Source organism: Coffea arabica, chromosome 1e (assembly GCF_036785885.1).
Source record: "Coffea arabica cultivar ET-39 chromosome 1e, Coffea Arabica ET-39 HiFi, whole genome shotgun sequence".
Taxonomy (NCBI): Eukaryota; Viridiplantae; Streptophyta; class Magnoliopsida; order Gentianales; family Rubiaceae; genus Coffea; species Coffea arabica.
Genome location: NC_092311.1, coordinates 45,030,213 through 45,173,951, shown reverse-complemented (window position 1 = coordinate 45,173,951; position 143,739 = coordinate 45,030,213). Strand labels below are relative to the sequence as shown.

General features: G+C 34.5%; 12 protein-coding genes, 2 non-coding genes and 1 pseudogene across 17 annotated transcripts; 4 read left to right on the top strand and 11 right to left on the bottom strand.

Moving 5' to 3' along the window:
* Window positions 1–2,508: 2,508 nt before the first annotated feature.
* LOC113690151 (histidine-containing phosphotransfer protein 2-like) lies at window positions 2,509–6,428 on the bottom strand. The gene is made up of 7 exons (XM_072072562.1): window positions 6,289–6,428; window positions 4,282–4,350; window positions 4,072–4,202; window positions 3,915–3,983; window positions 3,210–3,281; window positions 2,903–2,975; window positions 2,509–2,759 (listed from the first exon to the last, which is right to left on the bottom strand). Exons 2-7 carry the CDS (start codon window positions 4,342–4,344, stop codon window positions 2,712–2,714), a joined length of 456 nt encoding a protein of 151 aa, XP_071928663.1. The 5' UTR covers window positions 4,345–4,350; window positions 6,289–6,428; the 3' UTR covers window positions 2,509–2,711.
* Window positions 6,429–13,522: 7,094 nt separating this feature from the next.
* On the bottom strand, window positions 13,523–15,806 carry LOC113689480 (cytochrome P450 94C1). The gene has a single exon (XM_027207253.2). It carries the CDS (start codon window positions 15,583–15,585, stop codon window positions 14,059–14,061), a length of 1,527 nt encoding a protein of 508 aa, XP_027063054.1. The 5' UTR covers window positions 15,586–15,806; the 3' UTR covers window positions 13,523–14,058.
* Window positions 15,807–36,670: 20,864 nt separating this feature from the next.
* On the bottom strand, window positions 36,671–41,977 carry LOC140018787 (uncharacterized). The gene is made up of 6 exons (XM_072071522.1): window positions 41,738–41,977; window positions 40,430–40,984; window positions 39,229–40,315; window positions 38,878–38,970; window positions 37,557–37,713; window positions 36,671–37,280 (listed from the first exon to the last, which is right to left on the bottom strand). The coding sequence occupies exons 1-6, from the start codon at window positions 41,975–41,977 to the stop codon at window positions 36,671–36,673; spliced, it is 2,742 nt and encodes a 913-aa protein (XP_071927623.1).
* Window positions 41,334–41,440, top strand: LOC140022361 (small nucleolar RNA R71). Its single transcript, XR_011826347.1, has one exon. It is a non-coding gene; the product is annotated as a small nucleolar RNA R71 (small nucleolar RNA).
* A 3,320-nt stretch (window positions 41,978–45,297) lies between the features above and the next one.
* On the bottom strand, window positions 45,298–58,897 carry LOC113695196 (alcohol-forming fatty acyl-CoA reductase-like). Its single transcript, XM_072071521.1, has 11 exons — window positions 58,856–58,897; window positions 51,993–52,071; window positions 51,713–51,816; window positions 51,264–51,466; window positions 51,086–51,186; window positions 50,415–50,610; window positions 49,212–49,373; window positions 48,578–48,659; window positions 46,749–47,018; window positions 45,538–45,665; window positions 45,298–45,442 (listed from the first exon to the last, which is right to left on the bottom strand). The coding sequence occupies exons 1-11, from the start codon at window positions 58,895–58,897 to the stop codon at window positions 45,298–45,300; spliced, it is 1,512 nt and encodes a 503-aa protein (XP_071927622.1).
* A 14,442-nt stretch (window positions 58,898–73,339) lies between these two features.
* On the bottom strand, window positions 73,340–73,848 carry LOC140018756 (uncharacterized). The gene is made up of 2 exons (XM_072071520.1): window positions 73,501–73,848; window positions 73,340–73,420 (listed from the first exon to the last, which is right to left on the bottom strand). The coding sequence occupies exons 1-2, from the start codon at window positions 73,846–73,848 to the stop codon at window positions 73,340–73,342; spliced, it is 429 nt and encodes a 142-aa protein (XP_071927621.1).
* Window positions 73,849–77,700: 3,852 nt separating this feature from the next.
* On the top strand, window positions 77,701–82,827 carry LOC113706181 (proteinaceous RNase P 2-like). Its single transcript, XM_027228077.2, has 7 exons — window positions 77,701–78,704; window positions 79,522–79,914; window positions 80,556–80,657; window positions 80,763–80,935; window positions 81,063–81,183; window positions 81,757–81,825; window positions 82,061–82,827. The coding sequence occupies exons 1-7, from the start codon at window positions 78,171–78,173 to the stop codon at window positions 82,316–82,318; spliced, it is 1,650 nt and encodes a 549-aa protein (XP_027083878.1). The 5' UTR covers window positions 77,701–78,170; the 3' UTR covers window positions 82,319–82,827.
* A 101-nt stretch (window positions 82,828–82,928) lies between these two features.
* LOC113706191 (alcohol-forming fatty acyl-CoA reductase-like) lies at window positions 82,929–89,792 on the bottom strand. Its single transcript, XM_027228085.2, has 10 exons — window positions 89,582–89,792; window positions 89,342–89,445; window positions 88,317–88,519; window positions 88,139–88,239; window positions 86,597–86,789; window positions 85,245–85,406; window positions 85,015–85,096; window positions 83,598–83,867; window positions 83,363–83,490; window positions 82,929–83,260 (listed from the first exon to the last, which is right to left on the bottom strand). The coding sequence occupies exons 1-10, from the start codon at window positions 89,658–89,660 to the stop codon at window positions 83,110–83,112; spliced, it is 1,473 nt and encodes a 490-aa protein (XP_027083886.1). The 5' UTR covers window positions 89,661–89,792; the 3' UTR covers window positions 82,929–83,109.
* Window positions 89,793–96,087: 6,295 nt separating this feature from the next.
* LOC113706165 (protein HIRA-like) lies at window positions 96,088–103,666 on the bottom strand. 3 transcript variants are annotated; one of them, XM_072057733.1, is made up of 11 exons: window positions 103,480–103,666; window positions 103,134–103,374; window positions 102,033–102,308; window positions 101,518–101,769; window positions 101,021–101,418; window positions 99,874–100,879; window positions 99,102–99,312; window positions 98,708–98,948; window positions 98,206–98,328; window positions 97,424–97,538; window positions 96,088–96,760 (listed from the first exon to the last, which is right to left on the bottom strand). In XM_072057733.1, exons 2-11 carry the CDS (start codon window positions 103,239–103,241, stop codon window positions 96,305–96,307), a joined length of 3,186 nt encoding a protein of 1,061 aa, XP_071913834.1. In that variant the 5' UTR covers window positions 103,242–103,374; window positions 103,480–103,666; the 3' UTR covers window positions 96,088–96,304. The 3 variants fall into 3 exon arrangements, with proteins under 3 accessions (XP_071913834.1, XP_027083867.1, XP_071913836.1); XM_027228066.2 differs by having other exon boundaries at window positions 101,518–101,772; window positions 103,468–103,604; XM_072057735.1 differs by lacking the exon at window positions 96,088–96,760 and adding an exon at window positions 97,081–97,349.
* A 3,580-nt stretch (window positions 103,667–107,246) lies between these two features.
* On the top strand, window positions 107,247–110,695 carry LOC113706108 (pentatricopeptide repeat-containing protein At2g27610). 2 transcript variants are annotated; one of them, XM_027228024.2, is made up of 2 exons: window positions 107,247–110,440; window positions 110,570–110,695. In XM_027228024.2, the coding sequence occupies exon 1, from the start codon at window positions 107,360–107,362 to the stop codon at window positions 109,973–109,975; it is 2,616 nt and encodes an 871-aa protein (XP_027083825.1). In that variant the 5' UTR covers window positions 107,247–107,359; the 3' UTR covers window positions 109,976–110,440; window positions 110,570–110,695. The 2 variants fall into 2 exon arrangements, with proteins under 2 accessions (XP_027083825.1, XP_027083845.1); XM_027228044.2 differs by having other exon boundaries at window positions 110,551–110,695.
* A 714-nt stretch (window positions 110,696–111,409) lies between these two features.
* Window positions 111,410–128,929, bottom strand: LOC113695184 (subtilisin-like serine-protease S; annotated as a pseudogene).
* TRNAK-CUU (transfer RNA lysine (anticodon CUU)) lies at window positions 118,287–118,359 on the bottom strand. Its single transcript has one exon. It is a non-coding gene; the product is annotated as a tRNA-Lys (tRNA).
* LOC113704492 (methylsterol monooxygenase 1-1) lies at window positions 119,812–121,814 on the bottom strand. The gene is made up of 5 exons (XM_027226393.1): window positions 121,485–121,814; window positions 120,523–120,845; window positions 120,257–120,404; window positions 120,056–120,088; window positions 119,812–119,904 (listed from the first exon to the last, which is right to left on the bottom strand). Exons 1-5 carry the CDS (start codon window positions 121,812–121,814, stop codon window positions 119,812–119,814), a joined length of 927 nt encoding a protein of 308 aa, XP_027082194.1.
* Window positions 128,930–132,561: 3,632 nt separating the features above from the next.
* On the top strand, window positions 132,562–133,119 carry LOC113695175 (uncharacterized mitochondrial protein AtMg00310-like). Its single transcript, XM_027214182.1, has one exon. It carries the CDS (start codon window positions 132,562–132,564, stop codon window positions 133,117–133,119), a length of 558 nt encoding a protein of 185 aa, XP_027069983.1.
* A 2,546-nt stretch (window positions 133,120–135,665) lies between these two features.
* On the bottom strand, window positions 135,666–141,585 carry LOC113706098 (protein SUPPRESSOR OF K(+) TRANSPORT GROWTH DEFECT 1). Its single transcript, XM_027227990.2, has 8 exons — window positions 140,735–141,585; window positions 139,265–139,370; window positions 138,129–138,327; window positions 137,187–137,255; window positions 136,902–136,976; window positions 136,696–136,794; window positions 136,388–136,543; window positions 135,666–136,065 (listed from the first exon to the last, which is right to left on the bottom strand). The coding sequence occupies exons 1-8, from the start codon at window positions 141,213–141,215 to the stop codon at window positions 135,940–135,942; spliced, it is 1,311 nt and encodes a 436-aa protein (XP_027083791.1). The 5' UTR covers window positions 141,216–141,585; the 3' UTR covers window positions 135,666–135,939.
* Between the last annotated feature and the right edge of the window lie 2,154 nt (window positions 141,586–143,739).

Here is a 143,739-nt window from a genome sequence, read left to right as displayed (position 1 = left end):
TATAACCTTCTACACTGTAGGGAAAAAACTGAAAAAGAAACAATGAGGCAACATAGTTGAATAAAAACAAATAAATTCAAGTAAATAATGTCAAGGTTTAAGCACTAAATCATCTTGTTATGCCAAAATGGCAGGGATTCCATTTCAGTGCAGTAAACGTTGATTTTTTGCACGACAAAGGAAGAATTTGTTGCTAATGCATCACACATAGTCCCACAAAAGTCAAGGTTTGTGTATTTTTGAAAATAAAAAATTCAAAGAAGGAATTAACTTTGGTTCATCACTGTATAATGTACAAAAGATTATTTAAACTTAAACCTCATCAATCAGCTAGAGAAGTTGGCCATATCAATACCCTTCAAGTATCCTTTTCAAATTCATGACTAGCTATAGGAAAGCAATTGAAGAGAATGAAAAAAAATCATAAGTATGTCAGTACGGGAGTGTCGGTAGATATTGCTAATCATATAGCCATTCAAGACTTAATAATCTATGTAGAATGTAACACAAGCATTAAGGTGTCTGTGATAGGCTGTGTCCTTCAAATTCAGTATTTTTGAATAAAAGTTATGCCATCATTTTTTAGACATTTACAAATACCAAAAAAAAAAGACATTTACATCTACAAAAACTATTTGGATATGATATCTTCACTGTTACCTGTAAAAAATTCTTAGCATTTATGAGATTTATGGTAACATCGAATCTAAACATATATATAGAATCGGAAAATACACCAAAATTGTTGATTTGTAGTGAAATTAATGAAATGATAAATGTGGATACCCATATATCTTTCCACGATACATAAGAACATTCATCTCTCTACAAGATTCATTAGTACCATTCATGTATTTTCTCATAATTTGTTAGTTCATTTATGGAACTATTAATTCATGCACTTGAAGTACTAAATTCATGTTTTTCATGTTAATATTGGTACATGTACCAAATGAAAAGTCAAAAAGTGTTGAATTCAAATGAATTCTTATGTGTTACTTTCAAGGAAAATTAATTATGAAAACTAAATCCTCTATATTTCTAGTACGAATTGCTCAGATTTCATCGCAAGTATTGTCCTTACAAGATCCGCTGAAGGGTCTTGGCTGTTTTGTCTCATGGTTCATCCGTCAAGCTTCTCCATGAAACTCGAGGATGAGTTCTTTTCCAGTGGGGAAGTTTGGTGTAGAACAAGTTTTCACATCTAATTGGAGCGCAAAGTGGTGAGGAAAAGCAAGTTTCCAAGGCCTTATTTCTGAAGATTCACAAACGGGTCCTTCAATAGAGAGCCAGACTTTGTTTGGTCATCATCGGCGCACAATTTGGGAGGCCTCATGGCCCAAATATGATTGGTGGCCCAATTAGTCCCCCCTTGATTTAATTCGTTATAAGTCCCAATTTTTCGATGGGTTTGTTAAAATTCAAAATTTTAATATTACAATAATTTTTCATAGAAAACTAATTAGTCCCCCCTTTTTAATTCAAATCAAATACCACCAAAATCAATCCTTATAAGTCCCCCTTTGTTTTTCTTTTTCTTCCATACATCTGTTTTCCCACGAAATGAAAAGAATGTTAAGCTAGTCCTGTTACATGTTCTTAGGAGCATTATGCCCTGACAGAAAACCTTTATTTATTTATTTATTTATTTTTTTGAAAATCATGCCCTCATCGAAACATTATGCTACTAATATAATAGAATTTTATTAATTTGTGATTCTTGCGAAGAATAAATTGTGCCAATCATAGTCTGTGAAAAAGAAAGCTCAAGCTATCAGCTGCGTGAAATGCTTGGAGCAAATGTTAATTATCTTGCATTGGATATGGATGCAATACAGGATATAGTACTTTTTCATACTTTTCTACATGACAGGCAAGCTTTTTTCAACGTAATAACTAATCATGGACGCACATTTCAATCCAAGTACACGGGATCAAGTAACCCCAATTCAAAAGTTACAGACTATATAGGTGGAATAAAGACTAAAACTTGACTGTTTGTAATTTATCATGAACAGGATCAGCTTTTCAGTCTTCAGACCAGACTACAGTAAGGATTAATGGAATCCCATGTCATGTATGAATTGAAGGGAAAGCGAAGCGATGTGCCATTAGAAGCGTATCCTAGAGAAATTTCGTGAAATCTTTTCATTCTTCCGATTCTAATGCAAAAAATTATAGCCGACAATCCAGTTAGCGTACGAGCAAAATATTAGAAGCTCCAATATTTGACTTGTGCTAGATCGATATATCTCATCAACCCTCGTTCAATTTGATAAAAGAAGTCTTCACGAGTTCTCTCCAAGAAGTTGAATTTAGCACCATCTCTAGAGCTTTTGGTCGGAGAAAATGCACAGGTCGAACCAACTGGCTGCTGAGTCCATTATGGGAAAAGTATAAACAAGCAATTGCAAGTCTAGAATTAAAATTTCTCAACCTCTTTCCCATTAAGAATTAAAGAGATTCGCGCCAAAATCACAGATGCCAAGAAGAACAAAAGGCATTGGATTTTCTGAGGTTCCGATCTTGGCCGTACGTCCTTTACCATTGTTTCCATGCATGCATGCCTTGTTCTGATTAAGAAATGTATAGTGAAAATCTTTGCGGCGTTGAGCAGGTGTCTAACTCCTATTAGGGTCCATCATGACCAAATAAGAGACACACCACCAGAAACTGTAGCTGCAAAAAAGCATCATAAGCTGGGATCGAGATCATTTTTTCTTCTCCTCATTTTCCAGGTTGACAATTCGTTTCTGCAGCTGCAAATGCCACGGAAAGATTGAATATGCGAAGTAAGTAGTTGGGCAGTTAACTTAACAGGCATAAATCGTAAGTTTTGAAGTGTAGCATTATATACCAAGAAACGAAGTTTAAGTTGACAAAATTGATAATGGTTTTTTACCTTGGCAAAATCTAACAATTTGGTCTTTGTGTACTTGAACTCATTCTTCACATAAAACAAGGCCTCATGGATGCTAAGAAAAGGTAGTATCAATAGAAGTACAATAACTATTGTTATCAATAACATCTATCTGAGCTAAAGCTAACAATTGAGATAGGGTTTCTCTTTAAAACATTTGAATTCAAATGTACTAGCTTGACAAAGACTCAATAATAAGGTAAGAATAGGTTCTGAATATTCACTTAATGGAAACCTTAGCTATTGAAATATATCAACTTTTAACATGGATAAAGGGGGAATTTCTCACTTATCTATGTCCTTGTTCTCACAAGCTTGAACGAGGTTCGAGCATTCAAGCAGCACACGCTCAGCACCAATTCTGTATACTCAAAAGAATAAATGAATAAATAACAGGTTTTGAAACCGTGATCATTGTATATACATATCTGTGTGTGCGCGTGGGCGTTCCTTTGAAGAGACTAGAGAGGAACTTAGTGCATTTGCTCTATCACATAATCTTGTGCAATTAATTGTTTTACTCCATTTGAGTTCCAATTTCAGTCTAAAATGCGTATAGAGACTTAGTTTATAATACTAGGGAGAAACATCTCGAGAGAGTCCATCAACTCTGACCTAAAAGATTAAGCTATTAGGTTTTGAATTCTTACTTATATATTAACCACTTTTTTTTCATCTCTCGAACTAATGTGGGACATAATCTTTTTACTCATGAACCTAACATATAACCAAACCTACACGCGGATAAAACAACAAAATGATATTGATAAATTAATCGTCTCAGCATACAAGTATAAAATTTGAAAACCCTTGTGATAATATAGTTTTAGATTATATTAGAGATTGTTTTTGTCCTTTTTTTTGGGTGTCATTTTAGCATTATACATATATGACTAAAAGTTAAGTTCACCAACAAAACTTTTAGTTACAATTTCTATAATCATTAAATAGGTTTCATCAACAACTGAATATACCACTGAAGAAGATAAGTTACCTTTCGCTTTTCAGTTTTGCAGTGCGAGATAGTTCAGTCACCACAGCTAAATCAGCAGAACCATCCTTACTGGGGGAAAAAAATCAATGAGGCAACATATATAGTTGAATAAAAAACAAATAAATTCAAGTACTTAATGTCAAGGTTTAAGCATTACGTCATTCTGTTAAGTCGAAATAGCAGGGATTCCATTTCAGCACAGTAAATATGGATTATTTGCACAACAGAAGAAGGATCAGTTGCTGATGCATCGCGCATAATCCCACAAAAGTCAAGGTTTATGTAACCCTGAAAATAAAAAATGAAAACAAGGAATTAACTTTGGTTCATCACTGCATGAAGTATGAAAGATTCTTTAAACTTATACCTCATCAATCATTTGAAGGAGTTGGCCATGTCGAAACCCTTCATTTATCCTTTTGAAATTCATGGCTAGCTGGGAAAGCAATTGCAGAGAATGAGAAAAAAGAAATCATAAATATGTGATTTATGGTAGATATTGTTAATCACAGTCATTCAGGATTTAACACAAGCGTGAAGGTGTCTATGATAAGCTTTGACCTTAAAATTCATTGTTTTTGAACAAAAGTTATTCTGTCATTTTTTAGACATTTACATTTTAAAAAATATCTATAAAGACTACATGGATATGATATCTTCACTGTTACCTGTAAATTCTTAGCATTTATGAGATTTATGGGCACATTGAATCTAAACATATATATAGTAATAGAATAGGAAAATACACCAAAATTGTTGATTCAATTAATAGTGTGAAACAAGCAAATCGAAATTCTTTAAATAACTCTATAATTGCTGTGAACCATAAACAGAAACTTTGCATAAGGCATATCTTGTTGAGCACTAAGGACGGTAATGGGGGCGGGGGCTCGCGGGGGGCAATTGGGGCAGGAAAAAACTTAGAAACGGGGCGAGGGGTGGGGGGACCCTGCCATCCGTTTTAAAAAAATAAAGATATATATATGTACATAATTATATATATAATATTTAATTTAATTAGTTATAAATTTATAATAATGATATTATTAGTTATATGTATCATTTAATATATATTAGTATATGTAATATAATTGTTATTATCAATTATACTACTAATTATACATGTCTATTAATAAAAATTATTAATTATTTATACTTAATTTATTAATACATTTATATTAAATTCCTAACTACACTTAATACAATAACATTTTTTTCTAAAAAAAAACACAATAATAATTTAGTGATTGTATTTGTATCAAAAGTAAAAACTTGATTATTTTAGTTATATTTGTTTTATCATATTAGATTGTATTCAAATAATTTTTATTTAATTATTTTTATGAGTTTCAATTTTGAAGTTACAATGAATAATAATTTGATGATGTGTTGATATTTTAATACTTGATTATTTACTAAAATTTAATTATAATGAAATTATATAATAAAATTTTTTTAATCCCACGGGTGCCCCCGCGGGGGAAGCCGGGGGCAGGGGACGGGGCGGGGGCGGGGGAAATTAATGGGCAACGGGGCGGGGGTGCGGGAGGCGTCCCCCGCCCCAACCCGCCTCATTGCCACCCTTATTGCGCACCGTCAATTAAATCTGGTAAAAAAGAACTAGACAGGAAATTGTCATACGTTGTTGAAATGACTTTGTTTGCAAACTCAAAAATGATTTATATCACTAAAAAGCAAGCGAGAAATGGGAATAAATACATCAAGGGAGGAAGATTATGAATTGAACAGCTAACAAAACATACCCAAAACTGTTAAATATATGAATCTTTCTGGCTAGAAAAACAACATCCATAGAATGAATAATACTTTGCCACGTCAAATTGAAAAGCACATATGACCAACCAAAGATCTCATACATATATAAGAAAAATGTTGGGGCAAACACTGTTTCTCAATCCAAAAATAATTTTGAAGGATAAACGATTCTGATTAACAGCAACATGCCTATGAAATACAAGATCAATTCAGCTTTTACTTTCTTCTTTAGCATTGATTAGAAATTGGGAAATTTTGGGAAAAGATTAAAATCAATTGGATTTAAAGGATGTATTAACATGCGTGATTGATTAGAAATTAGAAAATATTGGGAAAAGATTAAAATTTATAGAAATTAGAGGATGCATCCACATGCCTACAGTAATACCCCAAAATAAAAATTGAAACAGAAAGATCAACTAAAGCAAAGAGAGCATTTCTTCCAAAAATCTCTAGGGTAGCCAAACCATAAAAATCATTCTTAACCTAAACAGAAGAAACAAATTTCTTGCTCATCAATGAAAAAGAAAGAATGTATCTAGCATCAAGAGAATCACCATTTCAACAATTTGATTGAGGTTTTAAGTGAGTTTCTCACCTCAATTGAAGTTCTCAGCCCTTGAATTTCACCTACTGATCTGTGTTTGACTGAAGAGAGGGGCAGGGGCAGGCTTAAGTAAGCACCGACTGGAGCAACATACACTAATGAAAAGAAACTGAAGAGAGTTGCGTGTCTATTCTTCTCAATGTGTTTTTTTCTAGCAAAACAAGAAGGTGTCTATTAAGCTTGTTAACGTTAAAAATAGGCACGAATGCAGACAAAATATATATGGATGGTCTACAACTGCATGCATGTAGTAATAACTCTTTACATGGCACTTACCAAAAAACAAACAGAAAGAAGAAAGAAAGAAAAAAAACTAATCATGATGTGGATCCTGAGTTAAGATTGATATACATCAAACTTTGCTGATAAGATCTCCAATTTTCAGGCCTGGCTGATGTGCTTACTATATGGCTTAATGCACTAGAAAATGGATTGCATTTGTTTGATTGGTCCACATGGTACCTGAATACTAAACAAGATGGTAAGTTTAGCAGTTTAATGCATGTATTAGTTAGTGATGAAACTAAATAGATAAGGAGCTTCTATAGTCAACTTTTTGTTGATTACTCAAATTAAGCACAAATTTATCACTAAGAGTTATCAATATAGCTTCTACAATTAATAGTTGTAAGGCTAAGATGAAAATACATAGGAAAAACTGAACATAAACGGCACAATGTCAATGTAACATTGAGAAAATTTAAGAGGATGGTTGAAAGAAAAGAATAAACATAAAATGAAATTTCTTTAGCTCAAATCGTATCATGCTGAAGGACTTAGATGCATCAATCAATATGCCTGTTAATTGAGATATATCAATTAAAGCTCAGATTCACCTTCATTGAACAATATGAAAGTTTGTTTTCACTTGAAAAATTAAACTCTCAACAATCAAAATTTAGTTTTCAGATTTCAAAATTTGCTTTGTCATTTTACCAAATAAGCTCTTGGTGGAAATATATGGATCAGAGCTTCAAAGGCAAAATTCAACATCCTTCAAAAGCTATATTTTCATCGATCTTTACGCCAAGTATATAAGGTCAGATTTGACATATTTTACTTTGAGTTATTCTAACTAAAAGAATTTCACCTTTTTTTTAAAGCGTAATGTGTCCATTATGTGAAATGGGACGGGGTAGGGACAGTTATCAAATTAACTGTTCGTAAATAGTGTAACATTTTTTACTCTATGCAACACACTTTAACCGTAGACAAACTATGTCATAAGAATAAGAGTAACTTCTCGCAATATGTTTATATTTGATAATGAGGTATAATCGGAAAAAAAAACATAGAAATAGCAACATGGTCGAAGAAATATCAAGTGATTGATCATGGCGCAGTAGTTTGTCAGTTGAACTGGATTTATCGTATACCCCTAAAAAATTCTCAAGCTTCTATTGAAGCCTGCAAAAGGCACTCTTCATACTCATTAATGCTGTAGCACTCCTGAAATTTCCATGAAACAAGTTAAGGAAGACGCTCAAACATTCAGCCAACTAAACTCATAAGTGTTTCACATATAAGTGACAAGAAATAGTTACATAACATGGAACATTAGTGACAAGAAATGAAAATGGTAATAAGTTGTAAAAAGTCACTTACTATACATGATCAAAATAAGAAAAAAGGAGTATAGATAGAAAATAAATGTCTTTGTACCAAAAGACATGGATTTCCCATATGGTATGCTTGAAACTTTTGCCAAAGATATTTTGGTATATGGAATCGAAGAAACTTTCAAACTGGCAAGCATGGTAGTGATAACATGAATGAAGCAGAATCTGTCACAAAATCAGTTCAAACCTATACGTATAAAAAAAGGTTGTCTAATAGTTAGTAGGGAAAATTTTTTTAAAAAAATGGAAGTAAAAAGATTCAAAATTCATAAGTAATGTGAAAATTTTGGTTAATTTGTGAATGGGGTACCATTTACTTTACTGATAATAACTAGTAAATTTACTACTAAATGACTAGACCATTAAATGAACAAACTACCGATCATACAATGTGCACTTATCAGATAACGAATAGAATAAAAAATGTACACTTGGCTGAACATATACAAATATTCAAATATGTACATCTAAATCGATATAGGTGCAAATGTGTATATTCAAATGATGAGTGCCAGTATGTTTACATAAGAGTAATTTCGTGTTTTCTTCTGTAATATTAATTTTCTAATAATTTGTGAATAGTATATTCCAAGCTTCATTTATAAATTTTCTAAAACTTTTTTCTTTTCAGAAATTTGGAATCTTCCTACTTCCATTTTTCGAATTTTCTTTAGTTAATGTTGTTATTGGCACTCTCACTGTATACTTTAGTGAATCTAATTTCACTATCCAATCTTTATACTTTACCCAATGTCTCATTAATAAGAACTAGGGTGAGATTTAGGGGTAAGAATGTTTAGGTGAGATTTGGTGGTATCAAAACCCAATTTAGCTAAGTTAAGTGGCGCTCAAATTCATCACAATGCCCTTTTGAAAGGCTTTATCTTTATCATCGTTTTTATGTATGCATTTGTTTTCTTAATCCACTTAAATTTTTTTGGAGTGTCCATCCAAAAAAATAATAATAATAGTTTGTTGGAGCCTACAATTAGATAAAAAGTATCCCATAGAGACTCATTTTAAGTGGATTTTTCTAATAAAATCTATTATGCTAAGAAAATAATGATTTTATTGTTTCGTTAATTATATATTTATTTGGGTTTAGTTTTGGATAAATTTGCAAAAAAAGTGCACGATGAATGTCTAGTATTTTGACATTTTTACTGGCTATTGATGATACTTGAGCTCTTAAAGATTAGTTTTTGACACCTTCCCAGAAAAGATTTTTACTCTCTCTATAATATTCATGTACCTAAATACATAAATAGGAATTCATGCTTGTGAAGCAAACTCGAATGGAAATGTTTCAGCGTTCTTTTGGGGGGGAAGGATGGGGGAGGAGAAGAAACTGTGTTGACGGATTTATGGATTTATCTTTTCAGTTTGTAATTATTGATTGTTACCTTTTCAAATATGTGAACTGAAGAACGGAAAAATGGAGTTCAATTGTTTATTCAACTGAGTAAAGAATGAGAGTCGATTCTTCTATATCATCTACCATATTCTTCTAAATACAGGCAAAAAAACAAAAAAAAAATGTCGAGATAGAGCAAGGAAAATGTTGGATGTCCAAATGTGTGTGTGTGGGTGCTTATTTTTCTGTGTATCTCTTCTTGTATCATTTGAATTTAATGCGCTTATTTGTATGTATCTAAAATGCCATTCCCAGAAATCAGGAGATTGAAGTCACAGAGGAACAAGTTGAAACTTGCAGGGATAGAGAATTTTAGCTCAATTTTATTGACAACTTCTTTTTTTTCTTTTTTAGTATAAATTTTGAATAAATTGGACCTTGTTTGGTCTTGTATGGTGTTTGTGGCAAGAGGGCTAGGGGAATTAGTGATCATCCAAACTAAGAAATATACAAAATGGTGCGTTTGACATTTGTCAACTTACTGTTTCAAGAAAAAATGTAAACATTTGTCTGAAAATAGGCCATGGATCAATTTGAAATCTATGCAACTTGTGAGTTTAGGCATGTCAATATATACGTCAAATTTTACCCAAATCTAACCCAAACCTAGTATACTTGAATAAGGTTTAGATTTGAATTTTCAAACCTAAGCTCTACTCAGACTCAAACCCCGTAAGAAAATTATGGGTTTGGGTAGGGTTTAATTTTCTATAATTCATACCAAGATCCAATTCCATATTAGTCTCTATTCAGACTCATGTGTATATGTATGTATGGATGTGTGTGTGTGTATATATACACACACACACATATAGATATATATATATATATATATATGTATGCATTTATGTATATTAGTAAATTTATAAAATAGGTTAATATTCTATGACTGTTGGATCGAATGCAGCAACACTTTATGATTGTTTTCTTTTTTCTAACTAATTTTAATTGTCATTATAATTGGTATAAATTTTTTTAAGAAAAGGAGAAAAAGTAAAGGCAATAAATGAAAGATTGGACGTGGATACAGTTAAAGTTTTAAAAATAAATAGAAGTGGTCGATCATAATTCTTTTTTAAGTTCATAATATTGCATTCAACTTTTTAAATATTAAATTTATTATTTGAAAATAAAACTTGAATGGTATTCATGTTATTTTTTCAACTCTATATTTTTTAAAATATTTTTACTTTAATACGTTTAGAAAAATACAATGGATATCCATTGGATACTTAGATCTACGAGGGTCTAAGACTAGAATTATTTTTTCAGACCCATAAAGGTTCGAATCTGGATCTGGATCTAACTAAATTTAATAGGTTTAAATTTGTATCAAAATGATCCAATTCAAACCCTATCCATTGACCTACTTGATTCTCCAGTGTGTTTTGGTTCTGTTTAACAATCCCACAGTACAAAGAAATAAGATCCAATTTGGGAGGCCTCATGGCCCAAATACAGATTTCTCAAATTTGGTGACCCAACCGGTCCCCCTTTAGATTTAATTCATTATAAGCCCTAATTTCGCAATCCTTTGTCATCTCACAAGTCTACCAAAATTCAAAAGTTTAATATTACAATAATTTTTTTAATAAAACACAAAGTTACTCTTTTTAATTCAAATCAAATACCACCAAAAATTGATTTGAAATAGGTTGTCTTGCCATTTTTATTCATTTTTAATGTACTATTGAAATTTTGACTATGGTAAATTGCCAATGTCATTTGCCTCTTCCCATACTTATGGCAACTTTTGTTCTTCTTTCTTTTTCTTCCATACATGTGCTTTCCCACGAAAAGAAAATACTGTTAAGCTAGTCCTGGTACATCCTCTTAGGAACATTATGCCGTTTTAGAAATTATGCTAATCTAAAACATTGTGCTAATATGGCAGCATTTCATTTATTTGTGAAGAATAAAATTTGCCAATCATGGTTTGTGAAAAGAAAGCTCAAGCTATCAACTGTGTAAAATGCTTGGATCAAATCAAAGCATCAATCTTGTGGAAGTGTTTAGCCTTTTTTTTTTTTTTCTCCCTACTACTAAATCAATCAATGATTGTGAAAAAAGTATGTTATCTTTGCACCAGTAGGACCCTAATACTTGATACCAAAAGTGACAATTAACCATTGTTAAAATAATAATAATAACAATTAACCTTTGTACCATACCTCTATAAATAGTTAAAACCAATTTCTATTCTTGTCGTAAATCTAACTATTCCACTCAATCTCAACAGGTCCTACCTAGGAAGGCTAGTTAATCACACGTGGCTCATTAATTTAATCACGTCTGAAGCATACAGAGAGAATTAATTAGGGATGCAAATACATTTATGCCTTCCAAGGTTTGATTTCCTTTCCTCTTCACAGCCAAAAAAAAAAAAATCAGCCTTGTCACTTTTAAATTTACCTAAATATAAATCCCTTTTCTCAAAATTTTAATTTTCTTCTATGTTTAGCTTTTTCTGCAATTGCCAAATGAAACAAAAAAAATTTTTTTGGGGCTCAATTTGAGATCTGGGAAGTAGTAGTCCTCTGTTCGCATACCAAATTGAATTTTTATTTTTTATTTTTGGAAAAATGGTTTTTGTCTTTTCTTAATTCTGATTTAGATTAAGAGCAATGATTCTCATTAACGCGCGTAATGCACCTTTTTTAAGTGGATTATTTTATCATTAATTGCACTTGTTAGTTCAGCCTATTCATGATTAACACTTAAATATCTTCAGTTGACTTGTCGACTGCATCACCGCCAAGCACCATTCTCAAAGCTCACAGGTTGAAAGTTGACACATGAATGCTTCTATTAAAGAATACCCATAAACCAACCGACATCGTCTGTACGCCGACCCTCGTGAATTTCAGGCCGCCCCCATTTTTGGTGGTTGGGAATTGTTGATCCAAAGTGGACCATTTGAATTTTGGGATAATTTGATAAACTTCCCTTATGTTTCTGACAATTGCAGCTACCCCTTGAGATTTGAAAAACTATACTTACCTTCCTTAATGTTATGAAAAGACTATAATAGCCTTGACAACTCTGCGAATTCTAAGTAAAAAGTGGGTGTAAAGAAAAAAAAAATCATATTTTGCAAATATTTCCTTATCCAAAAACTCTCACCTCATCTCACTTAATATATTATATTCAATTTCTAGGTCATTTAAATGGACTCCTTGCTTAGTTTTATAAATAACCAACTAGTAGCTAGGATGAACTTTTTTGGAGCAAATTCACAACTTACTTGGCAAAAAGAAAAAAAAGAAGTCAAACATTAAAAATGGTGTCTTGAAACATCGCCTAAATTTTGCTTTAAAGAATTACTTTAAATTTTTTTACGTAGCGAGTAATGCTGATATTTGATTTCTTTTGTCATTTAATTTATGGTGTAAATCAAATAGGGGTAATATAGGATATGCTTACATCACCATTTGCTATCAAAACATACTTTCTAAAGGAGGTTTCTGTAATTTTTTAAATCTCAAGGGATGTAGTTACAATTATCAAAAACCTCACCGGAGGTTTCAGAAATTATCCCTTGAATTTTATTACATCTTCACTAAAAATTTTGAGTATATATATATATATATATATATATATATATATATATATAGTAAACCAAGAAGCTACACAAAGTGATCTCACTTTATTTGAAAAAAGTGAAATCTTAGATAGTGCAAATAGTTTCAAACCATTGTTACTTATAATTGGGTCTGTACGCATACCATACAATGACCACAAATACCTTAAATTAACTTTCATTGACGAACAAAGAGAAGGTCACTTTTTTTCTTTTAATGGATTCAAAATAGCAATTACTTCTAGAAATTAAATAATGGAGGCGGCAGTCCATTGTACAATGTCACCCATTGGAATTCAAACCATTAAGTCAAGTCTATAAAGTTTAAATAATCCAAATAAACAAAGGTTGCCTTGCAGCAAAATCTTCAAGAATCTCAAGATAAGTACATGGCATCTTCATCCCACATGAATTATGATCCCAAATTTTATCATATTCTTCCAACTCTGACAGGTGGATAGACAATTTGTGGGCATTCTTCCAACCAAATTTTATTATATTCAGTTAAACAGATAATGGGCATTTGTCCTCATACCATAATTCGTTTGATGTATACATGATGACAATTTCCATAAAAACAAATGACAAAGCCAAAAGGCCAAAAACAAAAAAAAAAAAAAACAAATGATAGGCTTCGATAAATTTGTACCACACAACCCAGGCAGGTGCCACATAAATTGTTCAGACGTGTACAAGAATTATGAGGTCACCCAATACGAAACCCGCAATATTGTAACATTCTTTTATAGGTAATGATCAAGTCATGCCCAGATCCACAATGGCACAGACTATATACTAGTATATTCTTTTTGTACCCATTGCAGAATACGTAAAATATTAGTCCATGTCAACATGTCTATTGGTTACAAATCTGCTCCTGCTAAATCTACAACTCGTGTTCTGGTCTTTGTGGTGTGAAATTCAGAGGTTTCTTCAAGGCCAGAATGAGCATTAATTTGGCCTTCAATCTCCATTTCAAGGAAAATCTCATGCCCCCCAAAAAAAAAAAAAGATCTTGATTTTGCTTTGGGGGTGATATGATACTTGTGTTGCAAGATGTTCAGCCGATTAATGGTTGGCACGTTAATTTGAACATCGATCATTTTCTTGACGAGGCTAAAATGGACCAGATGAACAGGATGGTCTGCCTAGCTGGATTTCGTTCTTCTTTCTTGAATCTGTACTTGAAGTCCACCTCTAACACTGGCTGTTAATCCTGGCATGAATCTAGGTGTATCACTTGTTGGGGCGTTAACTTGGATTTCAAATTGCCTGATTAATGAGAGAGCAATACTTTTCATCTCCACCAGGGCCATGTCCTTGCCCAAACAAACCCTAAGGCCACCTTGGAAAACTGGATACTTGAATGGACTTTCTGGCTTGAATCTCCCATCTTGCAACCATCTTTCTGGCTTGAATTCAAGGCAATCAGGACCCCAAATGCTTTGCATTCTACCCATTGCATAAGGGTGATAAGTCACCTTTGTGCCTTTCTTGACAAAAGTACCATCAGGAAGAACATCATCTTCTTGACAATACTTCGAATCAAACTGAACTGGTGGATATAGCCTCATGCTCTCGTAAATTGCTGCTTGCAAATAATGCATCTTCTGCATTTGCTCGAAGCTCGCGAGGTTGTCTGCTGAAATATTTTCACCCATGATATGATTTGATTCGTCAAGAATTGCTTGTTTAACCTCTGGATGCTTTGCCAGTAACCAAAAGAAACAGGTCAAGGCAGAAGCAACCGTGTCTCGCCCCGCCAAAAGGAAGCTAACTATGATGTCTCTTAGATACTTGTCATCTTCAATGCTGCCCATGAATCGCGATAAGAGGTCTTGCTGGGAAGAAAAACCCATGTTTCTCTTCTGTTTGATGACTCCCTCCGCGAGGGAATTCACCAATTTAAGGGCTTCTTTGAGCTTCTTCTCGCTTCCTATATTGAGAAACCTCTTCAGCTTCCAAATCAAGGGGGAAGCTGAGATTGCTCTCGCAGCTGATAATTGTGTAGCAAGATCAAATGCATTTGCCAATTCCGAAACCGGGAGGGATGACTCAAGACAAGAAGGATCCATCCCGAATGAAAATTTGCAGATTGTGTCGAAGGAGAATCGCCTAAGCACATCTTGCAAATCCAAAACTTTGCCTTCTTTACCTGCAACTGATGACAAGAGAGGTACAAGCCTTGTCCGGATTTCATTTGCAACAATCTGGAACGCGTATGACCTTGTTGAGACACTTCCCAGCTCCAAACTGGCCATTTTGCGTTGAAACTTCCACGATTCGCCGTCAACATTGAATATTCCACGGCCCAAAAGATCACCCAAAAGAGCAGAGAAAGGCTTCCCTTTTGGGAAATTCTCAAACCGTGTCTTGATAATATACTCAACATTCTTGGGATTGGCAGTGATGATGTTGCTAAGAACATGAACATGAATTGTCCCAGTCGGGCTTTTCTGTAGAAGATGAGAATACCAATCGCAAAGATTGTTAAACTCATGCGACCAGCTCGAAGTCAAATAACTTCTACACGAATCACAGCTACACCATGGCTTCAATCTCAAGATATAGACCAAAACTGATAAAAATGAAAACAAGATTGTGAAACCGAAGAACAAGAATCCAAACCCTTTTTGCAGAACTTGCAACCAAAAGGTATATTCAACAGAAGCCATATATGACCAAAATAATATTAGAAAGACGAGAAGATATATGATGGAGAGCAAAATGAATAAGCAAGAAGAAGGTAGATGATTGATGCTGGAAATATATGGGATGGTTTCAACTTTCAGTTTCCAATTCACATATATATATTTGTATATATATAGGGCAGGTTGGATGGGCTTACGAGTGGAGTCAAAGAGACAACTAGGGACAGTTAGTTGATTTCAGACATTTTCCAGTTTAAAAGTTTACTGCGAACTGCAACTGGCACCTTGTCAAGTGTCAACTAGTTCACCTCAAAAAGTAAAGAACACGAGCTCGACGGATCAACTGGCATAAAAAACGCGTGCCGAATTTAAAAAGCGGGTCCCGGGTCACAATAGCGTTTTTTAACGGGGGGTGGCGATTTGTCGACTTCGGCAGTCAATTCAATCACGTGCTCTATGTCACGTATCTGTATAATAATACTAGTAATTAGTAATCTGGTCTTTTTCAACCTATTCGCTGACATATTGTTTTGTTTCGTCACTCCAGTGGATTTCTGATTCTCTTTACATTTACAAATAACTGAAAAATGATAAAGAATTATTTTTTATTTGGTACTTTCTTGTTGTTTTGCATCCTCCATTTTGTTTCTACTTTGCAAGTCGGCAAAGATTGTAAAACATTTTATATATGTTTAGATGATAATCTGTTGGTTGTGCAGATAAAGTATCTTATTAGTTTAATTTCTAGTAAAAAAATTGACAAAGCATCCTATTCTATGTGCTTAAATGTATTTTGGAATTATATATATATATATATATATATATATGGTAGTTTAAAGACAAAGTTGCTGCACCAATAATGTTAGGATCTTTGGCAAATGGGAGCAATAACGTATCCATAAATTGATAAAGAGAAGTTCACATTAACATTATATGTTTATATTGAGTTTTTGGCTTTAAATTTTTTAAAGTTATTTTTTTTAGTAGAGTCCTGTTTAATTTTATATTTTAATATCTTTGAAACAATTGTACCTTGGAAGAACCATGCACGAATGAACTTGTTAATTATCACATTAGCAGTCGATTTTAGCTGCAGAAGTTAAGATTCGAACTTAATTACGCTACCAGTCCAATATTAAATAAGTTTATTAGTAAAATGTTTGCTAATTTAATCAAGTGATACTGTGTTCGCCACAGAATTTTGCATGTATGGGGATATGACGTTTTGCTTTAGCATTCCTTGTAATTCTTCTCAAGCGCTTGGGTATGAAGAACAAGTCCTCATGTAGGCAAAGTAATTAAATCGGCTCGGCCTGATGGTTGAATTAGTCGAACCGATGATGACCTGGCCATTAGGTCAAGTCGGGTATTTAGTTTGACCATATAAGATATAGACCTGATTAAATCCATTTGACCCGTTAGTTCAACTGGAATCCGCCGAGTTTTCCAATTGATCCTAATTTTTTTTTTCAATTGTGGGTCTTTATTTTTTGAAACAAAATGTATATACACTTTTGACAAAATGTATACATTGGATCTCCATCTAAATATATATAAGACTTTACCACTTGTTTTGTTTTGTTTGATAACTAAAATTTTTTTAAAAAAACTTGTTTACTTTTTTATTATACAATTAATCCTTTTAACTTTCAAACTAAAAATATTTGAGTCGTTAGAAAATTATTTTATTTTAAAAATAAAATAGTGAAAACATAATGCTATATTTTTTTTTAAAACAAGTGACACAATTTTATTTTATATTTGACTATATTATTTATTTATGTAAAAGTATGATAAATGAAATTAAATATTCTATTAATATCTATATATTCATTATATATCTTTCTAAGTACAATAATTACTATCTAAAAATATTTTATTAGATAGTTATGTATATTAAAATTATTATTTATATTTATAAATATTAAATTAATACACATCGGTTAAACCAGTAACCTATTGGTTGAACCAATGATCCATTAATTCGATCCTTCTGTTGGGTTCCTTTCCAGGGCAAGTTTAATAACTATGCATGTATGTTACTACTTAGAAAAAGAAAATGTAAACTTGAAGTGGGGACAACGTGCATGCCCATGATGAATTTGTCAATTCTTGTAAATATGAAAGGAACTCTTTTTTACGTTTGCCCTAATTAATCAAAGTTTGCGACAAATGCTATCAAGGTAGGGATGTGAAATGATTGACTGCGCACGTCTCACATTATAATGATGTGTTGATCAAACGCAAAGAAAGCGGTACTTTTCGGTTTTGACTCCTTCTAGCTCTTTGCTGAATCTTAATTATGCTGTGGAAAAATTCGCATTTGGCGGAGAACTTCAAACATTGAAAGTTTCTTAAACGAAGAATCTAGGTACGTTTATCAGGTCAAGAACTGAACTTCAAAGCTAAATACTGATTAACATCTCAGCCCCCATTTCATAATGCATTTGGTCAAAACATGGATCTGCAGCAGATTATACAGTACTAATTGGTGGGTCTATTCTTAGCATGAAATGCATGTTCGAAAGCGTATCATTCTTTGATACAATGCAGGGGGACATATGGAAGGGATTGACGCTAGTCAAAACCGCCATTTGGTTTGAGATCTAGAAAAGGCAAAAATAGTTAACCGTTGTCTAAGTCTTACCTTTTCTTTATTTCTGATGAGATTCTTTTTTTTTCTTGATGAGATTTCTGATGGGATTAACTCTTAAGGTGCATTTGATAAAATTAAAATCTAAAATCTGAATCCATTAAATTAGTGAATTGTTAAATACTAAATTTGATACATTTGTGTATATATCACGTTAAATAATAAGTAAATAACTTAACATTAATTTTTTGGAGCAAATTTTACCTAGTAAATTCAATACCATTTAATGAATTTAAATGTTTTTATTTTGGTTATCAAACGTGTCTGAGTATATCAAGATATAAATTCATTAAATTTAAATATTGAATTGGATTATCAAATATGGTTTTAATCTCTTACACTTTTGAACAAATATCCAGTGTGAAATACCCAACCCCTACGTACATTTATACGACAATGTTATTCATCTACATATTCTGATGGAACAATGAAACCAAAGCATAAACCGGTACCAAGACTTGCTGTTTATACTCCTTCCCATCCATCTTATTTGTCATCGTACTTTTTTTTTAATTTTAATCCATTCCAAAATATTTGTCATGATTTGAGAAGTAAAAAAAAAAAAAAACCAATTACTTCCAAATGAAGAAGCTTGTTGTTACAAATCATCGATAAACTTTGATCGGCAAGAATATGTGCAAAGACTTTCTTTTGCAAGTAATTAAGTTGCATTTAAAGTTTGATTTTCTCGAACTACGTATAGAATTGACCATGATGTATAAAATACAGTATTGACATGATGTATAAAATAGATGTAAGGATCCCACATAGCAAACTTTTGGTAAATTTTATCAACTCTCTTTCTAGATGATAAGGAGGATGGAGAAACGTTCAAAACCATATTTTGCATGTTTTCCCCTTTTTTTCTCCAAATTTCATATGCTAGGTTTGAAAAGCAAGAGGAGTAGCCTGATTCTTGTGATAACAATACTTTTCATAGATAATCGTGGAGAGCCATCAACCACGTAAACTTCCCCTCCCAAAAGTTGCCTCACATTCTTAAATGTAATTGCTTTTTAGATCTAGTCGTAAGCACCAAGATGATACCAAACTAGCAACCACAAAACAATAGTATCAGTCATGCAAATTTGCACATTATTTCTGATGATTTAGTCCTTCATATACATCAAAACCAAAGCGGGCGTCTACTTACCACTCTTAATAAATAATTATACCATGTTATTGTACCTCTTTTTTTTAAAAACCAGTATTGTCCATAGATGTTACATCATTAACCTTAATAAAATTGAGAAAAAAGCATAATAAAATTTTTTTTCCCGTTCTTTTCAAAGTCCCACACCACCATCTAAACGTACTTGTCATGGTGATCAATTTTTTAAAAAGAATTAGTTGGTAGAATTCTCTTTTATCTAGAAATCAAATCAATAGAGCTCTCTTAGATGCGTGTAATTCATATTAACCCGAGACGTAATTCTCCTTTAAATTTCCCCTCCACAGGCAGATTTCTCGGATTGTCTAGAAAACTTTTAGTCTGAAAAACAACTTAGAAATGGGCATGTGAGGCAAATGGCTTCATTCATGCATATGGGGTAAGCGATATAATCTGTTTCCAATGCTCAGTAACTTCATCAAATTAAGCCATTGCTATTTTCGAATCATCCTGTCCAGTTGCCTGTTCTCCGCAATCAAAAATTGGTGGGTAGCATTTTAGCAAGGTTTCTTCACACGCGCAAAATATGGCAATATCATGTTTGGTGGTGTAATTCAATCTTAGCTTGTGGTGTTGGAGCTTTGAACGTTTCATGAGATGTCTATAAAAAATCTTGGGTTTTCATGAGATGTCATGCCCAAAAAACTTTTCTTGGGTTCTTGACAAAAGAAACATGTTATGATGAGTTTCGCTCACGGAAAATGCTGCTAATCTGTAACTCTGCGTTTGCATTAAATTTTGAAACATACAACACCTGTTGGAACAACGTTTATGTTTAAATGAACGAGATGACATACTTATTTCATCTTTGGACTGTGTCAGCAAAAGGGTTCTCCATCAACACGATTTGGGGTATGAGTCCTCATTTTCTATTACTGGAGTGGAAAAATGACACGTTAACAGACGATGCAGTCTCGTGTGATCAGATTCGTACAAGCCAGTGTTTCCTGGACCATCTCAATTGATAATTATAAACGAGATTACCTTCACACCAAAAGATTTCTGGGGACCATTGCAACTAATACTAACAAGAAGAGCTGATACGTAAACAAATGAGATTCCTGAGGGGGTCACTTAATTGAGTTATAATGCGTTTTTGCACTACGTGCTTGAAAGGAAAGACATTTTAAAAAAAAAGAGTATAAAATACACTCTACCCCTCTGTAGTTTAATGCTTTTTCACATAACTCCCCTATGATTTCAAAAGTTATACATAATCTCCTCATGATTTGGATTAAAGTGTCAAAATGATGCAATTTGCATTCTATAATGGAGTCAACTAAAATATCAAAAGTATTCTAATATAAAGTTAAAAATTATTTATTAACTACGGAGGGTTATGTATATATTTTGAAAACTATAAGGGGGTTATAGTAAAGTACTAAATCATAAGGAAGTTATATAGTAAAATATAAAATTATACAGTATTAGAGTATCATGCATATTATATTTATATCATTTGGTCAATTCAATCATTTCAATTTTTAAACAAGGGTAATTTCGACATTTTTATGTGTTTCGTTACAAATGATTATTTCAGTCACTTTGATTTTAATTCAAACTATGAGAGGATTATATATAATTTTTTAAACTATAAGAGAGCTATGTGAAAAATTACTAGACCACAGGGGTGTAAAGTGTATTTTACCCAAAAAAAAAAAAAAAAAAAAAGATGATGCCAGCAGCCCTTGTAAATGTGTGGCACCGCTTTTTTGGTAACGCTTGAGAAATATTTACCTAAAAACATATAACTATTTAGTTGTCAGATGGAAGTTGGTAATACATTCCAATCTCTAGCAAGCAAAAAAAAAAAAAAAAAAAATTACCCAATGTTAAGTTATTGCAGAGATCACTCATTTACCTGTACGTATGTTACATCAGAAGAAACAAAAATAAAGCTAGACTGTTGCCTAATGATGCCTAATGGACGTGTGTGTAAAGTTTAGAGTGCAAAACTCGAAGTACAAAATTAACGGTACAACGAAGAATCAACTCCCGCATTTATTTGCATGGCATAGACTATAATGAAGAAACCAGTTTACTACTCAAAAAATAGACTATGAATTTAGGGATAGAAGTCATATTTTCACATCTTACATAAAAAAATAAAAATATATTTTCATATCTTGAATAGGGTTTATACCTTTACAAATCAGGATTGATGTTGCACCATCTTTTTCCAACTTTGACACCCGTTCTACACAAAGTCCACAGACAGCCATCCCGTGTGCATCTTTTTTTCCAATGGGAAAGATAAACCAATGGGGAGAAAAATCAAGATGAATTTCCACGTCTCGATGTCGGGAAACAGTAGAGAACACGTCGAGTTCCTTTCATAGTGTTGTTGGGATTGGATGTACAACGAAGCATTAGGTGCACAATTTGGAAACATGTTTTGCACGTTTTAAATGAGATATTGTCAGCTGCCTGTCGTAGATGTTGACAACTAGACTAGCTAGGACTATGATTGTGATACTATAATACAATGAATTGAAGTGGATGTGACGTATGTGGGACTAGTGAAAATTCCTTTGCTTGGCCAGGGAGAGTTGTGGCTGTGGTTGTTGGATAGCAGTAGAGTCAGGAAAGGCATCATGAACCCTCGTATGTGACATATTACATGTTATGTCGCATAAATATTCTGTCAAAATATCGTAAAATTAATAATTTGTTTCTGTAATATTCTACATATCACATCACCTCTATAAATATATATTTATAGTACATACGCGATCACTTTGTTGAAATCCGTAATACATATGTAAAAGTTAAATTTTTAATTCAAATTTTACATAATTATCATTCATTTAACGTATATTATTAATATATAAAAAATTAATTCAAAAAATATTAGTATCATATTGTCTATCTAAAAAATAGAATACATAGAGTTTGAGCATCGGTGAAAGTTATACACTTTGAATTAGTAATTTATGAGTTTACGTTAGCTGTGTTACTAAATATATATAGGGTAACTATATGTAAATTTCCACCAATCCATGTTTTCAAAACTTTTTCATATATGCGATTTGCAATTGGGTGCCTGGTAGAGAAATTTATCACGTTTACGTTGAGAAATTATCTCTTCTAATAACCATGTGTGCAGTAAATTACCAACAAGAAGTTATATTTTAAGACGAAAAGGAAAAAGAAAAATGCAGCAAGCCTGCATCTATTCTAAGTTTTTAACTTAACCGATTCCATACTTTTATTTGAGGGTAACCCAACTGAGCTTACAGGGAAAAGCAAGCCTAGAGTACTTCTTGTCTAAATTTCTGGGATTGAAATAGCAGGGGTTGGTAATTAAACTCCTCAGTCGTCTGCTAAAAGAGTTTTAGATGCTTTACTTGGCAATTGTTGATGCCAGTTGGTAGATTATATTGGCTTGCCTATGTGAAAAAAAAATATTCGACTGATTCCTTCATTTTAGATTATATTGGCATTGCCAATGTGAAAAAAAATTTGACTGATTGCTTCATTTTAAAGATTTTAATACAAAATTACCTAAAAGATTAGAAGCTAGACATTCTTGCAGAAATTTAGGGGCTATTGCGGCTATTTAACATTTTTTTTCATATAAACATGTTTAACTCTGTGTTTAGTAACACAACACAAATGCGAAAAGACTCGTAATTAATTTGTGATTTTTGGTTGAAGAGAAACTGTAAAACCCGGTTTGATTACTCAATTTATCATTTAAAATTAATAGATTCAAATTGTAACATATTCAAATGTGTTAATAACAAAAAATAGAATATCTTAATTAATTAAGTGAATCGATTCAGATCTTAATATATTCAAACGTGTTTGATAACTAAAAATAGAGCATCTTAATTAATTAAGTGACTCTTAATTGTGTAGGCAAAATTTAAAAAAATAAGTGATAATTTATTCACTTGTCACTTATTACAGAATGCGCTCAAAATGTTAGGAAATCAATGTTTACAATTCAACAATCTAATGAATTCAGATTTCAATTTTCAGACTTCAATTTTATAAGACACAACCTAAATCTCGCTCAAAAAAAAAAACCAAAAAGAGAAAGACTTCAAGAGTCAATCCCCAAGATAAGAATACTATCCAAAATTGAGCTGGATAAGGGAGACTCGTTCTAGGCAGTAGTTATGCCGCCGTGCAGATAAAGGTTATCTAATCAATTTGGACTTTGTTAGCTTAAACCATTGGGCTTTATGCTGCCACATGCAACTACCAGACAAAATTGAACACGGCTTGCATGTCGGCCACATAATTTGCTCTTGCCTAGTTGGTTTTTCCATGTGTAACTTTTCTTTGCACTTACATTTATGTAACAAAGAAAAAGGGAAAAAAAAATTACATAAGACCAAGACTGTAAGTGGAATAAAATTATCTTCTAGATCCAATACTAAAGTTTAGAAAATGAAACCTAGATAAAAGAAAATTGAAACTTTGACCACCCCACAAAAGAAAAAAGTAAAAAGAAAAAATGAAAAGTGAAAAACTGTTCATATTTTGCAGTAAAAGAATTACAAGAAAACGAATTAGATTTAAAAAAAGACTACCTATGGTAAACTAATTCTACTATTTGACTTCGAATTTTGAAGGAATTTAATTTTCATCTGCCATGGACGCAAGCTCTAAAGGGGCTTCCCTGCCTAGCGTTTTGTACAAATAACTACTGGCCCGTTTGAATTTATCTTTAACTTTTCAAATGAGAAAACTTCCAATCCCACCTTCTGCTGATAATGCAGTTCCCATTGATTGCATGAAAACAGACTTTTGAACTTGGAGTGGTGAACTTGCAATACAATTCATGGACCACAAAACAATTGTCAAGGTAAAATAAAATTAGAATGCATGGCTTCGGAAAAAAAAAGGAAAAAGGAATGCATTACTTCTTTATTTAGTGAAAATTAAGACCAGGAATGGGTACTAAATTAAGGATCAGGGCCTATAGACACTACTATAATAGATGTGGATACTGATATAATAATTGTACACACTAACACAGTAAGGTCAAAAAACACAATAAATTTTTTCTCTCATTGAAATTTGTATCTAAAAATTTTGTTATGTTTATACATGTTGGTATATTAGTATATATATTTTATTATAATAGTGTTTACATCCCTTGAATTAGAGTCTGCACTGTACCCTGTTGTCACTAGAGAACGTTGATCCGTATATTAATGACATAACGGGAGTCAAATTTTGATATACTTAAAAGAAAAATGTGCTATGCCATTAGGCTAAACTTTGCTACATCCCTGTAATTAAGAAAGTAATATGTAAAAGCCAATGAGGTTTGTATAAGTTCTACCGTCTTAAATTGCCACAAATCCACAGCCAAAATGGACCAAGTCCATACACTGAAACTTAAAACCCAATTAATGTCCAAGTTCTGCAGTTTCTACGTGTTCGACAACATGAGATTGTACTCAATATTGCAGTATTAAACCCAGCCCGGCCAGCGGTTCAATCGGTCAAACCGATAGACCGACCATGGAATTGGGCAGGTTTAGCAATTGGATCGAAGTTGCAGATGACTCGCTTTAAACTGTTTGATCCTGACAATCGAATCGCTAACCCGCTAAACCTAGCGGTCTTAATTTGAAAATTTTTCTGAAATTACTTTTTTGCCCAATTTTTTAATTTGACCTACCGCATCAGCTGGGCATTGTCGTCTTTTTGACAATTAGATGAGAAAAATTGAAAATGGATTTGGGAATTAGGATTTCTTTCTTTCTTTGACATTTAGATCTATCATTTATATTTGTGTATGGTATCAATATGAATTAATGAACTAAGGAACACGTATGGGTATGACTTGTGTGTATGAACTATGAAATATGAATAGATTATGGCTTGTTAACATTTAAGAATTTTTGTACTTATATTATAATTTATATGTTTATTTAATTATATTATATATTTTTTTATTATGTAATGTGACTCGTCGGTTGAACCACTGACTAGCCAATTTGGTCCTCCTGCCGGGTTGATGCTCGGGTTGGTTTTAATAACTATGGTATATTGAGCATCCTCCATGCATATCATATTTTCACGAGGGTGAATTCGAGAATATAGATACTCACATTATCTCAATACATAAGTAAAGCATCCTCACAAAATTTTTCTACATAGGATTAGTGAAATTTTAAGTTTAACTATCCAAAAAAACAGAACGCCAAAAAATAAAAAAATGGCCCCTCATCCTTTAAAGAAAATAAGAGAAACGACATAGAGAAAAATTGATTTTACAACAAAATATTACTGAATTTCATTTATCACAAAACTGGGCCGATACATCGGGTTCAGCCTTTTAACTATATATAAGGCCAAGCCTCAAGCTGACAAGAGTTCGGCCTAGAATGAAGAGCCCAATTAGAAACAATTCGTGCTTGACCTCCTTTAGGTGTTAATTATAAACTACAATAAACTTTAATTAATGCTGACATAAAAATTATTCTTGTATTGTACGTAAATTTACTAAAATAAGTGCATAAATATTTGACTGTATTGAGATGTCTTTACAGCTTAAAAAATCTTATATCCTACACATTATTGTTACACGAGGAAAAAATGACAATTTCCAGGTCGAGTAATCAATAAATATTAATCGAGAATAAGAAGAAAAAATCGATGACAGATCTGACTTGCAAATATCTAATCACGTTATATACATGGTTGGCAATATCGACTGAGTCGTAACCGGAACGAAAGGAAGTGGTACGATATCGATCCCCGAATTGCGAATATTATCATATCTGCGACGACTAGCTCTGACTCGGCCGATATTAGTCGATTCGAATCCATGATACATGATATCGGCTGATATATCTGAGTCAACTCGGAGTCAATTAGGATATTTTTTTAAATTGTGCATTTTTTGGTATTTTCTAATTTTAATAATTTTTTCAAAATTTTTTAAAACTTTCAAGTGTTATAATATGCGTATCACCCGATATTCAACCAATATGCCGCGACAGATGTGGAACAACCAAGACCACGACCGCGACCCGGGATGGCGATCCATGGTTATATATGAATGTCAAATTGACACTCTCGCATCGAATAAAAAAAAACATTTTTCTGAAACAAGAACTAATATGGGCAAGAAAATAACTAGTTAAATACAAAGGGAAAATATTGTTGCCCTTTGCTTGATAAACAAGGCAAGACATATTAGTGAAAGGTTAGGAACTAACCTTCAAGAGTAGTAAGTAGCGAATAGTAATGTATTTATTGAAGCTTGTCAATACTTTAATCCTTTTTACCATTACAGGCTTTCCATGATTATTTACCCTAGGATTCTTGATGAAATAAGAGTAGACTATATCGTGAATATCAGCATATTTGAGGAAAAAATTCTAAAACTATTATGAAAAAAAAAAGTTTCTATTTGAGGGGTTGTTTGTGTTGGGGATTCTAAGAATAGGTAGTTCGCATTTGCCGAATGCTAGCTCACTGTGCTCGCATTCGGCAAATGCGATTTATTATTGAATTTCTGATTTTGCAAAAATCTAAAAAAAAAAAAAATTTGCTTCAAACCTCGCATTTGACAAATGCGAGGTCAGGCAAACATATGCGAGAATGAATTTTGCTTTAGACCTTTTGGTTTTTTAATATTAATAAATTCAAGCTCATCATTTTTGTTTTTTTTTGTTTTTTATAAATTCAAGAAAATTGTTTTTGTTTTTCTTTTGAGTGTGGGTTTTGCTTTTTATTTTATAAAATTATGGAGAATGAATTTTTAGGTCATTATCCATTGATCTTGAATTTCACATACAACCCCTCAATATGATCTAATATCATAATCGGATAAGTAGCATTTTCTTCAGGTTCCTTGCAGAAATGAAAATGCGACTTCACAAAACGCAACTTTAAGTTGCGTTTTGCTAAGTCGCGTTTTCTTGCATCAATGAAAACGTGACTTCACAAAAAGCAACTTGAAGTCGTGTTTTCTCCACTTGTGTTGCTAAGTCGCGTTTTCTTCACTTTCCTTGCTAAGTCGCGATTAGCACTCCAATCGAGGCTAATTTGGTTTTGGGCTTAGTCTTGATTGATTATTTTATCTGCAAGGACTATATTCTGATTTTGAATAATTAAATTTTGTAGTGTTGTCGTACAACTTTTTATGTTCAAATTATAGATTTTTTTCACAAATCTATAATTAAAAAGAAAAAGGATTTATTCCCTCTATGATAAATGTCAATTCGAAAACAAAAATGATTGTGAGCTCCTAAATAAAAAGGTTAGCGATTTTTTAATGTAGTTTTCTATGAATTCGCATTTATCAAATGCGAGATCCAAAATATTTACTCCTCGCACTTAATGAATGCCTAAACAATTATTCTTTAAAAAATAAGATTTTACTAAAGATTGCTTTTAGTAAATGAGAAATCTGCAAGACAAATATTGTGCGAAATTTAATTCTCTAGGAGCTCGCGTTTAGTACTCTAAGAAAACAAATCTTTTTAAATTTAATTTTGTTGAAGCTCGCTAGAAGAAAACAAATATTATTTAATTTTAACTTTTTTAGGAGCTCGCATTTAGTAAATGACAATATGCGAAATGGTCAAAAAGAGCAAAATGATGGCAATTACAATAAATATTTAAAAAATAATTATTTTCTCGGACGGAACAAATATTTTTAATATCATGATAGCTCTAACATAAAAAAAAAAAATTTTTACATCTCACGTTTAGCAAATTGACTTCCACAAAAGTTCCTTTCAAAGTTCCACTCTTTCGAGCAAATACCAAATTTGTGAGGTCTGGTTTTTTTTTGTTTTTGTTTTTTTGGACTTTGTGGGTCTCGCATTTGCTGAATGTGAAGTCCCCTTGGACAGAATTCTATACTAAAAATGCCCCTTTGTAGAAATTTTTCGAAATTCATCATAAATTTGGAATTTTCTCCATATTTGAGAGGGTTTCTTAGGGAAAAACCATCATGATTGATTTGCATGGACCACAATCGCAACAAGGATGCAGTTCACCACCATATATATCGCCTGGTATCTGTGGGAAATTTTGAAGATCCATCATGCAATTCAATTAGTAGACTGCATCAGAATTTCATGGAGCAGTGGGTTTTTTTTGAAAAAAAAAAGAAAAAGAAAATAGAAGTTAAAAAAGAAAGTGAAGAAAGCAAGGAATATATGTCCCAATGAATTAGTCTGGTGACAAAATTTACTGGTCATGACCTACCAAATCTTGTTGCTTATGGTAAAGGAAAACTGAAATGTTTTCTCGGGGATCCAAAATCAATAAACTGGACATAGTTAATTCAGGATAAAAGGTACATACAAATGCATAGACCTTATGTACAAGTCTGTGGTGACTCTTCATCCAAGCACTTGCAGACAGATTTTAATTGTGTACTTATTTTGGAGCCATTTTTTTTCCTTTAATTTTAGTCTTTAAGAAATTACTAAAAAAAAAAAAAAAGCAAAGAGGTCACCACAAAATTTCTCAAGAAAAGTGCATTACATCTCCAATTTGACTAATTATTTCCTACATCAAAGTATGCTGCTTTCCGTGTTTCTAAATTTGCTAATACACCTGAGATTTAAACATACTAATGGGTCTGTTTGACTGGTCTATTTTTGCATGTTTTAAAAAAAAAATAATAATAAAACTTGTTTAGAATACCATCTACAGTTTCACTCAAAAACACCCACTAGTTTTATAAAAAATATAAAACAATCGAATAAGGTACAAGCGGTAGAGGTGGGTACTGATACTGAGTGATGAAGGTTGCCGGTGATGGGTGGTAAAATTTTTTCTAGAACAGTTACAATAAGCAACAGCAAATTTTTAGATAAATACCCAAAAAAACATACCATCCAAATGGGTCCATATTTTCTAAAGTTCCAAGATATCAAAATTGCATTTACCATCCCATCATCTACAACATTGTTAAGACATTCTTGATGGCAACAAATGGTTCTCATATGAAAAAGTACAAGAGGTCTAAAGGAATGAGCTAATTAAATCCATACTCTCCACATCTTTTTTACAATGTATATATAGTGTGATTAAAGCTAAAGCATGACAATGACGAATATAAACAGGCGAGGGAATCTGAGTAAAATGAGCTATAATGTCGGTGCGCAATTTGATTGAAAAACTTTTTTGCATCAATCTAATTTATCAACTGCAATAGATAAATAGCAAAAAGTGTTGCTACTTACTCCCTTCAATCCAACCAGGAAAAGGGCTCTTTGAAAGTACTAGTGACAATTAATATTATTGGACGTACAATGACCCCCTTGAGTTTTTCCTCGAATTGCTCAAAAAGCATCTCTCCCATTGCCTTGGAGAAAAAGTACGTGTTTGGCCAACCATGCAACCTTGCCCTGGAGAACGGTGGCGGATTTAAGGTGGGGACAGTGGGCCCTTTAAATTCTTATACTGTAATACGCATAACAGTTTAATATAATTTCAAGTGTACTTCCGGAGTTTTCTTATGAAGGAATGATATTCTAAATTGGTTCATGAACTAATATTCTAAAAGAATACGTGGGCCACAAAATTCCATTTGAAATAAGCTAAAATAAAACACATTTCATTTTCAATTTGTTGGTGAATATTTTTTTTGCTTAAAAAATTAAAAAAAGAGTAGGTAAAAAATTTTAGTGTTTCTTTTACCCCTACTGAGAATTTTTTCTAGCTCCGCCATTGCTGGAGAATTTTCTAATTGAAACTCATTCTCTTTAAGTCGGTATTTTCACCTTTTAAAGACCCATTTATTTATACTAATTTGACAAGGATTCATCATTCAAGGAACAAGAGGGGAACTTAAAAATGAGGCTGTACTTAATTAAACCGTGGATAACCCATCCATCATTCATACTGTAATTTCCTTGGGCCAAATGGAGGTGTCATTTAAGATTCATACATTAGATTCATTCCAATGCATCTTGAGGCCAATTCTCTCTTAATGTGTGGATTTAAGATGGACAAGCCTTACATTAATTGTGGCCATGCCAAATAATTGTAGTGTCAATCCAAGTGATCTGACCCCAGTTAACCTAATCCTTAATTAAGGCATAACAAATCCAGTCCAATCTATTGAAAATCAATATATAATTCAGCTACGTAGCAATCTTAACGCTTAATGTTGGTAAACTTCCAATCCCACCTTGACGGGTTCTTTTTGTATCAATGCAAGTTTAATTCCGATTTTACACCCGTTGGACTGCAAGTATACAGGTCGAAATTTTAGTACAAGATGTGTATCGGGTCGATCCCACGAGGAGCAATTTAAACAATTACTAAGCCCCTGTTCTCTCTATTATTTAGACTTACCATTAATTTTGAGCAGAGAAAATCTAATGCTGTAATCTACAAATCTGATATACAAATCTAGTTTAACAAATGCTGAATGCAAATAGAGAAATTTCACTTAATGAAGATTCTAGGGATGTAGATTCCACTTATGGCATAAACTACACAAATAAATGGATTTACTTCTTGCTATTATTCTTGCTTAACCAGAGATTTATTTCCAAGATTACCAAGTCTCATTTCCATGATGAAATGGCTTAGAGCAATATAGATTTCCCTATTTCCATGGTGAAATACTACTACAACTCTGTTTTAATTCATGAAATACTCAGTAATCCACTTAAGTGTATTTCTATTTTCATGAACATACAACTCAAGCTCTACTCATGTGTTTCCATTGTTATTACCAATTCTCATTGAACAATAACAACTGTAAACAAGTTATTGGTGATCAAACAATAACAAGAAATCACAGCTACACAAGTAGACAAGTTAACTCAAGATATAACAAGTGTAAATCACATTCAATTAGTATTATTTAGCCATAAGTTTCATCTACTCCCTAGATGAAGGAGTTTAGCTACTCATGAATGATTTAACAATCAAATTCACAAGTTTATTAATGCAAAACATCATAAAGTACAAGTATAAGAAAGATAAAAGAAAGCTTAGCCAATTGAAGGTGAAGCTCTCCAATTCCTGCTATGTTCTTGCACAATATGATTACAAGTGAAAACTCTCCAAAAAATGCTTCTCCAAGTACTCCTATCTAGAGAGAAAACTTGTTGCAAGAAGGAAAACTAGCTACGTATGGTCCTCCTTGCTTCTCCCTTGTGTTTCTGCATAAAAGGTGAGAGAAATTCCATTCCTCTCTCTTCATAATTTCCTCCACTTAGATTTTGTAAAAAGAAGTCAAAGATATGATGTTCCTTTTGTCCACACTCATTTGGTCTTCTCTTTTATTGCAGAAGCATGTGCCACCGATTTCTGTCCCTCAAAATAGCTGTAAAAGTTGTGAGAAAGGTAAAGAAAAACGGCTGTGCCACTTGCTGAGGAGAGAGACAGATCCGAGCCTCGGATCCGAGGAGTGATAATGGATCCGAGCTCGGATCATAGGATCCGAGGCCTTCCCATGATGGATCCGAGGTCGGATCGTCCTGACCTTGGATACACTCCGCCAGAAGTACAGACGAGGGGTCGGATCCCTCTTGTACACACGGATCCGAGCTCGGATCCGTGTTGAGCATTTTTCCAGTTTTTCACTTCTTCCCTTTTTCTACATTTTTGCTCCCACTTTCTTGTGTACTTTGTCCTCTGGATGACCCTGACATTTCTTTCAACTTGTGCATGAATTTCATACATCAATTACCTTCACAATTTCACAAAATTACGCATTAATCCACTCATTTATCAATTTCTTAACTCTTAAACAATATTTAAGCAATCATCACCAAAAGAGTTTAAATATGGCTTTAATCTTCTCAAAACATACCAAAAATTCATGCCAAATTCATACAAAATGTACGTTAAATATTCACTTATCAAATTCCCCCACACTTGAATCATTGCTTGTCCTCAAGCAATTTTACACAAAACTTACTTCAAATATTCAATAGAGAAAACAGTATGCGTACTCTTGTCAAATTTAATTCCTCAAAAACCTAGAAACCAATTATTATGCCATTCTCAGATTACACTAAATACTCATAATATTCAATTAAATAAAAATAATTATGCCTAAATTTTGACAAATTCAAATCAATTCTCTCATTCTATCCTAATTCCACAAATAAGTAAATCACATAGTCAATTTTATGGCCTTCCTCATCCCAAAACTTAACAATTTAGAGGGATTTATTCCCAATTCATTTTATAGTGAAAACGTCTTTTTACGCGAAAATCAACACTTTTAGGTGAAAATTCCCGGTTACTCGACATTTCACTCATTTAAATTGCCAATCATACTCTTAATTCCAATACTTTTTTACGCGAATGTCGACATTTGTAAATGCCAACCCCCGGTTACTCAGTATGTGAATCATTGGAGTAGAAAATTACTAATAATATTTTTCTCTTTTTTTTTTTTTTTTTTTTCTCTAAGTATAATTAAAGGAAGAATTTGGCCTTTCTTTGACTATATCAATCACTTACTTATAAAATTAAGTAAAAATGATAAATATCATTAATCTTGCAAAACTCTAAGCATAACCTTTCTTATTTAAGCAAATATATACTTTCTAAAATGTAAAAATATTACTTGCATAATAATTCATTTCAAGCCAAATAAGAATTAAACTTTTCCAAAATACACATAGCTTGTTATCCAAATGGAAGATATTTTAGAAAAATTTTGACAGAATTTCCCCATAAAAATGGATGAAACTTCCTGCCAACAACCTCATTTTCACAAAAAATTATCCTCATGACAATATCTCCAACTATAATTCCAACATTTTTAAGCTCTAAACAACTAAAGTCATGCATTTCAAGACACAATCACCCATACGATAAAGTGATCCCTCCCCCACACTTAAAATCTACAATGTCCTCATTGTAGAGGAAGGTAAAAGAACTGAAACTTCCCTCAAATAGGTGGTGATGCAATTTGAAGCCCTTAATCATCACGATCATCCAAATTCTGCCCAAATTGAGACAACAAGGGTACCAAACACCATAAGTAGCACAAGATGATTCAAATAAAAGAAAACTGAAATCACAAAGTTTGTCTTAACAAAAGAAAAGAAAAATAAAGAAATAAAAGATCTAATCCGCTAAAAAGTATCATGGTTGCTCGGAACGAGGGTCTACTGCCTCCTCGGCTCCATGATAACCCTGTGAAGTACCAATATGGCCCTCCTCCTGATGAGGTGTCGGAGTAGGAGACCGTCGGATATGAAAATGATCCTCGATCGCACGAAGGCGGCGATCATGTCGGTCGAGGCGCTCAGTCATCATCCGCTCCGTCTGGTCAATGCGCTCGACGACTCGCGTCTCCATACAACAAATAGCATTGAGAAGCTCTTGCCACTTGGAGCGCGGTTGAGGAGGTGGTCGCGGAATCGGAGGAGGAAGAGTCTGCTGTGCCTCCGTCTCTTGGGTTGCCGCTTGTGGTTCAGTGTGAGGCGGAGGCTGAGTGGAAGTCGATGCTTCTCCTGTGTCCCGGACCAAAGCAGCTCCAAAATCAGTAGAAATACCCAAAACGTTGAGTATAGAAGCATTTACCTCCTCGACAGACCTAGTTACCACCGCTCTCTCGGTTCCACGAGGAACCTTGAGCTTCTCAAACACGAGGGATAGCAGTCGAGGGAATCCGAAGCAAGTCTCGCCGGCCCTCATGCGAGCTGTGGTCCGCATATAGCTGATGATAATGCTGGGTAGAGGAATGCCAGTCAACTGCCTACCCAATCCATGTATCATCTTATCCAGAAAATAGAGATCGCTATTTCGGATCTCCCGTTTACCACTCTTTTTCGGCACCACATTAAATGCAAAAAGATAGAAGATCAGGTGGTATCGATGCTCAAAGGAGTCGGCATATACCGTGAGTTTTTTCGAAGTTCCTCGCTCACGGTACTGACCCTTTAGACGCTCCACGGCTTCTCCCACTTGCCAAGGGTCTCGAGCCTTGAATTCCTTAGTCAGTTTGACATCTTCGCCTTCGTCTATGAGTTGAACGAAACGTCGCAGTGCCTCTCGATTGAGAACCACTTTCCTGCCTCGAACCCACGAGACGATGAGGTTGCCACTGTGGCTCTGCTTGTTCTCCACATTGGCGTAGAACTCCCGGACCAAGTTGGGGTAGTAGTACTTGGGCAATTGAAGGATGTTCTCCCATCCAAGTCGCTTGAATGCTGTCGAAATATGGTAGTGCGCATCCACCTCTGGAGCCAAGTGTTTCTCAATGATAATCTCCTTGGCTAGGCCGGCTTCATACCACTCTTGGTTTTCGAGCGATGTGAATCGTGTGGTATCGTAATCTGGCGGTGGCTCATCACGGCTAGTGGATGCAGTCTTCCGGCGAGATCGAGGTGGTGACTCAGGCGAAGGAGATTCTTCCTCAGGCGACTCCTCATGCACAGAAGGTGTATGTTCTTCACTTGACGATGGTGTAGGAGTACGAATACGAGCCCTCCTTGTACGAGCCATAGCACCTATAAACAAGATGAGTATGTATTAGAAAAGATAGAAACTCGCTCATTCATATTAAAATAAGAATTTAAGAAAATTTCGGCAGAGTTTCCCTTTGAAAAAGGGCTAAACTCCCTGCCAAAATGTCCCCAAATTTAAACAAATAAACTTCCTAACACTTCTCAAATCCAATTCCTACACTTAGAAAGGATATTAGCAGTAAAGAAATTATTTCATGCATATTAAGTGCAAACAATTTTAAATTATATCTATTTGCAAAAATAAACATTCAAACACTTGAGGATATCATCAATCCAATTCATAACACTCGTTAACACTCAAGTTAACTACACATGACTCCCAAGTTATCCTAATATTAATTATTTCAAGTAAAAGTGGTTCAATGTGCTTAACTTGATCGGGAACACACACTTTTACCCAATGGGCTATTGCTCTAATGATAGCATATCATTTTCAATTATAACATTGATTTATACTTCTCGGAACAGTTCATATATTCACTGAAAGCAAAATTCACAAATTTAAACCACTAAAATGCTCAAGCCCAAAAATTGAGAAGGAAATCTCAAAACTATCACCAAATTCATAATTTTTACACAAATAAGCATGAAAATAATTATTACAGCTGATTTGAGCACAATGTAGCACAATTATATCACGAATTTGCAACAATTAAGCAAAATGTATTGAAAAACTAAAAATATACAAAAATGAGAGATATAAAATGTCACAGAAATTCGAAATTTGTTACCTCAAATAGATGGAATGATGATGGAGGATGATAATGATGCAAAAATGGAAGAGAAACAAGCCCAGATTCGACCTCAAATTGCTAGATTTCAGTTTGGCCCTATTTCGCGTCTTGAAGATCAAAACCCCTCAATTTGATGTTTTTGATTCTAAATTGTTGAGGGTTAATGCTCTCAAGAGGTTAGGGAAGGTTTTATTGTGAAAAATTGGGAATTTTATGGATGAAATGGACGATTGGAGGAAAGGGGATAGGGTTTCGAAGAGAGAGAGAAGAGAAATCTGGAAAAAATGAGGAACCGAGGCCTCGTTTCCTTTCTTATCGCGAAGCGATCCGAGGTCGGATCCTTTCTAGAAGGCCTCGGATCCGACATGGCTCGGATCAGCCTCAACAGAAACACAGACGATCCCTCGGATCTATCTGGGTTGGAAACGATCCGAGGTCGGATCTATGGATCCGCGGTCGGATCTGTCTGGGATTTTAGGATCCGAGCTCGGATCATGACTTCTCTGCACTAATTGCAGAAACTGCAATTTTTTAAACTTTTTCTCCCTTTTCCGGCCAATTCCAAAACACACATTGGACAAACTTTTATCAATTCTAACCTCCCACGCACATGCAATATACCTTAAACACAATATCCATCCTCTCAAAACACAACAAACACATTTACATTGAAAATCGAGGGGTGAGGTTCTTTGATCATTTTTGCATTTTTACATCAAAATGGCATTTCTGAGCATTAAATACACATCAAATGAATCCATGAACCTTTATAACCATGATATCACCAAAACTCACTTGAAATGCACAATGTATGTATAGGCATAGAAATTTTAAACACTTAAAACACAATTTGGTAAGAAAACTCCCTGCCAACATGATCTTCAAGTGCACCTCCAAGATGGATGATAAAACTCCCGTATCTCCTATAAACAAGTGAAATACATCTAATTAGTCAATTAACTTACACCAAAATGTAAGAAACACATAAAAACACACAAATACACTATTATTATTAGGTTGCCTCCCAACAAGCGCTTTTGTTTATAGTCGTTGGCTCGACTTTCCTATAACTTCTTTAATTCTCCATTGCATTTCCTAAGGAGTAATTTACTCATTTAGGAACCTTTTCTCCGGCCAAATAGGGCTTCAATCTTTGCCCATTTACTTTAAATGGAGAACCATTTTCTCCTTTTATTTCCACTGCTCCATAAGGAAATACTTGAGTTACTTCAAATGGTCCCGACCACCTTGACTTCAATTTTCCTGGAAATAACCTCAGGCGTGAATTGAACAAGAGTACCTTTTGCCCTACCAGAAATTTTTTAGGAATAATATGCTTGTCATGCCAATATTTGATCTTTTCTTTATAAATTTTGGCATTTTCATATGCATGTAGTCGGTGTTCCTCCAATTCACTTAGCTCAAGTAATCGCTTTTCTCCTGCAAAATTACAATCCATGTTAATAGATTTAATTGCCCAATAAGCTTTGTGCTCAATCTCCACAGGTAGGTGACAAGCTTTCCCATAGACTAAACGATACGGTGACATCCCTAGGGGTGTCTTAAATGCCGTTCGGTAAGCCCATAGTATATCATCTAGCTTTGTAGCCCAATTCTTGCGTGATTTATTCACAGTTTTCTCCAAAATGAGCTTTATCTCTCTATTAGCTAGCTCTGCTTGTCCATTGGCTTGAGGATGATATGGAAGTGATGTCTTGTGCCTACAACCATATTTAAACAATAAGGAATCCAATTGTCTGTTACAAAAATGTTTCCCTTCATCACTTACTATGGCCTTGGGTATACCAAATCTACTGAAAATATTCTTTTTAAGGAATCTAAGTACAATTTTAGAGTCATTAGTAGGTGAAGCGATTGCTTCAACCCATTTAGAAACATAATCCACTGCTACTAAGATGTACTTATTATTAAAAGAACTAGGAAATGGTCCCATAAAATCAATACCCCATACATCAAATAACTCAACTTCCAAGAACGTAGTCAGGGGCATTTCATTCTTTCGAGATATATTTCCAGTTCTTTGGCATGCATCACAATTTTTAACATATTCCCTAGCATCTTGGTACATAGTTGGCCAATAAAATCCTGATTGCCATACCTTTGCCACAGTCTTTGAAGTACTGAAATGACCACCTGTTTCAAGGTTATGACAATGATATAAAACATTATGTACCTCATCTTCAGGAATACATCTACGTATCATACCATCGGCACAATGTCTGTATAGCAATGGTTCCTCCCAAAAGTAACTTTTTACGTCATGTAAGAATTTCTTCTTTTGATGATAATTAAATCCCTTTTGAATCTCTCCACTGACCAAGTAGTTAGCAAAATCTGCATACCATGGAGAATTTCTAAGTGCTAGGACAAACTCATCCGGAAAATTCTCTTGAATTGGAACCTGATCTTTGATTGGGATATATTCCAAACGTGATAAATGATCTGCAACTAGATTCTCCGATCCCTTTTTGTCTTTTATCTCCACATCAAATTCCTGCAATAAAAGAATCCACCGAATTAGTCTAGGTTTTGCATCCTTCTTATGCAGCAAATATTTAAGAGCTGAATGGTCCGTATATATAATGACTTTAGATCCTACTAAATAGGATCTAAATTTGTCCAAAGCAAATATCACTGCCAATAGCTCTTTTTCTGTCGTTGCATAATTGAGTTGAGCCTCATTTAGCAACTTGCTAGCATAGTAAATGACGTGCAATCGTCCTTCTTTCTTTTGTCCCAAAACTGCTCCAACTGCATAATCACTTGCATCACACATCAATTCAAATGGTATTGACCAATCGGGTGAAGTTATAATTGGGGCCGAAATCAATTCCTTCTTCAACCTTTCAAATGCAACCAAACAATTGTCATCAAATTGAAAAGGAGAATCTTTACATAATAAATCACATAATGGCTTTACTATTTTAGAAAAATCTTTAATAAAACGTCTATAAAAGCCAGCATGTCCTAAAAAACTCCTTATCCCCTTGACATTGCTTGGGGGTGGCAATTTTTCGATGACTTCTATTTTGGCTTGATCCACCTCAATTCCCTTGGAGGAAATCTTGTGTCCTAAGACAATTCCTTCTTTTACCATAAAATGACATTTCTCCCAATTCAGTACAAGATTTGTTTCCTCGCATCTCTGCAAAATTAATTCCAAATTATGAAGACACTGATCAAAAGATGAACCATACACAGAAAAATCATCCATAAATATCTCCATAATTTTCTCAATATAATCAGAAAAAATAGCCATCATGCATCGTTGAAAAGTTGCAGGAGCATTGCATAAACCAAATGGCATTCTTCTAAAGGCAAAAGTGCCATAAGGACATGTAAATGTGGTCTTTTCTTGATCCTCTGGAGCTATAGCTATTTGATTATATCCTGAAAAACCATCAAGAAAACAGTAAAATTCATATCCAGCTATTCGCTCCAATAATTGATCAAGAAATGGTAGGGGAAAATGATCTTTTCTTGTTACCGTATTTAACTTACGATAATCAATACACACTCTCCACCCTACCACAAGTCTAGATGGAATTAATTCATCATTTTTACCCACGATTGTAGTCATTCCACCCTTCTTTGGTACCACATGAATTGGACTAATCCAAACACTATCGGAGATAGGAAAAACTATACCTGCGTCAAGCCATTTAAGAATTTCATTTCTTACCACCTCTTTCATGTTTGGATTGAGTCTTCTTTGTGTTTCCACCACTGGTTTGCAATTGTCCTCCAATAAAATTCGATGCATGCATATAGAAGGACTTATACCTTTAATGTCTGAAATTGTCCATCCAATTGCCTTCTTACACCTTCTTAGAACTCTTAGCAACTTTGCACACTGTTCATCATCAAGGTCAGCACTAACAATTACAGGTAAAGTTTTATTTTCTCCAAGAAATTCATACCTTAGATGAGTCGGAAGTGGCTTGAGCTCTAACCTTGGAGGTTCAATTTCTGAAGGTTGTGAAAACCCTTTTCCTTGGCCAAGACTTTCATACAAATTACCCCTTTTATAAGGTGCTTGAAAATCCAAGTACTTGGCCAATTCTTCAATTTCTTCACAAACATCTTCTTGCTTACCTAAACTCATTAAACAATGCTCAAGAGGATCTAAGTCAAGGTTGACTTGACTCATCTCTTGGGTTAGTTTATCAATTGTGCCAATAGAATAAGCATGATCGGTAAAAGAAGGGTATTTTTCCATTTCATTCAAATTAAATTCTACTTCTTCTTCACCTACTTGAAACTTAAGCTTGCCATTTTTTACATCAATAATAGTACCTGCAGTAGCTAGAAATGGTCTACCTAGAATAATTGGCATAGATATATCTTCTTCCATATCTAATACCACAAAATCCACTGGAATGATAAATTTTTGAACTTTTATCAATACATTCTCCAACACTCCCACTGGATATCTAATAGACCGATCCGCTAGTTGCAAAGTAATATTTGTGCGTTTAAGCTCATGCAAACCCAATTGTCTAGCCACCGTTAAAGGTATTAATGATACACTAGCACCAAGATCACACAATGCTTTAGAAAAATCAACGTTACCTATGGTGCAAGGTATAGAAAAACTCCCTGGATCCTTCAACTTCGGTGGTAGCTTATTTTGAATAATTGCACTACATTCCTCCGTTAATGCTATTGTTTCGCAGTCTTCCAACTTTCTTTTTCTAGTCATGATTTCCTTGAGAAATTTCGCATAAGACGGAATCTGCAAAATAGCATCGGCAAAAGGAATGTTAATGTGCAATTGTTTGAAAAGTTTAACAAATTTTTCAAAATCTTTATCAAACTTATTTTGCTTTAATCTTTGTGGGAATGGAACCGCAGGGGGTATTGGAATGGTAGTGGAAGATGATGGTTGCTTTTCTCTTGGATTGGCCCGACTATTTTCCTCCACAATCGCCTCTTGGTTCCACTGCTTTTCTTCTTGTTTTTCATTCTCATCCTTCTCAACTTCCTTCACTGGAGGATCTTCTAATTGTCTACCACTACGAAGAGTAATGGCTTTCACATGCTCCTTAGGATTGACCTCTGTTTTGCTAGGTAATTCTCCTTGATTTCGATTATTCAAAGAACTAGCAATTTGACCAATTTGGACCTCTACATTCCTGTACATTGTAGTGAGTTGGTCCAACCTTCCTTCTACTCGCTCAAATCTGTCCGAGGTAACTTTTGCAAGCTTTTCCACTGCCATCTCCCAACCAGATTTAGTTTCAGCTTGTTGTTGCCTTGATTGAAATCCCGGTGGATTGGTTGGCCTTGGTTGATTTCCTTGATCCTTCCATCCAAAGTTTGGATGATTTCTCCACCCCGGATTGTAAGTATTCGAGTAGGGGTTATTTTGAGCATTACGATTGTAATTATTGACGAATTGTACCTGTTCAGAATCAACACACTCATTAGTATCATGTTCACCTCCACATACAGAACAGCATGCTACATGTGCATTAGATGAGCTTGGACCTTGTCTACTTAGCAATTTCATCACATTATTCATTTGAGCACTCAGCATATTAAGAGTGTCCATTTCTATCATACCTGCGTGACGTCTTGCATTACCTCTCTCATTGGCCCATTGGTAGTTATTTGCTGCCATTTCTTCTATCAAATTATGAGCTTCTTGGGGTGTTTTACCCATTAAAGCTCCACCTGCAGCTGCATCGATCATAGTTTTAGTAGAAAAAATTAAACCATTATAGAAGGTTTGTATGATTAACCACTCCGGCAGTCCATGATGTGGACATTTCCGAAGCAGATCTCTAAACCTTTCCCATGCCTCATATAATGATTCACCTTCTAATTGGCTAAAACTAGTGATATCCATTCTAAGCTTAGCAGTCTTACCTGGTGGAAAGTACTTATTTAAGAATGCTCTTGATAATTCATCCCATCCAGTGAAAGTATTGGGAGCATGAGAGTGTAGCCAAAGTTTGGCCTTATCTCTCAATGAAAATGGGAACAATCTTAGCCTTATAGCATCATCACTAACTCCATTCATTTTAATTGTATCACAAATTTCCAAGAATGTAGCTAAGTGTGTATTAGGATCTTCTACTGCATTACCTCCAAATTGAGATTGTTGAACCATTTGAATAAGTGAAGGTTTAATCTCAAAGTTGTTAGCATTTACCGCAGGCCTTGCTATGCTCGTTTGTGAACCTTGTGTTCCCGGTATAGTAAAATCTCGCAGAACTCGCCTATTTAGGTCATTTTCCGCCATTTCTTCTTCAAATGGTAATTCTATCAAGATATCTTCTATTGGCTGCCAAACCTCTTGTTCCTCTTGATGCAGTGTATTCCTCCTTTGTCTCCGCAATGTTCTTTCAATTTCAGGATCAAAATGTGCAACTTCTCTATTTGATCGGTGCATGCACTACAAATAAAAATAAGAGAAATTTTTGTAGTTTTAATTCAACAACTTGGATAAAAACAATGAAAATGTCTAAATTAATAGAGATGACTAGGCCCTAATATTGCCGCTCCCCGGCAACGGCGCCAAAAACTTGACGGGTTCTTTTTGTATCAATGCAAGTTTAATTCCGATTTTACACCCGTTGGACTGCAAGTATACAGGTCGAAATTTTAGTACAAGATGTGTATCGGGTCGATCCCACGAGGAGCAATTTAAACAATTACTAAGCCCCTGTTCTCTCTATTATTTAGACTTACCATTAATTTTGAGCAGAGAAAATCTAATGCTGTAATCTACAAATCTGATATACAAATCTAGTTTAACAAATGCTGAATGCAAATAGAGAAATTTCACTTAATGAAGATTCTAGGGATGTAGATTCCACTTATGGCATAAACTACACAAATAAATGGATTTACTTCTTGCTATTATTCTTGCTTAACCAGAGATTTATTTCTAAGATTACCAAGTCTCATTTCCATGATGAAATGGCTTAGAGCAATATAGATTTCCCTATTTCCATGGTGAAATACTACTACAACTCTGTTTTAATTCATGAAATACTCAGTAATCCACTTAAGTGTATTTCTATTTTCATGAACATACAACTCAAGCTCTACTCATGTGTTTCCATTGTTATTACCAATTCTCATTGAACAATAACAACTGTAAACAAGTTATTGGTGATCAAACAATAACAAGAAATCACAGCTACACAAGTAGACAAGTTAACTCAAGATATAACAAGTGTAAATCACATTCAATTAGTATTATTTAGCCATAAGTTTCATCTACTCCCTAGATGAAGGAGTTTAGCTACTCATGAATGATTTAACAATCAAATTCACAAGTTTATTAATGCAAAACATCATAAAGTACAAGTATAAGAAAGATAAAAGAAAGCTTAGCCAATTGAAGGTGAAGCTCTCCAATTCCTGCTATGTTCTTGCACAATATGATTACAAGTGAAAACTCTCCAAAAAATGCTTCTCCAAGTACTCCTATCTAGAGAGAAAACTTGTTGCAAGAAGGAAAACTAGCTACGTATGGTCCTCCTTGCTTCTCCCTTGTGTTTCTGCATAAAAGGTGAGAGAAATTCCATTCCTCTCTCTTCATAATTTCCTCCACTTAGATTTTGTAAAAAGAAGTCAAAGATATGATGTTCCTTTTGTCCACACTCATTTGGTCTTCTCTTTTATTGCAGAAGCATGTGCCACCGATTTCTGTCCCTCAAAATAGCTGTAAAAGTTGTGAGAAAGGTAAAGAAAAACGGCTGTGCCACTTGCTGAGGAGAGAGACAGATCCGAGCCTCGGATCCGAGGAGTGATAATGGATCCGAGCTCGGATCATAGGATCCGAGGCCTTCCCATGATGGATCCGAGGTCGGATCGTCCTGACCTTGGATACACTCCGCCAGAAGTACAGACGAGGGGTCGGATCCCTCTTGTACACACGGATCCGAGCTCGGATCCGTGTTGAGCATTTTTCCAGTTTTTCACTTCTTCCCTTTTTCTACATTTTTGCTCCCACTTTCTTGTGTACTTTGTCCTCTGGATGACCCTGACATTTCTTTCAACTTGTGCATGAATTTCATACATCAATTACCTTCACAATTTCACAAAATTACGCATTAATCCACTCATTTATCAATTTCTTAACTCTTAAACAATATTTAAGCAATCATCACCAAAAGAGTTTAAATATGGCTTTAATCTTCTCAAAACATACCAAAAATTCATGCCAAATTCATACAAAATGTACGTTAAATATTCACTTATCACACCTAATCCTGTTAATTAATTGATTGCAATGAAAACAGGTTTGTGTATTTGATGTACTAAATTCAGAAAATAATTTAAGGGCATCGATAAGCTATAACTTTGTAAGTACGATCGCTTCACTTGATAGATCTACTTCACTGAATTTGTCAGGCCTTGCGTAAGATAATAACTAGAGTATATGTTACATCATATTAAAGACGATGTGTTGCGTAAGATAATAACCAGAGCATATGATCATTATCAAATCCCATCTATGTGTAAGAAAACAGGTGTCGAATGCTTTGTCGGTGTCCTCTTTTAATACCTATTGTCATCTATTGATAAGTGAGACAAGAAATGTGTGCTACATTAGTTCCAGGATGAGAATCGAATATATTGACACGAAACCTGGGAAAATGCGCTATACCGTTAGGCAAATATAAGCGGGTGTGTGTTATAACTTAGGATCAAAATATACTAGCTAGTTACTCCTAGAATATTAAAATATAAGCTCTACTATATTGTAATAAATGTCTAAATTGAGTCATTTATTTTTAAGTTAAAAGAAAGAAAAATTGTTTAAAATGTCCTTCAAATTTTGTCAAATAAATTTTTCCATTTTTCACTCTAAAAATATTAATTTTGTGTCCCTTACACATTAAAATTAGCAAAATTTTACCCAAATTAAGTTTCTGACTACTTTTTTGCTTGAAATCACCATGTGACCTATGTACAGTCATTTTTTATATACAAAAGATTCAAATCCCACATTTTTAGAAGTAAGAATCAGTATGAATGAAAAATGAATATAATTTAGGTTAGATCCTACTTTTTTAAATGTAAAAATGATCATGGATCAGGTAATTTGTTTAACAACAAATGAAATTTGACCTTTTTGCTCCAAAAAAAATGATTATGTATGCGTTACATGATGGATTCATGGTAACAAGTTGTCAAAACCTAAATTGGAGCTAAATTTTACGGACTTGATTTTATAAAAGATGTAAAGTTATTATTTTAAAAGTGAATGATGAAAAAATTCATTTGATAAAATGTGAAGAATGTTTTGAATAATTTTTCCTTAAAAGCATGTAGAATGAACAACTTCGAACCAAGTTGATGCGGATCAATTTGACCTATGCCTACGGATCCCTGTTATTCAGGCAATATGGGGATAAGAAATCTGCTTTGCCAAAATGTGGACCAACTTAATGAACTGCAGCCAAAGAGCCAATGTACTATTTCTGCAGTTTCCAGGTGTTCAATAACAAGAGATTGTTCTCAAAATTGCAATAGATCAGAGGAAAATCATTCAAAACGTGTATCATATTTCGTCAAAGGAATTTTTCATCCCTCACTTTTAAAATATTAAAATTTTTATTGAACCTTAACTACTAAAACAATACAATGCAATTAACGTTATTTAACGTTGACATAATAAATTGTTTTGCACTTAAATTCTCTATTGTTTTGTATGTTTATTGGATACTAGAATAATATGCATCGGACAAAACAAATTTAAAACAGATGCTTGATAGCCCCAGGAATATGAATATTCATCAGATAATCCTTCCATTGGATGCTTCTTGGGTCGAAGTTAAACATTTCAGCGTCAACTTCTTCTGCCATCACTTGCAACTTCTGAGTATTGGTGTCATCAAATCTGTTAAAGGTAATTGTATTGTCAGCATCGCTTGTTTATCATTGGAATTTAAAAAAAAAAAAAAAGATTACCTAGAAGAAAACTCGTCTACTTACATTACTTTTGAGACCACATATCGGCCGTAGATTTCTGCCAGACGGGTAACTAAGTTTACCTTTCGCTTGGCTCCGATATATGTGGCTTCAAAATGGTGGCAAGACAAGGTGTTTGCCAGCTTCAATATCTGTAACACAATTGGAAGTTAAAAATTCAGGCAACGGTATGAAACCCGAATGAATCATGGTAGCTTGTCAAAAAGGTTAAATTGAGATGTATTTAAAGTTTAAAAATTCTAATACCATCAACAAGTAATGATACAAAAAAATGATAATATTCGACTCTAATACAAGTCGATTCTCCCACAGTCAACTATTTCTCCAAGAACATGAACTTCGACTCCTTATACTAATTTTTTTTTTTTTTTTGCGTAACGGCACATCTAATCTAGTTTAACCTACTCTTATTCCTAAGAAGAGAGGGAACCTACTCTATGAGATGGCCCAACTGAGTCGGGGGAATTTGACGGGAACTAAACCTAGTACTAATTGATTTGATTAATGTGAAACCCGAATGAATCATGGTAGCTTGTCCAAAAGAAGGTTAAATTGAGATGTATTTAAAGTTTAAAAATTCCAATACCATAAACAAGTAATGGTACAAAAATATGACAATTTTTTACTCCAATACCAGTCGATTCTCGTACAATAAACTATTTCCCCGAGTACATGGTCGAGAACATGAACTTCGGCTCCTAGTACTAATTGATTTGATTAATGTGACATGCGAATGCCTAATACTGTGATGTGATAAGTCTACTACTGACATTACATGAATTTCGGCTAATGTCACTTCGGCACCTAGTACTAATTGATTTGATTAATATGACGTGGGACGCCTAACACTGTTCTGGAGAGGTAACTACAAATATTCTAACCTTCTTCATAATATATATTGATTTTTTGCCTTTTCTCTGACTTAGGCATCAGAGTTGCATCGGGTATAGCCCCGCTCTGTTTTTCGTGTTGTGTTGCAGGTTTTTGCCGAAGCTCCTCGTCGGCAACTTATAACACCTCGTTCACTCGCGACACTTTGGCCTCACTTGCAAATAACTAATCACAATACGTGTAGATTTTCGCTTTGAAACTCTCAATGAAAAAAGAAATAAAGAGTTTCTTATTCCAAAACCAAGAAAAAAAAAGAGAGGTAAAGTTGTTGCCTTACGTGATAAATAAGCCATGACATAATTAGTAAGCGGTTAAAACCTGACCTTCAAGAATGGTAGGTGGCGAATAGCAATGTATTTGTTGAAGCTGTCCATGCTGCTCAATACTTTACCCTTATTCACTCTTACAGCCTTTCCACGATCATTTATCCCAGGATTCTTGATGAAATAAGAGTAAAACATCTCGTGAACATCAGAAAATTTGAGAGGGTTTCTTCGGGAAGAACCGACATGATAGATATGGTGATCATACGATTGATCTGCATGGGCTACAATGGCAACAAGGATACAATTGACCACCATATCGCCTGGTATCTGTGGAAAATTTTGAAGATCATCATGCATGCAATTTAATTAGTAGCATATATCATGCATGCAGGACGGGAAATTTTAAATTTTTGGGATGGACATCAAATTCTGGAAGTCTTTAAATGGGGAATTTTATATCAGAAAACCATTTTGCAGAGGTAGAAGACCAAAAATTGCATATTAAGTAATCCGGACATGATTAGCTAGATCAACTTTTGAAAGGTGCAATGCGTCTGGACAAAGACTAAAGCTGGTGGAAAACTAGAAAATTGGAAAGTTTTCATGGTTAATCGTTTCTGTGACAAACTGAAATATAATTCCAAAAAGAAAGTTAAGGCAACTAGTGAGTTTATTGCCAAAATAACTCTTCTTTTGAAACATATACCCAAAGTAACCTAATTTTAAAATTTATTACCTTTATAATTCTTTTTTTTCCACATAGGTTGCATATGTGGTAGGATAGAGATAGAGACACATACTATTTCTCTTTCCCAATTAATATCTACCCTGATTCTCTCTCTGAACCTACCCACTTTTTTTTTTCTTTATTATTTTTTGTCCTTTCGTTATTTTTCCTTGTCAAATGTGTAATTGTTAAAAGTCAATATTTATATTAACAACATCTAAAACTTCATTATTATTCCTGATATTATGAAAATATTCTCCTCGAATTGATAATTTCAAGGTAAATGAAGATTATTCTCTTGTCTTTTCTGTTGTACAGTTTTTGGAACATTCCTATGGCCTTCAAAAAATTTTGAATACTAATTGCTTTAACAAATGATTTCTCACACCGTGTGCTTGATAAAATGTCTAAGAGGAAAACTACGTAACAACATAAATTCATGCTCAATATAAACATGTTCATTTGTAGTGCCTCTCTATCACAAAATCAAATAATCTCGTATACTTGAAGCATTTTTGCACATTTATTCAACATCAATGAATGGCTTGTGTTACTTTTGAGAAACTTTAGCATTATCTTAATTGCAATAGTTTGATTACTTTTTGTAAAAGTACTTTTCAAGGAGTAGAAAGCATAACATAAACAAATATGATAACCTTGAAGTTTTTTAACTTTTTCTTATTATTGCTTATAATGTTCATTGCAATTTTTGCATTTTGCAAATTTATTTTTGAAAAAATATATGCAATAAGTTTGATACATTTAAAAAAATTGCAGAGAGCAATAATAGCAAGGTCAATAATGGTAAAATTTATTTTAAATAATTAGAAGGAAATTATCAAAGTTATGCAATTTTCTTGTGCCTCTATAATAAAACAGTTTAAATTTTTAGTTTATTGGAAACTATAAACTAGATTAAAGCTTTCCTTTCTTGTTATCCTACATGGCAATCAGGATAATTAGGTGGCAACAATAACATCGATTTGGGAATAAAATTTGAAAGTGAATCACATTGGGAATATTTTTTAGAAAGAGTGTTATTTTGGCAAAAAACTGGCAGCTAGTAGTGTTATTTTTTCCTTTCTTTTTTTTTTTTTGAATTTTAGATGGCTATGCAGTGTATCTCAACAATTGTAGTGAAAATTGACTGATGACTTACCAAATCCAGTATCGACTTTGGATCCCCGAGAACAAATTTCAGTTTTCCTTTACCATAAGCAACAAGAAAGCTATCGACAGTTCTATCAAGTGAATTCAGCAGGACATAGTTAGTAAAAGATAAAAAGGAACGTAAAATTAATATATGCATTGATGGATTTTGTCCATGCATGCACAGACAAATACACATACACACACACACCCCTTATATGTACTTATTTTGAAACAATTTTTTTCTGTTTTGTCTTTTTATCTCGAAAAAAATGAAACCTAATAAGTCACCACAAAATCTCTCTAGGAAAGGGGATAGTAATTCCAGTTTGATAAATCATTTCCTATAGACAAGTTTGTTGCAGAAAGCCCCTAAATTAGAATGCCAATAAAGTACAATAGGTTTAAAGAAAAGGTATAAATCCTTAAATGCCGACAGAAATTAATTCCAAATTTTTAGTAATTAAGTCTAATATCAGTGTAAAGCATGACTATGATGAATATCAGAACGTTGACGAATCGAGTAAAACAAGTTATGATCGAAATTGATGTGTGGTTTAAAGAAATTGGAATGAAAAACTCTCATGAATCCATATAATTAATTAGCTAGCACCAAGCTAGATGGATAGCGAAGAGTATATTACCTAACCCCTTGAATCCAACCAGGAAAGGGATCCTTGAAAGTACTAGTAACAATTGTTGGTCGTACGATGACCACTTTGAGTTTTTCTTTGAATTGCTCCAAAACCATTTCTCCCATAGCCTTTGTGAAAACGTAGGTGTTTGGCCACCCATGCAACCTTGCCCTGAAGATTTTTCTAATTAAGCCTCTTTCTTTGTGAGGAAACAAATGAAACTTTACCCCTTTTTTTTTTTTTGGTCATAAGTATCACTCTGTCAGATAAAAGAGTTAAAGACTTCTTCATTTTCCTCAAATCTGACAAAGCACATAAAATAGAAAGATTTTTTCATATAGCGAACTACTTACGGCAAGCTGCGCATTAAAGATATCCCATAAAAGTACACTTTTTTTTTTTTGACAATGATGCTTGTAACCGACAGGACACGAGTTTAATTCATCAAGAGGGTAAGTAAAAAAAAAATTAAAAAACAAATATTATAAACTTTCATAAAAAGTAAACATTCTTAGTAATGGCTTTCAAACTTCAAAGGAACAAAACAAAATCCATTGATTTAAACAAAAAAAAAAAAAACCATTGAACCAAGTAGAACTATCAAAATGAGTGAACTAGGTAACTTTTAGTGGGTCATACTCAGGTAAAGAGTATAATCTGATCAACTCATATGTACATATTTAATTAATAGGTAAAAATCAGTGAGTCATAAATGAATATGGCCTTAAATGGATGTGAAACACCTAATTATCTATTTATGACCTACTTAAAAGTATATTTTCTTTTTCTCCCACATTTTTTAAGCCAAAAAAAAAATCATTGATGGCTATGGAGCCAAGTTTTGAGCATTTCATAGATGTGCAAAGCGCATACATATATCTATGAGGTGAAGATATGTAAGTTCTCAAGTTATGCAACAAATTTACTAGATGAGTGAAGCCAAAAGAAATATATAGTTTTCCTATTTTAAAAAAATAGTTTTGGCTTCCTATTTTAAAAAAATAAAAAACAAAGATTAGGGGAGGGTTGGGTTGGGTTGTGTGGTAAGGTGGGAAACAAATTTCAAAAAAATAAAATAAAGTAAAAAACAAATATTAAAATACAATAGCTTCAGTGCAATAAAAGCCCTTGTTTTCTTATTCTAAATTTTTCTCGGACCATGTTAATTTATTTGTTTACTTTTTTAACGGTCCATTAGAGACCATATCTAACCTTTGAATGCCCAAATCCTTCATGGCAGATCTTATTGCTTCTGTTCTTGCATTCTCATTCTGAAGTTCCCTTAGTCTTTCATCCACAAATTTCTTCTGTATATTGATATCTAAATAAGAGGAGACTCCACCAAGTGTCTCACGCATGTCAAATGGCTTTTCTGATGCGAGTCCCTCCTCCTCACTGCATACAAAAGCTACAAACAGATACAGGAAAGTCAAAAGTCTAGAGATGCATGCGAATGTTCTTTGTTAAGAAAAGGAAGATAGCAAAAACATAATTTAATTATGACCAAGATAACGTTATATTTATACATATTGAGGCCAAACAGTTACTTTTTTCCTCCGTTTTCCTTTCTCCCCAAGGAAGATAACCCGTTTGAATTGCACAGTGGAGGGAAATATTGATGTATGCGGTGCTTTAATTGCGTTAATAAGTTAAGTAATAGCTGCTTTCCAAAATACAAAGTTAAACATCTGCTGAATTCTTGTCCAGGGCAATGCATAAAACCTTTCTCACTTCTCAAAGAAATCATTTACATATACAACTGAAGGTGGAATGAGTGTTACATATAAAGTTTCAATATCATGGCCAAGAGTTTATTATTATTATCAAAGCTAGGATATGTCAAGAAGTACAATACATTGGATTAAAGTGATGCTAATTATAACCTGTGGATATGTGAAGAAGTACTTTGATGTTCACACAATTCTTGGCGAAATTCAGTATATGCAGAGCGCCAAAAACGTTAATGTCCACGGCAACATCATACCTATATAGAAGTCAAGATTATAGATGTTTTTACACAATATCAACGAAAAACATAAAGACGTTGTTTTATAAGTTTACCTTTCATCAAATCTTGTTGTCACAGCCGAGTTAATGACTACGTCAATTTCTCTCCACATTTGTTCCCTTAATGGGCTGTTTTGAATCCCCAAATTCTCGCAAGAAATATCACCAGGGACGGCTACCACTTTCTCAGATATTAGGAAACTCAAGCTTGCGCCCCATTTCTCTCTTAGCACTTTGAACAGCTCGGTGTCTATAATCTATCGATGAAAAAGCAAGGTTTTGATGTTTATTCTGCATTTCTTGCTTTTTCTAGTAAGAATGACATTTTTTTTTGTAAGATTCTTTGGCCTTCACCAGCTTTTTTACTAATTAGGCCATTCTAATAAGAATATCTTTTCTCCGTAGCAAGAATGCCCGCTTTCATAAAACGAGTATTTGGGTGGTAATTGAACTCTGATTTCAATCTACATCATACTATAGTTGGGGTGATAAGTTTCATATACCTCTTGGTATAACCTTTGTGAACAGGATTTGGAATTGCTAGGTCGCATTAGCAAAAACAGCTTTTTGACACTTGGTTGGATTCCTAGTATCTTCTCCACGAAAACTACAAATCATCCAAAAAAAAAAAAAAACAACAACAACAACGTTAAAAGAACTCAAATGTAATCTACTGTCTTTGGTACTTGAAAAAGTAAACGATCTCTAGTTATTTCATGTATACAAATTGCACAATATAAGCCAGGGATGCATAAAGGAAAAGAAAAACAGTGAGAGGAGTACTCTTAGCAAGAAAGCCAGTGGCACCAGTGATGAAAATGGTTTTCCCCTCAAAAAACTGGGCGATTTTATCTATTTCCATCTAGAGATGAAGATAAACGGTGTATCCTTCCTTTTCGGATGGTTTTCTTTTATTCAGAAGAATGAGGGAAATGCTTTCTTGCCTGTTTGCATCTTTCTTTATTCGCCTATATATAAGTAGGGAAAAAGGTTAAGTTAGGTTTAGCTCACTTGTCGACCGACAATGTATATTTAGCTAATACCCCAATTTTTTTTAATATCGTCTAATTCGTTTACTATCAATTTTCTTACATTTAATTAGTATGCTATCATGAATACATCACATGAGAATACAAGTGGACTTGCAGAGCAAGCCTACATATGTAATTTCTCATCCATAAACAAAAAGTGAGGAAGAACCAAATAACTTAGGATCTGTTTGATAACATAAAAAAGTGCTGAAACTGACCTTTTTCAGACATTCAGATGTTTTGAGTGTTTGATAAATAAAAATTCATCTGCTGAACTTGTTAAACAGTGCTGAACTTGTGTGTATTTTTTTCAGCACAAAAATCCTAACTGAATGCTTAATTCTGATAAAAATCAATAGAATTACTTCAACTACCTTATTTTATCTACCAAATCTACCCTTGTTTGTTAATTATGTTCAAAATTCTTATCTAATTAAAGAATCTGGTATTCTCTATTTAACGATTTTCTGTTTCTCTTTTATTTCTTTTTAATGACTTTCACATCTTCTCTATACTCCTCATATAATATATTTCATCTTTTATATTAATTTGATTTAAAAATAAATATTGTCATTTTTACACCCAACAAATTTAAACTAATTAAATCATAGGTTCTATTTCTTTTTTGAATGAAAAAATATAAGGGTAAAATTGTCAAATTAAACTTATTAAGCATTCGGTTATAAATATTTATCAAACAGTATAAATAAGTTTAGCATTAAAATTCAGACATTTATATATTTCTTTTCAGTACTTAAAATTTAGCAAATTAATTGTTTCAGTATTCAGAATTAAGAATTCAGACTTCAGAATTCAGATTCAGTTTTATCAAACGAAATCCTTAGATTAGACAAATTTGATTACGTTGCAAAGTACAAAATAATGTATTATTATGATGGTGAATAGGCATGTCAATGGGTCGGGTCTTACCCAAATCCAATCCAGGTCCAATATATTTGGTAGGGTTTGGATTTAATTTCTCAAATCCAAACCCTACCCAGACCCAGACCCTATGAGAGAGTCGTGGGTCTGGGTAGGGTCTGGTTTTCTAGAATCCATATCCAAATCCAAACTCATACCAGATCTTACCCAAACCCATATATTAAATTAATTAATATATATTAGAAAATTTATAAAATAATATAATATCTTATGGCTATTAGATCAAACACAGTAAGATTTTATGGCATCAGAATCTGCAATTAATGTTAGTGGTTGGATGATTAATGAGACTCGTGCCAAATTGCTTCTAAATGTGGTTGAAACATTAGTGACTACTGATAATTGGATTGAATCAAAGAAAAAATGAGTAAGTGTTTATAAATCTTCTTATGCTATTATTTATTTGCCATCGGTCCTTAATCAAATGATTTTTATCTCATTCACTATTTTAGTATTGGATTGCGAGACATCTGCCATCATTGAGGTTTAAATAAGCAAAAGAGGTACAAAATTACATTTTTTTAATGAAACTAAATATTTATATATGTTATGGTTGTTTTCTTTTTTAAAAACTAATCCTAGTTGTCATTGTAATTGGTACAATTTTTTCAAGAAATGGAGAAAAGGTAAAGGCAAATAAATGAAATATTGATGTGGATACAGTTGAATCTTTAAAAATATATAAAAGTAGTCAATAATAATTCTTTCTTTGAGTTCAAGATATTGCATTTAATTTGTTGAATGTTAATTTTATTATTTGAAAACAAAAATTGGATGATATTTCTATTATTTATGAACTCTATATATTTTTAATACATTTTTACTTTAGTATTTTCAAAAAATACCCATGGATGCTCATTAGATACCTAGATCCATAAAGATTTGAATATGGATTTACTTTTTCAAACCCAAAAGGGTTTGGATCTGGGTCTGGATCTAATTAAATTAAATGGGTCTGGATCTGGATCAAAGGGATCCAATCCAGACCCTACCATTGACATGCCTAATGGTGAACAATGAAGTTGGGTCAATATTTTTAAACTCAGCTTTTGATTCGATTCAACTATTCAAACATTCGAATGAAAGAATTGACTCTTCTATTTATTTTAGAATTAAAAAATGAAATTATAGAAAAATAATAATTTAATGGCAAACTCTGTCAATGACCCGAGTTTTCTAATTTTGACTTGTTTAACCGATTTTAATCTATTTTAGCCCCTTTCAACTAGACTGGTCCCACACTTGCTCATATTTCAATCGGTTGAACCAACCTGTGCAGTCCAATTTGTCAAAAACTAAGTACGGTCGAGATACTTAAGATTTGTGGGTCCAAAGTAGGAAATGGGGCAGGGACGGTCATCAGAAGAATCGTTCCTGAGCAGTTCACGGTCAAGATTTGGTCAAAAAAAATTTTACGGTCCAAATTTCATCTTGTAGTTAGATTTTAACAATATGTGTGGAATCCACAAAATTTTGTTTTAAAGTTACACGTTGTTCAAAGTAAGTTACATCATGTGCAAATAAAGTTACGCGCTGTGCAAAATACATATAACTTCTAGCAACCGTTCCTACTCGTCGTCCGTCCAAAGTACCGGTAAGGTAGATGAAATCGTACTCTTAATCTTAATCCTCTTCAATCATAGATAAAGTTGAAATCTACATGATAGTACATACAAAAAAAAATATAAATCAATTCCATTTTACAGTATACAATAAAGATGAAGGTAAAACACAATTTAGTAATTTTGAGGGAAAAGTCTCATTGCCTCTTGAACTTTTAGTCGCGTAAAATTTTAGTCCTTCAACAATTATGAAGAAACTTTGATCCCTGATACCGAGAATGCAAATTATTGATCTTTTTCTCAATTTCAACTGAGTAATGGAGTACTGCATCACGTGCAATGCACGAGGGAATAACAAGATTTCCTATCTTCAATCCCAGTTGCAGAGGCAGAGGAGGAAGAAAGTTGTCTTGTAACATGGAACAATAACCTTTTCAAATCCAACACAAGATTGGGTGCCAAAGTCCCTGCCTTGGGCTCATAAAAAAAAAAAGTCAGTTCTCGTGGTTAGGCAATGAAGCTTCTATGTTTCATGGGGCCTGATGTGCTATAGGTGGATAGAGATTAACGGCAAGAAGCATCCTCATCAAAGTGGAGAAAAGCTCACAGATACAACATTGGCACAAATTCATAGGAATCTGCATAAGAAGTTTATCAAAAGTAGAGGATTTTCTTCTTCGGGCCACCAATCTTTTCTCCGATGTGCATCATTACAATTCCAACAAGTGTAAGATGAATGAAGCGCTTGCTCTAATGCTAGTAGAAAGTTCTTGGATCCTGATATAGAATTGTTGATTCTTTCGTTAGTCTTAAAAGAATTATGAACATTAACCCTAGTCCCTTCCAGTCGGCACCTTGAGTAGCTGCTCACTTGTGCAAGTACGCACTCATTTGCTGTGCTGATGGGATATCATGCGCCGCGTTTTAAATGTTGTTGGACCCCTTGGACCATTTCTTCATCCTTTTTCTTTCCACATTTCCCTCTTGTGGCCTATTACGTTGTACCCTTATCGTGCTGCTCTTGGCAACGTATGGTGGAGCTGGATTTTGTGTCTCCTGGCCTGCTATCAGTCCTTTTCCACCCCTCACTTCCTTCTTTCCTTCTCCGGTCCTCCTCTTCCCCTAAGCTAGATTTCTCTTCGCTCCTTCAATCAAAGTTACAATGATGGTTTAGATGTGGTTTGTACGGCGATAAAGCTCCATCGGCCTCTCACTGATCTAGTCCACAACTTCCTGAAAGCGGATTTTTTTTTTCCTTCCTGTATCACTCATTTTTCAAACTTGTGTCAATTTTTGATTGATTCAATTTTGTTTGAACTTTTTCTCTTTTTCTCATCACAATTATAAACAACCATTTCTGCGATTGATAAGAAAGATAGGATTGTCCGAATAAAGTTCTTGAATCCAATTTGTAAATTGGTATGTCCCTCCTTGACCAAGCCTATTTACCGTTTGACACGAAGTTGGTGGGAGACTAAATAAAGCTTATGCTTTGCAAGGCTAATTAATTGTGGATAAGTTTTCTGCCAATTTTTATCCTAGGAAATGCTGATTGGAAATACTTCCAATTTTCAGTGATGCAAAGTTGGTGGTTTTTTTTTTTTTAATAACATAAGTGGAACGGCTTGAACCAAGAATCATGTACTTAAATTAAACATGACAATTTACCGTGTTTTTGTCTTGGGTGAAAAAATGTTGCCTGGTTCATCACCTTGTGACTTTTAACTTTTAAGTGAATTGTAAACGAGCCACGTTGAGCACTCTAGGTCCCCACATTTGGCAAAACAGAAAGCTCTATATTAATTAGCAGAACGATGTTTACCACCCGATAATGTACTAACATCAATTAAAATCACCAAATAATTCGGTGAGCTACTCTAGTAAATAAGGAATGACCTACTGCTATTATCTATATTATCTATACGATAGATGTTGACTTTGTCTTTGTATTCCACATTGCCACCTTATAATGAAACTAGTGAGACGGCCTGCGCGTTGCGCAGGTGGGCTAATATTTCCTGTGTTAACTGTTTTTTATTATGTGGGTTTATTAGTTTATATCTATGTTATTATCTAATTCATGCAGATCATTAGAGAATTATCGTTTTTATTAAAGGTTGACAATTATGAAATATATAGAATACATGAGAACAATAATATATAGAATGCATGAGGGCGCTTATATAGAATGCATGAGCGTAAATTAAAAAATTGTATAAGGTTATTTTGCATTTGAGTTAAGATAATTAAAAAATTATAAAGTGAATCATTCCCAAAAAAGTATTAATCATTGTTGACATAAAAAAGAGGGAACTGGCAAGTCAATTAAGCACTTAAACCATAGAACTTGGCATTGTTAAAATTAATCACCACATGTCACAGTAATAAAACCCATTTTTTAAAGTTACTAAAGCCAACAATGGTTTATTAATTGTCTCCTCAATAATTGTGCATTTACAAAACACTTAACAATTTTATTTCATGTTACAGTAATAAAGGCCATTTTTAAAGTCACTAAAGCTAGCAATAATTTATCAATTCTTTCCTAGGTAATTTTGCATTTACAAGACACTTTAAAAGCAAATAATTAACCACAAAAAATCAACTTTCAAATGTTTCATTTTTTACACCCCCAATTACCAATTTGATCAATATGTCCTGTAAATGCACCAAAACTATACCTGCTTTAAACAAACAGAATAGACAATTTGACGAAAACAGTTTCGACATCCAATAACAATTGCAGGATAACCACTTGACAAAAAAACATTACTCATAGGGTAACTCTTCCTTTTGTATTGTTAGATAATTGCAGGATAACCACTTGACCAAAAATACCATTCATATGGCAACTCTCCCTTTTGTATTATATATATAATTATATTATATATTTTTTGAAATTTAGAGTACTTTAGTTTTTTAATGTAAGAAACAATCTAATTAATGTTACATGTTTGACTAAAATAATAAAAAAAATAGCACACCATATTGCTTTTCAGTTTAGAGTCATTAGGAAAAATGAATGAGTTAAAAAAATTTATAATAATTATATATATTAAATACGAATATGTTAGTAAAATAAGAAATTAATTCTTTTAAAAAGGAAATAAGTTAACAATCTAACTCACATACAAGGCGGAAATAACTTTATGTTTATAGAATGGAAAAATAACACTAAAGATAAAGGTATCAAAAAATTTGTAATAATTATATACATTTAATATGGATATATAGACTAATATTTTTTTTAAAATTGTGCGTCTTAAATAGTAGAAGGATTATAAACCATTTTTAGTTCCAAATCTTGACACGTTAGCCAATTTTCGTTACCTGTGATGACAATGTTGGACTTCTATTTTTTTTTCGGTTCAATTTTTGGGAATCATGCAATTAGAAGCTTCTTGTCAACATGGTAGACAACTACTCCACCCAATGCAATGAGTAATAAATTGCATAGAAAGAGAGGCACACACAGAGCTTTTATTTACCGTCTCACAAAGTAAACCATCAACGGGAAATAACCAAAATAGTCAATTGATAAAAATAGCCTCCACATTCAACAATAATTGCAGCATAATCGCTTGACCAAAAAGCACTATTCATAACCCAACTCTCCCCTTTTATATTGTTAGATATTATCTTTTATAAAGAGAAAATAAGCTCATAAATTAGCACACACATATAAATAGAATGAAAACTATAATAATAAAAATAAGGGCACTAAAAATTTTCTAATAAAGAAAAGATTAAAAGCAAGAATCCATGTATGCTTAATCCAGTTAAAGAAGATAAAAGGCCGAAGCAACTCGATGCCTTGTTTGGATAGAGTATTATTTGAAATATTATTTGGAATAATTACTGTAGCACTTTTTGTGATGTGATGTATGTGAGATAAAAAGGTAATTGGAAATATAAAAAGGTGAGTTGGAAAATGTGTTTATGATGCAAGCGAAATATTATTTGAGATATTTGTGCTATTCTATTTAGGAGTTTCAAGTAGGAACAGATGTGACTTAGGAGGAAAAGTAGGAGATTTGTGCGGCTCACTTGGAGAAACCAAACATACGCCTGAAGCACAAATACAAAAGCCAACAAAGTTGTCCATAATTACCGAATAACCGCTTGAACAAAGATCAATTTCCAACAGAGCCATTGCCATCCAATTCCAAAAGACCAAAACACCTCTCGAAGTCACAAAAATAACGGCATAACTGCTTGACCAAAATAGCACTATTCATTTGCCAACTCTCTCTTTTATTATATAAGATATCGCCTTTTGGTGATTATAAATATAATAGATTTAAATGAATTTAAATATGTTAAAAACACCAATCCAACTGTCGTTTGCACTAGTCCAAAAGAGTTTTAGGAGGCCTATGTTTTAGTCTAAGAGATTTTAGTCAGACATCAAACCAATAGACCATTAAGTATTTTATACTATTTAAACTCTTTTGTGTTTTCAATCTTAGATGTGTTTTAGATCTTGAAATTATTTCATAAATTTTGTACTCTCTCTTTTGTACTCTACTTATGTTATAGTAAATTTGTTACCCTTTCGTTCATGAATGTAGGTCAATTGGACTGCATCATGTAAAATTTTTGTGTTTCTCTGTTTGATTTATTTTCTTTGTTATTGTTTTTATTGAATTGTCTAGAACCCTATTATTCTTGTTAGTCAATTTTCTAGGATCAGATCTAACAAATTGTATCAGAGTTTCAGGTTTTGAACTTCAGGTTTTGTGTCAGGTTTTGAATTCTTAATGATAATAACAAACTATCAATATTAATTCTAGAACATTGATTTAGCGCTATAGAGAGTGAAGAAAAATTTTCTGTTGGAGTTCGGAGTTTAGTTGAGTTTTGAAGAAGAATTATTTGACTTGTTGGAACTTATTAAGGGTTTTGGGAAGAAGATGAAACATGATAACTATATCGTATTTTTTATCCCATTAGAATATGTTGAATCTTCTGTGAGTTTTGGCCTGTTAGTACCCATTGAACCTTTTGCATCTTGGTTGGTTGGTGGGTTGTTGGGGTCTGTTGGGACTTTTGTGATTCATTTGGATCCATTGAAATTTTTATGGAGAAAGTGAAACTTATTTGCTATTTGTTTGCTATTTATGGATACATGCCAAAGTGGAGATTTGTTGAATTTTGATAGGCTGCAATTTTATCATTAATTTTATGATTATTTTTCTCTTTTATTTTACCAAACATTGCGTTAATTGGTGAATTCTATTTATTTTTGATAATTATCATTGGTTACAGGGAATTGGATAAAAAGAAATTAAAAGGCGTGATTTCTTCACTAAACTTGCTGTTCGGCGTGGTCGCGGCAAAGTTAGAACTCTGCATGTCCTGGGAAGTTCGGAGTTGGCTCGTGAGTTCCAACCGAGAGTTGAAATCACAAGAGTTGCATTTTGCATCAGATGGATAATATCTCATTTCTACTGGGATGCCACTTTATTTTACAAAAGCCTTTCTTTTCTTGTTCGGATAGGATTTGGTTTGTTGAGATAATTTGACTTTAGTTAGTAATAGTAGTTTAGTAAAAAGCACTCTTATCATTTTCTTATCTCTTCATTTTTGGAGGGGGAATGTTACTATTCAATTAGGTAGTTTTCTTTCTTTTCGACTGACGAGTCTAGCCAGTTGTAATTAGATTTTTTTTTATCTTTTCTTGTTCGGCTGTAGGAGAGAAGAAGACATCTTTTCTTTTCTTTTTTAACTTTTCATCAGATATTTCATCTCAATTTTAGAAGAATGTTTTCAGCAATTGATTCTACAATTTTGTGAGGGATTTCTTCAACGGAAATGAACTAAATTTCTATTTCTAGCCAAGAAATAACGGAGGACTCGGTTCATCTGAAATTGTGAGATCGAATTGATTTTATTTATTCCTTTAATTTTCTGGTATCCGTATATTCTCTATTTTACTTTTTTATAATTGTTGTGTTATTCGAATATCCAGGATCCGAAATTTAGATTAATTCAATAACCTAAAATCAATTAAGACAATTGAATCCTTTATTGTTTGATTATTCTAAATTAGTGGTAACTAGTATAATTGGATTTATGTCAGACGAATATATGACCTAATTTAAAATAATTCTCGTAACATGTTATTTGATTAGAATAGAATTTCTCTAACTCTTAAGGCAATTAAAAAATTGAACTCTATGGTCGTACCTAAAATTATTTCTTAATTAGGGTAATGGTTAACGGTCGTATCTTGATCACCAATATAATAAGGAAAAGTTGATTGTCATTATGTGTTTGGCAGTTATAGCTTGTTTGTTAGTTAATAAGTGAAATTACTATTGCATCAATGATCAATTAAGTGAACCATTTTTGAAATTATTTCTTGGCTAGAGTTATTTATTATTGATTCCATTTTAATAACTTGTCATTTAGTTTTTATTCACTTATTTTAATTTATTCGATAGTTTAATTATTTTCATTTTTATAAAAATCCTCCAAATACTCTGAACTTTCGAAGAGACGGATTTTTTTCTATCCCTGAAGATTCGACCCTACTCACTATATATAAAAAAACTATTTTTTTCGAGTAGGTATTTATTATTGTACAAATTCGATAGCTGTCAATTTGTTGTGCCGTTACCGAGGACTGGCATTAGTTAATTTGTCTCTTTTTGAATTCATTTTATTTTTAATTTTCTGGTACTTTTCTAGTTTATGCATCGTTCTTCTCGTATAGACGAATTAATTTTTGATCATAAAGTAGAGAAGACTGCATGTATAGTGAGGAAGGAGACCGAACAACATAGAGAAGAGTAGTCCATTACTACATCCCAGAGGCTCGATTCAGAGGCTAAATCGATAAATTCTTTTAGTGTCGCCTTAAGTGATTCTGAAAAAGAAGTAGCCATAGCTAATACTCGGATCCTAAGGGAGTTAGTTGCTCCTAATTTAAATCAGCAGCCATTATGCATTACCTTTCCAAATTTAGATGATAATATCCGTTTTCGAATTAAAATTTGGTCTAATTCACATTTTACCTTTTTTTCATGGTCTTCCAGGTGAATAACCCCACAAGTACTTGCAAGAATTCGATATCATATGCACAAGTATGAAACCTCCTGAGATTACTGGAGAGCAGATAAAAATGAAAGTATTTCCCTTTTTCCTCAAGAATTCAATAAAAAAATTGGTTGTATTATCTGTTAACAGGTAGTATCACAACTTGGTCACAGCTAAAGAAGAAGTTTTTGAAAAAATATTTTTCTGCATCCAGAGCTGCCATTCTGAGAAAGAAAATATATGGTATTAAACAACATCCTGGGGAGTCTCTCTATGATTATTGGGAGAAAATCAAGAAACTATGTACTAGATGCCCTCAACACTAGATAAATGAATAATTACCGATTCAGTATTTCTATAAGGGTTTATTCTTTAGAGATATGAGTATAATTGATGCTACAAGTGGGAGAGCATTAGTAAACAAAACTCCGAGAGAGACATGGGAGTTGATTGAAGGGATGACCGAAAACTCATAACAATTTGGTACACGAAAAGATGTTTCAACACGTAGAGTGAATGAGATAGAAACTTCATCTATTCAACAGCAATTGTTTGAATTAATCTCTTTTGTTAGGCAATTGATTGTAGGAAAATCACCACAAATGAAGACGTGTGGGATTTATACCAGTGTAGGGCACTCCATAAATATGTGCACAATGCTTCAAGGGAAAAATGTTGAACAGGTAAATATGGTTAGTCATGTGCCCGCACCAAGAAAGTAATATGAACCATACTCCAACACCTATAACCCAAGTTGGAAGGATCATCCGAACCCTAACTATGGAGAAATCAGAAAAAAGAATTTCATACTGAGTAGACAGCAAGGGTATCAATAGCAATACCAATCCCGCCCATAACCCTCCTCTTCCAATTCAAGTCCGTCTTTAGAATACATGATGAAAACATTAACTGCTAACACTTTACAGTATTAGCAAAGATGGACTCTGACATGCAGGATATATAGAATCAAATTAGTCAGATGGCAATATCAATCAACCATTTGAAATCCTAAATTCAAGAAAAATTGTCATCTCAACCGGAAGTGAACCCTAAGAATATAAGTGTTATGACTTTAAGAAGTGGGAAGGAAGTTGAGGGACCCGAACTCGTGACTCCAATAGATAAGAATAAGGAGCGAATCGAAAAAGAGTTTTGAGAAGAAAAGCATAGGGAGTGCGAAACCAGAGGTAATCCTTGATTTTATAATTAAAGTTAGAACTAACCCACCACCTTTTTCTAACAGGTTGGAGAAATTGAAGAAGCCAAATAAGGAAAAAAAGGATTCTAGAGATATTTCGTAAGATGGAGATCAATATTTTCTTGTTGGACACAATCAAACAAGTATCGAGGTATGCAAAGTTCTTGAAGGATTTATACATCTATACAAGGAGATTGAATGGTGATAAGAGAATTGTTGTGAGGGAGAACGTGTTGGTAGTTCTATAAAGAAAGCTCCCATCTAAATGTTGGGATCCAGATATGTTTACTATCTCTTGCAAAATAGGAATCACCTTGATTTAAAATGTCATGCTAGATTTAAGAGCATTGATTAATATAATGCTAAAGTCGATTTGCACTTCTTTGAATCTAGAACCGTTAAAAGAAATTGAAATTATAATTCAATTAGCCAATAGAACTAATGCATATCCTGATGGGCTAATTAAACATATTTTAGTCAAGGTTACTGAATTAACATTTTCAATTGATTTTTATGTCATTGATATGAAAAATGACCATTTTCCAGACCCATGCCCTGTGCTATTAGGTAGATCCTTTTTTACTATGGTTCAAACAAAAATTGATGTCAATAAGGGTAGTTTATCTATGAAATTTGACGAAAAAATTCTTCGCTTTAATATATTTGAGGCCATGAAGTATCCTTCTAGTTTTAACTCTATTTATGTTATAAGTGTCATTAATACTATTGTACAGAATGTTTTCAAAATTGATGGCAGGGATAAATTAGAGGTTATTTTAAACAAACATCTTGAGTTGGACACAACTCATGATATGGAGTTAAGTGATGATCTCAAGCTCATGGTTGGAGTACTATCATTTTTAGCAACTACGACAATAAGATATGAACTTGCACCCATTTTTATGCCAAAATCTCATCAAAAGTTATTACCATCTCTTGTGCAGGTACCTATTGTAGAGTTGAAATTCTTATCAGACCACTTGAATTATACGTATCTAGATAACAAAGAGACTCTTCCTGTGATCATCTCTTCAAAATTAGCACCAACCCAAGAAACCAAGTTAATTCGGATTCTTAGAGAGCGCAAATAGGTGATAGATTGTACCATAACTGATATCAAAGGGATCAGCCTTTCTGTGCATATGCATAAAATTAGATTCGAAAAATGTACCAAACCCATAAAACAAGTTTAAAGGAGGTTGAACTCCTTGATAATGGAGGTAGTACAAAAGAAGATACTCAAATTGTTAGATGTGTGGATTATATATGCAATATCAGATAACCCGTAGGTTAGTCCAGTGTCAATAATTTCAAAGAAAGCGAGAGTAACAGTAGAAACTAACCAAGAAGACGAGCTAGTTCCAGTCCAAAAATTTGTCGAATAGCACCAATACATTGACTATCGGAAACTAAATGCTGTCACAAAAAATTATCATTTCTCTCTCATTTTTATTGATCAAATGATTGAAAGGTTAACGTGTCTAGTTTACTATTATTTTTTGAATGATTTTTTAGGTTACTTTTAGATTGCAATTACACTAGAAGATCAGAAGAAAATCACCTTCACATGTCCGTTTAAAACTTTTACTTACAGAAGAATGTCTTTCGGATTATGTAATGCCCCTGTTATTTTTCAGAGGTGTATGGTAAGTATTTTTTCGAAATATGTGGAGAAAATTATAGAGGTATTCATGGATGATTTCAGTGTATATGGGGATAGTTTTGATGATTATTTTGATAATTTGAAATTAATTTTGACAAGATGTATAGAAAATAATTTAATGCTCAATTGAAAAAAATATCATTTTATAATTGATTACGAGATAGTTCTAGATCATGTAGTGTTATTCAAAAGTATCAAAATTGATAAATCCAAGATAGATATTGTGTATGCTTTACCTTACCCCATAAGTATGCGGGAAGTACACTCTTTTCTTAGACATACAAACCTCTATCACATGTTTGTCAAAGATTTTTTTAAAGATTAGAACACCTTTATTTAAGTTTTTGTAAAAGGATGTGGCCTTTGAGTTTAATGCCAAGTGTAAAATGGCATTTGACAAGTTGAAAGAATTCCTGACTTCACCACCGATCATCCAACCCCCTAATTAGAGTCTCCCATTTGAAATCATATACGACGCCAACGACTATATAATGAGAGTAATGTTGGATCAGAGAGTGAAAAAAGCTACTCACATCATTTACTACATATCAAAGGCCTTGAATGGAGATCGGTTTAATTACTCTGCCACCGAAAAGGAGTTCCTACCTGTTATTTTTGTTTTAGAAAAATTTAGGTCAAATTTATTAGGTGTTAAAGTTATCGTATATTCTGATCATGCAACTCTGCGGTATTTAATGGCAAAAAAAGATGCAAAACCAAGGTTGGTTAGGTGGATACGGCTTTTACAAGAGGAATTTAGTAACTGATCATTTGAGTCGTGTAACCGTCATGGAAGAGAAATTCCATTAAGAGAAAGTTTTCCTGACGAGCAATTATTCTTCATTAATTATTTGTTACCTTGGTATGCTGATATTATTAATTATTTAGTGGTTGAGAAATTACCTGCAGGGTGGCCCAAGACGAAAAATGATAAATTGAAAAATAACGCTAAATATTTTATATGGGATGACCCTTACCTATGGAAGTGGTGTATGGATCAAGTCATGAGAAGATGTATAAGTGAAAATGAATTACAATCTATCCTGACATTTTGTCACACTTTTGCATGTAGAGGTCATTTTGGACCGAAAAAGACGGTTCACAAGATATTAGAAAATGAGCTTTACTGGTCTTTCCTGTTCAATAATGCATACTTATTTTATAAGTCTTGTAACAGATGTCAAAAGGTAGGCAATATCTCATGTAAGGATCAAATGCCGCAAACTCTCACTACAACAAAAATGGTCTTTTCTGACACATCTATAAGAACACTTGCTGGTTTATGTCATTATAGCACTTCTATCATGACACTTGTTATCAACTCAATAATATATACTTTAATTTTTTTATTTTATCTGATATAAAAATAATAATGTGTTTTTAGATTTCCTATCATGACACTTGAAAAAATGTAAGATACACCAAAAAAATTAAAACATAAAACGATGTCGTTTGATTTTGGCGGAAGATTTCTTTGCCAAAACACTTAGTGAAATCTCAAAACTTTCATTTTGCCGGCCAATGAAATTTTGGTTCTTCTCATCTCTTTCACAAAGCCTCTCTCTCGGCAAACTATCTCTCAAAATTCTCGGCCAAATTTTTCCTCTCCCCACAAAGTTTTTTCTGCTGAATCTCTCCACAATCAAACTACCCTTGCTTTCCTATTGAAGGTATGTAATTGCATGGTAACTTTTTGCCCTAAATTGATTCCTCTCGGTTGTCTATTTGAATCTGATATAATGTTTTTGCTAAATCTGATATAATATTTTTTGCTAAATCTTCATGTTCAGCTTTAAGGATTTGTTGTCCATAACCTGTTTGATAAAATGTCAACCTTCTTTCCTTTGGTACTAATATTAATTTACTCAATAATATATACACTAATAAAAATTTAGTGCAAAGAAACTCATTTTCTAATATTGATACTACACTAATTTGTAACTTTGACAATAATACAGGAAGGTAAATCCCTATTTAGAAGCTAATATTCTCATTCCACTGGCTACTTGATGACGATGCTATTTTTGGCATAGAGATCATTTTGATTTTGTGCAACAATGAATGTTTACTGCTATGTTCTACTGCAGCTTGAAATAACTCATATAGTCGTCAATTGAATCAATCTAGGGTGGGTAAACGAATTGTGTCAATATAAATACTCACATAAGATTCTGTTGCTGATTAGTGTATGGTTCCTTGTTAACTCGAAGATGATAAGTTGATCTGAACTTGTAATTTTTTTTAATGTGCAAGTATTATGATCATTGCTTTATAAGTTGGTAGATACGCATGTTCCGTTGTTTTTTACTGTATTTCAAATTTTGTTATCTTCTAATTAATCTATGAAAAAATGCAATCTCCCTGTTGGAATATGATTCTGGTTATGTTGTTGGTTTAGTGACAGAACAAGTGGAAGACTCAGATTAAGTTGTTCTGTCCTAGAAATATCTCATCTTAGTTTCTTGAACATTTTGGGTTTAACTATTTTGTCTTTACATCAAAACAGAAAGCTGTAATTCTGTTTGGATACCTTAGTTAAGGAGACAGAAGAAGTGCACTCTCTCCAAAATGAAATATCTTTTCTGATATTTTATTAGTATGAATTCCTTGCAAGTAGTGCCTAATCAGTCTAACCTATATCCAATTTTTCTAAGTCAATCCTTGAAACCTGACTAGTTTGACTTTTACCAAATTAGCATTTTGAATTTTATGATATGACTACTGTGAATCTCATTGTCTTTTATTAATTCACTCCAATTTGTGTTGAAAGAGATATTTTGTGTGTTTATACATGAGGTAGCAGGTCCATTGAATACAACTTGGGATTCCAGAACTTAAGAAGACATGGAAGATGTGTGGATTCATCCAAGTGTTAATAAGGAATGGATGAAGTCAGGAGAGAAAAAAGGAAAAGTTCGATTTTCTCATGACACAGAGAAGAGGCCTTATCTTTCCCGTGTGGAACTAAGGGTAAGATATTGTTTATACAATACGTATTTAATGACTGACTATTGAATGTTAGCCTTTTTCTTTAATTTGACCACTCATTGGTACGCATTGTGCAATTTCCTTTTTCATTGTGCTCTAAGTTTGTTTTCTGCATACCTGTGTAGTTTTACTCCATGGTAATTCGTCTTTAATGCCAATTAATTGTTTGTGCTCACAAGTAGACACGTCATGGGCTTTTCTTAGACAAAAATGCTGCAGGCTTATGGGAGTTTTTAATTTCTTATAATAGTTGGGTTGATTAACGTAATAAGTTTTGTTTGAACCTATATTCTTTCAATTGCTATGATTTAATCATAGGATGCCTTAAAGGAGACAAAACAAATACTCAAGCAAATATCTTAATGTTATTAATTAGTTCTATAATTCGGAAATCACTCCCTTATCCTTGTTTATTAGTATTTGATATGTTTACTTACTATATAGTCTAGAAGTGCTAATTGTGACAATCCAGTGAACAAGTAATCATTCCAACTTCTTCATTGAGCACTTGGGTTCGTTCATTTGTGATGTTAGTGTTTCATGAAATTTTGTTCAAGATATCTCTGCTGTTTGACCTTTCCAGTGAGATAAGAGAAAGTATTTTCTCATCTTACAAACCTCAAGAATTGTTCAGGTTTCTGTATAGCACTTACTGTACTATTCAGACTCAAAAACTGTGCCTGATTTATGTTGCTGCTACTTCTATAGGCTGTTTCGGAAATCATTCTTACAAAGCATATCAGCATAAGACGAGTAGAACCTGTAAGTACTTGATTATTGTCCATTCAATTAGAAAAAAAAAAGAGAGGGTTTCTTAGAGAAAACCCATTCTGCAGCCCTTTTAAGATGCATTATTTTGCCTAACATGACTCTTCTTATTGGACTCTTTTAGTGTGGTACATCGTCCTCCTTGATGGGAATTGACTGTTTTGTGTATTTGAGGGAAGGAGATAATGTATTTTGTCATTTATAAGCTCATTCTTGTGCAGACTGTTTTGTGTGCTATTGCGGAGATTGTTAGATTGTTAGCATGCGCTTTGTGAATGGAGTTGGACAACGTACTGGTTTGATGGGAATTGACTAGCCGATAGCACGAAGGCTTTACAAGTATGTGATTTATTCGAAATCTACCATTTCTTATCTGAGGATGGGTGCTCATTTTATTGCTTCCTAGACTTTTGGCATGACTTTGATTCTTGTACTTGTTGGATCTTTACTAGATAGGGAATACAGATACAAGTTGCAATGAGTCCAAATGAGCAATTGATTAAATCGTATGATTTACAATAAACAATTCAAGATGCACTGGGTGCACCAATTGCTTAGTCTTGTCATTTGGTAATATATGCACTTACTTATATTGTGGCTTTTCTGGAATTTTATTGCTAGTTATGATGATCTAATGATCCCAACAAACTTTGTGCACGGGTGGAACCAGATGAAGATTGATGGGGTATTCGGTGGTTATGACTGAAAGCTCTCATTTCATTGGAAAGTTTGGAAGCTATTGCAAGTTCTTTCTATTTGTTATGGATGAAAATCTTTTAGTTTGTGCATAAGAGAATCTTTCAAATTTGTGCACATGAGAATCTTTTAGTTTATGCACAAGAGAATCTTTTAAGTTTGTACTTGTTAGGGATTTGCTATGTTAGTACTTCTTACTGACTCTTAGTTCAACAAATTATATTTGAGCATTGACTTTTCTTTTTAGATTACTATATGCATTCTGTTCTTTGGAATAATTTTACAAGTCCTTTGGGTTTCTGATTGGCGGAATGTATAGCAGTGAGTACTACAGGTAGGTTGCTTCTATATCAAAGAAAAAAGAAAAAAAACTTTTGGTAATTAAAAATGTCAGCATAACTGAGTTAAAAAAACTCCTACTTGTTACTGACTATAGCTATCCTGACACTTTCGATTATCAAGAAAAGGATTTTTTGTTGACAGATGGGATGTTATAACAACATAATTTTTCTGACACATTTGAATGCTACGAGCCTATCCCCACATTGGAAGGGATGACACTCGTCCGAGGTATGAGAAAAGGTAAAGTGTCAAATTATATTATCTATATTGACACCTTTAAATACAGTTAAACGTTATTTTTGTTGTAGTATCTCATGTTTTTCGTTGAAATTTTTGACGTTTGGGGTATCAATTTTTTGGGACCAAACTTAACAATAGATAATAGGTATTAATACATCACGTGGTGCATCCAATATTTTTACACAAGAATCAGATCAAATTTGGTCTTGAGTTGGGGATCCAAAATAACGAAGCTGAAAAAGCAATTGAAGCTTCAATCTCATAGCCTTCTTCAATAATCGACACACCTCATTATGTGTTACAGGAACCAAGAAGCCAAAGCTTTAGGAACTGTGAGAAAAAATTGATAAAAGTGGAAGACAAAGAGGCCATGAAGATGAAGAAGATGGAAAGAGAGAGATAGGGATGAGTGGGAGAAATAGTCAAAGTGGTGGAAGAAAATTTTTGGGTATAAGTTACAGAGAAGAAGAGTGACAGCAGCAAATGGGACGAAATGAGATATAAAAGGACAACCACGAGGAACTTTGAAAGCATTAAAAGCTGGTACTTCTTGTAAATGATTAAGGGCCCGAGACAGCACCTCTACCCCAATCAAAAAAAGCAGCAGTGGCTGGTCCTAGTAGCATAGCCATAGGTAGGCAATGCGATAGTCAAGGAGTTCAGGGTAAGCTCATCTTCGAAAAGTGAAACGAAGGAAAAGCCTTGCCTTATAGGTCATCTTATTTTTGTGTATGGTCAAGATCCTGCCTTTTGCAGCTACAAGTAACTCAAGGTAGATATGAAATATCGAACTTCTTAGAAGAAAAAAAAAGTATAGATTACAAAATAATAGATGTAATCTATTATGAGTAGTCTAATTCAAAATTGCGTGTACGCGCGATAGTACACGTACACATATACACGCAGCGGCAGATGGCAGAAAAATGGGCTTTTAGTTTTTCTAGAGTGGTGTACATATTAGGAGTATTTTTATAAAAATAATATATATATATATTTGTGTGCATGCACCTTGGAATTTTTCCTAGCAAACACCTCAGGATAATGCATGTTTATTGCCTGAAGGGGTTGGACACATGCAGACCATGTCACTAGTAAACAATTACTAGGCTAGCTATGCAACTACAAATTGCTACCTTTATTTTAATTAGGTTAAAGCCGCAAGCTAGCTGCTCATTACTTTTCTTTTCTGTTATTGAAGAAAAAAATAGGTTTTTCCTGTGAACTTCTAAGCCAGCTAATAATTATTACCAAATAAGAAATTATATGACCGTTTCTCAGTCATGACTACTAAATAATAGACATATAAGCTATTGTACTAAAAGGGCTTAGCATCATGTTATGATGCCTTGATCACTTGAAGACACCAAAATATTGTCCATACTTCATAAGATATAGTTTTAGAATAATGCAAATGACATACATGGTGAAGGGTAATAGAAGTGCTAATTGATCAAATTAATCGGAAAACAAGCGCCAAAATATATTATTGACAAAATTCTAATAAGATTGCCAGCTTTGAAAAATTGTATTGTTTTTTTTTTAATTTTTTTAAGTGTAAGTAGGAGGATTCAAATCCAAAACCTTTCACTTACATTCCCTTCCCCCAAATCAGTCAACTTATCCTTCCCTCTCTGCAAAATTGCATTGCAGGATTTGTGGTGTTTCCATCTCGTTTCCATTTTCATTCAAGAATACTTATGTTGCAGCATGTTTGCGATAACCTATACCTTCTCTAGAAATTATCATGCATGGCTAAGAAATACACAAGACAGAGAATCTACTTAATCCACAAATTTATAGCATTAGCTAAAAATCTTTTTAATAATTGCACTACTAGTAGATAAGAAAATATCATGCATTTTCAATAATGTTGAGGTTTGGTAGTAGCATGCATCATGGTTTTCCTAACGTGTAGGCTATTTTTTATGCATGTTCCGCTCACATATTCTAATCTAAAATTGTTTTGTAGGTTTTATTCTTTTTGATGAATAACCTTTATTAAGATCATAAGTTTTAAAATTTTAAAAACTATAGATTCTAAATGTTTTAGGATACTTACATCTAAGGTGTAAAACTTTAGCCTTGATTTACTCAAAATTTACTCAAACCTGAGCATAATTGGGCATAACTGAATAGAATTGAGCATCATTATATTTATCAACATCGACCGAGGGTTGTGTAGTGAACCTCTCCTAGTTTTAGTAAGGGATAATTTTGAAAATATCTTTTGAGGTTTCTAATGGTAGAAGCCTTCTTTGACATTTTAAATATTACACTTACATCCCTTCTGATGTAAATTTACATAAATAACCCTCACATACTAGTTAGACTCATTTGTAGAACAAAAAATTTCAAATTGAGATAGAACATCAACCTCAACCACTAGTCTTTCTTTCCTACTCCTTTTAACTCTCAATTTGAGAGTTTAGAATATAAAAGAAAAAAAGAGAAGGGATAAGTTAGAAAAGAAAAGAAAGGATCAAAATTTCTATCTAAATTGTTTGGGAGTTTTAAGAAAGAAAGAAAGTAAGTATTTTTCTTTTGTTTGAGAGTTGAATACAAATGAAAGGAAAAGATACTCAAACAAATTACTTTACAAATATGCCCTTTCTATAAGCAAATGTGAATTAAACAAATTAATGTAGATTTGGTCATTTGCTGCAATCTAATGAAAATTATAGAGTAAAAGATGTAAATTACTTATGTCAAGAACTTTAGATCACGTAGGTCCAATTGATACAAGTTAACAATTACTACAACCACACAACAAAATATTAACATTCATATGGTTCCATTTCATCATTACAATTGATAAGGCCAATAGAGTTATGTTTACAACTTCCATATCAATACATCCTAATACAAAAAGGCAGAATCCAAGTTCCATATCCCAAAGGCAAAAATAAAGGGATCTACATAATTACAAAAGATATTTTGCATACTTTTACATCTTGATACCAAAAACTAAAAAGGCTTTTCTGCATGCCTTTACATCCTGATGCAAAAAATATAGCTAAAGCATGTTCTATTTTCAAAAGACCAAAACAGAGAGGATGTACAGGTATCAACACAGCTCATTTTATATGTTCAAATGTGTTCCTATTTTCATCCAAATGGATTGAATGATGAAGACCATCCATCATTTTCCCAATATGCTGTTGCATCATTTTTTCCAATATACTCTTGCGCCTTTCTGCTAGACAACCAAAAAATGCTATTGATTTAGCTTGGTTTTGAGTCAAAAAGAGATAGCAGTGACCAATAGAGTCCGCTTCAACTCCAATACTAGTTAGCTCCTTGTAAATCTCGTTTTCAGTATACAAGCATTTTCTAGAATATTGAAAAATAAAATTTCCCTCCCTTATTGCATTAGCAACATTATCAAGTGCACCTTTTATAATTTCAAGTTCTTCATCAACAACAGACAACTTTCTTTTTTTCCCTTGAGCAGATGACGTACCTTATACTGATTTTTTGTTGCAAGCTTTGGAAACTTTCATACCGGTATCTTTAGTTGTGTTGTCAAAACTCTCTATAGTAATCTTATTTAGAGAGAGAAGATGGTTGACGTCAATAAAATTTTCCAATTCAGTACCATTTGGTTTATTGGCCCATCTATTGCGTGTTTCTTTTGCTGTTTCAACATCTTGTCCCGTAGCTCAATCCTTAGCAAATAACTCTTCTAATTTGTCATAGTTATGGATTTGTTTTGTCCTCCATTTTTCAGCATCAGATTTTTCCTAAATAAATAGGAGTATTGTCACAATAGGAATTGAAAATGAGCAAAAAAAAAAAGTAACTAAATTTAACGACCGCATACCTTTAAAAGTTGCTCCCAAACTTCAGGTTTAGCATTCCAAGTTTTTGTCACAGGGCTCCAAGAAAAGCCACTAAATTTTCCATTTCTAAACAAGTCATAACACTCATTGAAATGCAATTTAAGTGTCTTCATTCGATTCATCAAATGACCTTTGGTGAAATCCTTGCCAAGTTTATCCTTCAATTCCTTGACAATGTTGTTATATGCCGTTGTTGTGAAAGTTCCATCAAGTCGATACCCTTCATAGTGTTGATTCAATAATGTTTGGATATAAGCATCATCCATAGTTTGTGTCCATTTCAAGTGCTCTTTCTTAGCTTCCTGATCTTTCTTCAAATTTTCACCCATTTCAAATGCTAAATGGTAATGATAAGATAGTAAGCACAATTAGCAACAAATAAATATTTTAAACAATTGCAACATCTTGATAACATTGTGCATGCACCAAACCAAGACCAAAACATACCATTTAGTTCATGTTAGGAAGTTTACAGCTAAAAAATATTCAAAAGTTTACAGCACCAAATTCAAGAATTTTAAACTACATAATCATTCCACATTAGCATGGCTATTTGGTTTCTCAAAGATTCGCCTTGTGATGAATCTTCTTCAGTACTAGTAGATGCAATACTTTCATCCTCGACAGGAGATTGGTGTGCCAATTATGCATCTACTTCATCAATATATTCCAAATCTGGATCTACTTCCATCAAAAAGTTGTGCAAAATATAACAAGCAAAAACAATTTTTGACTGCGTATTGACATCATATGTTGACTAGTTATCACCTATGATTGGGAAGTGTTTTTTCAAGATTCCAAATGCTCTCTCGATTGCATTACGCAATGATGCATGTCGAAAATTGAAAAGTTCTCGATAATCTCCTGGCCCTCGATTTGAGTACTCTTTTAAATGGTACGCAACCCCTCTATAAGGCATAAGTAGTCCACTTTTTAACATGAATCCACCATCAACAAGGCAAAATTTACCTATAAAGACTTTAGCAAGTTACTAATATATGCAATTATACATATAAAAAATTTAAAATTACCATTAGGAATAATTAATTTGTCTTCTCTGTTAAATGTATTTTTTATGATTCTCGAGTCTGATGCAGTCCCTTCCTATCCAAATAGAACATATGTGAATTTTAAATCAAAAGAGCATGCAGCCAACACATTTTGTGTTAGATGCTCTGTCCTGCCACAATACCTTGCTGCCTCAGTATTAGACACTTTGACACGAATATGAGTTTCATCAATTGCACCCACACAATCCTACATATATTTTAGTAAATTAATTTTTAATAAGAATTCATATGTGAAGTTAAAAATTCAACCTATATAGAAAATAAAATCATCTTGAAATATGGATAAAACCTCTCACTATTAAGGATTTCTGGTGGTATTTTTTCTCCCATAGGCTGTCGTAAAAATTGTTCTTCTAAAAATATAACTGCTTTAAGTACTTTATGAAAATGGCGGCTAATAGTTTCAGTCGAGCGACGATAAAAGAATGAAATTGTCCCATTCACTGCTGGAAGTGATAAAATGTGAAGAAACTTAGCAATTTGCTCTTGTATGGTTGCTCTTTGGGTGGGTCATAAACCCCCATCTGTTTGTAACAACTCACACAAATGTGTAAAAGTCTTAGGCTCCATTCGGATAACTTTATTCACGTTACCATTTGTCCTAAGTTGCATCAATATTTCCTCTTGTACATTCTGGCTTTCTACAGACCGGTAGCCAATAGGCTGATCTACATAATTTCTACTACGAACCCTCCGAGACATAATCAATTTTGTCACTCGACAAATAACTTCAACAACAGCTAATTGTCGACTTCTTTGTTGAATATGAAACTTGTTTAGAACATCAATTGCTTCCTTATCCATCTAAAAGTACTAATGTTAGTTGATTTATTCTATAATATTAAAAAAGTCACTGTCATCCATAATTCCACGCTGAGACATACCTCATCATTTGCATATGACTTGTGCAAAAGCTTTACTCAAAAGTATGAAAGCAATGTAAAATATTTATATCCCCTAATAAGGACTCATGGTCAATTACAAAAATTAAAGATAACACTCCCCAACTATCTGTGTGTACTATATCCGAATACATTATACTCTCACATTCACAATAAAATGTATTATTCCTCATTTTCTAATTATGTTTTCACTCAATTTATGTAATCAATATCCTATTTTGATAAAAAAAAAAAATCAATATCCTATTGGATTTTTTGATTAGTTATTATTAACTTTCTATCAGATGATGTATATGGCCTTTCTTAAATAATATATTAATCAAAGTTTCTATTCTTTGATACATTACTTTTTTTCATTGATTTTAGGACACAAGAATACTTTGCAAAAATACCTATATTTTATCAAAGGTATATCAATTCACAATTTTGTGTGACCCTAAAATAAAAAAAGTAGAAGAACTCATGGAATTTCAATGCAGCCATAGAAACCCAGAAGATATAGCAAATTATTATATAAACAAAGTCACTTTCTAGATATATAATTAATTTGTCTTCCCCATCAATATGCAACATCTCAACAAAAAATAGCTAAAGAAAATAAAATGAAATAGAGATCTATCCGATTAGAAGCCCATCGAAGATGCAGAAGGATGCAAATGGCCACCTATTTCTCAGAGGAAGAAGACGATGGCTAGATAAAGTGAGAGGAGATATTTTGTCGTGGGTTTTGTAGTGGAGGAATTCATCAGGTATTAAAATGTTTTGTATCAAGATTTTAAGGGTAATTTTGTCATATTTAAAATTTTACTTAAACTTCCGCACGTTCCTTGCCTTTCCGCCTTATTTTGGGCGAAGAGTTTTCCAAAACATGGAGGGAGGTGAAATCTTTCCAATTCTTTTCTTTTCTTTCTCATTTTTGCTCCCAAACAATGGAAAAACTTTCTTATCATTCCAAAACTTTTCTTTTCTTTTCTTTTCATTTCCATCCTCCCAAACTAGCTATAAAAGACTTCCTTTTTTTTTGGATGCAAAATGGACTTCATTGATCATTCAAATTCTTTTTTTTCAATTCCCACTCCTATCCTAAAAGACTTCAATTTCATTCCAATTTATACAACTTTTACCGTCATTCACCAATTGCAACTTCATAATCTTTTTTTCTTCTTGGATGAATTCTAAATCTCTACCTTGTTCTTATGTCTTAACAAAGTAGCTTCCTATACTATCTAATTCATATCCCAACTCCTCCTGTTCCCTTTTCATTGAAAGAGAAAAAAAAATTCAAAGGCAAAAATTGCATTACAGCCGTGGAAAAAATAAGGAAAGAAATGATTATACATATCAAGCACTTCACCCATATCAATTTAATAATAAGACCATTGATCACATAAATAAAGTTGCCTAGCATGAAACCTATATTTGGCAGCTTAAGAACTTTTAGAGCAACACACTTTTTTTTTTTTTTTAAGATTAAGAGAAGGGTATTATAAGATCTCCAAAGGCATCAATTGTTTGGTTCAGGATTTCTCTTGGCATCCCTTAGCCAACATTCTTGTCCAAGATTTCCTGAAATTTTCACTAACGGGTGCAAAGAGACTCATCTGATTTAGTAGCAGTTCAATTAGGGGTGGCAATGAGATGGGAGTGGGGCGGGGGGCACCTCTCCCAATCCCCGTCCCCGTTGCATTTTAATTTCCCCCGCCCCTGCCCCGCCTCGCTTCCCCCGCGGGGGCACCCGTGGGGTTAAAAAAATTTTATTATATAATTTCATTATAATTAAATTTGAGCAAATAATCAAGTATTAAAATATCAACACATCAACAAATTATTATTCATTGTAACTTCACAATTGAAACTCATAAAAATAATTAAACAAAGGTTATTTGAATACAATCTAATATGATAAAACAAATATAATTAAAATAATCAAGTTTTCACTTTTGATACAAACACAATCACTAAATTATTATTGTGTTTTTTTTAGAAAAAAGTGTTATTATATTAAGTGTAGTTAGGAATTTAACATAAATGTATTAATAAATTTAGTATAAATAATTAATAATTTTTATTAATAGACATGTATAATTAATAGTATAATTGATAATATCATTATATATATAATTATGTACATATATATATTTTCAAACGAGTGGCGGGGCGGGGGTCCCACCCCGTTTCTAAACGGAGGGAAACAATTCCCCCCCTCCCGTGCCAATGACCCCCCACGGGGCGGATGCCCGCCCCCGTTGCCATCGCTAAGTTCAATCCCCTTCAGGTTCCCTATTGACTCCCTTGGGTCCACCCACCCCTTTTCCTTAGTTCAGTAGCGGTTCAGTCCCTTCCGGATTTTTCATTAACTCTCTTGGATCCACCCCTTCCCCTTAGTGTAGAGTAGGAGCAGATGTAGAATAGAATTTATCATATCCGAAAAAAAAAATTAACTGTTTGGCCTATTTTGTTACCTTAAATCATTTAAAGAGGGAAGGCTTGTGTAATTTTCAAAACCTTAGGAGAGATCCGGCGACTGTCACTGGAGGTTTCTGCAGTTATTCATTCATTAAAAATAGCCCGATAGAATGTTGGGAGTGTTTACAATTGACTGCAAGGTAATACTACTATTACTTTGACATTTAAGTCAACAAATTCATATTTCTGGGCAAAACCGCTACCGCAGTCGCCATGAACACCAGCAACACCGCCACCAACGTGAGGAACAAAAAGAGGAAAAACCTTACCCCAGAAATCCAATTCCGGCTAAACCTCGACCATTGTTCCAAAAACAAGGACCTCTCCACCGCCATCTCCCTCTTCGACTCCGTCCCCACCACCGGTTCAGAAATCCACCTGACCCACCACCACTACAATTCACTTCTCTATATCTGCTCAAACTCAGTAAACTCCGACCATCCATCAACGAAATCCTCCGCAATCGAATTTGGGTTCCGGGTTTACCATCATATGATTGCCAATCACGTTAGCCCCAGTGAGGCCACCGTCACCGCCGTGGCCAGGCTGGCAGCTGCCAAAGCTGATGGTGATGCGGCTTTCGAGCTCGCCAGAAGTGTGGGAAATCAGGGGAAGTTGAGGACTTATGCGCCTGCTTTGTTGTGTTTTTGCAGAAATGGGATGGCTGATAAGGCTTCTGAAGTTGAGGAGCACATGGGCTCTCTGGGATTGCGCCTCGAAGAACCCGAGCTCTCTGCATTGTTAAAGGTAGTATCTTTTGGGGTGCTTGATACTTACATTGTCTTAATTGAGCTTATTCTTTGTGAGGGGGCATTTACATTATTGTTGGTATTGATCAGGTTAATGTTCTGTAGTTATTGGATCGACAACTTTTGAGGTAGTTCATGTTTTTAGTTCCAAAAATGGTCTGGTTTCAGAAGATAGTTGTACTGAAGTTTTCAGTTTTGGATAGTGTTTTCGTAGATATTAGTCATCATACATAAAATAAAGAATGTCGGCTTTATTTGATCAAAAAGCTCTTATTCTTCTTAATAACTTGGATGCGGTGGATTTTGCCATATTGTTGAACGTAATATATTATTGCTTGTACATTCATCTGCCACTAGAAACCATGAAGTATCCTAAGTATGATTCTAGCTAGTAATTTTGGATTGGAGGGACTGGAAAGGTCATTGATTTAAGTTATATATGGTGCCTTTCAACTTTGATATCATCACTCTGATTTTGTAACCATGAAGAAAGCTTTATAAGCAGTAACACTTCGAAAAAATTCTTGTACCATTTTGTTTGATCTGCAACTTGTTACTAATCAGAGCTTCTAGCATCTAAATTGTTGTAAAATTGAGGGACATCAAATTTTACACAATGTGATGGCATAGCACTGAACTTTGAATTATTTATCACCAGCTGAGATATAAAGATGTTTCTAGCATCCATTTTTTTTTAATCTTTTACATTGGCTTGCCTTATTTGTTCCACGGAAGTTGCTAGTAGAAGGCCATTGCTAGTATCTTTTGAACAAAGAGAATTACTCTTTCTTATATGTTACTGCTTTTGCCTGAAGGTAAATGTTGAGAAGGGGAAAGGAGATAAAGTTTACGAGTACTTGCATAAGCTAAGAGCATCAGTTAGAGAAGTCAATGAGTCAACTGCGAATATTTTAGAGAGTTGGTTTTGTGGGGAAGTTGCATCTGACGTGGGTTTGGAAATCCAGAATGTGGATCACGTGAATCAAGTGAAGTTGAGGAATGGAGATGGGTGGCATGGACTTGGATGGCTCGGGAAGGGAAAGTGGGTTGTGCATAGATCCAATGTTGTTTCAGATGGGAGGTGTTGCACTTGTGGGGAGCAGTTAACTTGTGTTGATATTGATACAACAGAGACTGAGCGTTTTGCACAGTCAGTGGCTTCGTTGGCAATGGAAAGGGAAGTTCAGTCCAATTTCAAGGAATTTCAGGTGAGCAAGGTGCAAGTAGTTGTTCTATCAATTAAGTATTTGCTTTGAACACTTGAAATTGATAATTGAGACTTGAGGTCTTATATCTTTTTTCCGAAAATTCTTCATATTGGAAATTTATACAAGAGGAGAAGTTGATATAGTGGCACACCACTCTGGTTTTTGTTTACTTGTTTATTTATATGATGATTTGAAAAGCAAATCACAGAGATAACAACGAAAGGAAATTTGGCTTTATTTATTCTTTCCTGTAGCTAAAAGTTTTGACTGTAAAATATTTATTTTGCTAGTGGGAAAATTTAAATCCTTCTCTTTGTGCTCTAAAATGGATAGGAATGACTTTAATCATTTGCACAATTCCTAAAATGATATATGTTCACTGGGTAACCAGCAAGAGAACATGGGTGAATGCCGTAGTGTTAAAATTGGTTTCGTTCTTCAGCTATCTGTAAATTTGTAATAAGATGTGTGTGTGTTTGTGTGTTTATATGTATCTATTTGCATATCTATATGTGTGTGTGTGTAGATATATATCAATATCTGTGTGCATATCTATATGTTTCTGTGTGTTTGTGTGCGGTTTCTGCATTTGATACTTCTCCAAGTCTTATTGACTCCTTTCTGCTTCTGAAATGATAAAGGACTGGATAGAAGAATGCTCTGATTATGAAGCTATAGTGGATGGAGCAAATGTGGGGCTTTATCAACAGAATTTTGCAGAGGGTGGATTCAGTATTCCCCAGGTTGTAAAACTTTGATAATTTTTGCCTTCTTAATCATCTTTGGTTTTGCGTGCCCGATATTCCATGTCTAATTTTTGTATTGTCTATGAAATTGCAATAGAGCAGCTTGATGCTGTTGTTAGGGAACTGTATAGCAGGAGCAAGAAATGGCCGCTCATTATCTTGCACAAGAAACGCATTAGGCAACTCTTGGAGAAAGCTTCCAATAGAGACTTGCTGCAGGATTGGATTGATCAGGGGCTGCTTTATGGAACGCCATATGGATCAAATGATGATTGGTTGGTGATATGTACTTAAAAATTTAATAATTCTGTTGTTAGTGGCACCATATTTAGATCATCTGAAGCAGGCAGGAATCTTCATGCATGACATTCATTTGGTAGTTCTTCTTTATTGGTATTATAGGTATTGGCTATATGCTGCTGTGAAGCTTAAGTGTCTGCTTGTTACAAATGATGAAATGAGAGATCACACATTTGAGCTTCTAGGCAACAGCTTTTTCCTTAGATGGAAAGAAAGACATCAGGTAGACATGTTTGGTTCCTCTATTTTATCCCTTCCTTGTATCTTCATATTTCATTTGAAAGTCCACGGCAAGCTTGGGTATGATCATTAAGGAGTAGCAAGTTTTTCGTGAAAGCCAAAACTTTTCTTGACAGTTAATTGCATTTGTTGAATCTCTAAAGTTGAGGAAGTTAGAATATCTCTTTCTACAATTATGTTCTACCACGAACCCCAACTCCCCGTGTTGCGTGCATGTGAAATCAAATGAAAAGTAAAAAAGAACAGTGGAAAAGGAAAAGGTCTTTGACTCGAAAAGCATGCATTTTGTGTTCAAGATTTTATGCAGGAGATTAAGAAGTTGAGATCGTATCTTTCCCCTACCTCGGGTAGTTCAAGCTGCTAAATTTTCCTTGAAGCAAAAAATGTTTTCCTTTAATGATGAAAGTGAATTAATGCAATTGTGCAACAAACTTATTAGCTTTAGTGCAGATTTCATAATCTTTGAGTTAAATAAAATCAGAGCTAGTCTGGTGCTTGTGATTATACCTTTCCTCTTGGTTTTCGCAATTGATCTGTTGCACTACCCATATTGCAGGTCAAGTATACATTTGTGAAAGGAAATCTAAAGCTTCTGATGCCGCCAACATATTCCCTTGTCATCCAGGTAGTTCTAGCTTTATAATTGGCTTTCGTTTCATATTTTCTCTTTCCAAGAAATGGATATTTTTATTTGCACTTTGTTCTGCAAGGAGCCGCCTCTCTCATCCTTTTGTTCTACTTCGCACTTTGTTTACTTTCTAACTTTGCCATGGGTAATTCATTGTTGCTTTACGTAAAAGTTTATGGTAGTCTTTGTGTGTTGTTGTTTGGGATATTCATCAGAAAAATATATGTTTCAGGAGTCAGAGAAAGGATCATGGCATGTGCCCGTGGCTGGTGAAACTATTGATGAATCTTTGAGAACTTGGCTTTGCATCACGAGATCAGGCTCCTGTGATGCCTTGGCCAGTGGTTTGAATGATGATAATCAACTGTCAAACTCAAACAAATTGGAAACACTGGCTAACAGAAATAACTCTGTTGGACATTCTGATGACAAATTGACATCTATAACTGGTAAAAGGAAAGAGAGGTCTTCATCCAGCCCTGAAGTTTGAATTGCGTTTGGTTCTACCAGATGATCCCTTCAGGCTCCTGAATATTACAAGGGCAGCAAGTCTCATGAAAATAACCATACTTTAAAGGAAGAGCCTTGCGCATTTCAATCTAATTATTTTATCGTAACCTTGGTCCATGGTTATAGCCGTTCATCAAGCAGAGCAAGATCCAATTTAGCGCTCTTGTTTTATGAATTTTTCTACGAGTTTATATTAGAGAAATGGGAGATTCAGCTTCCATTTGCCCTTGCATCTATAGCTTGAAACTGCATGGTTTTGGTAATAGGAAGTTTGCTGAACTGTCCAGCTTGCTTCCAATTTTGCCTCCCATTTGTTCAGTGGTTGGGCTGCTTTGTGCTTGTGATGGTCATCTTTCTGCCTCATTTCATAAAATGTTGCAGTATCCGGGAAAGAATCATGATCACAGAGTTGGCTTACTGTTTGCTTATTGTGGAGTTGGTTTAGAATGTCTAAATTCGTTGGCTTTTTTTGTTTTTTTCCCCGGAAAATCTGTTGGGACATGTTAAGTGTTAACAAGCATCTGTTGGGATTTTGACTCATAATCTCTGTAGTATGTATAAACTAAGTGTTCAGGTAAATCTAAAACTGATTGAGAACAAAGAAAACATATTACATACGTCTACATAAGTGGCCGGAATACATGGATTTCAACAAATATACCAATCTTAAACAATGCCTTTATGCGTTATCCAGAAGGATAAAAATATAAAACACTTTTGATTCTTGAATGTGAAGCTGCCTTCAACAAATAATAATCAAATGGAACTTGATCACTTGAATACGTATTTCACCACTCCAGGAATGTGGGTGTTCATGAAATAATCTTCCCAGTTAATACTTTTGGGATCAAAGTAGAACAAATTCTCAGGATCGCACTCTCTTGCAGCACGACGCAGTTTTTCTGTGTTCAAGTCATCATAACTGTGCACAAAGGAAGAACGCGTAAAGATGGATGCATGCATATTTTTTGATATATCCACTCTTGCAAAGGACCTCAAATTGATCAAATACTCTCATACTTACATTCCCTTAAAGAACAGGTAAGGTCCATAGAGTTCAATCATACGGTTTACGAACTTGATTTTTCGATGAAGATCATGGTACAAGCCTCCAAAATATTGGCAAAGTGCAACATTCACGATTTGTAATCCCTGAATTAATTGTATGGTTTATCATAATTCAAAAGTTTTCCCAAAAAAAAAAAAAAACTACGATTTGAAATGGGAAAAAAGAAGACTTGGAGAAAGAATAGACCAACCTTTAGTGGAAGCAAATAACGAATTGCCAAGTATCTGCGGAAGCTTGACATGGTTCTGAGAACTGTGATTTTCCCAACTTTTACGGGGTTCCCGGCTTTGTCAATCCATGGATGCTTGGAGAAGTAATTGAGGCCATAGTTTTGAAGACTGGAGTAGTGAAGAGGGTTTGATAAAGAAGATCCTACTTGATAAATGGTCATTTCACTGGGTTGATTTGCATGAGCCATCATAGCCACCATCATAGCATTCACCACCATGTCAGCTGGGATCTGCACATTAATGCCATCTTTTCACGTAGAAATTGTGTATTCGTGCTCAAGTACAAACGTAAATCTCATTTACTTGCCCACAAATGATGTATACAATTCTCATTTACTTGCCCACAAACGCAACTCCACTTTGCGATCATTAAAATTGTATTCCTCACTTTTTCACTTTTCACTGTATACTTCAATTTTGGACACTTTATACTCTAAACTCTTAATTTTGGATATTTTGTACCCTAAACTCTTAAATTTGTCCTACTTAAGTTCAATCAACGATTATATTAGTAAAAATAACGAGAAAAAGGGTGATAAAAATTAATGACAATATACTGTTTTGTTCTAACTGGCAAATGCTTAGATTTATTGACAATTTTTAGCACATTATCATTAATTTATATGGTCGCAATTACTAGTATTGGTAGGAAAATGAACGAGATAAAAGATGTTCCAAATTAATGATAATGTATTGTTCTATTTTTACTATGATGTATTGGTACCTTTTGATTACTTTTGGCACATTATCATTGAATTTTCGGGTTCTCTATCCCATTAATTTTGTAAAAGTTGTCATTCATTAGATTTAAATGGGACAAATTTGAAAGTTTAGGGTCTAAAATATTCAAAATTGAGAGTTTAGCATCTAAAGTGTCCAAAATTAAAATTTAGGAAGCTAAGCAAAAAAATTGATAGAAATTCGGGGGCACAAAGTAGAGTTTGTCCTTTTAAAAAGGATAATAGGAATGGTACATAACTTGAAAGTCATTTTATTTCTTTATTCTTATATTTTAAATATTTTTACTCTGTAACTTGTAAACAATCTTAACCAATTTGTGAAAGACCAAAACGATTCAAAACAACCATTGCATGAATTTCGTATATGTCTATAACTTTTACAAAGTGAGTGTTTATCAAAGATCAGGTCAATTTCTAAGTCCCACCCCTAGTAGCACTGATGAATTGCAAAAACATTTGAGCTGTGATAAGAAACTCTTAACTCTTGACCTTGTGCTTTCATGCAAGAGCTAAAGATATTTTTATTTTTGAACAACCAAGTGTTGATCACTTAGACAAAACTTTCAAGATTTCTGCCTGAATATCCAAAGGAAGCTGATAAGAGTCTCTAATCATGGAATCAGAAATGAGGACTTACCGCGTCTACTATGGTCCTGGGGTCGCCTAGGAAGCAAGTTATTCTCCCTTTAGCATATCCAACAGTGAGGCTATCAATTGTCCTGAAGTTGCAATAATTCGTTACACAAATATATTGATGAACTACCAAAGATTCAAAAAAAAAAAAAAGTAAGAAATTGTTCTAGTCAAACTGTGGGAAATTTTAAAAAAAAAATTGAAGAAGAAACGGACGTAGTTAAAAAATATTACCTTACACCTTCAACCCAACCAGGGAAAGGCTCTTTGAAAGTACTGGTAATGATTGTAGGTCGAACAATGACAAGAGGGGTATTTCCTTTCAGATGGCCAAGTAGCATCTCTCCCATTGCCTTGGTAAATACGTAGGTGTTTGGCCATCCAAATTTTCTTGCTCTATAAAATTTTTTAGACAAGAAAATTATGAGAAATCAAGTTGAAATTAAAATGCAGAATGATGATTCTTTTTTTTTTTTGGGGGGGGGGGGGGGGGGGGGGGGGGGGGGGGGGAGGGTGGGGTTCCAATAGATAATGGCAATTTTGCGGACAAAGGTAAAAAACTTGATTAGTAGTTTCCAAATGAGGCAAGTATAGCACATGAACTTTTCTTGGATTTGGAATATTTCTAAGAGATGAAAATCTTGAAAATGAAGTTTTGGTAATCATGTTTAACAATATTTTGGTGACATGAATTGCTATTTTGGAAGTTAGATTTGCTGTCTAAGTGTTCAAAATCAGTTGTTTGATATGACAAGGTGGTTTACGTATGTATGATTAGCAGGTTATTGCACAGGATGAGATTTACCTAGCGCGCACTCTCAAGTAACCATTGCGGATTTTCTTGTCAAACCAAAAAAAAAAACAAAAAAGGAGTTGGTTGTGGCGGGTCAGTGGCTGCTAACTCTTGTGCCTATAACAAAGGTGCTCGTTGAACTAATTATCTGCTGCTCCGCAAAGTCATGTTTCTAGTTGCGTTAGTATGAAAAGGATTATATGTTCTTAATTATCATATCAGGGATCTAAAAAAATAGAGTATTACCTTAGAACCTGCAATAAGGAAAACGAAAGAAAGAAAAAATAACAAATCGAAAATTAAGCACGAAATTCTCAGCTAGGTGATTTTCTTATACACAAACTTATCCACAAGAAAAAAAAATAAAGTAAAATGCATACCAACAGTTAATATGATTCCCCAATGGTCAAATCCAATCATCTACATGGTGCATGAGGTAGATAAAAGAGAACTCAATATCAAGCTATCTTCAATAATGTGCCTAACTAACATAGATGTGAAACTACTCTAAATCAATTACACCACAACATAATACCAGACAATTCTTGAGCATGAATTACTAAACAGATAATGCTTAAGATATGTTGATGGTCATATAGATAGTAATTAATATGCAATTATCAAAAAAATTAATTAATATACAGTAATTGCTAAACAGAAAAAAAAATACATTTTCGTACAGATAATAATTACTGAACAGCAAGAAAATACAGTTTCGTTCATAAGATATGTCGATGGTCACTTAGAATTGTATCAGCTACTCAAAAGAGAAAAATGGAGAGAATAAACAAACCTTTGAATTCCAAGATCCTTCATGGCTAATGTAATAGATTGTTCAGAATTGTTCTCAGCTCGGAGCTCTTTCAACTTTTCTTCCAAAAATTTCTTCTCTACTTCAACGTCTAGCCCAGATGTCCCGTTCAGGGTCTCTCCCATGTTATAGGGGGTCTCCAACATCAGTCCCTCTTTTTCACCAGATACATAAGCTGAAAAGGGCAGTCATAATTTGACTTCATTACGAACATGTTACTTAAGAAACTAGTAACTAAGATTCTTCATCCATGCAATTTGATTTTTGTTTGGTCCAATATATTTTTCCTCCTTCATAGTGAGGTAACAAAAATAAATACGAAGACAAAAATTGTCCCTGATTTTGATTTGGGTTGCTCTGATGATCTAAGATCGTTGATAATTGAAGTTGATGGAGAGAAGTCAATATAAAAGAAGAAGTCGATATATGAACTTCAAGAAGGGACATATAGTATTGGGTACTCGCACGATGAATACTATGCAGATTTTGGGAGATTCTCCTGAGTATTAAGTACATTTTAACGCATTTGAAATTATACGTGCTAATGTAGTAGAGTATGTGTTTATTTCCTTAGTACCTACTTTTGGGAGTTAGATTTTTTATTCACACCAAAACCAAGGGGTTGAGAGAGAGAGAGAGAGAGTTATGTAGGATGAAAAAAGGAGGCATCCATTTCCTATTGATTTGAAAGGGTTAATTTCACTTTGTATCTTTCAACAATGTTTGAATTTTTAATTTGGTTTCAAAACTTCAAGTTGAAACTCTTTAATTTCTAAAGTATAAAATTTATTTCATTTAAATAAAATCGTTGATAAAAGCGAGATAGATTTTATATTTAAGTTAGACCGATTTTATACCTAAGGATTACAGTGGAACAGATTTTATATCATAAGGACTAAAATGAAACAATTTATACTTAAGTGGGATAGTTTTTATACTATAAGGACTAAAGTGGGATATGTTTTTACTTAGATAGGACATATTCATATTTTAGGAATTCAGTGTCTCACTTTAAAATTTAGGGACCAAAATAAAATTTTCAAAGATATAATTGAAGGGTGCAAAGTGGAATCAACCCTCTATTATTTGTCCATTGCCTTTTCATAAAAGCTCCAATTAATAGTCCACTTTGTAAATAGAATTGTACCTTCTGGGTATGACACAAGTCTTGTTTGGTTTCTGTTTTCAGTCAAAATTCCTTGGGAATCGAAGTACATTTATTTATTTATTTATTTTTTGGTCAAAAGTCAACTTCTATATATATGAAGTACATTTATTGATGGACTCTACTTTTAGGGTTGGATAAAGACCTTTGCCACTTAGAATAGCTAAAAATAAATAAACAAAAATCCTGCCTCAGAAAAGGTTGTCTCATACTCAAATGTGATGATTAACTAAGGAAAGCCTTTTTTTAATTTTTTTTTTATGGTACTAAAGATCGAATGTAATGTAGGTGAACGGTTAGCTATATATTAAAATTAATCTGGTCAATGCTATATAATTAACAAACTAATCACTTCTTACCAGTTGATACATGGAGAAGAACCTTCAATTTGGCACATTTCTTTGCAAAGTTCAATACATGCTTAGCTCCCATTGTATTAATTCCCAGGGATACATCATATCTACCAAAGAACTTAAAGAATTGATCAGTATACTTATTAAACTTATATTTATGGCAAGAATAACTGGTAGAATTTACCTTTCATCAAAGTTGGTTGTTGCAGCTAGGTTAACAACAACATCTACTTCTCTCCACATCTCTTCAACCAAATTCAAGTCCTTTACTCCCAAGTTATCACAGGTGATATCACCAGGCACAACTGTAATCTTTTGTGCAATAAGGGTATTCAGATCTGTACCACATTTCTCCTTCAGAACCCTGAACAAGTCCTTTGCTATTATCTAAACAAAAGCAGACAAAAGCCAGAAGTTTCTGAAATTAGCTAACAAAAAATAGAGCAATACCCTAATTTAGACACAAATTTGAGATGATCAAGAAGAAAAGTACTCTTTGCAGTTCATATATATAGTCGCTATATTCTCACTCTCATGCATCTTGGATGCCAATCATTATAGCATTACTTGCGAGATATTTTGGAGCATTTCTTTGTACATTTGTACCACTTTATCTTACATGTTCATTATGATACATTTAAGTGTATAGTATAGCGATTAAAACTAGAGTAAAAATCTTAGGTTATATTGATACTAGTGGTCTCAGCAATAATATATACTATCTCACAGCTGGAAAAGAACATTTGCTGCCTTTTAAACTAACTCCAATCAAGATTAACTCAAAAAAGAATGTAAATTTTCTGCTTAAGCTAATAGATAGAGTAAAACTGAAAATAATCTTATCACCTCATCTTTCAGCAAGAAAACAAAAAAAAAAATGCTGTATCAAACAGAAAAGTATGTTTTCTAGGTAAGATACTAACATCAATTAGCAAACATAGACTGGATACACGGATCAGTTGCTTTCCATAATAAATTTTTTTAGTAAAAGAAATAGTGCAATATGCAACTCGAAGAGAAGATATGAAATCCCTTTATCAGCATTTAGGAGTTCATCTATGGTTCAGTACCATAAAAAAGACAAGGCATTCAAATGCCTAATGCGGGTGTTCATCAGCTTTAAGAGCAATAAATTTTTTTGTTTTTTGCATCATTCAAGAAAAACAAAACCAAAGTGGGACACTGATTAGGAAGTTTTTTTTTGTGTACCTCACTGTTGAAACGCTGCAAGGCTGATTTGCTGTCTGCAGCTCTTAGAAGAAGATAGAGCTTCTTCACATTTGGTTGAACTCTGAGTATTTTCTCAGTGAAAACTGCGTCCAAAATGAAACAACATCAATCTCAATGTCCAAAAGATCGCCATTCCCCACCCCCTATCCCCTGCACGCATACACACAGACACACGCTCTAAAGCATACACAAACCAGAGAGGATTAGAGAAACATTTACTTTTTGCAAGGAAACCGGTTGCACCAGTCACAAGAATGGCCCTGTTCTCAAGAAACTGCACAATGTTGCCCAACTCCATAGCAAATTCGTAAATGTAAGGAAGTCTAAGGAAGACTGAATAGACTTAAATAACAGAAGAGTTCAAGTGGAACTAGCTAGCTGGGGAAATTTTTTTTCCCTAAGACAATCAAAGGATTGAAAGCGTCTGATATAGCTGTGGAATGAGGACTAGGGTCGTCAAAATGGTACAATCGATTGAGTGCACGCAAACTGTCGGAGGATTTCTTTCGGTAGATTGCCACATGAAAGTACAGTTGATAATTTGGTCTGATAGTTTACAGTATACTACCATTATAAAATGTATTAAAAAAAAACATATGGTAACCTAATTGTCTTGCGCTTTTGCTTGGTGTGAGGTCACCTAAAAATGCTACATTTTGTAGGTCATATTACATATGTGTCAAAATAGTATACTTTGGAGGTATGGTTAGCTAAAAAATGTTTGGTTGAGTGGGTGTAACCTAATTCCTACAAACATAGCAACATGAAATCGCAAATTAGTATAATATCAAATTCATGGCTTTCTATTTTAAGTCATCATTTTAGTGAAGCAGACTATTTCTTGGGGCAAGTGCTGTATGTATATTTGCATGCATTGACCTACATGAGTTGTAGGACATATCTAATATTGGCCCTAAAACTCATGTAGAATGTCAATGTACAATGGATGTCAGTGTACAATGGACTTGCCTTTGCATCACCAATTTAACCTTGTTCAATCCTATTATGACCATGTTCTCCTCACACATTTGTGGGATTTACTATTTATCATACAGTAATATAATTTTTGTAGGTCAATTTGGTTTATGTAGGTAAACGGTTCGAGGACATGGTTGGCAAGTAAAATTAAATAGGCGGTTAATTTTTCTTTTTGGTGAGCTTATAAGAATTAAACCCATAATAGTGGGAGTATTAAGATCAACAAATCACTGTTTCAAAAAAAAATCAAAAAATCACTAACCCACAAATAGTGAGAATTGTAATTGTCACAAACCTGCACTTCACATTAATCCGACCAATGTTCTGTGTCGCATAATTCATTGAATGGTCTCCTTTAACTTGTTGGTTTTCCACTCCTCTTGCTATTTGAACATGTGCAATATGCATTATTTTTGAACAGTTATGTGGATGAAATAGCAGGGATCCTATTTTAGCACTAGTTCTTGGTCCAGTAACTAAATAGTGATGAGTGGCTTAATGTAACATTTTTATTTTCCATTAATTTTTCCTATTTGTCCCTTTTTTAAATGTTTACTAACAAAAAAAATAGTTGAAATTAATCATGCCTAATCAAACAAAACTTAGAAAGGATGCCATTAACCTTACCTTTTTCTTGACTAAAATCAATGCTCTATCAAACGGCAAGAATCTGACCCCAAGGCAAAAACAAGTTAGCAATTGAGAGAAAGAAAAGATCTAGTAAGCTGGTTTTCTAACTATTTCTTTTTTCTTTCTACATATGTTTAGTGAGTTACCCATTGCTTTTTTTTTTTTTTTTCCTTCTTGGGAGAAAGCCAGCAACATTAATCGACTGGCCAAGGAGGTAATGGAATGGAATTAGAGACCCATACAATATCTTCTTTTTAGGCACACATTACCAAAGAACGATCAATTCTGAAAATGACAAAGCTCTATTTCTTGTGTACTATCATGTCTTAGTAATAAATTTGCAGATCAGTTTTGACTTCTAAATTCTGACTACAATAAGGATTGCCATATATAGGTCTGAACCCCTGTTTGGAGCTTTACGGATTAGCGACTACCAACCGCTATAAATTCCTGGAGTTTTCGATCCTCGTGCCACCAACAGATGAATGCCTGAAGTTCTATACGTAGGCATGTACGTGGTGATCTTTAATGACAGCTCAAAGGATGGGGAAAAAAAAGTACTAATAATAAAGAAGCTCATACATTTCAACTTTCTCACCCAAAAAATTAAAAAAAAAAAAAAAAGGCCTATACGTGGTTGAATCTAAATGGTTTATTGCACTGCAAGTAGTGCAGATATGGCACCTAAACCAACTTTCCTCCATGAACTTTCAACCTACTTCGAAGACTATAAAGTGAATTTGAAGCTAAATTAAAGTTTTTGTTTTGCCAAAAGAGGAAGCTTCGATCGACCATCATTTAATTTCTTACGTTCAATAATTACTTTACTCGTTCAGAGTAGTCATGATTAAGCTATATGCATGAACCATATCAACTAATATCTGAACCTATAGAATATGCAAATGATACATTGTGAAAAAAAAAAAAAGCCAAGAAGATTTCATGGCTTCTCAAATCCTTTAAAAGAAACTCTTAAGAGTGTTACCTAAGGGATCAAATCCTGTTATCAGTAGTATTAAATACAAGGATTTCCTCGCTTCTCATATTTAGAGGTACTTTAATCTCTTTTGAGTTCCCAATGATTTCATTGGATCTGCTCCTTAACCATGATATGCGAGTAGGTGTAGGTAGGATTTTCTTGCTTCTCCTTCCATCGTAATATAAGAGTAGGTGCAGATGTAAAATGTTGGATCTGTTCCTTTCCTCATAGTATAGGAGGAGTAAGTGTAGGCGTAGAATATTAAAATTTAACCCAAAACAAAGAATATGGAAAAGATACATCATGAACCTTCTACTTTGAAATTCCGGCGTTAAAGTAACATTTTTTCCTTATAAACTTTCTTAATTACCAAATTTGGTGCTGCTGGAGCTAGCATCAGGATTCATGAATGCTGTTGATCCAAAAGGTGCTTTTATTCCCACCATTTGTGGTATCCATTGGAGCTTTATGCATGTCCTTGATGCAGAAAGGCATCGTACATTTTTTCTAGTTCTGATTTGCCTCAATAGAGATACCATCCCACTTCACAACATCATAATTAAACGACAATTGATTGAGAAGTTACCATAATGGTGTATAACTTGTAGTTTTTTAATTTGACCTGCATGTGTCTAATTTAATATGATCTAATTAATACACTCGATCCATAGTTATGGTGTGAAAATTGAGAGTTCCACATTTGACTAAATTTGTGGGTTTTGTGTTATGTTTCTCAACAACTCAAACCAGTATTAATTCAACTCGTACACCCATCGGATAATGAACTATTATCAACTACTCAATCTACAAAGACATATACAACTATTACTAGTGGTAGCTCAACACTTTCTTTTCTTCTACAAACCTCTGCACTTTCAGGTCAGAGTTCTTTTCTTTTCTTTTCTTTTTTTTGGTCAAAAAATCTTTCTTGCATTGATGCTTAGATAATCTTGACAGTAAAGAAGCTTAATATTTTAATTGCAGTGGATTAAATGTTATATAGCTTACTACCTAGAGTGCATGCATAGGGTCATTACTCACATCATCATGACAATTAGAAGAAAATTTGAGTCAAAAAAATTTTTGTATAATCCCCTGAAGCCTGAACATAGGGTTGGCATTATTAAAGAAAAAACTAGTGTCATGACCAACCAGACAAAGACTATTAATATCTAAATTTTCATAGCTTTATTCAATCAAATTGAGCTGAGCATCAACCAGGCTCAATTAAAACAGCCCAAGCTTTCCAAAACTGGAAAATGATTCTTTGGCCATTCTTTTTTTTTTTTTTTGGCTTTCTGCAGCTAACTGTCTGTCCCAAAAAGAAAAAAAAAAAAGAAAAGAAAAACATTGTAGCATTGGGCAGATATAAACGTATAGTACAAACCTGATTTCTATCTTCTTACTTTTCTCACTTCCTCTTCCTAACCATGCTTCATTTTCACTTGCAAACCATGTTCTTAGAAGTGGGTTAATTATCAGTCATGTCCAACAGAAGTAAGTAGTAAAGTTTCATATCATTGCACTTACTTTAGTACAACTAAATTCCTCCACTTTCGAATCTATGTTATACTAGATTTTGGCAACAATTGTATAGGATACGTTGAAAGAGTAGATAAAATTTATGATCGAGCAATGAGATGTCCAAAACTTGCAATCAAATCAGCATCATCACCATAAGGTTTCACCAAATGGTTTACTCTTTTGCAAGTGAGTGCATGTGGAGTTTAGTACTGCTAACACCGACAAGCCCTAGTAATCACATTATTGTTTGGAAGACAAGTTTTTTACCAAGTTTATCTGCTACAAGTTTTTAAAAAACTTTAGCTACAGTAACCTCAAAAAACTTTTCAAAGTTTTTAAACTATACACTTCAAAATATTTAAAAAAACACACTTCAAATTTTTTTAAAAAAACTTCTACAGTAAAGTTTTAGACAAACATCCAAAAAACTCACTTGCCAAACAGGCTAACCTCCAAAAGGGAGGCCAAAAAAAAAAAAGAAAGAAGTTTCAATTTCTTTTCCACAAGCCATGGCATTGATATGATTATCATCTAAACAATGTGGAGAAGATTTGTGGAGAAGATTTGCATTCTTAGAATTTGGAGTATAAGTTTTGATTTCAGTGATACAAATCTTTAATGCATCAAAGAGAGTGCAACTTTGAAGTGTATGATAATCGATTTAATCCTTCACAGCAGGAGCAAATAAGACAACCTCTAGATATATAAAACTTATCAGAGTGACTAAAAATGACTAGGACCACCTTTTCAAAGGGCACAGAATATAGGCAAAGGATTTGCTTTATAAAAGACAAGACAAGACAAAAGCAGAATCGACATCAATCCTCTTGCCTTGGATTTCAGTAACATTTCCTATAGCTTAGGCAATATGAAGTTTTGGGCAAAGTTAAAATACAATATCTTCAATGTCTAGAAGTGAAAGGAGATGATGCATTGTAATTATGCAATATTGTATACCAAGAGTTAGAAAGTTTTACACTAGGAGATATTGAAGTGTAACTTATAGCAGATGTTAACTTACAAAGTCTGCCAGATTGAGTTAGAAGTTAGACAGTTTCGTAAAAAAATCGAGTGTAAATATCATAAAGAAAACTCTGACAAGATTTCTAACAAACTAATAGATGAATATGTCAAATTACTAGTACAATAATATGGTATGGTTGTATCAAAGCAATGATATGGTATCCCAACGCTATGGTGTTCATGCAGATTATGTACATCAATAGATACAACTTTATACCTAATATATAGGTGGCAGGAAAACAGATCTTATGGAAAAAGACATATTCTTATGATTAAAGTCAAGTTAATCAATTGAAAAGAGCCAAAATCACGTTCAGTTGTAATCAAGAAGCATGACAGAATATTGTGAAAGGAACTTAGATACTTTTATTTTGTTTCGTGGCATTCAATAGGTGATTTGTCAATTCTTCTTGTGCTAAAAGCTGTACCTTTGGCCTCACAAATGGAGATCTTTCATATTCAAGAAGGCAAGCAACAGAGAAAATGAACAAAAGTCCAAATGGAGGATGAAAACGATACAAAGGCAAGTAAAAGAGTAAAGTTGAAAAGTTGGTTCCAAATGCTTCTTCACCTTCTCACCTTCATGAAGAAGCAAAAGAAGGGGGGAGGTAAAGTGGATGATAACAAATATCTGCAGGCCCTCGTGTTGGTCCCTCTCTGAAATTGCAGGTTAAGATGGTGAAAGCGACCAAAATTTAATTCATAAATCGCAGAGACAAAAAAAAAAAAATGTAAGGTTTCAATATTAACCTGTAGCTTCAATATATAATTGGCATTCCTCAAAATAGCCTTCCACCTTTTAGCTCCTATGCCTTTGCTTTTTGTGGTTGGGCGGTGTACGGGGCGGGAGGTGGGAACTAGTTATTATTGTAGAGTTCTGAAACCTAATCTGAGGCAGCATTGGCCCCCTATTCACGAAACAGAATTTAGGGAGGTGATTGTTCTTTTCAAACATTTCGGCTGTGGCAAAAAAACTTCTAGGTGAAACCCAATGACCATTAATGAGAGTTGGGAGGTACGTAAAAGCTTTTTCCAAACGCTTCTACCAGTCTGAACAAGATTTGTTACCAAGAAACCAACCACATGATGGAATGGGAATTCTCAAATTGAAAAGAAAACCAGCAAGATATAAATTACACATCAGAGATGGGGAAAAGGAGATTCTGATAGGAGGAAGGAAGCAAGGATCGACCATATCAAGTTCAAGTTAGACTTGAAAATGTCTACCATGCCAATTAATTAGCGTTGCTGAACTGAAAGCCACAAGTTCAGGTTTCTAACATTATCTCATTTTCTAACATTGATCAAAAAGGAAGAGAGAGAGAGAGAGAGAGGGAACAACCAAAACTAAGAAGCTATCTCCTATGCAAATGCCCACAAATACAAAAATTACAGGATTAATTATGTATCCTATAAGAGAACAAAAACTACAGCAAGCGTCACTATGGACTTTCTTCTTAGCAGGCATATCTACTATACATACATTACTAAGGCAGAAGAAATCAATCAAAAGAGATTTGGTACATGTGCTAGATTTCCTTCAAACACAGCTTTAAATGGAAAAGCTGGTGAGCAGAGATCCAATCACCACTTGGAGGTTGTTATGACTAAAAGCTGTAGCTACCTAACGCACATATTCTTTACAGGCAAGAAGAATGCCTGTTGGGGATCAGGCAAGATGCTGAGGGCATAATCATGTGTCAAGCAAGAAGCTGAACAGGGCCTTTTGAGTGAGCAAAGGCAGATAACTTCTCTAACCAGCAAAACTAAAGTCAGCATTAGAAATAATTAGCATCATGAAGGCAGCTTCAAGAACCCTCGTCTTTTGCTGGCGAAGCTGGAGCAGGACTTTCTAACACAGCAGCATCAAGGTTCATTTGATCCGTCGCTGGCAGTAAAGGTTCAGCTATATCTGTTGATTGTGAGTCCACGTCCATAACATCTCTAACTTGGGATAAAGAATCAGTTTGTTCTGCTGTTTGCAAGGCAGAATCATTCAGAACAGAAACTGGGAAAGAAGAGGTAGTTGGAGTAGCTACAGGTTGAGCACAGTCATTTTGCTCAGTTATAGGCATGTCAGAGTTCACTTTATCTGTTGCTGGCTGGGACGTTGATGGTGCAGCGTTTTTCTCTTCCAAGTTTGTTTCACTTATCTCATACTCAGATAAAAGATCCATGAACTCATTGAGCAACCGCTGAACCTTTCTATTGGATGCCATGGCAGGAAGAATATCTTCTCTAAGGAGCTTGTGCTTTTTCATTCCCTGTAACAATCCAGGTAACTTTCAGATCAAAGCCTTAAAAGACAAATTCTTAGGAATATGATGAGAAAAATTACAATGCGGAGAAACAAAGATAGGTCAATAAAATTTGTCAAATTCACCTTTTACATTAATTTGTGTACACAAGGATAATAATATACTATCCATGAGTAAATGTATATTATAGCAAACCATAATTTCTGTGATGAATTTTACAAAAGCAAATTAACTTAAATATCCCTATTGATACAGGCAGAAACATCATGTCAAAGGGCATTACCTTTAATTTGAACATCTTACGCTCAATGTGAATGCAGTAAAATAATGTTTATTCAGTATGAATATCAATCTCGAAACAAGGGAAAATGTTCAGACCATGTTATATTCTTGAAATAATAGTGAACTGATACACCATTGACTTGAACAACACTAATGTCAAGAAAGTCAACATAACATGTATTCTGCAAGAAGTAAATGTTGCAGTACAACCTCCTTGTGGACAAAGGAAGTAGGAATACCATTCAAATGCTGACATGCATAGGAACGTTGAAATACCCATGCATATGTCCACATAGACACGCATACCACTCTCCTGCAATGCCCATGCTTGTTGTTGGGTAAGCAACACATACAGGTATTAGAAGATACATTTAAAGAGAAGCTTACAAGTATACAAGGGTCCCACAAAGGTTTCACGTCAGGGGATTTAGCTTCGTCCATTCCGATCGGTGGTCCAAGAAAGCTCTCACAAACCTCACGTAAACGGGATTCATCAGCTTCTCTGCATTTTAAACAACATAATGAGCGGATTCTCCCCCGAAAACATTGGAATAACCAACCCAAATAAAATCAATAACATAACAAAATTGAAGTTTAAACAAAAGAACTCGATCATAAAAAAGGATAAGAGAGATTTCAGTTTCCACCACCAAGGCAGCATCAAGCTTAGTAGCATATCTCATAGAGAAGCAACTTTACTGGGATTGAACATCCTCTTAAGCCATGCAGGAGACTCCCCTAAAGAGAATAGCTCAATCATTTAAATGCTACATTTCACTTCAATTTAAGTTGACCTGTGGATCAGTCTCTTCACAAAAACTACTGCCAACCCTATGTAACCAGTAACGCCTGAGCAGCAAACAGGTTGTAGCTAAAAGAACTAGATAACATACCATGAGCAGAACTTATCTTACATCCAACTACCATAGTCAGATGCAACTGCATGAGAATAACTTTATCTAATTGACTAATCTTTGAAAATAATTTTTTCTCATGTCCAACTACCATATTCTACCTGATTTAAAATGCAAGATAAATCACTATCAAATTCATTTGACAAGGCACATAATCAGCTCAGTGCTGCAGTGAGAGGATCACCTAGCTTTACATAACAAGAAGTTGACTAATCTTTGACCCATAAAATATACAAGCAATTGACGACAACAGACCTTGCTAGGAACCGGATGTAGGACAAAAGACATTGGCGATACTCATTTGAGGACTTCAATGATAGTGCTGAAGCCAGTTGAGTTTCCAGATGAGCACGTGTCTGCACTCCGTCATCGGTCACTCTGTACCAGCATAGCAACAGCAAAAGTTAAACCAGATATGGAAATTTTGAAGAAAAAGCCATGGATCAGTTTACCTTGCATGACTGTGTCAGGCGCATCAGAGGCAACTGCTATAGATATAGTGGTATTTGAGTCATTCATTTTGTCTAGCTAGATATCAGAAGCTAGGTATAAATTAGTACTAAATGTAAAAAATCAGCAGACAATAAACCTTTTGTCCATGATTGGGAGCAGAAATGACACAACATACATGATTATTATGACAAATGGCCATTGACATAACTGGCCATGCCATGACAATCAATTTGAAGATAAGTAGAATTACACATACATCTAAGGCTCCTTTTGCAAAATTCGTAATCAAAGAAATGCATAATACCTGCTCCATCCTGGCTTTCTAGCCAGAAACTTCCTAACATCAACCTGCAAGGCAGCCAGCTCGCCACCATGAACAGAACCTAAATTCCAGGAGCTTGCAAAGTTTGATGCAGGAAAACAATCATCAGCAACTCTCAACCAACACATTAGACTAGTATCAAAAAGATAAGCATGGCGAGTAGCCAGAACAACGAGGGGAAAACCAGATTTTGACAATTTAGCAGATATCACTTTTATTGTTCCTGGAACCAAATTGAAAGGGAAAACTGCATTAGTCATACATACATATGTATCAAGATTAGACACCAAAGTAGTAGTATAATAGTATGAAACATTATTAAATACATCATCAAAATTTCAATAGGCAATCTAGTATGCAATAATTTGCCTCTCACCTGCATCTCTATTATTGGACTTCGGATCTGAAGCAATTAGTGAGGCCAAAGAATCGTTAAGGAGACATTTCCTATTGAACAGATCCCAAACATACAAGGATCCCTTCCTTGTGACGAGCAACAATTTCCAAGCCTCATCACAATCAATAAATATTGCAGCAGACCCCATCATCATTGTTGGCATGGCCCGTCTCCCACACTTTGTGTATATCTTCTCATGGGTGCAACGTTAAAGAATAAGAATTAAAAAGTTTAGGGCTTTCCCAAAAAGGAAAAAATATAAAAACATAAAGGAACCAGAAAAAAACCTTATATGCTTATGCCTGAGATAGCTTAAATTAAACGCAGGCTTTTATATGGTAAGCTTATTCCAAATTCTTGTAGTTTCGACCATTGACTTGTCCGAGACAAATATTGCTAAATATCAAAAAACACTGGCACAAAACATCACAACTAACAGGCATGGCTAGCCTCACCACGGAGTGAACTTTTTATCATTTAGAAGTGAAAATAAGGGGAACATGCAGCTAATCGGTTAAAAACCACAGAAAGAGTGGCCAAAATATTCCTTCAAGAACAAATCTGGAAGAAAGCAACTACTTTACATGAACACAACCAAAACTAAAACCAACGAGCAGAGCAAAATAGCAAGAGAAAGAAAATAGTTTGCATAGAACCCTAAATATCAAATAACATTTTGCATTCTCAAAGACATTTTAGTTCATCAAAACTGAGACAAAAAACAAAAAATCGGATAAAGTTTTTAACTCACCTGCAGAGATCCATCTTCACAACCCACAGCCCAAAAATTGGCATTTCCAGCTAAAACAGTCACTTTTCCAGAAATCCTATCAGACCAGAGAGTTTGAGCTCCCCTTGTGCAAACAATTTCTGTGTCTTTCATAACTGTTGTAGTTCCTGTTCCTAGGATATCATTTATAGCATGTTCCCTTGGATGGGCCTCCAAGCAAACTGGTAGTGTATCTTCCCCTGCTTTCTTATCGAACACCCTGATTGATAGATTGTTTCCGGAAGTCGCTGAATCTTGATGCTTGACAAGTCCCGTCTGCTCGATACTAATGCTTCCATCTTTACCTGCAGACACTGGAAACTTTTCAATGACCAGGCTTTCACTAATAGCAGCTCTAGCATTGACACCGGATCGCTCCTTGATATCAGAGCTCCCACCCACTGTTTTCCTCAAAGATGCTTCTCTGATGCCGGAATCTGCATGTAATATACCGTTTTCATCCTTCCTTGGACCTGATGATGTAGCGAGCTCAAGGGGTTGGGAGTGAGTGCTACCAGATATAGTCTCCTGCTGAACAGGAACTCCAACTGCTTCAGGAATTATCCTCTTTCGACCATCAGGGCGCCTGTACTCTCTTTGCTTTACAGGACTTGATATCCGGGAGGCAGACTTGTTTAATCCATCACCTGTAGCTCCCTCAATTTTCTGCCCATCTTCGTTTTGAGATTTAACAACTTTTGTTGCAATCCCTAAATCAGTAGAAGGTTTCATGGAAGTCTGCTTCTGTGACCCATCCAAGGTCACCTTTTTGCTTGAGTTTTGCTTTGCAGCATCTGCTTCGAGCTGTAGCTGAGCAGGACTTTCTGCTAAGTTTGCCTGTCGACCTTGGACATCACCATAACGGTTCCTCTTTAACTCATCCAGTTCAGCATCACTAAGCCTGTGCCCAAGTTCATTCGGGTCAAAGTGAAAAGTAGCCACTGTTCCATCCAATGAACAAGCAAACAGAGAATATCCATCGGGACTCCTGCATCCAGAAGGAAAGTTAAAACCTGGAAAGCAACCAGTTGGCAGAACTAAGGAGGACAAAAAATTCAAGCAGTTGGAATCAACAAAACCAATGGTATTTATAGGACAACGACTCATTGCCCGAAGAAACTTAACATACCATGACAAATCTACAACACTTTGAGAAAAGAAATGCTTTGCGACAAAGAGAGGACGAGGACTTGCTGTTGTCCACACAGTTATGGTCCGGTCTTGACTTCCTATTGCAATAACGTTGTAAGGCTGAGAATCTTTTCCTCCAGTCTTGGCAGAACCATTTGTCCAACCGAGAGATCCAGATTTCAAATCCTGACCATTTGATGAGTTCCTTTTGAACATTGAATGATTAAATTTTACCACAATGACTGGAGCATTGTGACCTAAGAAGTCAAAAGTAGCAGACCATTCCCCTCTCTCTAAAACGGGTGCAGAATGTCTTGGCTTTTGGAAACCGTGAGTGGTGGTAATAAAGTGGCCACACGGTGACCACCCAAGCCTCCTAAAAAAAGTGGATCCAAGCTGAAAGGAACAAGAAAGGAAAAGAATGCCATTTAAATATGCACAATCAAATACACACACACACAGAGTATAAATCAGTCATAGATCATTTAAACATACAGATTTGGCCCAATGACCATCAGTTCTATGAGCAAGGCTCCAGTCGCTTGTTCGCCATATAATGACCGTTTTATCATCAGATTGACTTGCTATAAAGGAACCAATGGGATCCCAAGCAACTCCTTTAACCAGACTAGAGTGACCCCTAAGAACAGCAGTACAGATGCCATTACTCATATCCCAAATATGAATAGTGTTATCCAGACTCCCACTAGCCAACGTCGAGTCATCTGGAGACCAATTAAGATCTACCTACTTCAAGCAGGGAACAAAAGCAAGTCATTGGTTAGAGAGTACGGGGGAACAATGGCAAGTACAGATGTCATGTTCAAAATCAGACATGATTGAAAATATTCATTAAGCTGAGGCATCTTATTAACCTCCAAAAATGTACTATTCTTTCGCTCATTCAACCAAAGCAGTTAAGGTAAGTCAATATGTCAGAACTGGTGCCTAGAATACATAAAAGTTGTCAATGCAAAAAAATAACTCTAATAAATCTATCTCCCTCTTACCACATCTGCTGTGTGTCCCCTCAAAGTGATGGCAACTTTCCAGTTCTCGATGTCTGGTGGTTCTCCACTACCAAATTCAGTAGTTCCTGAACCAGGTTTCCGCTCATGAATTAGTATCACCTGGTCATCAGAACCTGATGCAACATATCGACCATGCTTTGCCCACCTGACACAGTTAACTGACCCAAAATGATCACGAATAGTTGCAAGCAATTTTGGTATTGATGCATCAGTATCCAAGTCCCTTCCAACCGATTTCATGTTCCAAATACGAACCTGCAAGCATATTCCGGACTATTAGCTCCACAAAAGTAGATGAAGGAGTACAACAGCAATGGAATAACATAAATGTGTTAACACCTGGGCACACAGATGATGCCTCTTATTCCAATTTTATATTTTATTATCTTTTATATATATATATATATATATATATATATATAATATACAATCTACTGAACCTATTTTAAATTTAGACATATTACGGTTCACGTAATTGCAAAGTGAACCTAAAGGAGAGATCCAAATTGGAAGAATATCATCTTACAACCTACAAAAGGGAAAAGAGGAGCATCTACCATGACACAGAAACAAGAAAGCAAACCACTTTCTCTGTAATGCTTTGTTGTATCAGGAAATATATATTTTGGTAAACTGTGAAGCCAATTTGACAGCAAAACAATACAGTTATATATCAAAATTGAAGCCACTTGTATCACTTCTAAAACTTTTTGAAAAAAGAAGTTTTAATCAGCCAAGGAAGAAGCTACCAAATGCAGCATTATACTAGCTACATGACGCTAAAGACAACTGCTTTTAAGCATATGCAACTTCAAATCCCAAAGAACAGAGGAATCCCATCTCCAGAAGTGCAAGATAACAGAAATTCAACAAGGCTCTTACTCGCTATATACAAGAAGATAATTTCAACTGCGAGAAGAATTTTAGAGCGTGTTCCCTGTAAGTCACATTCTTCAAAGTTTTCAACTTTTCCTTTAGTTTCAAAAATACAAGGCTGTCAAAACAGAGCTTAAACTAAGAGAATGTAAAACAAGTTCATAAATATATTGGAAGGACCAGAAAAGGAAAGGAAAAGAAAACCTTGTGATCACCACCCCCAGTGGCGAACCTAAGCCCACCAGGCTGAACATCAATGGAGAAAATCTGCATTCCCTCATGTTTAACCCAATTGGGTTTTTCTGCAATCATCTTCTTTAGTTCTCCTTGCTTCTAAAACCCCACGAGCTGACACGCAAATCAGGTCTTTTTTCTTTGTTTTGCTGTAAAGCCTCAAAACCAATGCTCAGAAGTGTCAAAGTTCATGCCTTTCTTCCAAACTTACCTGCGGAAAAATTCACAGAAAATCAAAAGTGGGTAAAAAAAAAAAAACCCTATTTCGGATTTGGGGGGTAAAAAAGGAAAGAAAATCACGAACCCAGAATTTTACCCAGCAAAAGAAACCCAGAAAGACCCAGAATTAAGGTAAATAGAAAAAGCCCAAATAATTCCCAAAGAGGAACATTCTAAATTTCTAATATGGACTGTTTTAGGAGAACCCTAGCGAATGTGGCGCGGTTTAGAAGGTTAGTGGAGCTGAAGTTTTTTCAGTTGAGAAGGTTTAAGATTTCTTTTTTCGGGTTGTGTCAGAAAGAAGCCTTAATTTTGGAGGTTTTTTGATGGATGATTTCCTGATTTTTTAACGGCTAAATGTGATGGATGACTGGTGAGGTCCAGTTTAGATAAAATATTCTGCTTTCCAACACCACTAAATTTTGGTGCTTAAAGGATTGCAAAAGGCAGAAAATACAAAAAACTGGACATAGGAACCCAAGAAAGGAATCTGAAGTGGTTTATTAGGACCAGAATTTGTGTCACTTGGTTTTCGGGTGCTGGGCTGGTGGGATGTGCATCTTTTGCTAGGAATTCTGATATGGTCATTTTGGGACAATGGCTTTTTGTTATGTACGTTGATTAATGTCATGGTGCTTAACTGTGAGGTGGAGGGGTTAACAGGACTGTTTGGGGTTTTAATTGAATAATTGAACTGAAGATATTGGTGATTCAATATTCTTTGACTCAATAATGACTTATATCCCCCCTCATACCTTAGTTAAGAAACACACACACACCGGATATAAACTAAACCCACAACTCAACCCAAAAGGCATATGCTAATAATGACTTATATCAGTATTTTTTTTTTTAATCACATGAAGCTTTAAAGAGGGGAAAAAAGTGAGAGAGTTGGGTAACACTGCTCATTGTTAGTAGCGTACAATGTTGGTTGAGTTGGTACCGTACTTCACCAGAAGGCGAACCAGATAGTGAAGTCCGAAAGGTTCACACAGACTGTGACACTGATAGTTGTTTCTAACGCTGGTCTCTAGTTGCACATATACAGGACTTCATATAAAAGTGAATCTCTTACTTTAAGCCAAAACATGTCTTGAGTTGTTTGCGGTATGTTACGGATTACTCGTCAACACAATACTCACATCAGTAGTAAAATTTGAATACGTAATTTTTTATTAAAAAATTTATCCCTTTTTTTGTAAGAAATATTTGGATGGGTTCGGCTTTTATTACCGCCACGGATCAAAGCATGATTAAGGGATTATAGGTCACTTACAGCGGATTTTGAAAATTGTCCACTAACATAGCCTCATATTGGCAGCAAAATTTGAATACATAATCTTCCGTGAGAAAGTGATCCGTTCTTACCAATTGAATCAACTTGTATTAGTTATTTTTATTAACTGAGCCAAGATATATTCTGCAACACTTTTGCAAATTCAAGTCATGAGGGAATTTATCATTGTGGTCCCGTAACCTTAAAGGAGTCGGAAAGAGCAAGTAACTGTCTTGGTAACACACCACTATTTTCTTAATTATTTTTAGATTTGTTTGCTTTCAACTTAAAGTTGTATGATGTTTTTCAAAAAAGAAAAAAACTTAAAGTTATATGATAAATTTTTTATTACTTATGGTCATTTTCATATGTTGATTGATTCAAATGGATGTGCATGTATGTTTTCCAGGACTCTAAATGTGAATAATAATTGTTATTAATTGTGATTTCTTCTTCCTTTTCTCTTCCACAATTCCCCTCACATAATTCTATAACTCATTGTGTGATATTTTGACCTTTGTCACTAGTGGCACCATTTGTGCATACTGTCCAAAAGGATATACAATCAAAAAATGGCAAAATATAAGAAAGGGATAATTTTAGAAATCTCCCCTGAAGTTTTTGACAATTTCACTTAGCTCCTCTAAGGTTTCAAAAATTACAAACACCTCCCTTATCCATTTAAAATGATAATACTACTAATTTCAATAATTTAATAAAACTCCCTTGTTGCCATGTTTGTACAAAGGATAAATTTTATAATTTTTTTTCTTTTTCCTTCTTATTCATTTCTCTCATATTTCATTAGAAATATGAAAAAACTATTAATGTTTCTCGAACCTCTATTCTGATCAGATGTTAAACTAGTAATATTTTTTTGATAACTTTCAATATCTTCCAATTTTTTGTATTAAAATAAGAATAAATCAATACTTAAAAATAAATGGTCTAAAATCACTGCTAAACTATGGTAGTTCTATCATTGTATTAGTCCACGACTTTCCTTCAAAAAAAAAAAAAACTAATTCACAAACTTAAAAGAAAAGATAACTGTTTCTTCTCCATCTTAAAAAGAATTTATATCTCCAATAAAGCACTATGAAAAGTAACCTATTAAATCAAAAAATTTATTGTTACAAGTGTAAAAGGCACACCCAATGTGTGTGCAATTTACAAATAATTAAAATGAATTAATATTATATGAATTTTGATTTTCAAACAAATAAATTTGTATAAATGAATTAAAGAACTTTGACTTATAAATCTATAGTAATTTGGTAGTTACAATACTTAAAGTGGTTATGGGTAATTATGTTGGTAAAATGTGATTAGGTAACTAAGGTAAAAATTTAATTTCTGTAATGATAAAATTGGAAGTTTAAAAAATAACAAAGAAAAGTTTGCACCAACTGCCACCCTTCTACCTTTATATATTGTATAGATAATTGATTATTAAACAATAAATATTGGCATGAAAAACTTGAAATTCGTTTCTATTATAATTGTGCCAAATTACTTTATAATTATTTAGAAGAAAAATTTAAACTTTATAAGCTAAGGGCATTTTAGGGTATTCATTATGATTTTGGCCCTATTTTAAGATTTGGTTATCAAAGTGTCAAATTAAAGAAGGTAAATGGAAATTTTAAAACTTTGAAGGAACTAAATGAAATAGTTAGAAACCTTTAAAGAAATTTCTAAAATTATCCCTACTAGAAAATGCTCCTTTTATAATATCTTAACTTGTCTTCCCTCCTGCTCCTTTCAAACTACACCAAGCTTTGGGAGTCAAACCCAAAGATTCCAAAAGCAAAGTATTGGAGCACAAAGAAAATGGGTTTATTTGGACATCACGTTATTTGTAAAAAAAAAAAAAAACTATTTGCTTGTATGATAAATATTGTTTTTCAATTAATTTTTTTATTTTTTAATTATTTTTTTATCTTTCATACATCACATCATAAAAATATTACAGTCGATATTTCAAATGTTCTTCTATAAAAACACACTCAATCAGTGTAGAATTTTTTTTTTAATTAAAAAGACACACAATATCGATGCTTAAAAGTAACCAAGAAACATAACATTAAATGTTAGACATATCCATCAAATAATTTTGAGTGAACTTTAGATTTTAGCATAATTATTATTGTAGTCTTTAGATATCAAACGTTGAACTATGAGCATATTTTATTGTAGATTATATAAGATCTTGGGATTGAAGCATTCTCCTTGTCTTTTAATCATTTTCACTTTTTCTCATATTTTAAGATTCATAGGGAGTTAAGCAAGCGTGTCTGGATATGAGAGTATTTGAAATATTATTTAAAATAATTATTATATTATTTTTTATAATGTGATGTATGTGAAATAAAATGCATTAGAAAGAGAAAAAATTGAATGGAATTATAATTGTAACATAAGCAAAATAATATTTAAAAAAAATATTATTGCTATCCAAACACACTCGAATACCTCTAAAAAAATCTAGTGAATTTCATTTCTAATTAAAATAGGGATTAATTAATTATCAAATAACGTATACGGAAGAATAGAGATTTTGCTAGAAAAAGAAAAACAGAAAACAGAAAATGCAAATACCATTAAAGCGAACTTTTATAAAGCGGATCTTTGGCGCAACTTTTCAAAGTACCAGAATTTTAACTGCTAACGGTAACCTACGACCAGAAAAAACACCATGATTCTACGACCCTCTCTGAGAAGACTAAAGATTCTTGGACATTCTCAAATTTTAGTTCGAACCCATTACTCGGTTCTGTCGCAAGCAATAGCCCTTGATTCTGATGTATCGGCGGAGGGAGCTGGACCTTGGAAATTTTATAATGCGTACGAACCGTTTGGTGAAAGTTCCAAGTGGGACATTTCTCATTACAACCATATGCTTTTCGAGTGCTCTCGCAATAATTCCTACATAGAAGCTTTGGATCTATTCAAGTGCATGCATCGTTTGGGCGTTTTAATTGAAAGGTCGAGTTTTTCTTGTGTCTTGAAGGTCTGTGGATGCCTGAACGACGTTGCAGTTGGAAGACAAGTGCATTGTCAGTGCATCAAAGCTGGGTTGCTCGATGATGTTAGTGTGGGCACTTCTCTTGTTGATATGTATATGAAGACGAAGAGTATTGCTGATGCAGAGTGTATGTTTGGCAAGATGGAGGAGAAGAATGTTGTCTCATGGACGTCATTACTTACAGGTTTTGCAAGTAATAAACTGAATGATAGAGCTATAGAAGTTTTCAGAATGATGCTACTGGACAGAATCAGACCTAACCCTTATACGTTTTCCACCATTCTTGGAGCGCTAGCTGATGATGGCGAGGTTGGGAAGGGAGCTCAGGTTCATGCGATGATTGTTAAGAATGGCTTTGAGTCAACTGTATATGTGGCAAACTCCTTGATTAACATGTACTCAAAATCAGGTATGGCTAGAGAGGCTAGTGCTGTTTTTTGTGGAATGGAGGACAGGAATGCTGTTTCATGGAATGGGATGATTGCTGGTCTTGTGACAAATGGGCATGATCTGGAAGCTCTTGATGTGTTTTACAGAATGAGGCTCTCTGGTCTGAACCTTACTCAAATGACATTTGCTCCAGCCATTAAGTTATGTGCAAGGCTTAGAGAATTGACTTTTGCCAGACAGCTTCATTCACGGGTTATTCGACATGGGTTTGAATTTGATCCTAACATTAGTACAGCTCTTATGGTGTCGTACACCAAGTGTGGTGAGATGGATGATGCCTTAAAGTTGTTCTCTGTTGTGCAGAGAGGTCAGAGTGTGGTCTCTTGGACAGCAATGATCAGCGGGTACTTGCAGAATGGTGGAAAAGAGCAAGCTGTCGAGCTTTTTGGCCAAATGAGAAGGGAAGGTGTGTCACCAAACCATTTCACTTACTCTGCTATCCTTACTGCACATCCTGTTATTTCTCTGTTTCAAATGCATGCAGTAGTCATCAAAACCAACTATGAGAACGTGCCTTCGGTAGGAACAGCATTACTAGATGCTTATGTTAAGATAGGAAATGCTAATGAGGCTGCAAAAGTTTTTGACATGATGGAAGATAAAGATATTGTTGCATGGTCTGCAATGTTGGCTGGTTATGCTCAAGCAGAAGACACTGAGAGCGCGGTAAGAGTTTTTTGCCAGATGGCAAAGGAAGGGGTTAGACCAAATGAATATACATTCTCTAGTGTCATTAATGCATGTAACACACCTACTGCAGCAGTGGAACAAGGGAAACAATTCCATGCCAGTTCCATAAAGTCAGGATATAATAATGCCTTGTGTGTTAGTAGTGCTCTTGTGACAATGTATGCAAAAAGAGGTAATATAGAGAGCGCAAATGAGGTCTTCAAGAGGCAGAAGGAGAGGGATTTGGTTTCGTGGAACTCGATGATCTCAGGATACGCACAACATGGTTATGGAAAGAAGGCTTTAATGGTTTTTGAGGATATGAGAAGAAAAAAATTAGCAATGGATAACATAACATTCATAGGTGTCATTTCTGCCTGTACTCATGCAGGACTGGTGAAAGAAGGTGAAAATTATTTTGACATGATGGTCAAAGATCTTCAGATTCCACCTACAATGGAGACCTACTCCTGCATGGTTGACTTATATAGTCGAGCTGGAATGCTGGAACAAGCTGTGGCTCTCATTAATGGGATGCCCTTTCCTGCTGGTGCAACAGTGTGGCGCACACTCTTGGCTGCTTGCCGAGTTCATCGAAATATAGAGCTAGGGAAACTTGCCGCAGAAAAACTCATTTCACTGCAGCCGCAAGACTCAGCGGCTTATGTACTCCTTTCTAACCTATATGCAGTGGCTGGAAATTGGAAAGCTCGAGCAAAAGTGAGAAAGCTCATGGATTTGAGGAAAATTAGAAAGGAAATTGGTTACAGCTGGATTGAGGTTAAGAACAAGACATACTCATTCGTGGCCGGAGATGTTTCACATCCATTATCAGACCGTATTTATATGAAACTTGAAGAGTTAGGTATTCGCTTAAAGGATGCAGGATACCAACCAGATACTAATTTTGTACTTCATGACGTTGAGGATGAACTTAAAGAAACCATTCTTTCTCAGCATAGTGAAAGGTTGGCAATTGCTTTTGGATTAATTATGACATCACCTGGAATTCAGATTCAGATTGTTAAGAATCTTAGAGTTTGTGGTGATTGCCATACTGTGATTAAGTTGATATCAAAGATTGAAAGCAGAGAAATTATTGTGAGGGACTCAAATAGATTTCACCACTTCAAAGGTGGATTATGCTCTTGTGGGGACTATTGGTAATTTTTACATTTGACTTGAGGTTCATATTCTATTAGAAAAATGTAGACATCTTAAGCATCAGGAATGAATGCTTTCTGCAGTTGCAGAAACTTTGCAGTGCTGTTGATGCATGGGACCACCATGCATGTGAAAAGTGGGTTGTGGCTGGTGCACGTCTATTGGGAAGCCTAAGAAATATACATAACAATCAGTGGTCAAGTTTTACTATAAATTTTCTGGGACACCAGGCAGCTTATAAGGAGAGCAAACAGACTTCAACTATCTGGGCCAAGCTGATGACTTCTTTTGAAGTACTTTTCTGGTGATTTCCCCAGAAGATGTATTAGTGCATTTCTTCATCGAAGGTTGTGTATATTCAAGTTAATAACAGAAGGGATAATGGGGAATGCAGATGCCCAAGCAGGTTGCCATCTGCCTTTAAGAGTTTCTCATATTTGACATCCATGTGCTGTAGACCTTGTTTTGGTAAGTGACTGCTTCCCTGCACACGTTCTTTTACATGTTAGAAATGTGTCATTTGTTAGTGTTTATCTATCTTCATTATTGGATTCTGATTGTTGTTTGTCTTGACAAAGGATAATGAAATTGATCCAGATAATGAGGGCTGCTTCTAAACTATGCGGGATTGAGCTATGCTCATTTCAATGCCAACCAAACCTTCTGATTTTGGAGATTTTGATATGATCACAGTGAAAAAATGGTGGATCAATGTATGCAAAATGCACTGAAATCATTGGTATCCTCTCATTTCTATCGCTTATAACATCTTATTAGTTGTGCTTGTTAAGTATATGAAATTAATCTATCTCCTAGTCATAAAGGGAATGTATGACTCTTTAAAAAATGTTTTGTTAGTAGGAAAAATGTTTAATCATATATGCTGTTTCTTTGATGTAATATTTCACTTGCATGCAGAATATTTGATAGGTGTGAGACCCCTCCACGCTGATTCAGATAGTTAGGTTGCTAAAGAGGTGTCACTAAATATTTGGATGGATATCACTCTTCAATTTCTTCATGCAAGTTTATAGTGCTCATATTGTAAGGAACATGATGAGAACATTTTACATAACTCACTATGCTTGAACTTTTCTTCTGTTTCCTACTATGGGAAGATGTCCTTTAGGATAGATTTTATACCTTCATAAAGCATTCCTGAATCTTAAATTTTGGCTCTCATTTGATTGTTATTTCTGAGTTAAACAGCATACAATCAGGGAAACTAATAATAGCAGCATTCAGCAGCCCCTGAGCTAGCTTCTTAATCAATTCAAAGATCGGAATACCTAATTACTTAGTAGATCAAAATGAAGTTGCCTTAGAATTGAGACATATATTAAGAGGTCCAGTTCTTGTATACATTTACTGCATAGTCTTTTGTAAAGTACTACATTGGATGCAAGAAGCTTGAAACTCCTCAATAGGATATACAAGTTTTGGAACAGATAGTACAATAGAATCTATGTTTTATAGAGATAGCACATTAACTGCAATGGGACTCCTGACTGTGTGTATTGCATTACTCCATGTCAAAGCCCCAAAAACAAAGCTTCCATTACTGGCCTTTGAGGGTGTAAAATTTGCCGTAAATGACATCTTGTCCCCTGCATTTGTGAACTTTAGTACACTAGGGGTGACTGTAACATGTACACCACTTGGTTGTTCTATTTTTGAGATGTATTGTGTTGGTCCTTTACCATAGTGGGTAACAGTTCTCTGCACTGATAAACTACCATTCATGTTGGAGACTCCAATTGAAGGATAGTTAAAATCATAGGAAGGTCTAGAAGGGCTTTTGCATCTAAAAATTTGACTGGTTAAGTTTTTCAACTGTGCTGCTGTTGCACCATAACTGCAGAGGAAATCAATTACATCATTGGAATCCAGGTCGTAGATTAGTCCAGGCTCAATTGCTGCGACTGGATTTACGTGCCCAGATCCATAGTCAAATGGAGTTGCACAAGTGTCATCTGGATGTCTTCTGATGCAATTTCCGGTGTTATCTAGGACTGTAGCTGTTCCAGACAAAGTGATATTTGGATTCAGCAATCATACATCATGATAAGGGTACAATTGAACTGGTTAGGAATGTTTCCAATTGATGTTACCTGTTGTCATCATCGCAGACTTTATTGCTGCTGGGCTCCAGGAAGGGTGGGAAGTCTTTATTATGGCAGCCACTGCAGCCACATGTGCTGCAGCCAGGGAGCTACCGGAGATTACGTCATAGTCAACAGGGTGTAAGCCAGAGAAAAAAAGAGCTACTGGAGACCATGCTGCAAGAATATTCACTCCTGGTGCTGCTATATCTGGCTGCAGTGGGCATGTGAAATCATCTCAATCTTTGTCTTCTTTGTTTTAAACAACGTTATTCTTAACGTAGATTTATTGCAGAAGTGGAACTTTTATAACTTGACCATTTGTAACCGTTCTAATATTGAACCAAGGATTAAAGATGATTCTGAGAAAAAAAATTTTCAGAAGCACAAGAACCTACTTTTATTATATCTGGAGTAATAATGTTTGGACCCTTCGAAGAAAATGCTGCAATCTCTGGTGCTGGTTTAGAGGCTAGAACAGTCTTGGTTTGGTATATGGCAGCCACTGGATTCCTATACTTAGCAAAGAATAATAAAATGCATGAGCTGCTGGGTTGATATTAATCCTTTTGGGAACTTTGAAACATACCTTTCAGTAGCTATATACTTCTGAATTTCTTCCAATTCATCTTGACCTATCAGAGTGGCTTGGGTTCCAAATTGAAAGACGAGATCTTGGGCAAGTGGTTCAACAAGTATCATTCCTACACCTCCAATGTTTCGTGTATAGACACCTAATTGTGTTGCATTCTCTGTAATCTTTTCAACTGTGCAGACTACTATTTTTCCCTTAACCAAGTTCGGATCTAGGCTGTTTATCTGGCAAAAGCTGAGAAAGACAGATATGAGAAAAAAAAGAGAGATTAAGACTTGTTCAGGAGATTTACATGAAATGTTTCAAACATAAAATAAAACTTGATTAAGATCTCCAGCAAGAATTTATGAACAGATTCTCTTCCCGTAAGCATATCATTTTGTTGAACTGTCAGTGAAGACCCGATGTAAGAAGAAATAATAGTTACTTCTATTTGCTATTTGTACAAGCTGGATAATCTCAGAGTGTATTAGCAATAAAATGGGATAGAGCCATGCCTTGCATTTCTAGGGGGAATTCCTGGAGCTGCTGCATCACTTCCAGCTATTAAACCAGAAGCACTCTCCAAGTTTGATGGATTTAGACCAAAACCCTGAAACAAGAAGGCGTTCTGGTAAATTTAACAGAGAAAATTATTTCAATAAAATAAGTTGGCTGCAAGAATTATGCTGCTAAAGAAATCTCCGCTCTGCAACTTTATACTAAAACAAGAATTTTGACAATGTAGATGGTGGAAATAACTATATGGTATTGAAACACTAAACCTTTATTATTTTTGAGTTCCCAAGGCCGATGTTGGACTGAAATTCACGGTCCATGGTGCTGGCAGCAACTGTAAGGATCTATGGAGCAACATTGGTTGCAGTTTGTGGGAAAAAACTATTCCCTACAGATGCAGAAACAAGAATTCCTTTCTGAAATGCATGAAAAGCCCCAATTGACACCGCATCATGGAAATAGCTAGGTTGGGGCGGTTGAGGACCGACAGCAGTAGACAAAACATCAACCCCATCATGAATTGCATCATCCAGGGCAGAGAGCATATCTGCATCAGTGCATATATCAAACCAACAAGCCCTGTAGATGGCTAGTCTAGCACTTGGTACACCTCCTCTTGCTGTGCCTTTTGCTGCCTCGATTAAGCTCACATCTGGGACCAAGGAGCCAGCTACAATGGAAGCAACATGTGTTCCATGTCCGTCGCTATCTCGAGCTGATCGGAAAAATGTCCCGTTGAATGATTCAAGAGGTCCAACCCCTGCTTCAAATCCTTTGAAATAGTATCTAGCTCCTATTATTTTCCTGTAAAAAGAGTTCAATGAAAAGTATTGACATCAGAGAATTCAATACTAATTAGTATATCCACTCTGATATGGCATATTTCTTCTTGCCTGTTGCAATTGGCCAAAGTGAACATTTCTCCAGGTACACATTTCCCCTTGAATTTCTTAGGAACAGGACCCATGCCATGATCACTGAAGCTTTTCGATTCTGGCCAAATTCCTGAGAACGCAGATATACTCAACATCTATTAGTTGTATCAATTGTAGTAATAAACATTGGATTATTTACCCAGCAACTAAGATTATTACCACTATCGATGACACCAACAATTACATCAGATTTAACTTTTATTGGCAGGTGATTGTATTGTTGAATTGAGTCTACTTTCAGAAACTTCCACGAGTGTGTTGTTTGAACCTTGTTTATCTTACTCTGGAACACAGATACAACCGATTCCTCTTCTACAGGATAGGTAAATAAGACAGTTAATAGACTTTGAGCACAAGCCTTGGAACCAATTTTCTGATTAAAGAAAGCAGGTTAGGGGAAACCTGCCAGCCTCAGGGCTTGATCAGCTGTTAACATAGCAGAAAATCCTCTAAAGCTTTTGGTGTAATGGTGATGGATCACGTCCTGTGCACCTTCATAACTGAAAATCACTAGCCATTTTTAATCAGAAATAATGAAATAGTATCTCATTATTTTTCGAACTCGTCGTCCAAATTAAGAAAGAGAGAGAAGTACATGCCTTCCAATTACTGAAGCAAGCATATGATGGTTATCCTTGATCACGGACTCTGAGCTTGGGTGAGCATGATTCCCCATGTAAACTATGTAATGCTGCATGGTTCAAGAATTTCTTGACATCAGTTCCTGAGTCTAAGCATGAAGAACTTCATAATCAATTATCCCTCTCTCTCTACCAGTAGCACCTTGAGGGTACAATCCTCCATTTGCTTATGAAGTCAAAGTCTGTGAATCAAGATTAGTCTTGATTCCCATACTTCCATTCTGCACCTTCATGACTCTTGTTATATCGAATTAATTTGAAGGTCGGATATGGTTTTTACAGGGATGTAGACTGGTTGGTCCATGAAGTGCAGATGTTACTAATTTAGTGCTAATATATTCCTGTTTGTTCTCATCTTTGCTATATTAATATTCAACATGACTTTTCATGCTCAAAATCATGGAATATTTGAACTTGTAAGCCTTCTGTTTTGGGACATAGGTGAACTTATAACTCAATGGATACTGCCACAAATCATGGCTTGGTAGGAAGTTCATATGAACTCGTGGTGTCAAGACAAAAGATGTGCAAAAATCCTACATCTCATTGTTATCTACTTGTCGAAATCAGCTTTTCAAGAGAACATACAACTATTCATAGACGTAAGAATGAAATGTCAAGAATATTTACCTTTGCATTTGTGCTGATTGCATGTATGTATCCGAATCTCAGGATTAGGAAAAGAGCGAAAAGTTTGTGTATCTTCATCTTGTCAGCTCAAAAACTCAATAAAAAGATTGAAAGCAAAAACTAGTTGTTCATGGACAAAAGCAAGTGTTCATATGTTGTGCAGAGGCTTTAATTTAGAGGCAAAAAGCAGATGGGGACTATGTTCAGTGTTTGTTATAGACACCTTAGGGTCTTTTCTCAACTGATTCTGATTTTGTAAAATCAAAATTGTCACAGTAACTCATGTGTTCTTGTTTATTGTTAAAAAAATCATTTTAATAAATGCATAGGTGATCTTTGAAAAAGTTAAAAAGTTGATTTTTGACAAAAAGATGATGATATTACCCTTATTTGGTACATAAATGAATTTTTGTGCTAATTAAATAATTTTTTTAATGTAATTAATTACTTTACTTATGAAAATTAAATGGTGAGTGAGAAAAACAAGGATCACATAAATGAATCTGGGAGTGAGAACAAAAAGAAAACAGAAAGACCATAACAAGTTATCTGATTTTTAGATACTTTAGTAATTATGCTGAAATTTGAAGAGTAATTTTGGCCTATATGAAAAATAGGCTAAAATCAGAATTCAAAAACAACTCAACACCAGCTTCTTCTGATTTCCAGTTTTTTTTTCGACCCACAAATCTAAAATTAATTTTTTAAAATCAGTTGAGAACACAATAAAATAATTTTTGGAAAATCAAAAGCTAAAGTCAGATTTCCAAAATTAGTTGAGAACAAGGCCTTTATCTCATTCATCCCAAAAAAAAAAAAAAAAAAAAAAGAGCAAGAATTTCTCTTGAGTCAGTCAAGTTGACTAACTAACTATTTAGAATTTTGTAAAGCCAAGACTTCCCTACAATGAACTTGATTGTTTTTTTTCAAGGAAAGTTGAATAGAATTTAGAATGGATGGCTGCTAATCTAACCAATGATTGTAGCTAGCCCACGTCTTTTGGTGTATTTAATTAATTTCCAATGTACGACTGGAAAAATAATTCCAATTCAAGCTCATATCATATTCTTTTTAACGCGGGTCTGCCAGCCGCCCGTTTCGTCTGAAATGAATTAAATTAAGTAAATAAAAAATTGTAATTAAACACAATTAATTAATTCTTTGACGTAACACTTTTGTGACGAGCTAACGGTTTATATATGCTTGACTTTTTCAATCTTGCCTGTTGCTTGTAATAATTAGTATCAAAATTTAATGGTTGACTTGGGATTAGTTGCTTTTAATGTGCCTCGTTTGAATTGCCATTTTTCTCCAAAAAAAATTTTTTACGTTTTCGGTTGACCTGTTTTCCAGTTTTTTTTTCATCTCACATATATCAAATCGCTATAACACATTTTTCTATAAAAATTTCGAAAAGTAACAATCTAAACCAGCTTAAGTTGTAACTTGGAAGCAATAACCATAACTGCTCGAATTTTGGTTCTAATATTAAATACCAATTATTGTGGGAGCTATGGTTGTGTTGTCTAATTCTACGGCATTATTTAATATAGTACGAGCACCAGAGGGTCAAAAATAATGATTTAAAATTGTGATGTTTTAAAAAAGTATTAGAACTGAAAAATGAATCAAACTATTTGGTCCTCGAATCGAACTCGGCTTAGCAAGAGTTCGTTCGAGTTTGATTCGTCAACTAGTTAAGTCAAGATTGAATCGCATCTTTTGTTCGATAACATTCAAACTCGATAAAAAAAATGCATTCAATTTCGATTCGACAAATAAACAAATCAAACTTAAACAAATTTCAAATTCGTTAAAATAATCAAACAAGTTTCAACACTAGGGCGTTAGATTTGATTAAACTCGTTTACATGCACCCCTCGAAAATAACAGTTATTATGTGCGTTTGAGGTCTAAAAAGGTGTGATTCGGAATATCTTACTATAGCAACATCGTTAATCCAAAACTGTGTTTCTGCTTCTTTTACTGTATCCATTCCATGACATCTTTCTGCTGTAGTTCCAAAATTCCCAACAATTCTTTGTAGAAGGGACATTTGGTCTTTGTTTTTTCCCCCCTTTTTGGAACCATGATATTTTGTAACGTCCAAAAATAGAATCCATGACAAGTGACATAAGTTCTACCATGCATTTTCAACATTAAGATAAGAGTTAAAAGTGCCACTCGAAAGTATATGCATTACACGTTATAGGTATTATTTTTTGTGATAATCAAATAATCATTCTATCGTAATTAGTCAATAAGAAAAAATTAAAAACTGTTTAAAATGTTGTATGTTTGTTAGTATTTATTTTCGTTCAATGAAACATATAAAATGCTTTTGGAAGATTTTTACAATCCTGATTGAAGGCATGTATCGTTGGAGCTTTTATAAAGGAGCCAAAAGACATTAAGGGACTATATTGAAAATGAAAAATTAGTTTGCTTAAAATCAAACATAAAAAAAAACTCTTTCACAAGGAATTCTTTTCCTTTTCCTTACAAGTTTCCTGGAACCAAATAGGACCTTCTTGTTTCTGGTATTATTCTGTTTGAATTAATCATGCTTAAAAAAATTGCAAATTTTCAACAGGATTTGGTCACAACCATGCAAATTAAACTATGAGGGACTAACTAAATAAACAAGTACAAGACATACTTCATGAGGGACTAGATTGTCAAAATTGAAACATGATTGACATTAATTAGAGTCATTTTTATAATTTGGTCACAAATGTAATTAAGCATGTTTCAATATTCAACTTTTGATGCATTTACATTTTTTTAAGTGTGAAAGTGTTTTGCAGTTCAAAAATAGAGGTTACATTTCTGTTTGAAAACTCTTCATGTAATATTAAAATAAAGCAATTAATTATGAAGGCTTATAAAATAGCAAAAACAAAAGTAAATACACGCCCACCGTGGGGCTCGAACCCACGACCACAAGGTTAAGAGCCTTGCGCTCTACCGACTGAGCTAGACGGGCTTTTGATAGCTAAGTAACTTATATCTTATTAAATCCAGAGAAGTAAGATTAGAAATTTGACTCAAGAATATAAGTATAAAAATATACGTATATAACTGGTTAACGGATAATGTGAATACAAATGAAAATATAAAGCTAAAAATACTAATATACTACCTGATATACTTATCATTTTTAAGTATTATGCTACGTAGGCTAATGCCAATTTAATTATGAGACATCAATATTTCATTACAATCTCTTTTTTTTTCAATTTTTTTTTTCTATCATGGAAGAGATGGGATTTAAGAAGTAATAAGGGGCAATGGGAAAAATGAATATAATTTAGGACCTCTAATTTTTGGAGTCTCAACGTTAACCACTGATTACATTACAATCTTTATATGAACATATATGAAATAAATCACCGGATATATTCCGCCTCTTATTATCTGCAATTAAGAATAAATTGCCTTTTTTATCATACAAAAAAAAAGGTTTAAAATTGTTCAAAATTCAATTACTATTTGTAGAGTGTAACAGCAGAAACGAGTACGTGTTGGATGGAAAATAATGCTAATTTGCACCAAGAATTAGTCCAGAGCCTAATGCTAACTGTCCAATAAAGATTAGCACAATACAACACACTGTGTCCTATCCACGCAACTCCTACATTTCTAGTAAACATAGTGTAACAAAATACTGCACTGAAGAATGCTAGAAGAAGAAACCAAAAAAGGGTTTTTTCTTTTTAGAAAAAAAAGAGTCGATATCCTCAATAAGGTAATAACACAAACTTAATTCTTAAGGTCGTAATTTGTAGCATTTCCATGTGGGGTGAAATGCTCAAAAGCGCAGCACCACATCATGATGCTGCTGAGATGTGTCCATAATTTTGTACAACAATTAATTATTTACTATTTTTTCAATGCTACTCATACTTCTATAGTAGATAAAAATCTCTCAATATTGCTCCCCAAAAAAAAAAAAACTTCTATGGTAGACAGAACCACAACACGCATCAAGAATGTTTTGCTCAGAGCTGATGAAGAGTTCGTGCATGCAGAGTTTAGCTTTCTCCTACTCAGATTTGATATCACTTTGGCTCCTGAGGCTATCTTGCGTCTGAAAAAGATTCAACAGGGTACATTTGGAGACGGGATCAAATATATAATCAGCATATTGGGATAAACTAAGAAGGAAAATATAGTTAGTGTCGAAAAGAAATTAACGTTTACAAGGTACAACTTTCTATTTCTTTTGGATTCTGATGTTTACCACTTGAAATTTTACAGTGTTTGGTAAAAAAATGTTTACAGATATTATGTTTTGATGGATATCAAGATGCATTGCACGTTCAGATTTTAAAGCTGAACAAGGACGAAACTGGTGATCCTACGGTATTGTACTGGAAAATCAAGAAGCAAGGAAAACAAAAGAGTAGTCCTTATTGGTATATGGGATTACTGAGCTTCAGACAATATATACTGGATTAGAATTCTCAATATTTGACACCTTAATCATATCAAACACTGTCGACTGAGGATGTTTAATTTCTCGTTGTTGCTAAATTATTTTTTGCCATGTAGATTAATTGATTGAACAAACAATTTGTTAATCGTGTGGAGATGAACACATGCTCATGTTGCTTTGAATATAGCCATGCAGTCATCTGCAAAACTGTTTACTCCAAAAGTAAAAGATAATGTAAGTTTACCTTTTCAAAGACATTTTTCTGGTATCGATATCCCTGAAAAAAAAACACATGAATATGAAAGTTCTGTCAATGAAGAAAGTTCGATGAGGAAGTATTTACTAAATTCACGTTTAATTATTTGAAAACATAAAAGTCACAAAAATGATAAGAACAAGAAGTTCATTGGTTGAACATATAGTAATTAGAGCATGCATTGCTGACCTTGTCGGTTCCATATATGTAGTCACAGTAAGTGAAAACAGATGCAAAGTTGCTCTGACTTTTGCCCCCAACGTAGTGATGGTAATCATGGTAAACTGCACCTCCATAAAATGGAATAAGCTTGGAGGGGCTCCAAGGAAATTCGTACCTGCACATATGGATAATTGTGCAAAGAAAGCAAAACATGTTAGTCGTTGAGTTTAGGTTGTTTAACTATTCCAGTATTTTGATGAATTGGCAACAGAAAAAGGAGAATGAGAAATCACCCGCTATGAGTCTCAATGGCTTCGAGCTGCCTTAGTATAAACCAAAGCCAAAAGGTGAGCATGTGACCGGGGACCATGAGAGGACCAAGAAATGAAGCAAGTCCAAGGATAATAATCTCTGCCCAATGAGCATAAGGTGCTGCAAAACCAATAGGAGCCGTATACTCATGGTGCACCCTGTGGATTTTGTTATAGCCCCATGGGGAATGCATTAGTCTATGGAGCCAATAATTTGCATAGTCCTCGACTACTACATACACCACCAGTTGCCAGAATACTTCTGTCCCAGATGGCAACGGCAAGCTTGTTCGGATCCCAATCCACTGCAAAGATTAGGGTGAAAAGTTCCTCAGTTCTTGTAGGGAATAACTAATTTTAGGGAGTAGAGTAACTTCAGTAAGTTAGGAAAACGTCTCTCTTACTCTTCTGATCACAAAAATGAAAGGAAGTTTGGTGGGATTTCGGTAAGCTATGAAAATCATCAATAAAGGTAAGCAGACAAAATGATAATAAGCATACCGTACTAATGCATTTGGCTGCCTTTGGATTCAAGCATATGATTTTTTGCCTTTTGTAGTTATTTTTTTTGGATGAATATCATAATTTCATTGCATAAGGTCTGCATTAATGACATAAAAATATAATAAAACATGCAGCATTCACGTTAAGAAGCAGCTCATCAACATACATTAAGTTAATTTTCAAGAATCTCATTTGGCAATCATTTGCACCAAATTGGATTTAAATCCGATACTTCGTTTCTTGAAACATTTTCCCACCAGAATGAGATAATATGTTAACTCTCTAACTAGTTAATTGATTCTATAAAATACTCGGAAACTTACTCAAAGACACGTCCATTTCCAAATAAAGGACCAGCTATGCAAACTCAAGAATTGAGAACGGAAAAGACAAACAACAAATCCTATTAAAGTAACTAGGGGAACTAGTTAAGCTTGTACCTTAATGACGGGGTAAGAAAGGACTTGCAGGGGGCCAACAGCATAGACAAAAGTCCACATAACTTTTTTGTAGCATTCCATCATGTCAGAGAATGAGTTTTTGAATTTTGGCTGAAGCTTGTACTTGTCAATCTTTTTGGACCCCAGGAGCTCAAGAATGACAAAGGGGATCGGAAACAAGGTGTAAAAGATAAACAAGAAAAGGGTGTTGTGACAATAGAGGATATAATCTGATTTTTGAGCCGAGTATTTGAACCATAATGTTTCTGCAAATGTTAGATTTCTTCCAAGAGAAATTTCAGCTTCCTGAAGCGTATGGTATGGCAACATTTTGCTTAATTCGTGGCTTCGATATTATGGTTTCTTTTTCTCTCCCTCTCCCTGTACAAATTTAGATAGAGAGAGAAGGGAAAAAGCAAGGAAGAAGGAAGAAGGAAAATGCAGGTAGAGTTTGAATAAAAATGGCCGAAAAGGAAGAGAGGCGGGGGTGGATAGAGTTATCAATGCTGAGAATGATGTTTGCTTTAGGAGGGAATGGTCTAGCGAAATAGAAGGAGCCTCCTAGTGTTGACTATCGTAAATTTTTCTGCATGAACGAGAACGGATATAGGCCGGAAATTGCACAGATGCGGAAGGGAATTATAATAATTAATATTCAGATTCTTCTATTCCAATTTTCTAAATTTTTTTTCTTGCAAATTGCACTACTATCGTTACAATTGAGAATTAAAGTTTTCACTCAATACGTGCTAGATTTTGAATTACTAATAAGTGATGTGTGAAGCAAAGGAATAAATAGTAATATAGAGAGATTAAAATAAGAAGTAAAATAGAGGATCTTAAACACTTTTTTCTATAGGGAAAATACCCAAAAAAAAAAAAAAAGGGCACAATCCCACTTTCTAGTGCAAATAAACACTCACTACTAATTTTAAGTTCATCAATTTTCATCTCATGTGTTTGGAAGTTAGAAAAATGTTATGAACTTATGTTTAGTTGTTTGACCCATTCATAACTTAGTTGGTTGAACTTGGAGAAGCAATACCAAACACAAGTATATCTTGCTTTATGTGGTTTTTACCATGCAAAAAATCTAGATTCATACAATGAAATAGAAAGGAAGATGCTTAAAATATATTTTTTCCAAATTTCTATAGTGAAATTTTTGATAGAAACTCAAAAAATATCAACGGCCAACCACAATATGTTTTTGTATCGTAATTAGCTTATAAAAAGTAATTTGCGTTCACTTTCTGTGCAATTGTGACAAAGAATTTTTTAAAGTATATCTATAACCATCACTCATATATATGTATGTTAGAGGGAAATTCTACAGCGTAGCATCCTACATTGTGGTCAGTGGTGGAGCCAGGACTCCGAGTTAATGGGGACAAAGGATGGAATAGTAAAGGAAAAAATTATGTTACTAATGCGCTAAAATTGCAGTTATGTATAGATGTTATTTTTAATTACAAATTGTATAATGAAAAAAAAATGATAATGAAGCGATACCAAAACATTGATTATGTGAATAATTTGGTTTTTCCTCACAATCTTGTAACATGATTTTGAATTGTAAAATACAAGATAATAGACATTTGAACTTGTTTTTACATTTTTTAGGTGGGCAATTTGACAGAAGAGAGCAATATTGAAAAATATTGTGGGAGCTATTCTTAAGAAGCTTTCAAAGATTTGGTAGTTTTCTTTACAATTTTGTAATTTTTCAAGAGTGGACAGGGGGCAATTGGTCACACTCAACTCAATGTGGCTCCACCACTGTTGGACTGTAAATTCTAATCTGATGAAAAGAATAGTCCCACAAATTGAGGATGATTGAGTCTTATCCACATTATTCTGGGAAAGATGTACTTTTGCTATTGCAGATTCAAGAAGTCGCCTCAAAGTTTCTAACATATATAGGATTCATTTCACTTTTCTGCATCGGGTTGTCTTTCTGGCAGAGGGTCTAGAAATTCTGGCAGAGCCTTGCATGAATTGAACTTCCTGCTCAACGTAGGGAACTTGGACTGCGCGGAAAAAAAAAAAAAAAATCACCAGTCTGATACTTACATTACAACCATATTGCACCAAAGAAGGAAACTGAAGATAAAGCACATTGCGGGAAACATAAATGAACTCTGAATTAATTGCCAATTTTCCAGGAGATGAATAGTATTCCTTCTTCTGGGCATCCAGAAACCACTTTCACAACACGAGCAAATGTATTCTTTCAGAGGTTTCCAATGGGTTGCAGCTACGAGTTAAGAAACAAATAGATAGAATTTTTCAATGAATTTTTGAAGCGGATGCATGTTCATCTGCATGACTAAAAAGTTGCGACTTTTGCCGAATTCCATGTATACACAAATTCATGGCATGAACAAACACATAGTACGTATAAGTTCATGGTTTGTACAAGTTCGTCATTTCTTCCAAAGGGATTCAACAATTAAAGTTACGACTCTTCATGAATATTTCTCCAACTCTATATAAAAGGTCAAATAAAACTTGATTTTCTGCTGAAAACTATTATCCCATTTCACTTGATTTGTTTTGTAAACGTGTATCATTCTTATTCTAGTAGCTAAAAGAAACAACTGCAAGTTATCTTGACTATTATTACATCATTTCATCTCAAAGGGTATTTGTTTTCACTTAATAAGGGATAAATATAGCGTTAAGGAAAATGTATCTAATACACCACTTGATTGATTGCAGAATTTCCAAAGTTCTTACATGAGTTTCCCTTTATTCCTTTCGTAAGGTTTCTAACAAAAAATTTAAGTAATTCAATAGAGGACAATGACATTTGAAAATGGGAAGGTTATAGAATTGCTCATTTCTGTAAAGAAAGCACGCTAAGTGCAATGGGACTCTTTACTCTATGGATCCCATTGCTCCATGTCAATGCTGCAAAAGTAAAGCTTCCATTGCTGGTCTTTGAAGGTGTAAAATCAATCCTGAAAGTCAACTTCTCCCCTGTATTTGTAAACCTTAATGTTGGTGGTATGACTGAAACATTTACACCTGTGGGTTGTTCTAATTTTGAGACATAAACTGTTGGTCCATTACCAACATAGGTAACTGTTCTATACACTGATATGTTGCCCTTCATGTTGGAGACTCCAATTGAAGGATAATTGAAGCTGGAGGAAGGCTTTGGAGGGTTATTGCAGTATGTGGTCTCGCTGGTTAAGTTCTTCAGCTGTGCAGAGGTTGCGCCATCGCTGCAGAGGAAATCAATGGCGTCTTTGAGATCGAAATCATAAACTAGCCCTGGGTCAATTGCTGCAACTGGATTTATGTGCCCTGAACCGTAATCAAAAGGCGTAGCCCAACTACCATCAGGATGTCTTCTGATGTAATTCCCAGAGTCATCTAGTATTGTTGCTGTTTTAGAGAAAAGGAAAAGCATTAGACTGTGTGAACTACAATAGAACCAGTAAGGGATTTTTTCGGTTTGAAATTTTGTAGACCTGTTGTCATTATTGCAGATTTTATAGCTGCAGGGCTCCAAGAAGGGTGGCTAGCCTTTACAATTGCTGCCACTGCAGACACATGTGGACAAGACATGGAAGTCCCGGAGACTATGTTGTAGTCAAGTGATCGTCCACCAGCGTCACCAAGAGCTACTGGAGACCATGCTGCCAAAATGTTTACTCCCGGAGCTGTTACATCGGGCTACAATTGACATGTTGGATTAGTATTTATACAGCAATTTTTTTCTTAACATGTTTTTCTCAAATTATAATGAAGTGTTTGATTTCTTGAGGGCTAATGGCAGATCGGTGTTGTACATAAGTATATGATAGGAAATACATATATTGCTTGTGGAACTTCCAGGGTTTATAATTGAACCAGAACAGTGCATAAAAATTCTAGCCAAACATACTTTGATTATATCTGGCGTGACAGTATTTGGACCCTTTGAAGAGAAAGCTGCCATTGCTGGTGCTGGTTCAATAGACATTTGTGTAGATGTTTGGGATAGTCTAGCCACTGGATTCCTGTAATAGGAAAAGCAAGCACGTCAAAAGACATGAGCACTGTAATGGTTGCTTTACACAAGCAAGTTCAAATGTATATATGTCACATGTGCAATAAGATATCTAATCATAAGAATTACAATTCTGTTCCAAAGATCTACAAACACGTCAGTTATGAGCAAACTTACATTGATTAAATATCTATTTGAAAGAACAAAGATAAATCCTGATATTTCAACGAAATTTAGAGCTTACTTTTTTGTAGACATGTAAGTTTGAAGTTCTGTTGCTTCTTCTTGACCTATCACAGTGGCTTGGATACCAAAATTGAATAATACGTCTTGGGCAACTGGATCAGCAAGTATCATGGCTACCCCTCCGATGCTTCTTATGTAAACACGCATTTGAATTCGGTCAACATGCTCATTCTCGAGTTGGCAGACCACAATCTTTCCCTTAATCAAGTTAGGATTAAGTGTGTTTGTCTGGCAAAAGCTGGAAAATCAAAAGAAATCAAGTCAAAATTTAGAGTTTAATGTCCAATTACAATCCCAAAGAAATATGATCATCTGCAGCTACTAAGATGTAATAGCCAATGTTTCTGATTTAATCACCATCCAGAGTTTCTAAAATATGAAATCATGGAGAAAATGAATATCCTGATTCTTTGACAGTAAGCACCGTCCTAGCCTTTGGGCATTCAAAGACAATAAGAGGAAAATTTTTCCCTTTTCAGAAGAAGTACCTTGCATTTTTCTGGGGAATTCCAGAAGCTGCTGCATCGCTTCCTGCTATTAAACCGGAAGCACTATCCAGTTTTGATGGATTTAGACCAAAACTCTGAAACAAGAAATCCCTTTTTCAACTCCTGATCGGTAAAAAGGAAGTTTATGGTAAAATACTCTCATATTGACTTACGAGTATAATTGGTTGGCGTAAAGGTACCTTTAAAACTTTTGAATTTCCAAGATAAATCTTGGATTGCAACTCTCGATTCAAAGTACTTGCAGCAACAGTCATGATCCAGGGAGCAACATTAGTTGCAGTTCTTGATAAACCAGCATTCCCAGCTGCTGCCGAAACCAGAATTCCTTTAGAAAATGCATGGAAAGATCCAATTGACACTGGATCCTCGAAGTAGCTGGTTTGGGGCGGTTCAGGGCCTAAAGAAAGAGAAACAATATCGATGCCATCACTAATGGCATCATCTAAAGCAGAGAGTATATCTGCATTATTGCAGATTTTAAACCAACAAGCTTTGTAGATGGCTAGTCTGACACTTGGTGCACCTCCTCTTGCAGTGCCGTTTGCCAACCCAAATAAGTTCGCATTTGAAACCAGCGAGCCAGCAATAGTGGAAGCTGTGTGAGTTCCATGGCCGTCGCCATCTCGGGGTGATCGGAAGAAAGTTTGGTTGAATGATTCAAGAGGCTTGTCTGCTTCAAATCCTTTCAAATAGAATCTAGCTCCTACTATCTTTCTATTGCAGTTGGCCAAGGTGAACATTTCCCCAGTTTGACATTGTCCCTTGAATTTTGTGGGAACAGGGCCCAAGCCTTGGTCATTGAAGCTCCGGGATTCAGGCCAAATTCCTGAATGTAAACAAATTAATGTCCAGTCTTGTGAATTGGCCCTGTTTGGACAGCATTTTTCAAAGAAAAATTGCTACGTTTTTCGTGAACACATTTCCCTATCACCTTTTTACCTCACATATATCAAATCGCTACAGTAATTTTTCTAAAAAAAATCTAGAAAAATGCAATTCAAACACAACAATGTTGATAGCCATCTTTAGAGATGCATGATTTTTAGGTAAATGTTTTAGGGGATTGAGGCCTCTCCAGTTTCGATTCTGTCTAGTTTTGTAATCTAAAAAACATTCGTTGTAATAGGTACAATTTTAATATAAACTGAATTTTGTCACTCAAACTACAAAATTCACGGTTACACCAAAATTATACTAATTTACATCAAAGTTGTATCAATTTATACAAATTGACAGAACTGGACAGAAGTTGTGAGAGAGACCCCGGATCTTGTTCTAGGTGCTTCACTCAATCGACTACTTACCGGTGTCAATGACGCCAACTATTACATCCGATTTTACGTTCATTGGCAGCTGATTGTATTGTTGAGCAGAATCCAGTCCCAGAAAGTCCCATGATTGGGTTGTATGGATCTTGTATTCCCTACTCTCGAATACCGAAGTAACCGAATCACTTTCTGCGCAAAAGTTTTAATAAATGTAAGTGACGTAAATTCAACTATAGTGTACCATACTCTGCAGTAGATTATCAAGAAGATCATATGAGTTATCAGTAAAAATAGTTTAAAACGTCCCTTATAATTCGTTAAATATTTTTTGTCATTCATTTTTAAAATATTAATTTTACGTCCCTTATAAATTTAACTTAACTAAAATTGATCCAAATCGAAGTTTCCGACCACTTTTCAACATGAAATCATTACGTGACTTACATATAGTCATTTTTTATATACAAAAATATCATATCCCATTTTTTAATGGCACAAATGAATATAGAGTGGGTCAAATCTCACTTTTATAGGGAAAAAATAAATATGATTCAGGTTGGATCGAACATTTTTAGAAACAAAAATGAATATGAATTAGGTCATATATTTAACTACAAATAAAATCTAACTTTTTTACTCCTAAACAATGATCATATGTGAATCACATGATGGATTTAGGATAAAAAGTAATCGAAAACTTAGGTTGGAATCAAATTTTACTGATTTAATTTTATAAGAGATGTAAAGTTACTATTTCAAAAATAAAGGATGAAAAAATTCATTTGGCGAAATTTAAGGGACATTTTGAACGATTTTCCCTAGTTAATATATGCTGCCTTTTTTTTTTTTGTTGCAGTAGATTTTGCAAAAAATTAGTTAATCAAAATAAAAGGAAAAGTTACTTTTGGGTAAACTATAAATTTTATCTTTATTGCCGATTAAAAAAAAATGTAATAACTAGGCACAAAAGTGAAGAAGAACATAAAAAATATTGATGTTCGAAAAATCATAATCTAGAATCAGGTGAAATAATCAAATGACAATACCTCTATGCTTATAACTGTCAATGTAAAAAAAAAAATCTGACCTGCCAGTTTTCGAGCTTGTTCTGGCGTTAGCCTGGCGGAGAATCCTCTAAAGCTTTTGGTGTAATGGTGAATCGTCGCCTCTTTCGCTTCTTGGAAACTGAAAATGGAATTACAATTATTTCACTTCTACAATTGTCACCAAAGGAAGTAGAAATCTTGTGGAAGCTCCTGGTTTTTTCAGCATTTTGTCATTCTCTACCAACAACTTGAAAAAACGAGACATCTGGGGAAGCTCAAATATATGTATATGTACATGCCTTCCAGTCACAGAAGTGAGCATCTCATGGTTAGCTTTGATGACAGATTCCGAGTTGGGGTGTTTGTGATATCCCATGTATACAATATAGTGCTGCAACATCACATAATTTTGTCAAGATTAGTCCTTTGTGCTTACAAGAAATGGAGAATTATTAGTCGATCGATCGAACATTGTCAGAATTAAACCAAAAGAAAAATAACCAAAAAAAAATCCCCCCTTAAAAGGAGAGAAAGAAACCCACACTGAAGTTGAAACTGGCTTCCTTGATGCAGCAAAATATTGAGTATCAGTTTTTGCATGCTTCCTTTTTCTCCAGTTTCTACTTTCTACATTTGAGCTTCCCCCAAGAATGGAGCCACACTCACAGAGAAGGGGGGAAAAAGTAAGAAAGGCAAAAGGGCAATGACTTTGTTTAATTTATCCATTACCTTTGTATTTTTGGTGGCTGCATGGGAGAATATTGCAAGCCTAAAGAGGAGGAGAAGAATGAAAATTGCAGTTGCTTTCATGGTTTTCCAATCAGAGAATTTCACAAATGGTTCCTTAGAACAGGTTAATTGCAGGGATTATAATTCATGCAAGTTAAAGTGTTCGATTCTTCCATTTCCATACTTTTAGAGCCCAGACAAATTATTTCATTGGATCGAGTAGTCGGCATTAATTTGGAGTTTCCTCCAACAGAAGATTTAAGAGCCGGCAAACAATTTGAGAAGCATCAACTTGACACTAGAATAAACTTATTCTGGAAAAGAATCACAACATTGTTTTCAAAGTTGGAATATCTTATAGAACTCAATAAATGCGGTTTATTTAACCATCAAATAATCAAACTTATTTAAAGTTCATTTGCAAAAAAGTTTCTTAAAAAGTAGGGTTAATGTTCGAAATCTTCTTTTGGAGGTCATTCCCAACTAGTTTTCTCTAATTTGTGAAATGCATGAGAAACAAATTCGTTTCGAACTGGATTAGCTTATCTCAATAAGATTATTAGTTCATATTTTAGCAATATTTTACGGGTTCTTTTTCTTTTTTTTTTTTCTTTTTCATGGATTACAAACCCATTTTTTATAAGATCTTACTAGAATTTCAAAGGTGTATTAAAAGGATAATCGTAGGAAATCGAAAATAACATGGAATTTGTGTCGACCTTAAAACTCGTAAATCTGCCCTTCAAGCAAACGAAATCTTCTTAGGATTGGAATGTAGCATACTAAATTCTCGAAAGTTTCATAACTAATGTATACAATTAACAACTAATATTATTAATTAGGGAAGTCATCTATATAATAAATAAAGGGGATTATTTCAGCCCAAGACAACTGCTTTGAGTAAAGCATATGGCTTTGATACCAAATAATTTGGTTAGAAAGAAACACAAGTCAATTGGAATTTACAAAAGTTATGCAGTGCTAGAATTCATTTCAAACATTAAACAATTATGAGTCATTATTTTCTTAAAAGTCCACTCTCTATTTTATCACCCCGAAAGAAAATAAGAAAAATTTGAATCAATTGTTTGCGATGGCCAACTCGTGCATTCTCAAAATTGGATGTCTACCTTTTGATAAACTTATTTTATGCTTACATACTCCAAGTAAGTAGTTCCATTTGGAAAGAAAGGAACAAAGTTTTTGAATAAGTTACATCTATAGACAAAAATATAGGCCGAAATCACGGACCCAAAAATTAGAAACAAGTTATGTGTGTGATGTATCCATAGCATAACCCTTCATCTCCTTGTTTGTATCATACTTGAGGATGCTCACCTCGGCCATGCCGTGGTGCCGAGGTGACCTCGGTTCGTCCCTCACACGAGCGCAGTCATGTCCCGAGCATTACCCCTGAGCTCGGCCAGATTCCTGACCTCCTGCTTAGATGACCTCTGCACCTCCGACTTCCACCTCGGCTACGCGCTGATGATGTCAAACTGCATGACATCATCAGGGGCCAGTGCTTTATTTGAAAAGCACCCGACGCTCTTAATGGCTACTATGCAGAGTTCCCCGTCACCCTGCCCAGACGGCTACAGTGTCAGAGTCAGGCCTCCTGACAGGGAACAGAGCCGTCATGGTAGGACATGGGTCCCGCTAACATGAGCCCTCCGTCCTGACATCCACTCCTGCTCTATAAATACCCTTTATGTACACCCAACAAGTAAGCATACTGTTTATTCACATATACAATTGTTTTTCTCTCGTTCTCATACTAACTTAATCGTCGGAGTGATCCCAGGGGAGAAGCCCCGCCATCCACTTCGGACAAGTAAAATCACTTCACCTCATTCGAGAGAGGACTGATTTAGGTCGGTCTAGTTACCCACCAAAAATCACCTCTTCAATACTATAAAACAACAAACATCTGGTGGTTCCATTGTGGCTTTCTAGCGGGTTATTTACACCAACATTCTAACTTGTATTTGAAATTACAAAAATATTGACATTTTTTCCCTATTTCTATAGGAACAGAAATGACTCTTGACTTATTATTAAGAAAAATCATTCAAAACGTCCTTCATATTTCACAAAATGAATTCTTTCATCCCTTATTGATCATGTGTACAAATAATTTTTTCTTGTTTTTGAAACCCCATTTATATGTCTATTTAATTTGACTTGAACAATATGAATAGCATGTAATATATCTCTATTTGATTTTATCTGAACAAACTAATTGTAGTTGTACGTGAAATCAAATAGAGATATATTACATGCTATTTGTACTATTCAAGTGAAATCAAATAGACATATACATGGATTTGAAAAAAAGAAGAAGCTATTCATACATATAAATCGGATTATGTGAAATGTAATTTGACATTTTTGCCTTTAAAACATGATCATGTGCAAGGCACGTGTTGGATTCTGACAAAAAACTAGTCAAAAACCTAGATATAAATTAAATTTAACCAATGTGAATTTGTAACGAACGTAAATTAAACTTTTAAAAGTGAGGGATGAAAAAGTTATTTTACAAAATATAAGAAACGTTTTGAATGATTTTTTCTAATAATAATTCAAACGAGGATAGTTCGATCCCATTGCCGACTTAATCAGAAATTAGCCCAAATCTTAGATAATAGTAGTGTAGCTGATGCCTCCAACCCGGGGAGGCCTCCACGTGACAGTTTTCTGATTTCTTACAAAATTAATTGTAACCCCCGTTGAAATTATATAATAAGTTGTATATGCTATTGCAATTATCGTAACTTGACAAGAGTGGATCCCGTGCCGAATCCCCGTCGAACACGAATTGGGGACAAGTACAATTGGCCTTAGTTGCAATTTTCTATAATTACTGTACAATTGATCCTGAACCTTTTGTTTACAATTACATCAATGTACATGATTTACACATCCCACTAAATTATGGAGTAAATCTTTAACATAAGTTCTCCCACAAAAAATTCCTACCGTACCAAAGGAGTATGTAACTCCATAAAGAGAAATCAGACAAGGTGACCCCCTATCACCATATCTATTCCTTTTGTGCTCAGAGGGGTTCTCTAACTTACTAAAGCAAGCAGAAATGGACAAAAGGATCTCAGGGATGAAAATAAGCAGGAATGGACCGAGTATGAGTCACCTATTTTTTGTAGATAACTCTCTAATTTTTTGTAAACAGAAAGAGAGGAAGTCAAGAAACTCACACAAATTCTGAGGAAGTACGAGAGAGGCTAAGGTCAATCCATAAACTTGGAAAAGTCGTCAATGTTCTTCAGTAAAAATGTGAGTCAACAGAAGAAAGAGGAAGTGAGTCAGAGTCTTGGCACAATTCAGGTTGCAACTCAAGTAAAATATCTGGGGCTCCCTATGGTTATAACAAGATCTAAAGAGCAAGTCTTTGGCTATATGAATGACAGCATCAGGAATAGAATGAACAGCTCGAAGAACAAATTGCTCAGTCAAGGTGGGAAGGAAGTCTTATTGAAGGCAATATCCATGGTTATGCCTGTCTATACAATGTCAGGCAATAAGCTGTCAAACAAGCTTTGTAAAGAAGTGACCTCCATGTTTGCCAACTACTGGTGGGGAGAAGCTGAAGGAAAAAATAAAATGCACTGGTGTTCATGGTGGAAACTGGCAAAGGAGAAAAGAGTGGGAGGATTGGGTTTCAAGGATCTACAGAACTTTAACAAAGTTTTGCTGGCAAAACAGGTATGGAGGCTGATCTCCAAACCAAATCTTTTAGTCAGTAAAGTTTTGAAGGCAAAGCATTTCTATAGAGACTCAATTTTTAAGTGCAAAATACCTAAGAATGTTTCCTAAATTTGGCAAAGTTTGATGGATGTCAGGGAGTTTGTGACAAATGGAACTAGGAAGAAGATTGGTAATGGCAACGCTACCAACATATGGGAAAATAACTGGATCCCTGGGAACAAGGATGGCAAAGTCACCTCTAGGAAACCGCAGCATAGCAACATGATGAAAGTGGATGAGCTTATTAGTGGCTACAGATGGCAAAGACCATTAATTCTAAGGACTTTCAACCAGAAGGATGCAGAGAAAATCATGGACATTCCTATCAGTATCTCAGGGAGAGAAGATAGCAATTACTGGTTACACAGCGGAAATGGTAGCTACACTATCAAATCAGGATACAAGGAATTGTGTAGAGGGACAACTAAGAAAGAGGGGAGAAGAGGAAATGAGGAAGAAACGAGTTTAGCTAAATCCAGCAGGAGAATCTGGAAGAATTTGTGGAAGCTAAATATTAAAGTAAGCTAAAGCACTTCATCTGGAGGTGTATAAATGGAGTATTACCAATCAATGGGCTAATATATAGAAGAACACATAAAGGTGACCCAATCTGTGAAGGATGTGGAGAGCAAGAAGAATCTATTGAACATGTGTTCGTTCACTGTAGAAGAGCTCAAGAGGTGTGGAAAATGGCGCCAATACAATGGGATGGAATAACAGAACAGACATGGAACTTTTTGGCTTGGTGGAATGCTATTATGAAAGCCACAAGTAGGAGAAATGGCATGGATCATGTAGAGCTAACAGTAAGCATTCTTTGGCAAATATGAAAAACTAGAAATGATTGGAAGTTCAATGCCAAACAAAGACGCCCATAGAAAGCTGTTCAAAAGGCTCAACAAGAATAGTAGGAGCAGGGAGCAGCTCAGAGAAAGGAGAGAACCAACATTGATGATGGTGGGAGAGATAAAGAGGAAGTAGTTGCAAAGGAAGAAGGAAGTGATGAAATCCAAATCAGAGTGACAACTCAAGTGCGAAAAGAGTCTAACAGAGTTGGGATGGGGATCATTGCAACTAACAGCAATAATCTGGTGGTGACAGCATGGGCACTTAATGACAAAAGCTCAGGAAGTCAATTGCAGATTACTGCGGATGCTGTTAAACTGGCTATCATCAAGGCCAGACTACAGCATTGGCAGAAGATTAAAATGTACATCCCCAGCAGTCAGTTGTTGAAGGAGATAACAGTAAGGAAGACCAAGGACATCAAAATGGCAACGATAATTGATGACATTAACAATCTGAAGTCCTTATTCCAGAAATGCTCTTTTTGTTTGGATAGGAGCTTAGATTCTAGATGTCAATTGATTAGTGATTATGCCTTAGGCATCTGTCAAAATGAGGAATGGATCAATTCTCAGTGTGTCTAGCACTGTTGTATAGAATCACTTGAGTCTTTGCTCATATAAGTGTACATCTTTTGTTTATCAATACAAATTCTACCGTTGCTGAAAAAAAAAAGGAGAATATCATAAAGACATTAATACTAGAGTGACCCCAAGAGTGTACGCACAAAGAATCTAGTTTTCACATGTGCCCCTTTTACCTTACAACTAAAAATGATAACCATGTTAGTAATAGAATTAGTGACTATGTTTTAGACATTTTACATGATGAGAAATGGATAAATCCTCTGTACTACTAAGCACTTTTTGTATAAAAATAAAGGCCTTTACTCCAAACTGTAAAGCTTATTTTATGATCAATATAAGATTAATATCATTTCCGGAAAAAAAAAAAAAAGAAAACCCAGAAGAATAAACAGGCACCATGTAGGAAAGAGTCTGGCTATCGATAATTCAATACCCTTTTATCATTTTTGTTTTTGTTAACCACTTTTGTCTGGGCTGCATCATACGGCATTCGCCCTTCTGACAGCCTTGTTTTGTTCAAATACCTGCCCCCCCCCCCCACCCCAAAAAAAAACATCTTGTAGAACTTTTGCTTCAACTTGCGGCAATGGGGACTTGTATGAAGTGCTAGTAGAACCCGTCCAGAATTTGTACTCAAATATGTTAATTACTCTTGAATGCCCTACAAGTGAAGACTAATTAATTCTTCTACATAGAATTGGCACGAATAGGGAAGGACTAAAAACTTGAAAAATTCAAATAAAAGCATTTTATGTTATCGTACATTGTCCTGCAGAGGCCTAAAAAAGAAAATTTCTTGCAGAGAGCTCTAAAAAACAAATGATAGCTACGGCCCCACCATGTTAAAATCTCAAGGACAAAAGCACAAAAAGCTGGTCTGGGTCATCGGCAATTGAGATTCAATCTGGAGAATCATCTCCAGACCCAGTGAAGATGCAGATCCTGCGTAATCAAAGCTGCACAGTCTATTTCTTCTCATTTTCGAAAGTAAAAACCTAGGCAGCTACAATAATGAACGCTTCCAGGTCACAATGACAGCAACAAAACCAGGCACTTTCTTTTTCATCACTTTCCTAGATTCATATGCATCAAGAAAGGAAAACAAAAATATATCAAGAGATGAATGTATTTACACTGAATTAGAAGTTCTTTCAGCAGGCGACTAAAAGGTCCAACAGCACGTAACTAAAGAACTATGTCAGATATTTACCAGAAAAGAGATACAAAAATATCCAGACGCAAACCGCAATTATTGAGGCAACATTCAGACTCATCTTTTTGACATTTAACAAAAAAATACATTGATATTGGAAGTATCAGAGTTCACTTCTTGCGAATAGAAAGGCAAAGCCATGTATCTTTCCTCCGAAAGAGGCTCGTACAATCAGCACAAAGTTCATATAGAATACAAATGAGAGGAAGTTGCATAAATAGCACGTCCAATGCAACCTTTCTCTCAACCTTCCTCTCCAAACTCATTGGTGAATCTCTCATGCACCTCAAGGTCAGCTTTGCTCACTGTTGGCCTCTGTCTTGCCAACACTTTGTCAAAGTCTGTTTTAGATATCGGAGGTGGGACTATCTGCATGGACATTAATCAGAAATACTCTCAGTTAACATTCTGCCGAGAACAAAAAGGAACATACTCGATCATTATATTATCATCCAGAATCATTATATTATACTCCATCATTATACTTCAAAGCATCACCTCAGTGATGTCAAGAGGTAATCATGATGACAGTAGATTGACAAGTTCATGATCTGATAAGTATTTGTAATGACCATCATGGCAATGACGTATGCCACAAAGCAAGCACTTACAGACATTAAAAATCCAGCTAATATCGTAAACCAAGTAGAATTGACCCTAACATAGAATCCAATGTAAGCATCTATCTCACCTTAGCACCAAGTCCTTTACCGGCTAGATCCTGCATAGTTATCTGGACAGCACCTGATTGCTTTGGTCCACATGGCATCCACATACCATTAGGAGTCTTTATAAAGAACATGGCATCTTGAGTTTTGCGAACAGGTTCAAAAAGGACATCCTTGACCTATAGAACCAGGAAAAATAAATGTAAACATACACACACACAGTCTCCAGAAATCACAAATCTTAACAGAGAAGCCAGTGAGGAATTAATTGATTTTTGTTCTTTAGGAGAATACTATATACTTGTCGAATCTTACTAAATCCCACACTTACACAAACAGAAATATCTGATCCAGAAAATCCTTCTGTCCTACGAGCCAAGTCTTCGAAGTCACTCTCAGTCAAGTTGTGAGGTGTATCTCCTAAATGAACCTGCAAGCAACAGAAAAGTTAACATTTCACATTCAACTACGAAAAAGAATTGGATGTCCTAATCTTCAATCTACCATCTTTCACAAAATAGATAAGGAGATCATTACTTTAAACATGTGCTGCCGGGCCTTGAGATCCGGTAGAGGAATATAAATACGCTTATCAAATCGTCGCCTAATAGCCTGGAGAAACAATTCCACATTAGTCAAGAATCAATATCTTATGAAGATTATCAAGAAAAGTACTTTAAAGTGCCATTATTCAATGCTCTTATCTGCATAGACACATACTGCAGCATTTACTCTGCAGAATGATGGAAACTTTTACCACACCACTACACCTTCAAGAGCATGTAGGTCATTTAACAAGCAACATATGACACTACGCCTTACCTGATCAAGGGCATATGGAGTATTTGTGGCTGCCAGAACTAGAACTTTCTCATCATTATTTCCAACCCCCTGAAAGTAAGATAAGGTCAACATTCTGGATCAGATACATTGTTGATGCAGATAATTTCCAAGCAATATCTTGGATTCAAATACCAAGAGTTCAAGATAAAACATGTAGGATATTGAAAACTGTTTACAGAAACATGAAATTGAGGTATCCAACTGATTCAAAATTGAAAGGATCAATAACTGATAAAATGATGTCAGAGATCTGGCAAACAGTTCACCAGGCAATAACTACAGTTAATATGGTCCATGACTTCAGTTCTACACCCACAACCAAGAATCTTTCCTCCCTTTCCCCCAACACAAAAAAATAAAACAAGGAACTACTGCAGATACAAAATAACAAAAAGGCCAGGGATCATTAAATGGTTCAGGCACTTTGACATGGATTAACTCTTTCTATTAGAAATGACACAGTTGACAAGCTCAAGCTTCACCTATTGCCTTCCCCATAACTTAAACTTAAAGCCTCACACTGCAGGCTATTCAGCAACAGTCCAAATCCAAATAGTATGTATGTCAGAGCCAGTAAAAAAACCTTAAAAGTTTTTCAACACTAGCGGAAAATTTCAGGAAGGATGCAAATGTTACAAGTACAACCTCCAAGCTTAAATGACTTGCAAACATCTTTCATCTCAGAGGATGCAAAAGCCACCACTCCCCCTACTGCACACTACACTCCCACTTCCCCTTTCATATCACGAAATCATCCCTGCGCTTCATCATTGATACCATAAAGCACACTCAGAGAAAGTAAATGGCTTCCCCCTATGCCTTTCTCCCACCTTTATCCTATGCATGATACAATGAATGTGATAAAGCTACATGTAGAAGGAGAAATTACATGACTAATAGATGCAACAATGCAACAATTACCTGCATTTGTACAAGCAATTCCGTTTTTATACGTCTTGAGGCTTCACTCTCATTTCCTTCACCTCGCTGACCACACAAGGAATCAATTTCATCAACAAATATGATTGAAGGAGCACTTTCCCGAGCCATCTGGAAAAGGTTTGAAACTAGCTTTTCACTCTCACCCATCCACTTTGAGACCAGGTCTGAGGATGAAACACTGCATAAAAGAAGCAGTTGGCACTTGCCAACTTTATGCTCTAAGTTCTTGAAAGCAGATTCTCAAAAACAAAAAATAAAAAATAAAACAAAACATCAGAACAAATAGTTTGAAAGACAGAAACTTGTGTCTCGAACCAAACAATAAACAAAATGCACTGTCAGAATAACATGTCTAATTAAAGACAGAAACTTGCATGCTGAACCAAACATTAAGGAACATGCATGCTTTTACACAATGAAACGTGCTATCAACGTAGTACTTAGTCTTGTAGTTGGCAAACTTACACACCACATAAAGATCTTGTCAGATAAGACTTATGAGAACTCCATCACATGAAGAATAATTAACAAACAAAAGAACAATCTACATTCTAAGCAATCAAGTTCAAGGAAAGTACAAAAATCATCAAGATACACCTCAATCCAGCAAAGTATTAAAGCTGCTATGGAGGAATCTATCCACATGCAACTCAATCCAGTGAAACAGAGAGCCACCAATATTGAAGAACCTAACACTCTTCATTCTTTATGTCATGCATCAAAAGCAGTGCAAAGTAAGAATGCATTACATGCTAGCCAACAAATTAATGAAATAGTCTAATTCCCCAAAAAAGGAGGTTAACTGGACACACTTGCACACACAAACATACAAAACAGAAAAACATGCAAAACCAAAAACCATGCATAAATATAATTCCTGTTTTTAAGACAACTGGATGCAAAATGTGGAAAATAAGCATCAATAGCAACACATTTTAAAAATAAATAAATAAAAGGCTCTGCAGTTCAGGTAAGAAATACTAAGAAGTTAGTCAAAAACTTTTCACTTCTAGGTCTTGAAGAAAATATCCAACATATGACTATATAACTAGCTTGTAAGCCCACATCAACTTAAATATTATGAGATTAATTTAGATAGTTTCCATATACTGTACCTGAAAAAAGTGGAGTCTGCTTCAGTAGCAACAGCCTTTGCCAAATATGACTTCCCTGTCCCTGGTGGACCATATAAAAGAAAAGCCCTCCATGGCCGTCTCTTGCCTAAGAACACGAGATTGCTAAGCAGATTCAGTTTAAATGAAATACAGATTGTTTACAACAAACGGATGAACATCTGATGATAGTACCTATTAGATGACTAGATATTATCAACTGCATGAACTAAAATACGTTCCAATTATTAGGACATATAAATCTTTTCAAAAAACTCCAACTAACCTATACTTATCATGGTGCCTGGTAAGTAATGTCTATGGAAGGTGCATAGTGTCAGGATATTCAGATCTATGGACTCACGAATAAAACACGCAAGTTGGCATTAAAGGAGACAAATACCAAAATTAAGGCAGTTCATGTTATTTGAAATTTTTGTAAGAGATACCAATCACATGAGAAGAAGATATATTTTTCTCTGTGAACCCATACTTGATAGTAGTACTGAATGAGAGTTGGCAAGCTATAAAATACACAAAATAGTTCGAAAGAAAACATGCAAAAAGATTTATGCATCTAGGGACCTCTGGAAACTGACACAACCATTTCATTTTGGGTTTGAACCAATTATTTAACTGGGATTATAACTTAAGACGTTTTATAAGCACTAATTCTAGAAAAACTAAGTTTCACTAAATAAATAAACATTTCATATAAAAACTGAGTGACAGCCTAAGTAAAATGAGTGACAGCCTCAGTAAGATTGAAGTCTTAGAGATGAAATAAATTCTTTCAAACCTTAGTCTAGAGTCTGCTTTCAAAGGCAGTAGAACTTGAACCTAGTTTAACTCATGCAAGAATTGATGGCATTTCTGACATCATCTAATCAAAATTTTGTCCGGCCAAACTAGGTTCTGTTATATGAACCACACTTGTCTCCTTAAACCATCTAGCTTATTTCCCCAAAATAAAACCTAAAGTTAAACAAACTCCTTAGGATGTAGTAAAATTTAGCTCAACATAAAACTTGAAACCTGATTCCCTATCAAATAAGCAACGAGCTACTAAATTAATCTAATGCCGACAAAGCTGACATTCAACCCTGATAGCTAGGAGAAAGCTCCAGACTATCACCAACATATTGGATCCTACTACTTATCAAGACAAAACAACCTCAAGAATTTCAACTAATTTGAGTAAATTAACTTGCCCATCCAAATAATGACGAATTATAGGTAGAAAATTTTGCAACTTTACCACTAAGTTCACCAATCCCCACAAAATCCAGCTAAAAAGCGACAAATTTTTACCTATAAATTCCCATATGCCCAACAATAACAGACAGTAAGGCATGGAACTTTACCCCTGGAATTCACCACTCCCAAATACTAACACAACATATTTGATTACCAACGACTACATAATATTCATCAATCCAACAAAAATCAGATCAAAATCAGGCAGACACTAACCAGTGAAAAACTGGGGGAACTTAACGGGCAAAATCACAGCTTCCTGCAAAGCCTGCTTAGCACTTTCCAATCCAGCAACATCGTTCCACTTTACATTCGGTTTCTCCCTAATAATCGCCGAATTCAACCCAGCCCTAAGCTTAGCCTGCTCAGGATCCTCCCCATCTCCCTCACCACCACCACCATCCTTGGGTTTCCCCTTCGGCCGCGTGGCCACCGCAGCATCGCCGTTCGCCGCCGGTCCCGAACCACCACCCTCGTCTAAAACAGCGCGAATCTCCTCGGCACGGCGCAAATACTCGGTAAACTTCTGGGTAATCGCTTCCCGAATCTTAGGGTTTTTCTCGTACTTCAAATGAGTCTTGAAATACTCCAGCGCGTTCATGTACAACGGGAACGCCTTCGCATAATTCCCGGCGTTATCTTCCTGAACTGCTTGCCGGACATACTCGATGGCTTGCTCCTTGAAATTACTGTACATATTCTCCAATCATAAATCAACAAGTTCTTCCCTCTAGCTAGAAATATGTATATATATAGGTTGATCGAGGGGAAGATTTGGGGGAAACTAAGAAAAAATCGAAGAACCCTAGAAATTGTGAATAATGGTGAAATTGAAAGGAGTTTTGATGAAGAATATAGGAACACGAGTAGAGGAATTTTGCGTTAGTTGACTCGAATCTTAGACGCGTGAGCAGAAGACGCGGCCAGCCACGGCTGACAAATTTACAACCCGAATAAATGATGCGGGAAGTGCAAGAATCCGAATACTATCAGCACTTCACAAGGCGCTAGACCAAGCAAAGCGGCAAATCACAAAGTAGCCAGTAAATGGAAAATTCTTTTCTTTTTCCGGATTTTGGTGGCAACCCCACTAGAGATTTAATCTAGACGGGGTACGGTTCCTGCATGGCGTTAGCGTGATAGTAGTAGTATTAGGTACTGGTTAAAAAATTGACGATGCAAGTACTTTTTTTATTTGGGAGAAAATTAGTAGAAAAAAATTGCACAAATCGTCTCACACATATTATTATTGATGTGAAATTTTAGTTTTTTAGAATCAAAATGAGTGTTTGTGGTCCCTAATAAATAAAAAAAGGGTTCGCTTTTTATCCTTAGTCAACTTTTTGACGGAAATTTGGTCCCTTATTTGCGGATTATTGGATTCAAAATTCTCATGGATCTTGATATTTAGGATCCTAGAAATCATTGGATATAATTTGAGCATCTTATATTTGTTAAGGGCTAAAATCGTTCATTTTAAGTCCAAAGGGCTACAAATTTACATCAATAATACGTGAAGGACGATTGGTACAATTTTTCCAAATTACAAAAGGAAACCCAATGGAGTTATGTCCCTATTTAAATTGTTTTAGACCAAGTGACTGTTTGTTTGGTTACCGTGATTAATTAAAATGCTCTTCAATTAATAGACGCATATTTGCATGAAGTGCTTTTCAAATTGATAATGTATAATTTTGAATTTATGATGCATATTTATCTCTTCATTTAGTTCAAAATTTCTAATAAATGATTAAAGTTAATTTTTTTGGAAAATACAACAGTTGTTCTAAAAGCACCAATTTTGAGTTCGTGCTAAAAGTCCTTCAAGGGCAAAAAACCCTGCTCAAAACGATGCTCACTACACATTATAAAAGTGTTTTTATCCTCCAAAAATACTTTTTTTTTTTTACCAAAAGTATCATAACCCAAATAGGTTCTATAGGAGTTGCTGCAATAGATACTTTGTATATGCTTTTTAGTTTCAAAATGCATCATTTGGACCCCTATCTATCTATGTTACACATCTATATTATCCTACTCTAGTATGAAAAGGAAATTCAACAGAATTTTGCCTTATGAAATTTTTAGTACGGTGTTTGAACCATAGTTATTAAACCCAACCCAGGAAGGAACCCGGCGAAGGAGGTGGGTCAACGGGTTACTGGTTGAACCGGTGGGTGAGTGGTTGAACCGGTGGGTCACTACATATATTTAAATATTATATTTCATAATTATTTATATAAGATATATGATATAAATTGTAATAAATAATGCCATAACAAAAGCTCATTTAATTTAATTTGTTATAAAATAATTAATTCATATAAGAATCAATCAAATATAAAGTTATTTATTAATATACCAAACTTCAAGTGTAAAATTTTATCTATATTTAGTGTAATTATCTAGCTTATTTATGAATTTTAAGTGTAAAAAATTATTAAAATAATATTTGTCTTTAAATGAATCATGTAATATGTTATTTTTGGAATCCATTTTATAACTTATAGAGTTTGGAGGGTAATAAATTTTTATTAAAAGATTCCAAATAAATTTGTTTTAGAGAAAAAAAGATAGAATTGAAAAACCATTTATATATCATAATAAAGCTACTATATCAACATATTTGGAAGTAGTTTGGTGGTAAGCAGGCGGTACTGTTGGGGCAGAGGTCCGAAGTTCGAGTTCCAACAATAGCAATATAATTTTTCCACAAAATCCGGTTAGTGACAAAACCGGCCGTTCCGGTTTAATCCGGTTCGACCGCCGGGTTGTTGACTAAGTCAACGGTCTCTTTGCACAAACGATCTGATTCCAAACCCGGCCCGGTCTAATGACCGGTCCACCGGTTTGACCGGTTCGACCGTCGGACCGGATCGGGTTTAATAACTATGGTTTGAACCCTGACCTACAGACTCAAAGAAGGACTTTAGGGATTTTATGTCCCTCCTAATATCTAACTTGTAAATTTGTACCTATTAGTCTCTTTTCAACTCTTTTATTTAAGCTTTTATGTTGTTGAAATAAAAAGAGAAAAGACAATTTGTTTTAGAATAGTGAAGTGCTCTTCCACAATCGGTTTGATATTGCATGTGTACTACTTTATGTTATGTAATACGTCCTTAATTTGGGTTGATCTATATATTTTTAAGTTATACAAAAGTATCAACACATAATCTAGAATATATGTCCCTACCTTAGTTCTTTTCAGGAATAGTGAT

What these genes read in the sequence shown, in the direction of transcription:
- LOC113690151 (XM_072072562.1), bottom strand. Translation starts at nt 4,344, where the DNA reads ATGAATTTCAAAAGGATAAATGAAGGGTTTCGACATGGCCAACTCCTT. An exon ending in TTTCGACTTAACAGAATGAC is followed by an intron (nt 3,984 to 4,071) that starts GTAATGCTTAAA and finishes TTTTTCCCCCAG; the next exon opens with TAAGGATGGTTCTGCTGATT. An exon ending in AATTGTTAGATTTTGCCAAG is followed by an intron (nt 2,760 to 2,902) that starts GTAAAAAACCAT and finishes TGGCATTTGCAG; the next exon opens with CTGCAGAAACGAATTGTCAA.
- LOC113689480 (XM_027207253.2), bottom strand. Translation starts at nt 15,585, where the DNA reads ATGGCTTCTGTTGAATATACCTTTTGGTTGCAAGTTCTGCAAAAAGGG.
- LOC140018787 (XM_072071522.1), bottom strand. Translation starts at nt 41,977, where the DNA reads ATGCACCGATCAAATAGAGAAGTTGCACATTTTGATCCTGAAATTGAA. An exon ending in CGAGCATAGCAAGGCCTGCG is followed by an intron (nt 40,985 to 41,737) that starts GTAAATGCTAAC and finishes GATTCTGAACAG; the next exon opens with GTACAATTCGTCAATAATTA. An exon ending in AATGAAATGCCCCTGACTAC is followed by an intron (nt 37,281 to 37,556) that starts GTTCTTGGAAGT and finishes ATATGGTTGTAG; the next exon opens with GCACAAGACATCACTTCCAT.
- LOC113695196 (XM_072071521.1), bottom strand. Translation starts at nt 58,897, where the DNA reads ATGGCTCTGTTGGAAATTGATCTTTGTTCAAGCGGTTATTCG. An exon ending in TTTGTTCAAGCGGTTATTCG is followed by an intron (nt 52,072 to 58,855) that starts GTAATTATGGAC and finishes CTTCATCTCTAG; the next exon opens with ATGGAAATAGATAAAATCGC. An exon ending in CACTGGCTTTCTTGCTAAGA is followed by an intron (nt 51,817 to 51,992) that starts GTACTCCTCTCA and finishes GATGATTTGTAG; the next exon opens with TTTTCGTGGAGAAGATACTA.
- LOC140018756 (XM_072071520.1), bottom strand. Translation starts at nt 73,848, where the DNA reads ATGGGTGAAAATTTGAAGAAAGATCAGGAAGCTAAGAAAGAGCACTTG. An exon ending in TTTGGGAGCAACTTTTAAAG is followed by an intron (nt 73,421 to 73,500) that starts GTATGCGGTCGT and finishes CTATTTATTTAG; the next exon opens with GAAAAATCTGATGCTGAAAA.
- LOC113706181 (XM_027228077.2), top strand. Translation starts at nt 78,171, where the DNA reads ATGAACACCAGCAACACCGCCACCAACGTGAGGAACAAAAAGAGGAAA. An exon ending in AGCTCTCTGCATTGTTAAAG is followed by an intron (nt 78,705 to 79,521) that starts GTAGTATCTTTT and finishes TTTTGCCTGAAG; the next exon opens with GTAAATGTTGAGAAGGGGAA. An exon ending in CCAATTTCAAGGAATTTCAG is followed by an intron (nt 79,915 to 80,555) that starts GTGAGCAAGGTG and finishes GAAATGATAAAG; the next exon opens with GACTGGATAGAAGAATGCTC.
- LOC113706191 (XM_027228085.2), bottom strand. Translation starts at nt 89,660, where the DNA reads ATGGAGTTGGGCAACATTGTGCAGTTTCTTGAGAACAGGGCCATTCTT. An exon ending in AAGGATCTTGGAATTCAAAG is followed by an intron (nt 85,407 to 86,596) that starts GTTTGTTTATTC and finishes AAAATTTTATAG; the next exon opens with AGCAAGAAAATTTGGATGGC. An exon ending in CCAGGACCATAGTAGACGCG is followed by an intron (nt 83,868 to 85,014) that starts GTAAGTCCTCAT and finishes ATTAATGTGCAG; the next exon opens with ATCCCAGCTGACATGGTGGT.
- LOC113706165 (XM_072057733.1), bottom strand. Translation starts at nt 103,241, where the DNA reads ATGATTGCAGAAAAACCCAATTGGGTTAAACATGAGGGAATGCAGATT. An exon ending in GTGAAGATGGATCTCTGCAG is followed by an intron (nt 99,313 to 99,873) that starts GTGAGTTAAAAA and finishes ACCCATGAGAAG; the next exon opens with ATATACACAAAGTGTGGGAG. An exon ending in TACATCCGGTTCCTAGCAAG is followed by an intron (nt 97,539 to 98,205) that starts GTCTGTTGTCGT and finishes TTTAAAATGCAG; the next exon opens with AGAAGCTGATGAATCCCGTT.
- LOC113706108 (XM_027228024.2), top strand. Translation starts at nt 107,360, where the DNA reads ATGATTCTACGACCCTCTCTGAGAAGACTAAAGATTCTTGGACATTCT.
- LOC113704492 (XM_027226393.1), bottom strand. Translation starts at nt 121,814, where the DNA reads ATGTTGCCATACCATACGCTTCAGGAAGCTGAAATTTCTCTTGGAAGA. An exon ending in TTTCTTACCCCGTCATTAAG is followed by an intron (nt 120,846 to 121,484) that starts GTACAAGCTTAA and finishes TAATCTTTGCAG; the next exon opens with TGGATTGGGATCCGAACAAG. An exon ending in GCCATTGAGACTCATAGCGG is followed by an intron (nt 120,405 to 120,522) that starts GTGATTTCTCAT and finishes CCATATGTGCAG; the next exon opens with GTACGAATTTCCTTGGAGCC.
- LOC113695175 (XM_027214182.1), top strand. Translation starts at nt 132,562, where the DNA reads ATGTTCTTCAGTAAAAATGTGAGTCAACAGAAGAAAGAGGAAGTGAGT.
- LOC113706098 (XM_027227990.2), bottom strand. Translation starts at nt 141,215, where the DNA reads ATGTACAGTAATTTCAAGGAGCAAGCCATCGAGTATGTCCGGCAAGCA. An exon ending in GTTCCCCCAGTTTTTCACTG is followed by an intron (nt 139,371 to 140,734) that starts GTTAGTGTCTGC and finishes TCGTGTTCTTAG; the next exon opens with GCAAGAGACGGCCATGGAGG. An exon ending in GTAAAGGACTTGGTGCTAAG is followed by an intron (nt 136,066 to 136,387) that starts GTGAGATAGATG and finishes ATGTCCATGCAG; the next exon opens with ATAGTCCCACCTCCGATATC.